Source organism: Pelmatolapia mariae, linkage group LG7 (assembly GCF_036321145.2).
Source record: "Pelmatolapia mariae isolate MD_Pm_ZW linkage group LG7, Pm_UMD_F_2, whole genome shotgun sequence".
Taxonomy (NCBI): domain Eukaryota; kingdom Metazoa; phylum Chordata; class Actinopteri; order Cichliformes; family Cichlidae; genus Pelmatolapia; species Pelmatolapia mariae.
This window is the reverse complement of record NC_086233.1, coordinates 17528482-17672660: the sequence shown is the minus strand read 5'-3', so window position 1 is coordinate 17672660 and position 144179 is coordinate 17528482. Positions and strand designations below refer to the sequence as shown.

Here is a 144179-nt window from a genome sequence, read left to right as displayed (position 1 = left end):
ACGCAAGGATATGCAGATGCTATACAGGGCAAATTTTTTGTTTTGATGTGTTTCAGAATATTTAATCTTGTTTTTATCTATGTATAATAGAGGTGAGCCGATGGACAGTGATGCCAGGGACGGACGATGGTGATAAGGTTAGGTAACGGCGATAGCTCATCAGTCAAGGAGATTTTTATCTAATTTCACCGTTGAGGCATTAAATTAATATTGTCATTGTGCTGAGCTTGATAATAAATCGTATCTGGAAAGCCATCGTTTCATATCACACCTCCACACATAACCAGTGCTGCAGCACAGACGTGTCTGGGCCTGCACAGGCGTCCTCGCACAAGTTGGCATATTAACTTCTGCACGCGTTGAAGTTAGTGTGTGTGGAGTAGTTGCATGGATCCATCATAATCATCATCAAATGAGAGAAAACAGGAGGAGGATATTTCTGACTGCCGGATTGATTTTTAAATTAGAGCATAATGTGACTGCATTTGTGGAGACGCTCGTTTGTCTCGTCTCCTTAACTTTGGTCCACCGGGCGTTTTTGTCAGCGTGTTGGGGGGAGGGGGTCAGTGAAGAGACATTTTATTCAGAAAAAAAAAAAGATGAATCAGTAGAACTATAAATGCAAGTTATATAAATATAAAGAGGCTTTAAATCTCATGACCTTATAACTTTTTAGCTGCCACATTACTGTAATTACTGGCTACCCAGTATTGTCAATCAGCATTTTATGTCGACGTGCAAATATTTCTTCATCCTCGAAATGAGAAATAAACTCCCTGTGTGCATGCTTCTTTTTCACCTGTGTGTGTGTTTTGTTTGGGTTTTGGGGGGGAGGGGTTCTGCAGCTTTAGGCCACAGTTTTCCTACATTACGAAGGGTGGATAGCACTAAAGTAATGGTAGGCTCCTCTGCTGCACTGTAAAATGTAATTCTAGCTGTTTGTTATTTCAACATATTATTCTATATCAGTTTGACGATAGATGACTGAAGTTGTTGTTATAACATAGAATTACAAGTTAAAAACGTCCCAATTACACCAAAAAAAGCTAACTTGAAAACTCATGTCCAGCTATATCAGAAACTTATGTGAACTTGACAATGCGGGTAAGTTGAGCACAGCAGGATTCAAAACTGCCTCACGTGACTGCTACCGAGGTGCATCATGGGGAATTGGCGGTTAACGACATGCTCACTTTACTTGGACGTTTTCTAATCGTCTTCTTTGGAATATGCTTTCAAGGTGAGTAACATTGGTTATAACTATAAGGAAAGAGAGCTACAAAAGTTGGAACATGTTTTGAATTTATGGCATGATGTGTGTTTTTCTGTTTTACCGAAATGTTTGCTTTAGCTAATGTAACTTTAGCCGACAAGGTCCAGCTTGTGTGTCATGACCAAACTTGACCTAATAAACTGACATATGGCCTTTTTTATGGGTTTAATGTGGCGCTGAGCAAATCACAAGTATTGTGCCGCTAGCTTTAAGGTTGTGCACTCAACCACTGTTGCGATATTAGCAAGCTAACTCAGCTAATTAATAAAGCTTATTTCATATTGTCTCTGTACTTGTAAATTCCTTTCAAGTTCACAGGCTGTTGTATTTTGGTGGAAGTTCATTTTGGCAATATTTCCAATAACTGGCTGGGTTCAAAAAGACCTTTTTGGCAGGACTCGGATGCTTGTTGTCATCTGTTTATCCCTATGTAATCACTTAAGGTGTTATTAACTGCTGCATGCTAAGCTGCAAGAGTGCACTGAGGACAGAGACAAAATATGGTCTACAAACCAGCATTATATTAGTTTTTATCAGATAGTCCTCCAGTGTGCTTATTTTTTGCTTTAATTATATTGTGCAGTTATTTGTTACCCTGAAATGCTTTATGCTTAACAACAGTTCACTATTTTGACTTATTTTTGAACTCTTGTGATCAGTATGACTAGATTGTGTGAGTTTCCATACTAAACGAGCTGTAGTGATAAAATAATTGGCATCAGAGACACTGATTTTTGGCATGGTATACTGCAGAAGTTTTTTTTTTTTTGCATAATTTACCTTTTAATTAAACTGCATTCTCTGTATTGTAACAAAACTAACATTGTTTATATGTCAGAAAATTAGCAAACATGAATAAATGGCGAAAACAATATAATTATAACATATATTTTTATTTTACTTATTTTAGGTCTGTGAAGCCAAACTTGATGCTGGGGATTTATTTTTGTCAGTGGAGTCAAATGGTAAGTTACAATTTGTGCATTTTGTCATACTGGAAACACCTCAGATTATATTGTAATTTAATAGCTCTGTAGAACAAATGATATAAAGATTGTAGTGTCAGGGTACTTCTTAAGAAGTAATATGGCACTATTGATGATCACATGCAGGTGGCATAAACTAAATATTCAGACGTGTTACCAACAAATGATTCATTAACTAAAGCAATGGAGCAGACTGTTTAGGTTCTTGTGGTTGTAATAACATCCATAACTGCAAGTTTGTCATTAATTTATTTTCACAGGTCTAGATGATCACATTTGACTTTGTCATTTAAATGAGGTGGACTTGCAAACTTTGCGCTCTTTGGGGTAAATTGTTGTCCACTACATATACACAGAATCTGCACAGTATTTCAGATCTAAAAAGGGAGTATGTAATGGACTTGCTGGCTTTAATGTAAAAAGCCTGTTGTGTAACTTTAATGAGGCAGTTGGACTAAAACAGTATTGCTCATCAAGGTAAACATCTGAGGAATAAGGAAACTGTTACTTGTCCTTTTACTCAGTGTTCTTTTAATCGCACGTTTACTAAAGTTTTACATCACATAAGTCATTTTCACAATCATTCTACTTTAAAAGATTTCAAGACAGAGCTTATTGTTCTCTGAACTTCCTTGTTTGCTGAACGGCAGGTAAAGTGCATCTTTTTGTTTGTTTGCTTTTGTGTGTTTGTGTTTTCTCTAATGGGCCTCAGATGACTGTTTGCTTAAATTTGGGTCTCAAAGAATCTTTTTTTAATTCTGCCTGTACTCTCCACCCCTCTTCTTCTATTGCTCAGGTTGAAGCAGAATTTGCCCGTCTTACATCTGTTGACCTGAAAGGGTTCCTTTTTGCTGTGCTTGACCATTATGGAGAGGTTCGTGGAGCTGTACAAAATCAAGAGCGGCATAGAAAGGCTAACTAGGCTCATAAGATGCTTCGGAGATGATGTAAGTGTTCAACTGCGAAATCTAATCCTTTGTTTAAGTTTTAGGTTATCCAGTTCAACTGATGAACTCATTGAAAGAAAGCTGATAAGTAAAGTCTGTCATCATATTTCACAACTGGACATTTAGTGTGGTAACTTTTACAGAATCTATGTATATTGGTGGTAGGTTGGATATCATATTCTACTTGAATGTCCTGATAAGCCTGATTCAAAATCTCCAATGATAATCATATATTGATGGAATTATGCATCAAAAAGCTGTGAATTTGGAGCTGTCTACATGCTTCATAAACACTGTTTAAAAAGTGTTTTTGTTTTCTTTTTGACTTCTTTGACCAGAGCCCTACACAAAGGAAGAGGACAGAGGACCTCATTTTCTAAAGGAAGATCCCTCACACACTTTTAAGACTGTGAAGGTTAGCATTGTTTCTTTTAGTAAATTTAATAATGACAGCACCACAGTGGATTTTAAATTAAAAAGTACATGTGTACTTTTTCCTCACCAAATGTATTATTACAAGATCTTTGACACTGGATTTGGTCTGGGTTTCAGAGAAACTAACTGGCAAGCTAGCATTGATATTATTAGTGTCTTGTGTTTATTCATGTCTTCACCAGGGTCTTTGACATTTCGCTGCTGTACTGTTCACTTCAGCTTTACGTTTGATTTCTCACATTGTATATTGTAATGGCAGAGATATTAGGATATTTAAGGGGCTGCAGTGGCTACTACAGCTGTGGGGGGCAATACTTTGGTGAAATGTCCTGGACCCTGGAAAAGAGACTGTGTAGACTGGGTAAGCAATTAAAGGTTACTGGCCGAGAGTCATTGGGCAGCTGGGTAAAGGTGGATGTTGATATTCAGTGCCAATTATGCAACCTGTTCAGCCATGTCTATATGCTCTTTTTTCATGCTGTTAATATAGGGGGAAAAAATAAACTTTAATCAATAAACTGATTAAAGAAGCATTGTCTATGGAGCCATAATCTGATCCTGTAGTGTAGCTGCAGTTTGCACATTTCATGTATTCTCAGCCAGATTTGGTTTAGAGCACAGCCAATATTTAGCATAAGTAGATTTAAATTCACACACTGGTGATAGCAAGCTACATTGTAGCCACAGCCACCCTGGGGCGCACTGACAGAGGCGAGGCTGCCGGACACTGGCACCACCGGGCCCTCTGACCACCACCAGTAGGCAACAGGTGAAGTGTCTTGCCCAAGGACACAACGACTGAAACTGTCGGAGCCAGGGCTCGAACCGGCAACCTTCCAATTATAAGACGAACTGTCAACTCTTGAGTCACGATTCAGTCATCCACCCATGTGTGTGAATGACTGAATGTGTAAAGCACTTTGGAGTCCTTAGGGGACTAGTAAAGCACTATACAAATACAGGCCATTTACCATTTAAATTGAAAATTTTGTTTGAATTCTGCAATTGAAGACATGCTCAGTTATTTATGAACATGGTCTTTGTTTAAAGCAAGAAATGGATTTGTAACATGGGGGTGCATATCTCATTCTGAAAAAACTTTAACAACTAATAAGTGTTACCCAAAGCCAATCACCATCATCCAAAGCATCAGTATGGCTCTTCTTTGGAAAGACATGAATTGTTAAGCACACGGGATATTGTGTAATTGTAATTGTGTAATTTTTTTTTTTTTTTTGTCTTTGAACCCTTTTATAGCCGACAGGTATTGAAGACACGTTTTCTAAGAGGATGAAAGTTGGCATTGCGATGGTGAAAGAAGAAGACATCGATGTGTTGGTTGTCCTTGAGGCAGCAGTAATCCTGTCTAATCTGAGGGATGTCTCAAGTGCCATTTCCATGCTGATGGGCCTTCTTTTTGCCCTCAACATACACTATCCAAAGGAACTTAAGGACATCTTTGAAGTCATTCAGAACATCCTAATGAACATTGGTGGAAGGCAGTGCATCTCACTAGTGCATGGTCTAAGAAACAGACTCTTGCAGAAAGCCATGCAGAACTGTAATTGTATGATCCTTAGTGTTAAGGACAGTTTTTATTTTACTGTTTGTTTTTTTATTCTTGCAAGTTCTCATTCTCACTTTTGTATGTCACTAAATGACTACACTTTACATTCCAGATTAGACAATTACTCATTTGTTCATGGTTTAAGAAACTTATGTGAACAACAATATAATGCTGGACTTTGCAGATGCTTATCTCATGCAAGTCAGTAGTTTTTCCTTTGTTTTGCAATTGAGCAGACTCAAACTAATGTTTCTGAAATATCCATATTATCAAATGTTTCAGAAGCATGCAGTCATTTTCAGAGATATTGGTTCTGTGGAATTTGTTGCAATTGTAAACGAAGACAAATACAAGAGTTTGATGTCTTAGTTGTTATAAACTGATCTTTACTGTCACTTATCAAAGGTTTTGTACTATTTTAATATTTCAAGTTTTATGCTAACAGGTGTGACTGAGCACAATGAAGTTTAAAAATTTTGTAAATGTAAAGAATAACTTTTCTAAAATAGCAAGTGTCCCGTTGATACATTACATTAATGCAGACTTTATGTTGTTACTTCACAAGAATCACTACTGCTCCTAGAGTATTGGTCAGAATTTCATCTTCACCCAAACTGGGCTCAAGACCAAGTTCAAATTTATTGTTTCACAGGGAGCAGTCTTTGAGTTTTGATGGATTGTGAGCCTGATGAGCTACGTCACTGATTTTTCTGTTTCTCAGATGACTAAGATGGCACAATAAATGGTGAATGTTGGGTGCTCATGAGTAATTGTCTTGTCATGTTCTTAAAACAAACTTTCTGTATGAAATGATCAGATAGACTTTAATGGAATCTGTGGGGTTTTATTTTTTTTCTGTAAACAACAGAAAATTAATTTAAAGGAATGTAGATATTTAAACCTGAGATCTAAGATAAACCTAACAGGTAGTTTTGCTGAAATGGATGTTAGAAAGCCAAAAAAAAACAAAACAAAACTTAAGATGTTTAGTACACATTTTTCTTTACATCCAGTCAATCAACTCTGATAATTAAAATGAAACTGATTTACAAGTTCACTCAGCTACCTTAAGGAGCTCAGTTAATTAATAAACTTAAATCAACTTAGCTAACAGATTATGTTAGTTAAGCTAAAATAGATTCCTAAGTTAAAAGAACTACTAAAGTATTTGAATTAACTAAAAAACCCAAGTCAACTGAACTAGGACAAGAGTTTAAACAATAGATTATTTTAATTTAGCTGAAAGGGTTTTCCCAAGTAAAGATGACAATTAAAGGAGTTGAACTGACTAATAAATCTCAGTCAACTAAACTAAGATGAAAGTTTAGACAACATGTGATTTTTCATTAAGATAACAATTGGTTGTGTTATAAGAACAAACTCTATTTCTTGACTTAACTTAAAATTTTAAGGCAGCCCTTTACCTCATATTTTTAAGTTGAAACAACAAGTTATATTTTACAGTGTGCCCAGCAGCGATGCCATTGTTGTAACGGGATGCAATAGGATGATTGGACTATAAAGCAACCCTAAAGTATAATGTAACCAGCTGTCATTTCTAGCTCTTTTGAGATTGTATCTTCTGGTACGGATTATTACTAATTTGAAGTTTGTTGTACTAGTAATTGAGACTATTACTTTTACACTGTTTATTGTCCCTAAACACTCTTTCGGTTATGGAGCGTGGAAAGTACATGGACAGGGCTTCCACTTCTGCATAGTGAAGCACGTGCGAATGTGTTTTAATCTGCTTTCATTCTAATAAACATAATGAGGTGACTTATCTAGTTCCAAAACAAAAAGTCTGACTGTAAAAAATTAGAAGACATCTTAAGTTAATTGCCTTTAGATATGTGTGTGTATGTATTTCTATAAAATGTTTAACTTGGATAATTGTTGCTTCATGTATTCTCTTTGTGTTCAGTTCCAAAATGATTTGCTTCCTGGATTTTTTTTATTACACTCTTTAATTTAACCACTCCAGTTTTGAGACTGTACATTATAGCAGTTTGGCTGCATAACAGCCTTGTCAGCAGTAGACGATCATTTCCTCCTCTCCTTTACCCGAGTTCCCCACTGTCGAATGAAGCGTATACAAAGTGAGAGTTAAGCAAGATATATTTGGCATTGTTTGGCGGTGGTGTTTACCTCAAGTCAATTTGCATACATAAGGATTAAAGTTTTCTGTTTTCAAACTTTGGAGGAAGGCAGTGCCGTATATGTAGTGTGCGGTATGCAATCCCAAACATTAAAGCAGCTTTAAAGCATACTTTATTATAGCAATAAATCAAATGACTACATGTAATGTGAAAGCTATCTAAGAATTGCAATGACAGTGCAACTCTTACACTCCTCTGGGACACAGCAGGGAAGGACTGATCAGGAAATAGCAGCTACTATGGATATTGTGGCTTTCCGAGCTCAACTGACATCCGACCTACTCGGGTTTATGTCTGTGAGAGATCCCATTTTGTTTTTGTTTGCTCTCGTGGGGGGAAAAATGGCAGTATTTGCAAGTCAGAAACCGAAATCGAGATGAGATAACACAATGTATGCTCACAGTCTCCCACTAAGAAAGCATTCAACAAGGGGACAGAGCCGTTTGTAATCCACCCGTGATAAACTAAGTGCTTCGAGAGACGGTTTATGAGAGCCGCTCCATCTGCTCTAGATACCCGAAATGCATCTTTTATCTTCCATGAGTATTGTAATCACCTCCACATTTAGAATGGATTTCTTTTTTCCTTTTAGTCTTCCCGTGCAATTTGTTTCCAATTTGCCTTTTCTTGGTACAGCAGTTGAGTACACACATCACCCGGAAACGTCAGTGTGCTTCAATAAAACTCTGCACAATAAAGCAATAAAGCATATAGTCCATGTATTTATGATCCTGAGTTTTCTTCATTAGTGCTACCTGGTGTATACAATGTAATCTTTGTTTAAGTTGCACACTGATGCAATTTATTAATGGATATGTGCCTCTCCACAATATGGAGATATGTGCCTATCCACAATATGGAGAGGCACATATTGTGCATCAGTGGAAAATTAGCTTTGTATTGCAATACCAGTTCAACACTGCGTCCTACTTCCTCTATGAGGATACTGCTATTATTCATTTTTGCTCTACACTAGTTTTAACCACAGTATCCACAAACACAATAATAACACTTGACTACATGGGAGACAGGGGTTTCTGCAGTCACACCACTGTGTGCCTGAACAGCTGGTAAATAGCTTTGCAGCCCCACAGGAAAAATTCCTGTCTCCTTTCATGTTCACACTGCACACTGTAGACTTCAAATGAAACCAGGGCTCATCGTGTCTTTGACAGAATGCCTCAAATGACTCTGCAGGATAGCTAAGCAGGGGTTTGAGTTCGGGGAGGAGACTGACAGCTTGATGGAGTGATGGTTGTGAGCCATATGGACCTTATTGTGAGAAAGACAAAGAAGATTGTTGATTTAGGGAGAACGACGAGCAACCGGCCGGTCAGTAGTGGGTGCGCACGTAGCATCAGCAGAAACCAATCTTGCTGAGGATGTCTCAATCTAGTGCAAGTCCAAACACAGAGGAAACAGATAAACAATCAAAACTTTACTGGCGGAGGCTTTATCTAAAACTCATATGGCCAAAATTTAATGTCACAAAAGCCCATGTAGATGGACACAAATTGTTCTGTAAAGGTTACCATGTTTGAAAAAAATAAAAAAATAATAATTAGAAGTGTGATTTATGTGAGCATATGTGAGGTAATTTAATCACACAGGCAACCCCAAAAGGGAGCTTGGAAAAATGTCAAAAATAGCATTTTTACCCAATCCACATTCTTTTAATTAGCTTCAGTTTGGTGTGGAAACTTAACTAAGCAGAGTGTTGTTTTTTCATTTTACATGGTTTTTTAGCCTAATCCTAACTACACAGCAAGTTAAAACACATAGACGTGGATAAAGTCACAGTTTACGTGTTAACCACTTAACTACAGTTTAAGACAAAATGAAAATTCACAAAGAAAAAGTAACAAACAATGGTCACGGACATTTTCAGAATCCCGTATTGACAACTTTTAGCTTTTTGGTATCTATATTCATTAACAGAATTCAATTCAGTTCAATTCAATTTTAGTTATATAGCACCAATTCACAATAACAATCACCTCATATTATTTTACTTATTGTAAGATAAAGACCTACAATAATAGAGAGAAAACCCCAACAATCAACAGTGGCAATAAAAAACTCCCTTTCAACTGGAAGAAACCTTCAAAAGAACCAGGCTCATGGACCATCTGCTGCGAACTACTGGGAGTGAGGGAAAAGAGATGAGAGCAGATAGACAGGACTAGTGGAAAATTATAAGAGAGAGCCAGGGATTAATAATTGCAGTAAATTAAATATTTATAACAAAATTCCATGAGACAGTGTAGGAATTGTTAGCCCCAATGGATAGAGCTAGGGCCACTTAGAGAAAATCCACTGGATTAATTAAACTGATTTCACTGCAAATCTTCTACATTTCATGTGCTGTGTGATTGCAAGTTTAGAGATGTCATTAAGATTGTAGTGCATTATCAAATGTTAATGTATTTTATTCATTTCTCTTCAGTCTGTGGTATGATCCTGGGCTACTAGTAACACATACCCACAGTGTGTGTTACTAGTAGCCCATAATGGTATAAACAAATCATGTCAAGCACATATGAGCTGTAGGCTACAGATGTTTGGTAAGCTCATTCTTTCTAACCTCCATTTTTGCTTTCAATTAAACATTTACAGCACTTCTTCCACCCCTGCTGACATTGCCAAGTGACACGACTTGAGAAAATTTTGCACAGCCTCCTGTAGGGCTACAAACAGTTTTTTATATTTTATTTATACACAGTTTCTCTTACATGAGAGTATCCCAAAACCTAAAGAAACCATGATGTTTAAAATTTATTAAGTTCACCTTTAATTTATAAAATACTCTGCGTTTATTACGGTGGGGATCTTTCTTTTGTTTTTCTTTGATGTTCTCTGTCTGGGCTATTAAAATATTTTCTCAATTTTGATTCTTTGTCATGAATTTCATCAATACTTGTTTGAAGCACGTTAATTGGGTGGACTGATATTATTTTTCATGGTGTTTTTCGGCTTTGGCTCATCTCGAATTATGTATTATTTGTTGTCTTTGGATAGTCTATGGAAATAAAGTGAATACTGTGCAGATTTATTTAATATGAACATTTGCACTATGTTTAGTATGGGCGCATCAAACAGAGGATTTCTGTTCTCACTCCCAAAGTATCGAGTTAAGTATTTGAACACAATTCTTGAGGGAATGAGCTACGTCCAAATTTAGATATTAATCACTGACTGGTGGCAGAGTATAACCACAAACAAGCAATAACAGCATTCAGCCTTTTTAGGCAAGCATAAATTATTCAAAAACTTGATATTATTTCTCGGTATTAAATATAATACTGTCGAGATTCAAAAGAGACACAACCCCAAATATATTAGGGCCAGCCAAAGCTTTTAGGAGAACAGAGCCTTTCACCTTTGGCTTGCTCCCAACATAAGTAATTTACAGTTTTTGTGCATGGATAGATATTTTTTTTCTACACCAAAAGATTAAAGAGTTCGATCCTCTTTCATCCATGGCCACTCAACCCACAACCCACACTTTAATCAAGGTGCTGTTTTACCTTTCCTTCAAGTCAGGAATGAATTCAATAGGTTGACATTCTGTCCTGACCTATATGCAATCATCCCCAATAGCTCTGATATTTCAAGCAGCAAGACTGTGATATTATGATTATTATATATCATTTTCATTCTTCTCTTTGGTTCAGGCTCTTTGGTTTCACCTGAAAGTGCACTGACACGGGCTGAGTGAAGAATTTCATCTCTCTACCTTGGTAATTCACACACATTACTGCATATCGGCACAGGAGAGACTCTCTCGCACAAACTACAGCTTATTCATTTCCAGAGCTCTGCAGTCACATGGTGCAACACCGCAAAATTCTGGTGATGACCACAAACTTTCAAATCTGGAATACATGCTGTAGACACAACATACACATTACATTGGTCCTTAATAACGTATGAGAGAGAAGGGTACAAAAACATAACTATTATTTAACTATAAACAGATCCAAATTTATTTTGTTGCTGTTATTGTGGTTGTTGTGGGACCTAGATAATATTGCCTGCATAACAATTTGCTCAACAGGCTAGAACATTTACAATACACATTGATACATAGAGCCCAACGGTCAGACCTGACAAATGGATCACCTTAATCAGGTTCATCTCATCCAAAAGGACAACAAAACAGCCCCCCAATAAATCAATTAAAGGTAGCATTATGCTAATGAATCCCAAGGTGAATGACTGCAATGCTATTTAACTACATTTCATGGCATTCGGCTTATGTTAGCGAGCAAACTGTTTCTGTGATGAGCTACAACATGTCGAACATCACAGCTGACAGATAAACATCTGTCCTCTGTGCTGTGTAATCAGACATGAGGCACGACTTTGATGGTCCTGCAAAGAGAGTTGGCCAGTTGTTCCCATTAGGCCAAATGACACACAGCTCCATGAGAAACTGTCATCATTAAAAATCCCACACACATTATATAACCTATTTGATTCTTCACCGTCAAATGAGAACAGAAAATTAAATTCATGTGTTCAGGAGGATGTTTATGTGTATTCATAATTAGCCTGACCCGTCAATGATGCAGGACTGTGCTGTGAAAATATTAAAAAGCGATGGGGCTAGGCTAAGTAAAATCAATTTCACATTTACAGTAATAATACAGCAAAATGCGATGACTGCATTCAAATTCATAAACATGACACATGACTGTGTGAACATTAATATTTTCTTCATTCACTGGTGCAGGCATAGTCCAACAATTCCACAGGAGGAGGATCCAAACACAGGTCACCCTGAGAACAGAGTTAAAGTCCAAATTCCAAATCTTTAATCCAAAAGCGGGAGATGGTCACAGACAGTGAGGCAGGCAAACAGTTCAGTGAGCAAAAGTCAAAATCCAATAAACAGACCAGAAGGCAAAGTAAACAAAGAAACAAGAAAAAGACTTGAAACATGGGAAACAAGAAATGATGCCTGAAAACCTTAAGCAAAGAAAACAATACGATCGAGCAAATCAAAGCTGCAGGCATATACATATACATAGACTCATTACTGACAGGTTTGACATAAAACGACTGGAAACAGAAATGCAACTAACTGGAGCGTGAGATAATCAGAGACTTCAAAATAAAACAGGAAGCCAGTAAATATATGCTAATACAGTGACCGAAAACTCTTAGCAGTGGGCAATAACCAATGATGACAAAAGGAAATAGCTCAAGAGAAACTCACTGTAATAAATACTAACATACAAACTCGGTTTCTCTCTCGCTCCTCTCACCCCTAACCAGTCCCTGTAGATGGCTGCCCCTCCCTGAGCCTGGTTCTGCCAGGGAGGTTTTCCTTCCCGCTGTCACCAAGTGCTTGTTCATAGGGGGTGGTCTGGGATTTTGTCTGTATTATTGTTGGGCCTTTACCTTACAATATAAAGCATCTCAAGGCAACTGTTGTTGTGATTTAGTGCTATGAACTGAATTGTTTCATCAGCAGTCTATGCAGTGCACATCTGACTGTTGCAAAGCTTCAGGTTAAGTTGAAAGTGGATGCAGGATACAAGTGCATTGTGTTATATACATAATGTTTCCATTTTAGCCTCACAGTAAACACGACTGACACTCATTGTTATATAAGTATAGACATTTATTTACCAGGACCTTGGTGTGTTCATGAATATAAAAAATAAAGATATTCAGGGGGAAAAAATCATGTTGTACAGGCAACTAAACCCAGAAAGCACACACTCAGTGTAGTAATGAAACAACCGTTATATAAGTTATACATTAATTTGCTAAAGTTAATTAGCATAATTAAGGTGTCAAAAACATTTTTTACTAAATCAAGAACCAAAGCCTGACATGTTTTGAATAATACAGCACTATGAGACACTATTACTACTGAGAGACAAAACAGAAAACTACAACTCCTAGAGAATCAAGAAAAACAAAAGCCTTTGGTCAAAGAAATGACAAATTTATGGCAAACATCTTGGTTGTGTATTATGTTGCATGAATAATTCACATTTCCTGATGTGTGTGGCTACACTCCCTTACAGTACTGTGCAGAAGTCTTGAGACACATTTTGATTCCAAGGAGTCACACTGAAAAAAAGGGATTGGCCAGCTCTTGGATTTATGTAAGCATCTTGCGTGTATTTAACACAATTGCCTCATGGTTTAAAGTTAAGTGTAACTATATAGTGTAGAAACTACATAATATGCAGAGCGGGTAGATTAAATTGTTCATATCATGTTCGAGTGAAGTAAGTCAATGATATAGCAATGTTAAATCTCGCGACACTGCACGGGATTTCAGTCTTGCACACTTTGGATCGTGGTGTGAGGAAGGCATCCATCTCAGTCAAGTCGAACAGCCGCCTCTACTGTTTTTTGGTATACCGAAAGAAGTAAATTGGGTGGTTGTTACATTAAAAAAGTCTACCTTGTAATTTGAACACAAAAGTTTCATGTTTCTATCTTGAACGTAATTAAATCATGTAGGATCTGTATGAAATTCAACAACTTAATTTGTTCTTGTTGAGATGACATGATACAATCTAGTAAGAGTGGTTAGTTGCTGGACTCATGAAATTAACAAGATCACATGAGATTTCAAACTGCAGGAAAATCACTAGAGTTATAAGAGGCAGTCGACTACACACACACAACGTGTACGCTATTGCTTTTTATTGTGGTTTAACCTGTCAAGGACAAAAACGTACAGAAAATTCTGCATCAAGCCTTGAAATCATAGCTTTCCTACTTTTGTCAACCCTGGATTGGTGACATGGTGGTTAGCGCTGTTGCCTCACAGTAAGAAGGTCCTGGGTTCAAATCCACAATATAGCTAGTTTGCACTGGTTTCTCTCTGGGTATTCTGGTGTCCTCCCACAGTTAAAAGTCATGCAGTTATTAGAGTTAGCTTAGGTTAATTGGTGATTCTAAATTCACCGTGAATGCAAATGGTTGTTTGTCTCTATGTGATTGACTGGTGAGCTGTCCAGTGTGTACCCTGCCTTGTAACCTAGCCCCCCTGCAACCAGGATAAAGAAAGGAGGATGTTAGTTGTTGTAGATCCATTCAACTTTTATGTTAACCAGACTCTGGACTTTGTTGAACATTATGTAATATGAAGACAACATGTAGTATTTAAGTAATCAAGTAGTACTGTGGTAAAGGTTATTGAATAGTGTTGAAATAAAATGACAAAATTGTGAAGGATTAAAATATTCCAAGAGCTCAACTTACTTCATCTAAACATGTTTCAATCACGTTTTATGAACACAAGATGCACAGGTTTATTGACTATGAATAAGTTGTGTTGATTTAACTCAGTTGTTTAAGTTTCTGCCAAAGCAAAACGTTTGTGTGCAACCAATGTCCACTATTGAATCAAGTAAATCCAACATGGCCTTTTTTTCAGTGCAGACTTTCTTGTAATTTTTTCTAAAGTGGTTGTGAGCTTCTCCAGGCCTTCTGTAAGACTTTAAAAGTTTTTCTTGGGGCATTGGCTGCTTTTTCCTCCACTTTCAGTTAAGCTCTTGTACCTGACCTTTTTTGGATGAATGTTTTTGTCCTGTTAAGCTACTTTACACTGACCTATGACTCATTCAAGCACATAAATGGCACTGAAGTTAATGGAACAATTGTTGTGTCACAGAACAAAAACCTTAAAAGTGAACTGATTTTTAAATTGTATCTTTATATCAACAGTAGCAAAGTTTACCAGGCTTAAAATAGTAATTTTGCACAAAAAATGTGATTCCAAAATAAATATTAACTGAAAACTTGGCATACTTCAGCAGGGTGTGCAGTGTGCCCTAAAACATGGCGCAAACTGAGCAACCAACTCACCCACAAAGTGACTTAATAACCTCAGAGTTCCAAGCCTCCTCTAGCCTTAACATCAGCACAAAAAAAAACTGTGCACCTGGGAGCTTAACGGTGTGGGTTTCCAAGGCCGAGCAGCTCCTAGGGTAGTTTAAAAGCATGACCTCACTCAAAAATTGCAAAACAAATGGAAATGTGTTGAAGATATTCTGTACTCACAGCCCACCGTCCTAGTATGCTGTGAGTTCATTGATCCATTTCTGCACTTAGAGAAAACGTCTCTCCCTCCTGCTTGTGTCCTACCTTTGCCTTTGCAATCTAACACAGATATTTTTGCACTTCTAGAACTGTGGCTACATTTCTCTGTGAGGGCACTGTCCGTGTATGGTTGTAATAAGATTTGTGACGTAGTTTAAAGGAGTTTATTTATCTATAGATTTGTTGTGTGGCCTGTAAATTTATATAGGTTTATTAATCATGTAATATTGACTCTTATAGTACTATTTTAAATATACATTTAAATTTTTGCCGTGTATTTTAATTTATAACCTCTGTTTTGTTGACATAAGGTGCAGGTACAGTTGCACTTATGCACCTATGTGACAATATGAGTATTTCAGTTTTTGTTTTTTGTTTTTTTTTTATTCATAGCAAAGTGATTTGATCCAAATGGCCTGCTGACAAAGTTGGTTGCTAATCCAGTTCATATGCTCTGGCACCATACACTACACCCAGCTACTACAAAGAAACACACAGAAACACATAGAAACACATAGTTTCTGTGTCCTGTGTTGGTAATCAGAACTGTAATCTATGTTCCTGAAATGAAAGAAAATCTGAGTGTTTACCTTTTGCATATACCATGAATGTAATAAGAGCAACCACCCTCAGCCATCTGTTGTTTTGGGGAGATATCCTGATCTAGCATTATTGTAGACTTTACCAATTCGCCTCACATGCAAAGTTCATTTTCACTTCAGCCACACCATGTTTTAAAATGAGATTTGGGTGGGCGGTCCACATTAAAAGAGAAGCATTTTCTTTCCAAATGTAATGACCCAGGAGTATTAAGAAAATCCTTGTGTTATTTAATGTCTCTTTCACTTTGCGCAGATTACACTTACAGGAGATTTCAGGGGCTAAAAAAAAAAAATAGTGGGGCATCCTTTCCTACCCAGGAGCTACCTACAGCTTAAGGACATTGTAAGGTTAAATGGTAAAATGAGGTTTCCGTCTGTCTTTCCAGGAAATAAATAACCTTCATGAGGTAACTGCGAGCATGGAAGGTGATGCTGAAGCCTGTGTGTTTAGTTCTAACACCTGTAAACACAAGGCAGAAGAAAAGCTGTCACTATATTGGGAAAGGAGGCCACTGGTTTGCAAGGCTTTCTATTTTCTTTTTTTTCCCCTTTTTTTAAAAAAAAAAAGAAAAAGCCTTAGGTAGACTTAGTCATGTTCCACAGAGGAAAACAGCTAAACATGTGCGATTTGGGGCATCAAAGAGATTTAAGGGCATTATATAAGTCACATTAAGTCTTGAACTACTTCAGATATACAGGGTCGTCCTAGTAGGGGGTAAAGATACTCAATGGAGTTATATGGCCCTACGAGATGAACAAGTATTTTTGGATTACTTCCTTCCTACTTAATGCCCAATCCCTTAAAGAGGTACAGATTGGATTTAAACCACTCTGAGAGCTGAGTCCCACATACATTAAGAGACTTTACATATTACAGGATTCATCAGAGTCAAATACTTGTGTGTGTTTTGGTAGGTGAGCGTGTTTTTGCCTATACACATCAATGAGTTGGTTAGAAAAGTAAACTGGGAAGTCAGAGGCTGAGAGGTGAATGTGTATTAAAGCAGAAGGGTGGGTTGGTTTTTATGAATACTCCTACTTTCTACTATCTGCATCTCTCAAACTAAATGTGCAAACTGTGTTTTCAAACATCCTGCAAAAAGCGTTAGCTTCAAGTAAAAAGGGGTTAATCAGAGTGCTGCAAACTTGTAAAGGTGCCCTGGAGCATTGCCCATGGGAGGCCTGCGGATAATTACAAACCATTCAGCAAACACAACCCAGCAGCTCACCGAGACATTCTGACGGTGAGCCAAAAGGTAAACAGCGTGCAAACAAGACATAGATGGCAAAACACGGAGTATATAAGTTATACAACATTAGCTCTCAGATTGAAAGCATGGATCGAAGGGACACCTGACTCATAAATGGACCACAGCTACGCGTGGAGCATAATCAGGCAACGGATACTGTAAAACATCACACACAGAGAGCATAATCATGGTTAATAGCTTAGATACAGAAGTCTCCCACCATATTTCCAAGATCATAATCATTACAGTCTCTTTTGTGATCATCATCAGCACCACCACCACTTATGTAGTTCCAACTCCCAGATTTGTGCCTAATTAGCCTCATTAGTAAATGTCACCTCAATCTGAATTTATACTCACTGGACCTCCAGTGCTCAAGAATGTGTGTTTGCAGTTGGCTGCGTGTGCGCTGCGTTTGATGAAATAGTTCTGCCCCACAGGGTTGATATTGCAGCTGAAAAAAGGAATAGGGCAGAGCGAAGACTGCAAAGAGTCTGATGTATCAGTAACCTCCATCTTGTCCCACACCTATGGCTAACCTCGGGCTAAGTTAGGGAATTAACAGAGGGAGCCAGGGAGAGATGCAAGACTGCCTTTGACTTTGCACTTCAGAGGTGTGAGTGGTTTTTGCCCCTCCTCTGGAGACTTTGAGAAAGACCGGCATTATACATTAATAACACCAGAGATTTTTCACCCCGTCTGCACAGCATTTGTTTGTGCTCCTTATTGATTTTTCATGGAATTCCTTTGATGAGAGTAGAGGAACTGACACCTTTGATTCCACTTACCGTTAATCGTTGTGTGCACTTTTGTGTAAGCGTGAACCTTTTTAGTATATAACCGTGCGAGCCATTGTTAATTGAATGTATTTTTAAACTGTGCACATCTGTATGTGCATATATGCTTTTTACTAGGTGTTCTTTTCTTGTTTAATAATGAGTGCTGTTCAATTATCTACATTAAACCACAGTGTCATAACGTCCCTCATATTTTTTTTTATCACCATGCAAGCCTTCACACACATCTTATCTTGCTTTTTTCTTTTCCTTTTTTTTGCATCTCTGTCACTTTACAAATTATAGACTTGGTATTTTGGGAAGGGCAGTTCCCGCTGTTGGATCTTCACAGTTCTGTGCATTTGTCCCACTGCCACACCATGCGTGAAAATAAAAGAAAGAAAGGAAGAAAGAAAGAACATCAAAGAGGAGAAAATCTCAGACAGCAACAATGAATGAAGTATGAAACATAACAAAAAACACAATGGATGTTAGGAAACCAATGCCAATAAATGGCTGTATAGTTTGGGTTAATTTTAGAGATAAACAGCTTTTCCAGGAGATTTCTGGATGTCTTTGTAGATGTAGCTGATCAGATTTCAGTGACATTCAGAGATGAAATCAGAACTAAGCACACATATAAATGCACATAAATGAAAGCATGCACGTTTCCAGTCAAAGACATGACTACAGGATGGGATGACCAAGATTCTAACTTCAGCCGCTCTGCTGCATATCTGGCAGCCCTCTGTTAAGTCTCTTCCCTCGATATTAAATTCATGGCTCATTCCTTGTGAAATAAATTGCTATATTATTGCAATATTTTGTCAAAAGCCCGGAAGGATATGGGCTAAATTGAACACCCCTGCAGTTTGTAAGCAAATGTGCAATGTTTGCACATTCCTTGTTTTTCATCAAGCGGTTACCATGACCCCAGGGTGTAAAAAGACATTTGGTGTTAACTGCCTTTTGTTCCAGTAAGCACGAGTCGATACTGTATGTCTGTTTTTACATGTTATGATATATGACACACTCTCTTGAAGCTGTTTGCGAATGCCTAAAGGATATCATGTCACCTGACTTTGTGTCAAAACAGACATAATTCATGTCTCTTTGCATAAAAATACTTAACTGAAATTTGTACATTTGAAAAACATGTGAAGCCCCTGCCAACATGTCATCACATGTTATCTTGAATGTGAGCTTGATGTTTTTTAGGAGTACTCAAAGGTTGCACAGATTGTGAGAAAAAAAACACATTGGGAATGACAAAAATATAATAGGAGAAACAGAACATTTGGCTGTAACAATGAAAAGTATATTTACTGTTAAACTGCTCATTAAATATGTAATATCCAGTCAGCCAATTGCACGGCAGCAATTCAGTATGTTTAAATGTTTGATAAATAGTCACTCATTACAGCCAAGGTATGCAGCAGAGCATCTCTGAATACACTACACGACCATAAAAAAGAAGCGCAGCAGAAGACCGCACCTGTAGCTGAAGCTACAGTTCACACATTGGACCACAGAAGACTGGAAAGACGTTGCTTGGTAATGAGTCTCTTGTGACATTTGGATGGTACGGTGTGAATTTGGCATAATGAAAGCATCCATCCAGCCTTGTATCAACTCTTCATGCTGGTGGTGCTGGTGGTGTAATGGTGTGGTGGATATCTTCTTGGCACATTTTGGGCCCCTTAGTGCCAACTGAGCATCATTTAAGTGCCACAGCCTTTACACAACAAGTGTCCAGTGACTGTACATATGCTCTTTCTACTGTGCATGTTGCACTTATATGTTATTATGTTCATCCACATAGCCAATGTCATTGAGCATGCATGTATTCAAATACAATTACACAGAGATATGGGTGTATTACAACCATTTTTCCATGCATGACTGTTTGTGGATTTGAATTCACATATGCATAATGTACTATACATATTACATATTATTAAAAACATACATACACATGTGTTTTTTTAAATAGCTAAACAGATGAAAGGGAAACTAGAGTTAATGTGTAACATTCAAAACTACAAGCTTTTCCCCCCATTCTTTCTTTATTAAAGTTTTTTGCACTCACTTTAGGAAATTGATTATTTTAATCGACCTACGAGGCCTTAGATTGAAGGAATTCACACCACCAATCCTCCAATAATTATTAACAAAAAAAGTGGCAATGATGACTTTTCAGAAAAATGCAGGGCCAAACTTTAAAAACTTTCACAATTCTCCAGTGCTATTGTGGTTTTCTAATATGTCAGATAGGTTCCTGCATGAGCACAATGTGTTCTGCCAAAACTGAAAAAGCACAAGTTATTTCACATGAGAGTTCAAAATTCCTTTTCCATGTTGATTTGTAGTCCTCTCGTTGGTTTAAAATGAACTGGAAAGGGTGAAGTTGCATGTCCTGTCCTTGTCCTTGAAAGATTTATAAGAATCTGTGTGACGGACTTAATCTTCACCATTAATTTAATGAAACCTTATCTGAATTGAAAGAGTTACAAAAAAGAGTCAGTCTGCTGCATATCATAGCATTATTTTCTGTCTTACAAGACATTCACGACGAACCATCCAACCTTAACCTTTACATACTTTTCCTATTTCATGCCTTTATAGTATGCTATCATGTATCATGTCTTGATTTACCTAAGAAATGAAAACATGATAGCTGTAACAACTTAAATATATTTTATTGTATGTAAAAATGACAAGACAATTCTGAAACTGTTGGAGCTTGTTACATAACTACATTATTGTATAACCATTAAAGCTGGTGTGCACTGTCCTCACTGCTATATCACAAAAATCCTCAGAACAACCATCTGTACTGTAATCATTATTATTAATTCAACATTAAGATCCATTGAAAACACAAAACATGCTTATTTCAAATTAACATATTTAAAGCAGTGGGAGGAAACCTTACATTTATGGGATTTCTCACGTGTTTCCCACACACTCACTGAAATGGCAGCTCAGGTGCCTTATAATCTTAGGACTTTCCAGCCCCTCTTGGGATCTCTCTTCTCTGTCTTTAATCTCACGAAGCTCTCAGTTTGATCTCAGCTCAGAAAAAAAGAACTCTGATTGGTTTAGTTTTAGATTATTTTATTACATTTCAGATGCTTTATTTTGCAAGAGCAAATGTATTTGCATTTATATAGCTCATTTCTAATCTCACTGACCACTTAAACCACTTTTAACTACAATTCAGACTTTAACTATACATTAATACAGCACTACATTCTGTCCAATTCAAGGACTTTATTTACCTCATACCCATGGCCAATTTAGAATCACCAATTAGCCTAACATGCATTTCTTTACTTGGGGGAGAACATGCAAAGTTTAAACAGGCTCTGCCTAGATTTGAACCAGGAACTTTCTTAGTATGAGTTGACAATGATAGCTCGTGCACCAACATGACTGCCCTATTTCAGGTCTCATATCTGTGTCACGGGGCCTTCTGACTAGTGTAGGACATCTGTTGCCTTTGTGCACCATCTATGATCACTTCTATGTTTACTATGTAACTCTTTGGAGGTTCCCCCATGAATGCTCAAAGACCAGCAGGTCCCTGTGACGGCAGGAACTTGGGCAAATGTGGTGGGAAGACTGAAAAATCGTGTGACGCCTCAAATTTTGTCATCACTTTCCCATAAAAAAACACAGACGTGTGCCACGTCAAAGTCTCAAGATTCTTTAAAACCACCATTTTCTTGAAATCCATCTCAGTTTACAGTACATAGGTCAGTTTCGACCCAGATCAGCTAGCCCCTGCACAACAGTGTCAAACTTTCAAATAGTTTTTGTGTATTTTGGGTCACTTTAGGAAAAGTCACCAAATTTCAGGCTAAAAGGATGACATTCAAGTTATTTTTAATCCTGCTAAACGTCAGGACAGGTCCAATTTGACCCAAACAATATGTAAAGGTTAACAATACCCTCAATTAACTGGTGGGTGTCAGATCTGCTAACAATGTACATTGTTTAGCAATGGCCCATTATTCCCCTCAACCCATCCTCACCCCTCTGCCAGCAACTGCATCTTTATCACAGGGTTGAGTAATGTCACTCCTGCTTTGCTCCCTGCACTAATTATCAGACCTCTAATCATCAGTTTATCACACTTCCTTAAATGAGCAGAAACAAGGCCAGTATTGTGGCCCATCTTATTGACTGTATCGACTGCGTGTAAAAGAGAAGGGTGGCGGTGGTCTGGGGTGGGAAAAAATGTTGAAGTGAGAATTGATTTTTAGGAACATGTTCATCAATTCGTAACTGGAGTTCAAACAGTAGAGCTATTATGTTAACCAGCTGAGCTTTCTTTTAATGGTGTTTTTTTTTTGTTTTGTTTTTTTTGCAAAAACTGCTTCCAAAAGAACCAAACGAGTCAAGTGCACATTTTCCCCTTATTATCATTTCTCCCCTTCATAGTGGCAATTCATATGATTTTCCTTTTATTTGGTTGCCGCTACATAGTCAGTTTACTACAGGTGGGAATGAAAGGAAAAGGCTGAATGAAAGAATGGCACAACACAAAATATGCAAATGATTCCACACAGCTTCATCGCATGACACAATTGGGCAGTTAACAGCTAATCACGCTCTGTGTTCAGCTGACTGGTGCGTCAGTAGATACAGTGCATTTAGAACTACGGCAGACACCAGAAAATAGAGTCAGAAACAGAGATGGGAAAGTGTGCGTTTACAGACCTTGATACTTGTGCATTAGTGCCATATGCAAGGAAAAACAGAGGAGCAACTCTACCTCAGAAAATGTCAGTGGCGTGATTAGACTGCAAGCAAGACTAGTCAATAAATACTTCAAATACAGAGAAATGTTTTTATACCGAGCTTTAAGTGGAAAAACTCAATTTTAAGATAAATGCACACTTTAGAAGTCAGCATTGTTCTGCAGAGATGCAAAGAGAAGGTGATATGGTGAGATGAGTCATCCGTCACCAACTTCTTAGCATGTGGGCGAATGCATGTCATGCACCAAGAGAATGCCATGGACATAAAGGCTTGACCCCAGCAGCAAGAGGATCCAGTGGCTCTGTGATGGTATGGGAGGAATTTTGCTGGCATCAGGAAGTGTCACTGCAAATCAATGCAAAGCTGTACCAAGTGGCCACCTTTATTCTGTGACAAAACATTTCTTCCCTCATGGGAGTAGCCTATTTGAGGATGACAGTACCCCCTTCCCTATGGCACAAGGGTTCACTGAATGGTTTGAGTCACTGGCCGAAGCTGTGGGAGCTTTTGAACCAACAGCGCTTCTCATAACCATCATTGAAACTGTCCAAATCTCTTTGGATGAACTGAGTTCAATCTCTCAGGTCGAGTGGCAAGGACATGCAGAGTCAGTACAGACGTGCATGCAAACTGTAGTGATGTCAACACCAAACTGAGACGCTGTATGTATGTTTTTCTTTTAATTTGTCGCCCCCTTTTTTAACAACTGGCGTGGATTTTTATGTTTGGGATTTGATGTCCACTGAGCTTGAAACACACCACAAACTTGTGTTAATCCAGGAAAGGGCTCTAGTCGTCTGACTTCTGTGAAATAAATGAGGTAGTAGCTTCAGTTTAATATTCTGTTTCATCTCCCTCTTTTTTTATATACCTTAGTGAGGTTCTTCTGCCTTTAACTCCCAAAGAGCCCCCCCCCCCCCCCCCCCCCCCAATACTTCTAACGGCTGTCACACCAATTAGAAATCCTAGGTAATCTTACGTCTAGTCATTAAAATCCAGTCAGACACTGGGTGCAATAATGTTCAAAGGGTGCTGTGGCAATCTCTGAAATATGAAGCAACCTTTATTAGATTTCCACAAGGAGGATTCCATCAGCAATCTGTTCTCAGGATTGTGTTTAACCGCCTACAGTCTGTGGTCTTCACATTAGAAATATATATATATTTTCTATGATCTGCTTCTGTTTGGGTTGCAGCGGGATAGGAGGGTTTGCGCTGCGGTGGAAGTGAAGCAGTAGGCGGTGAGGCGGTGGCACATCTATCGAGGGCAGGGCGGTACTGGGGAGGAACGTTGCCCTGGAGCGCGCCGCACGTACCGAAGGGACGCGCTGATTGACAGTCGGAGGCACGGAGCGCCCCGTGCGGAGCTCGCAAGCGGAGCACGCTAATCTCACCGCAACACGTCTTGTCAACGGCATCTGTGTGAAATTCCCAGATAGATCAGCCTGGCGCAGAAAAGAAAAAGAGCAAGAGTATCCGTCCAGCGGCTCCGTTATTGGAGGGTTTCTGGAGAAGTGGAAAGGACGCGGCGGCTCTGCAACTCTCTCCCCATCTTCTCTCTACCTGTTCAGTGATAAGTGGAAATAGTCTTGGCCAACCTGGCGCCTCAAAGTGTCCGGATAACGGGAGTGGGTGGACGCAAAGGTCAGAATGCACCAAGCAATCTGAGCGAACAAAGATTTTTGTCGATTTCTTTTTGTGGACTAAAAGGACTGCGCTTGGTGCTTGATCGAGATAATTTTTGGGGGGAGAGGTTGCTCTTTTTTTAAAAAAAAAAATATTGTTAAATGCAAAATAATCGCGATGCGTTTGTGAATCTTTTTTTAATTTCCAGGAGATTGTAATAGAAGAAAACTCTTTCTAATTGGAATATTGGATACAGAAGCAGGAAAGTCTGGAGGAATTTAGTCTAAGTTCCCTTTTGGTGCGTAATGTGTGCAAGTGCCGCATAAGTACTTTTGCCTTGTCCGTTTTTCTACGTCCAGTACCCCGATTATTCTTTCTCATGGAGTAGGCTGAATCGCAGGTAAAGACTTAAAAAGAGTGGGCTTATTCCCTGCCGCCCCGAAACACAGGCGGATTCGATGCGCCGATTCTTCGTGTGATGGTAAATGACCGATGGGGAATCATGAACAGCTCTTCTGAACTCGAAGATGGAACTCGGCATAAAAACCAGGTATGTTCCGCACATTCTCCACTCGATCTGTGGGCTTTTTTTAAATTACTATTACTATTATTATTATTATTATGAGGAGTGGTGCATCTGCTTGCTGCAGTGTTACCACGCTGAATTTGGTGATGTGCCTCTCGGGCGAATCACTGCACTGTAGAGACAGAAGCTGCAGATGAGCTGTTATTCCCGACTCCCCGAGCTTTAGCACTTCTGTTCCTGTCATAATGTTTCAACCCACCCGCGGATCACACGGTCCCCACGGCTACTTTTTATTTATTTTTTTATTTTAATGTGTCACAGCGCGTGAACGTGTTAGTTAGCCCTACTTAGAAATACATTCATTAAGGGGAATAGGTGAAAATCACTGCAGGAGATAATTGCGCATCTCCGCTGCATCCTCACCACATATTGTCAGATTACTTCGGGCTGCAAGCTGCTCGCTTGTCTGAAAATCCCGTTTGTCTTGTTGAAAATGCCGAAACTTGGCGCACGGACATCCTCCCGACAGTCTTGAGTTCAGCCTGTCTCCCGCTCGGGTGAACTGGGACAGGGTCGGACGTGTATGGTGTTGCATGCACGAAGGGCTTACTTTGGGGAATAGTCAATGTGTTTTCACAAGGTCAGTAGAGGGTTATTGACAGCCAATGAGAGAGAGAAAGAGACAGAGAGAGGAGGCGAGAGAGAGAAAGGTCTCCTCGGGAACAAGGGATCGGATTTCGGGGCACTGATACAGCTTGTGGCCTTTGCAAAACACACAGAAAGGAGGAAACACACGTTTTCTTTTCCCTGTTTCTATAAATGTAGATGGCTTTTAATAAGAAATGTGAAAGTGCTGAAAAGTTCCTCAGAGAAATCTGAGACAGTAAGAGCAAATGTGACGTGAGCCTGCAGTTTGGCCACCTTTCCATTGCTGACGCACCTTTGATTTGTTTCATAGGAACGAGGAGAAATCAGCTCACATAAATCGCACAATAGATTTTTTTTTTAAATATACGACAACATTATTATCCCAGTTAGACTAATCAATAATATGTGTTTTTAGAATGTTGTAGTTTTGTTTTTTGTACTGTGAATTGCGGATGGTGCCTTTCCAATTGTTAGAAAGACGCTCGACTTTGGCAAATTTCTAATACTGCTTAGGTATTGGATGTGTGGCTTGTTGCTCTCCTGTAGATTTCAGGGCTCAGTCAGAGTCACTTGCATGGTGGCACTGTGGGCCTGTGTTTGAGTCTTGCTGCATGAGTATGGGCTGATACCGAGATGAGTTTAATGTGTTGTATGTTACAGCTGGCAGATCTTCATGTAACCTGCTTATAAGTGGAGTCGAGGCCAGCGTTTTATTGCCTGCAAGCTCCCCTGTCTATTTTATAAGCACTTAAAGGTCACGTGAACACCAGATAGCCTGCCCTGGGTTTTAATGTGTTGAGTGTGTGTGTGTGTGTGTGTGTGTTCTGCAATGCGAGCCTCTCTGTGTCTGATCAGTAAACTAAACTGGGGTGGTGGGGTGGGGTGGGGTTGTCGATGAATGAATGAAAAGTGAAGAGTCATTTTTATATTTAAAAAACAATCTGAATGACTCTAATATTGTGAAGCATAAAAAGCCGAACTTCAACACTGGGTGAGAGGAGAGGTTGTGGGAAATAAGAATGCCTAATGCTCCAATCTGTCCCACTCCTCCCTACATCAATCTGTCTCTTTCTTCGACACTTGTTATGTTACTATCACACACAGGCAGACATAACCATTCTCTCTGCCACCCCCACCCCATCCCTCTCTTTCTGTCAGCCAGTCTCTCCCTGCAATCTTTAGCAGTAATACCAATCTTTTATCTCCAGTCTCGTGCTATTGACACAGTCATTTCAGACCCAGTGGGGAGGGATCAGGTAATAGAGATCTCTTGCGGTCTCTGTTTGTCTTGATATTACAAAACATCGCCTGGTATTTGTCTGGTAACTCTGCATATTTGAGTCGTTGCTGTAGGTGGGCTGTCATCTGTGCCCTTTTGTAACAGATGGGTGCCATTTAGAGTAAAGCGGAGATTCAAGTGCGACTTAAAAGCCGGCTTTGAAATCTTCGCCGGATACAAAGCAACTGTGTGACTGTGGCCGCATGGTTGGATGTGCTATTAACTTGGGAGAATTTCGAGCGAGCACAATAGCGGAGCATTCATATTAGGCTTTGTTGATGAAAAAAGTCAGAGCTGAGAAAAGTCAAGGCAAAAAAACCCAAAAAAACAAAAACAAAATGTGATTCTAAATATATAAAAATACAAATAAGAGCAGGTTGCTTTGGAATGAATACACATCCCCAGAACATGAGCTTTTGGTCGCATGCAGTCCAAATGGTGAAAGCCCAAAGGACTGGATGATGATTATAGGAAAACAGAACTTGTTTTCAGTCATTCACATAATATCAAAAAGGTATCCAAAGGACAAGGAAGTGAATTATCATGTGACTCCTGAAGCCAATGACCTGCTTAACTGTTAGGATTTAACCTCCATTTTCTCTCACGCGCCGATGAAAGCCGCTCGCCTGAATCGTTAACCTGTTTGCTTACATGGCTGGAATGAATTGATGAAATTGTGATTCATCAACTCTCTGTTTTAAGTTATGTATCAGTTTTACATTTTTGTAATTCAACACTGGAATAAGAAAGGTTTTGTTCTGTAAAGAAAACCCATTGTACTGTAGGTCTTCTTTTGAAAGGTTAGCTATTCAATTCAATTCAATTTTATTTATACAGAGCCAAATCACAACAACAGTCACCTCAAGGTGCTTTATATTGTAAAGTAGACCGTAAAATAGTACATACAGAGAAAGACCCAACAATCATATGGAACCCCATGAGCAAGCACTTTGGCAACAATGGCAAGGAAAAACTCCCTTTCTATATCAGATTTGTATATTAGCTACTGTGCTGTGATTCTTATTGCAGGTTAAGGGGCATTTTCTTTTTAAATTTCATAGTGTGATATAAGTGCATACACATGTGCTAACACCTATGGTATATACAAATGTATTGCACATAGGATATGTCTGTATATTTCTCATCTTTACCACACATGATGCAGAAACACGCACACAGTACAGCTTTAAAGGGAGATAAGCCCAGTGGGGTTGCCCACTTGGGCTGGAGATAATCAATAACATTCTGTGAACTCTAAACTTTCCAAAGCATTGAGGAAAAAAAACTTTTTGTTTATGACTAGAAAACCATGGAATATATCTGACAGTTTGTCAGCTTTTACAGCCTAAGCTTCACTTTAGAACCACAAGCAACACAAACAGATCAAAGTCAAGAAATGGAATCAATGAGTCAGCAAAGCGTGTAACAATAGTTAGGAAGTCTATCTATCTCCAAAACATCATGAAGGAAAGCTATATGAAGGAGGATGATGTGCAGCACATACATGCAAAGATATGCGCGCACACACACACACTATGTTTATCACACACAAGTATCAAAAACAGACTCAGCAGCAACCCATATCACAAATTATGTCAACACTTCTGCTGGTATTTATCAAACTGCACTAACTCACTTAATTAGACTTTGTACCCACCCGCAACTGTGGCACAAGAGTCAGGCTCTGTAGGACTTCATGCACACACTGATTTTTCATTGTATCTCATAATTATGCCTACAGCAATAGTGGAAATGCTTTTGATGGTGTTTTTTTTATTTCTAAGTAACTGTGTGATTATTTTATTTTCGTCCTGTACGTTAAACTGAAGTGTCCTGAAGTGAGTGCAATCACAAAGTAATCTTGCTCATGTACTAATGGAATATGTATCATATGTATTTTTTAAGCACCTTAACCTCAGTTTTTAATGGAAGGGAAAAGTGCAATATATTCTGGTCAATGGGAGGGGTTGTGCCAATCAACAGTAGTCTCGTGCTTGACATTGCTCAGTAGCATTCAAACATAATGAAGAAGTTCCAAAGTGCCTTTAGATTTCTGGATAACAGCACAACAAGATTGCAGAGTGGCTACTCCATGATAATAAAGACAAGCAGCTGCTAAGAGGCAACTGATGGCAATCTTGATATCTGAAGACATGCAATCACAAAGCACACTTCTTTACAGCTCTGAATCGTTCAGGTCCTGATTTATAGCGTTCATGTGACGAGTTCAAAACAGTAATGTGCGTACAACTGAGAAAATCAAGCCATTTACACTCGACAAACAAACACATGAAACTGCCATGATCGCTGTACAAAAAGGGTAATTATTCTTTTTTTTCCATATAAAGAATGCGTCAAATGGCAGCGAAACTTTTCCCACATAGCGATCAATACAGAGGATTATTAATCTCCTCTTCTCTGTAGAGCCTTTTAAACCAAAAGCCATAATTCGTGAAAAAGAGTGAAAATATAGATGAGTGCAGCCTGTAAAAAGTCAGCTACTTCCCAAAGGATTTGGTAAAGACCAAAAACATGACTAAAAGAGAGTCGTGGCTGTACTTACATTCCCCGCTGCTAATTAATGATCAAATTAAAACTGCTGGCATGCCCACAGTTAGCATACTAGCTAGGATGACAGCTAGGATATGCAAAGATTTAACATTTATTAACTATAACAGAAAAAATTTGCAGTTGTCATCATAGCTTAAACTTTCACTCGCTACAGCTTATTTGTGTTTAATAGGGCAGCATTTGCGATTGGAAAATTGCGGCCTTTCATATCGTGACTTTGATTAATTGTTCAGCCCTAATAACAATGCTCCAGTGGAAGCAGATACATGTGAAGTATATGTTCTATACAGCCATGCCATGATACTTTAATCATCAGCATAACAGTATGTTGAGGGCTGAAGATTGTAAATGCGTGCCGTCTCCGTGAGAGATGTGGGCTTGCTGCTTCTGTGGGTACCCTTGTCGAAATAATGAACCTGCTGAGCTGGCCAGAGGTATAGGAGGCCATGTGGACTGGAGCAAAACAGAGCAGAGAGACTTCCCTGGATCACTGGGCCTGTGATTTCCCTGTGGGGGGTCTTGCTGTGGCAGGACTACAGCTCTAACAACCTCGGCCTTGGTCTCCCCTGCCTTGCTCTGGCTTGGCATCGAGGAAGCACCTGACACCAAAGGGCTTCGTGTATTTGTCACATCACCGATACGGATGCAATAATAGCTACACATTCTGCTTTCAGTCAGCTTCAGCGCATCAATTAAAATGATAATGTGGAAGTTGCTTTCTCTGTCTTTACATGTGGGCGCTTTTGTCTGTACTGTAACCATCTCAAATTAGGCTGTGTTAAGAACTGTACAGTACATAAAAGTACTTATAGTTTGACATTTTCATGCGGGGGTCTATGCATGTTTCGCTTGTGTGATGACTTACTTTTATCAATCTTTTCAAACATAGTTGGGGGAGGGGGGACAGAATAGATATAGTAACTCTATTTATCAAGAAGAAAACAAAAACAGTCCCTTGGTGTCACTGATTTCACTTTGCTCTTCATAGCAACATCCCCTATAAACTGGCGCATGTACTATAATGAATTTCAATGCCTTAATTTTTTGCTGTTTCTCATCTTCCTGTGGGTACGTCTCTTCTCACACAAATGCTTTTCTAATTGCCTCTCTCTGTTTTTATTCTTTGTATCGGTGCAATATCAGCTTCCTTCCAGCTATAAACACATCCATGCGCTATAGATGCTTTCCATTGTTTTAGTATTGTTGAATTGTGGGTTCAAAGCCTAAGTGGTTCACAGGAGTGTAGGACTATTGTTAGAATGAAGGTATGAATGTGTGAGAGGACTCTGTGTGTTGGTGGATCAAAGAGGTAACGAGCCATTACTGTCAAGTTGTTATATAAGTGAAGAGTGCTTTTTCATAGAAAGTGATTGAGTGTCGTAATGGAGCGGCATGCAGTTTTGTTTAGGTTTCTGACACAGACAGAGCCATTTTGTGTAGCATCCCAGCAAACTCCATGGTGACAGCAATAGAAATGGTCACTGTTCAGCTGCAAAATAATGAAGGGTGATAATGAGCAATGAGGCCAGAGGTGGCCAAAATATTGGTTACCAAATTGCTATGGAAATAAAAAGCAGATGCATGTTGCTTTTATATTTTTTTTAATACTTCTAACTTTTTGTAGTTACAAAATGGTTGTAAACAGAGTCATAATATGTTCAGTTAATTTTTTTTAATTGAAGAAAAAAACATTTATGTATGTATTTCAATGTAGAATGTTGGTGGTTCAGTCCCTGAAGAACCAGAATCCAGTCCAATCTGAACCCCGAGCTGATCGTGATGTGTTCATCGGACTGTGAATGTGTGTCCGAATGCTGGATAGGAAGTACTTATGTAGATGAGAAGTGTTGTATAAAGTCATTTAAGTGCTTAAGTACTCAAATGGCACTATATAAGATCTAGTACCATATTTGGAGATTTCAAAATCCAATACATAGGCTGTATTTTTTTTAAAAATATTGGTTATGTTTATTAAGTTCTTACAATAACGACATAAAGATCATCTTTCTTTGTTGTCACAACAAGTCGTATATCACTCATGTCTTATAGTCTGCTAGCATTAGCTAGTTGTTATTTTTGCGGTGTTGCAAACAGAGAAGTTGCAGAGCGCTTTCTGATGGATAACTGTGTAATTCATTTTCAATTTTCCACTGTTGTAAATGCCAGTACCAATATACTGACAAATAGATAATACACAAATACAACCCTATGGTTAAATTGTAATTTGGCTAGTTCATGGTAGGATTAAGATTATGAGTCTGTCTCATGATTGTGTTTAATGTTCTCATGTTTCCTACTCTTTTTATAAGTATTTCTGTCATCTTTCGTTCTAATACGACGTTTTTGTAAACAAACTGCTTGTTGGTAAAAAGTCCAGGAAGGGCATCTAGGCAATATTCAAAAAGGACGTAAAACAGGTCACATCTGGAACGCCTGCACAATTTTTCAAACAAGACTACAGATCCACAATGTTGGTGAGCTAGTGGAATAGAAATGTATGCTGGGATGCGTAGCTCTATGAAGATAGGCCTTTGCTCATCTGAAGGTTAAACATGGGAACTGCTTTTCCGTGTGCTTTTCATCCCTTATTTGTATTTACTCTCTGACCCTTATGCCTCTCTATGTTTTTTTTCTCACTTTCTCAGTGTATATATTTCTTATTCACATGAATGTGCAGACTATTTCAGATCTCTAGTGCTGCAAGCTGGCCAACAAGGCCTTCAGAGAAAAAAGAGCCATTATCCAGGAAGGACAGGAACACAAATGAAAACAGAATTTGATGAAGAAGAATGAAAACAAGACCTAGAGTAAAGAAACAGAAGAGTAACCCAAAGTGGAGTAAAAATGACACAGGAGGGTTGGAGCGAATGAATCATAGACAGTCCCAGATCAGTGTTGCGCAGACAGCGGGCTAGCTGGGGGCACATGTACCTTTGCAAGATGACGCAGATATATTCCAGCTGCTCAAAATCCCACGTACCATCAACAAAGGGTTGTTATCAGATATACCACACATTGCTTTTGGGGAGGGAACGCAGTCTTTTTCCACACAGTCAACTCTTGGATCAGTTACAAGGCTCATTGCAGATGCCCCAAAGCATCACCAAGGGCTCACTCGCATCCAGGAAAACAGCTGTAATAGGGAATAACTGTACCTAATTGATTCATGGTTCTGGTGATTATGTTGATTTTGTGCACTACATACGCTTTGGGTCAAGTGTGTATGCCCGAAGGTGCACGTGACTCAGTGCACTTGCATGTCCTTAAATGTGTGTGGGCAAACACAACGTGTGTACATGGTGATGATGCTGGTGGCCTGTTGTATGTTTTTGAACAGTTGTGAGAAAAAGTAAATGCGAGCATTAAGAAAGAGGCCAAGGTTACTCTCTACCAGCCAGAGCACATATTGACAGGCCTGTCAACAAGCTGACCTGATGGATAGGGTTTTACAGTAGAAGAGCTAAGAGTCCAGGAAAGACTTAGGGGGAGAGGAAAGCAGGCAGGGAAGGACATGAAAAGTACATCTGTTGGGCCTTTGCTGGTCCTGCAGCATATGTTCCAAAAAAAGTCATGAAAATTAAAAAAGGAACACTTTAAAGGAAAGAAAATGTTTTATTTTATTCCAAGAGACTATAATGTCACTAATATGCAGCTGATCATTCACCTCCCTGCTAATTCAGCATTAAAAATGCATTGGAAATCACCTGTGAGAGGCAGATGAGAGGTGTGTGGAGATGGGCTAGATGTGAAACGAGCAGTGGGGTGAGGGATGAGAGCGATGCAGCGTGTGCATGTATTACAGAGTTCAGTCATCGCAGAGGACAACTAGCCGGGCTAGTTTCCCTGACAGATTGGACCCTATCTTTATATCTGCAGTGAGAAGTGTCCAATTTCCTCCTGGCGATTTCAATGTAAGAGTTAAAGAGCTCTGTTCATGTCACGCTAGCGTCTTGATAAAATAGAGATGTGAGATTAGGACCCTTCTTTTAAGCGAACATACATCGCTCCACAACACCACATAATGGGCTTTTTTTTGTCTTGATGTTCCCTCATCATTAATCAACGATTAAATATCATCACACATGGAAGCACACAAAAAAAGTCACCTACGCATTTTTCCTTTCCGATGCATCAAGCTAAAAATGCAGCCTGAACAGTGAATTAATTGAGCAAATTCATTTGAAAATCTAGTAAATAATTTATGATATACAGGGAAGTTTAATCAAGAAATCAATCTATTGGCCACTGGACCTGGAGCAGAAAAAGCATAGGAGAGCAGGGGGTAAGAGGATGATAATGCAGTCTTAACATAAACTGAGCTGAATATGGAGAATGCCTCGGAGCAAGCCACAGCTGATTTTTAAAATAGTAATGCTAAAGAGTGTCATCTGTTCCTGTGCTTGTATACTGGGGGCCTCTTTTTACTGCCAGAGCACATGTGATCGAGATACTTTGCTCTCTCTCGTGCGGCCATCTCTCCAAAATCACATTATTGGTTCTCCTCTGAGCCAAGTAAAGGCAATTCCACAGCAAACCGGCTTCATATATTTACCTGCTGATGACTTGCTTAAGCTAACGGAGGAAACATAATAGCGTCATTATGGGCCATGCGCCATCAGATGTCTCAAGGTTAATAGCAGCATTAATTGACAACAAGGATGGAGGCTGAGAAAACCTTGTTCTAATTAGGTAGTATTCTTGACTTATGAATTGGCTTGGAAATGTAATTCCTTATCCATTCAGTTAAATGTGTCAGAAAAAACACACTCAGTGGATGGTTAATAGCCACCGACTTTTTTTTTTTTTTAGTTTCAGGGACTGGCTTTTACAAGATAATAAGAAATGAGAATTAATTAGATCCTGCACCAAACCAAGCCCAATCCCTTCCTTTAAAATGTATGTCACATTTTCTGCAAGGATGGCACTGACCGCAAGCAGTAAAGCATCTTTGGTATCACTCATTAATAGTAGAAGAGTTCCCGCTGACTATATTTTAAGTCAGTTATGTTTTTACGTTTGTGATTAGTAGGATATGAAGAAAACACCAAGAGAGAGGTTAGGTGAGTGATATAAGGATGCTGGAAAGGTATTGGAAGTGAGAACAGTTTTAGGAGAGAAATAAAATAAATAAATAAATAAAATAGATTTGATCCATGAAATCTATCCAGGACTAAACAGACACAGAGGGAGGCAAGGGGGTATGCAGAAATGTATTTATTGCAGCTATCCAATTAAACAGTTATGACAAACTCATGGCTAATGTATTAACAGACTTATCCACTAACATCCATTATTTATTCATCATCAAAAATTCAATCTGGCAGACTGTGTGCCATTATTCAGATGTGCTGGGGGAAAGTGGCACATTTGAATAAATGAGGATTGTAGGCCTCACTCCCATGGCTTGTTGTTATTCCAAAACCCTCCTTTTAAGTGATTCAAACATTAAATCTGTCAAAAAAAATGTAGGAGAATGATTGTTGTTGCGGGTTTTTAAAAAAATCCCTCCCTAGCCCACATAGCTGGATTTACTATATCTTTGGGAAGAAACATATTATTGTTCTCAGCCCATTTTTTAAAAAAAATCACACAGACACAGAGCTGCTGAAAGGGGCTTTGTCATACATCATCTACCTTGCATTTTTTTAATCACCAAAAAGGAAACCATTATGCCTTATGTCAACTTACATCTCATTTCAGAGCAGTTTTTGAGCCCCTCATATGGCTTCACTAGACAAGAGCATAATTATTATATGTGGTTTGTCTTGTTTCCTTTGGTGAAATTCTGCACGTCTCTGCAATACCATAGCCTGAATGTGATTGGATATGGAAATGTTGAGTACTGCAGACCACTCGTTCTGCTGATGCTGTGGAATTTGGCATCAGCAGAACGACATATTCCTCAGAGAAACAAACACTCACTCATGCAGACACCTACTGTGCATGAAACCGGACACACAGACTCTTTAGTAATGCAAAACATTACAGGAAAACCAGCTACAGTAAAATGTACACATCTAAAGCTCGGTAGCTAAAGCACCTCATGAGTGGACACAAATATCCAGGAAACAGCAGATAATAGGCATAGCATTCTACAATATTCCTAATACTCTATATCACATTTAATAAATTTTGTCATGGAGTCTGTAGTCCGTAATAAGCTTCTAATGTTAATGCTTAGCATGGACCAGCAAGTTCATCTTGGACTGACTCACTTTGGTTGATCTGGCTTCGCTGAGCGTAGCATTAGGTGCTCTGAATAACTAATATCACAGAGCAGGCTCTGTTAGATTTAGATCTACCTATTCAGCAAAAACCATTTTCATGTGAAAGAGGCAGAAGTACATAATTGCAAACTCCATTATGATAATTATGAACAAAGCACCGGGAAAATGGTGTTATAGTTACACACAAATTATGATTTGACATTTAAAATCTGATCTGCAAATATTTCCGATGGTCTTCCTGTCAGTCCTGTGGGAATGATGACTGTAATTTAATCAGTAGTGAGCTGCTGGTCTGATCCTCTGAAGTTAACCTGGTCCAGAACGGCGCTGAGATGACCTTGGTGATCCAACCTGGTTAAAGTGAGCCATTTGTGTGGCAAAGGTAAACACGAGTTAAGCTGATAGTTTGCTGATAATCTTCTCTGTGTGTAAAGTTTACCATGTTACCTTTACCTTTACCTTTACCTTGGTAACACAGTAGTAAAGGAAAGTACCACTTTTATGAGCTTCCATGAGCAAATGTCTGCAGACTGACTCTGCAGATATTTGCTCATAACCTTGGTCATATGGGATGAACTGTTGAGATCTCACCATAAATGTTACAGTTTGTCTTTGAGAAACCATGACTTCATAAAAATTAAATTAATTAAACTCTATGATGCATAAAAACAACCAGCTGGGCAGAGGTTTTGTATTTTCTTGTTGTGTGAAAGGCGAGCAGTGTTCTTTACTGGCATTTTGTCTGACTTGGTTCTCACAGTGTGTATTGACGTAGACTTGATAGCCACCTGTAGAATAATTGCAATCTAATACAACATCCATACAGGAAATAGTATAAATAGTTTTCAGGCTTTTAATGTTAGTGTTTTGTTTAAATTGTGCCAGAGGGGATTTTATTATTCTCCGCTGAAACTGATGTCTTAGTTTTGTTATTCTGCTGGAGTGCTTGTTATTTTATTCAAGGACTTAGAAGATGTATGGCCCAAACACTGCAGCATTCAGTCCCTGACTATCAAACAGTTCAAAACAGAATCTTAAGACGATCTTTGCATTCTCTCTGAGCATTATCTGTCCTCTATATCCCTCTATCCTTGTGTTTTTAGTATTATTTAATTTCATTCATCTATTTTTGTGTTTCATGGATGGCATGTAAAAGCACAATTTAAAATCTATACACTTTTATAAGTTTCTTTTTACTTTCATCTTGACCTTGCTTTACTAATCTTAAATTGACATTTTCCAGACAAGCTGTCAGATTATCAGGTACAAGTGCTTCCAGTCTAGGTTTGTATGATATTGTAAAAGCCTTTAGAAAGTCTGTCAGCACAACACAGTGTCTCAGCCATTTGTCTGCCACCTTTATTTAAAGTTTCCTTACAGAATCACTAATGAATTAAGTTTACATGCGATGGAACTGGACTGGATCTGTGACAGCCCTCTGTCTTGGTCAGGGCCTGATGTGTTACGGCTGTTTGTTCATTTGTGTTGTCTGGTAGGCAGAGTTAATCAGTACAACAGGGAGCACTTGGCCAGTCTTCCCAGAGCATTTAAGAGCTTGGTGTCTCATCTTTTGCTCCATCTCTCCATTCACCCAACACCATATTATTTGTTTTGTGGGCTTTGGCCTGGTTGTTTAAGGTTATCACAACATCCAAAGCCATGTATATTTAATATTCAATCACCCATCCAACTAGTGTTACAATGAAAACCCTGATTAGCACACCTCATGAAGCACGATGTTTGTCTACTTTATTTGGTTAATAAAAAGGTAAATTTTGGTTTAAGTCATTTCTCTCCTATTATTTGTCATGGCCCTTGACTAACTGTGACAAATTTAGGGGCTTGTCCAGGATTTGAACCTGGGACCTCTTTTAAATTTGATGGGTGAATATAAATTATGCAATGTGTCTGAACTGGTGGCATCATGTTATTTGTTTGGCTGGCTTTTGGCCTGGTTGCTTTAGGTTTTACACTAAACAACACATACTTAACATTCATCCGCCAACATTTTTGGAGAGGCTCCAGGTTCAAATCCCAGATGAGCCCCCAAATTTGTCACAGTACAACTAAAGGGCCATGACAAATAATGGAAAAGACACTACTTGAACCAGAATTTAACAATGTTTTAACCAAATTGAATAGAAAACTGTAGTACTCCATGAGGTGTGCTGATGTGTTTTATCAGTTGATAAAATGAAATGAAAGCCAAAGCAAACAAATACCATGGAGTTGGGTGAATGGAGAGAAGGAGCAGCAGCTGAGACACCCAGCTCTTAAATGCTCCAGGGAAGCCGGCTAAACTTTTCTGTCACATATCTAACAGAAAAGTTTGAAGTCTGGTGTTTTTGTAAATGATGTAGGGTTTGGAGAAAAAGCAGCGAAAAGTAAAGAATAAAACTGAGAGTCTATTTCTTTTTTTGACAACCCTTAATTTGCGACTAGACTGTAGCATAATTGTCATATAATCACAGACAAGTCTTGAAAATTGTTCTTTAGCTAACAGTGTCTTTCTTTAATTCCCACCATACTTTGAACTTATTTTCTCTCTCGCACAGCCTCTCTCACTTGGGGAATGAAATCTGGCAGCCTCCTCACAGGCTCCTATAATGTGCTAACATAAGAAATCAATCAGACTCACACTATTTCTACAGCCACTCAGCTCACATTGATTTATTGCATGTGTTGAAGATGCAGAGAGAAACTCTTTAGCACTATGGGGCAGGGTGGTCAAGAGGAATGGATGTAGGAGAGGAGGATGAAGGAATGACAAGTTTAGGAGAAGAGATGGTGGGGGGGATTTGGGGTCACTAACCTTTGTTCTGACAGACTGACTTTTAACTCCAGGGTTAAGGCACTGCCAGTCATCAGCTGAAGAGAAAGTGATGATTGTGTATTTTCTATTTTAGGTGGCTGTGGTGTTATTGCTGTGGGGATTTCTGTTACGTGGGGTATAGCAGTTGCTGTCAGCTTGTAGTGAGATGTGTCAGGGGTCACAAAGCTGCAGTGGCTTAGATATCTTCCATATATTATCAATAAACGAACCTGAGAAACTTATAGAACAATGTTCCACACTGACTTCCCTCTCTAATGGAAGAATTCTGTTATTGCCCTAATAGTATTTGTTTCTAATCCACTTAACAATTTAACTTGATTCAAGTCTTGGCATCGAGTGTGTGCCATTGATGCATGAGCATCACTGGGAAAATGTGATAAAAAATGACTCCTATCTTTGAAACGAAATTATTACTGTATTAAAATCATAATCTTTACCTAATATACTTTGCAATGGCTTTTTGACTGTTGTTACTGATCTGAGGAAAATTCAGTTTTGACATTTTTAAGCTGAAAACAAATTATTTTGCCATTACTAAAAAAATTATGACTCATGCAGGTGAAGGGGAGGGAATACCTCACCAGTAAGTTATATACACCTCCCGAGTGAAAGGCTTGTTTATCTGTTTTGTGAAAGATGACTGTCTTAGGGAGAGACAGAGTAAGTAAGAGCTTAACAGCAGCTTGGTATATTTATATCATGAGCATACACTTAGAGACACCAAAGGGAGTTGATGGAGATGACGAGTGAAGTGGATTACTGAGATAGGATGGCACTATGGGGAGAATGAAATCGTATGTTTATATTAGGCTTTCATGAAACACATAAGCAGGAAAACACACGTCATTTGTGGCCATATGCAGCTCCGCTGAGTGGCTGTGGGCGTCTCTCTGCTGGGGCTGCGAGGCCGATGGAAAGGGTTAAAGAGAAGATTAAAGTGATAATGTACATCTCTAATCCGCAGCACATTAGGAGGGCAAAGAGGCAAAAACTGCCTCTGACCACGGAGCCTAACATAAAGAGCATGCATCAGTCGCCATCAGGGTCAGCTGTCACCATGGTAACAGATTATTCTGAATAATTATGTGCCATATGCGCCTTGTCACAATTAGAAGTTGGCTGTGAGCCGGGCCATGGGTCAAATGGTGATCAGAGTATTGGGGGTGGTGGCAAACACATCCCTCTACAGTGTTTATTAAAATAAAGTTCAGCTTGCTGTTCACATCTGTCACAAGCCTCACAACCCACTCTCTGCTTCAGAGCAGATTTTCTTAGAGATCCGATGCTACTAGCTACAACACTTTGTTGCTGTGGCTTACTCGAAATGTCACTGCATGCTGCGTGTATTGAGCTTTCAATAGTTTTTTTTCCCCTTTTATAATAGATCTTCCAAAATGAATATCTGGAAATGAATAAAAATGGATTTATGATTTCAATCAGACTACTAAGCTTCTCGAATCGACTTTTTAGCGGAGTAGCGAGGAAAGGAAATGACTGTGTGAAGACAGTGCTCAAATGTAAGCTGACAGAGGCTCAAGTAAAAAAAAGAAAAATAAAAAAAAACTTGTGTGGTGTGTTCTCCCTCCATTAGGAGTCCAGACATTTTAACTCATCACTGCAGTTCTCCCACCGGGCTTATACAGAGAATGCCTCTGTTCCCATAAGCCATGTTCACACTAGTGCAGTGGGAAAAGCAGCAACAAGGTGCAAAGTGGTTTATCCATTATAGTGAATCATTTATTTTGACACTTCAGCCCATGTGTGAAAAGTCATTTAGAGTGAGATACTGTGCTTCCCTGTAAAGCATAAATGCCCAAATCACAATTAATTAAAATAGAAAAGCTAGTCATCCAAATACCATGAAGTAATGCAGCTGAGTTCCTTCTTGGTAACTTAGAGCGTCTTACGTTTGGCTCATTTCCCTAGCAAACATGTGCCATCTAAAACTTAACTTTCTCAAGTGACCCGCGACGATCTCTATTCACATCGAGTTTCTACATCTGATTGTGAATTTGGCACTAAACAGGAATCTCCAGGGAAGTGCAAAATGTGACAGCGGCTTAATCAGTCTTAAAACGCTCGCAACACCTCAGGCTTATTACTGCAAGCTGTCATATTGCATGAGTTGCACAATGATACTGCTTTTCTCTGATCAAATTTGTCACATCATGTCAGGCTGGATCATAAGGTGCAGGCGCAGTCGACACATTTAGGAAAGAGCCTAGATGTGTTCAGACAAGTCACTTACATTTAAACACCAATTTAGCCTCGTGCACCACTTATATCTGTAGTCTATTAGATTGTCACCCATCACTATTAGGAGGTACTTGAAAGCCCTCTGGCATTCTGGGAAAATAATTACATTCTTTCTGCATCATAATTACTGCCTTGAAAGTGGCTCTTTCAAACACTAACAAAGCAGGCTCTTACTCTTTCTCCGTCTCCCCATTTCTCTCCCCCCCAAGGTCTGCCTTTCTCGTCTGTCTGTTTTCTCCCCAGACACTAATGAAGCAGTTTAATCTCGTAACTCCAGAGAAATTGTCAGCAGAGAACTCCATTAATTAAGTTCTTGTGTGTATTCCTTTTAAAGTTTCCTTATTTTGAGAATGGGTCAAATCTATAGGTTTGCCACCTTACTGTTGTTTTGAAATTGGAGAATTGGCATGCTGTAAGGACTGCATCGTCTTGTTTAATTAGTCAAAATTAAACTAAGTTAAGTTTTTTAATTTGATCCATTTGATTTCCAGTTGCCAGTCTTAACTCAAGTCATGTGTAATCTAGAAACTCATATTAAGATTTGTTTTTGGTAGCTAACAGTAAGCTAGTAGCAATAGGATACCATATGGTTATTTTCCTGTCACTTCTGAACCTTCACTACCCCTTGCAAGAAGTTGGTATGAAAAACCTGCCAGATATGAGGTGAGTTTGAGTTATTATATAGTTCTAGTTCAGTAAATACAGTGAAAAGCTTGTCTGCTACTTCCTGAGCATGACTGATGTCTAGCACTAGCTAACCACACTCAATTGGTCTGTTTATGCAGTCACTCTACATTTATTTAGTCCTTGCCGTATTCTGACTGTTCATTTGGAGTACTTTTTTTGACACAGCCCTAGTTCATTCACAGGAAAAGTGACAGTTGTGTGACAGTTCCTATTACAAACAGCCAGAGAGCAAGTGTGCTTCTGCTCTCATATTTGTCTGCTTCTCAGTCCCAAAGATTCAGGCTGGTGACTTTTGATCCAAGTTTTCAGAGTAATGTAAAAGGAAAAAAAGTGCTCTATTTCAAATGGTGTGGCCTGCATTTCGTTTTTTCCCCCTCATCACTTTTTTTTTCTTATTTGAGCATTAGTAGCCCAAGTAAAGTAAAGTATGCTAGGTTGCAATTCGGATTGCATTAACTGGCTTCAGTAACTGTTAATGCAACAGCTTTTGAAAATAGGCTACAGGATTTCCTGCTGCCATCTGAAATGACAAAAAAATTGTTGTATGCAGTGTTGTTCCCGGATTCAAGTGCAAATAGTTATTTCAAACCATACTGAACAAATGGGATGCTTGGATATATCTAACAGGACTTTTGCAACAAAAACGAATCAAATTCACCACGAGGGAAAATGTCTTACCACAAATCAGAACACTAATTTAGTAAGATTGTTAATATACATGAACATAAATATGTTATATGGTTAAGAAATATATTAAAACATACCACTAAAAATGTTAAGGGAACATGTGAACAACATTAACTTATTTTAAATGCAATATTTAAAGATTTGCTGATTTTGGTTTCCACTGGTTCTTGTTATGACTTTTGGTTTTCAACAAATTATATGTCAGTAAAGATTTTTTAGTTTGATTATTTAATTCATCACAATTTGATATGTGTTTTAAGCAATCCCTTAATTTTTGAGCAGTATATATTCCATACCAAGCCTGGGCAAGCCATCAGGGTTTTACTTTATTTCCCATTTTTCACTAAGGTGGGTACTACTGCTTTCCTCGTGGAGTGGAAAATAGTGCTTGCAGCGCTTTTATTTTTGCTGCAGCACTGTTTTATGCATAATGCCATTGCTTTGCTTTGTTTTGACTCATTGCTAGGGTATTGCTTTACCATGCAAAGTTGTATGTGTTTGCTCGTAAGACTATTCCTTTTCCATTTGTTTGCCCTTTGATAGCTTCAAATCTAAAAATATGCCCTTACTGAGGCTGAAACTGTGTCATTCTCAATAAGTTATACAATAACACAAACATTTTTCTGTGACCGATACTACACCTTATAAAGGCAGCGATCAAACCCCCGCACTCTACATGAAGAGGCCCCTTAACGATGCATGCATATCCCCATTCTGCAGTACGTGCACCACTTATTGCCCATAGCTTCTGAAGGGTTATTGTGCACCGAAATTTAGAATGTTTCCATTACAGTAAAGGCCCTATTGACAAAATTGCTTTGGTATTTATGAGTAGTGCCAGCAGCAGTACTACTGTGTTTGCTTTCTGGGAAGCTTTGTAAAGGCTAACAAGACCGAAGCCAGTAATAATCTTTTCACATTCACTTTTGAGGAGGGAAAATCAGATTTAGGACTCCAGGAAATTGACCTTAATGAACAGGTGTGTTCATACATACATGATCATAGTCGAACACATACACATATTCTTTTCTAACGCAGAACATCGAAGAAGTTTGGTTATTTGTTGTTGAGAATGTCACTTCCAAAGAAAACGTGAAAAGGTACAAATGTCAGGGAGACAATTAAACTTAATGGGTATATCTTTAACAACAAATCTGTTCTTTAGATCTTTAATAAAAAGATATTATAGCAACATATCAGAAAGTACCTTCTGTAGTCTTACAGTTATTTATGTTGGCATGATAAATAATAAGAGTTACTGTCTACACTTGTGCTGGCAGTTAAAAGGCATTTCATACTAAAACCTAACATCAGTATTACAAGATGTTTAAGAAATACACTGTTATCCACTGTTAAGGACTGAAAGTGAGGTCAAGGACTCACAGAAAAAATATTGCTTTGCACTGACCTTAATAATGCCCTGCGCTGTGCTTAGTCTTTCTCAGTGCAAAAAGCATAGAAATGTAAGTCATTGCACTTGATTGGTTAACATAACATCCTATTCTTAAGTAATATATCATTATAAAACCTTGATAGAGTTATTAAAGAGCAATTTGGTTTCCATACACTAGCATTAGCCATGTTTTTACAGTTCTTCTGCACTTTAATGAAAAGAGTTTCTATTTTACCTTTTAGCACAGTTTTCATATATCAAACTAAGTTGCAAAAAAGCAATAGCAGACGTGATTAGCTATAGAGTGGTGAGCATTTACTTCAATGTGTACAGTCTAGCTTTTTTTTCTGTGATTTTCCAATGATTCAAAATCAGAATAGAAATTCCTAATACGTAGAGCACAGATTATAAAGTTTTGAGAAAATAGTATAATAATCTTCTCCAACTAAAAACAACAAAAATGATTATGCTACAGACTGCTAAATATAATAAGAGATTAGTTTATTTGCTGTGTCTTTATGGTAGGCCACAATGATTTGAAAGGGGCCGCTCTCTGTAAAGCTCATGATTGATGAAAATGGTGCACTTTTTTTGGATTCCCTAGCTAATGACTCGCAAAAATATTATATTACCCTTTATGAGCAGTTTATATGTATATATGCATATATTTTCTTAATGCTGCTGGTTGTTGATGCTGTATTCCTACTTAGTCGGAGACAGAACACAGGGTCAGACACATTTGGCATATGTGTTTGGCTGAAGAGCCAATGGTGTGAAGCTACCATCTGTGGGATTATGACTGAATGCCTCTAAGACAAATCCTGGCTAGAAATCACAATATTAGAGCAACGTAGAACTTTGGTTGGTCCCAGACAGTCACTCCAGACTGATTAAAAAAAAAATCCACAGGTAAAAATAAACGTAAAAAGTCATAATAAAATGCATAATATAGTACCAAGGCCTAAGGAATAGTTTTTATGATAATGTTTAAAATGTTTTATATGGTCAGAGTAGTATATATAAAATATACAGTATAAGTATTTATGTCTCCGTTGGGCTAAAGCAAATATGTGAATTGTGCTATATTGCTTTGTTTAACATACAATATCCGTATGTGAATGTTAATGGCTTATTTGAGGATCTGTGACCTTGTGTAACTGTGCGTGCTACACAAACTCTAAATTTGGAAAACACAATATGCTGCATCAGCTAAAATGAATGCATGCAAACACTGCGAGAAATGTTCTTCACCTTCAAAATAAGACAGCATGCAGAGAAAGAAGAGGAAGGAGAGGCCAGCAGGAGAGCAGGGGGATGAGTTCAATCCTAAGAGACAAATCACCCGCTCTACCCTCCACTGCCTGTCCTTGGAGCTCACACTGCAATTGGCCACACAGAGACTGACTCTGTCACCAACTGTCCCTGAGACGCACACACTGGAATGCAAAAACATATCACTGCAGCCACGATTATAAAGCACGCAATCACCGTAAGGTCAGAATGGCTTCTTTGTAAGCATGAAGTGAAACAGCAAGATTGAAAAAGGGCTTTCAGTTTCAAAAGGCATATATTGTTACCTCTTCTCTCACAGGTTATGTGAGACTAACCAAATGGAGACAAAATATGAACGTTTAGTAAATATTCTACATGTACTTTATGTCTTATAAGACCTATATGTCCTATGCTGTTGTTTAGTGATAAAAAAAAAAAGCGTTGCTTGCGATTGTTAAACACATAAAGCATATCAGTATGAGGTAGGGAAATATTACATATTGAATGAGAAATGTGTCAAAGCAGTAAGTTTCAAACGTCTTAAAGAGTTTTTAATAAAAGAAAATGATTTGAAATTTCTTTAAAATTTATGTCTTTACCATATGGGTCTTTTTTGCAGACAGAAAACATCATATTTCACAAGCTCAACCTACAATTTTTGCAATATTATGTTAATTTTCTGTGATTTCCTTACGCTTTTTAAGTTTTCTTAGACTTCTAAGACATTTAAACTCATAATTTTCACTTTTCTCTTTGATTTTTTTGTTCCATGTCACTGACATTCCCTCGTTCTTTAAGTTTTTCATTCCTTTTTCAGAGCAAAAGCCTCGTTTGAACAAACGGGCCTTGCTTTGGTGATATGATGACCAAGAAGACAGTGAATGTGAGATTGGGCTTTACAAATAAACCTGACTTGTCTTGACTTGAAATTAAACTTTAATGTGCAAGACGCAGGTCAGGTAAGGAGGATTTGAGCATGATTGCATAAAACGTCAAAAACATAATGCTCATCCACATATGCACATCAAGAGGGGTGTATTCTATTGGAGGTTATACATGCACCAGCAGCACTTTGTTGACAGCAACAGCATCCTAATTGCACTGTCATGGTCCTAAAGAACAGACTGGCCACCTAGCTGATCCTGCTTCAGCACACACAGACACAAGAGTATCTTTGGTAAAGGCACACCTTCACCATTCAAGAAATTATTGTGGAGTGAAAAGAATAGATTTATAGTGCTATTCCTGTTACCTTCGTCAGGAATAATCAAAATAATTCTCATCAAGGACTCCTCACAGCTGAACTTCACCAGCTTGCTTGTCTTTCTTCGTCCTTTCCACTCCCACTTCAATTTCTCTCTTTGAAATTGCAGGCCACTTAGAGTTGTGATTGCTGTTGCAAGAACAGTTAAGTGCACAAGCACAATCATGCAAGGACAAGAAACACACTTACCTGGGCACGCAAGCACACTCATACCTGGATGCACAAGCACATTCACTGATACCCTTATGAACTTCATGCAGACACACACACGCGCGCGCACACAAATAAGACGCATCATTAAAAAGCAAGATGAATCTCCACCCCACAGTGTTGCTACTTTAATAGCAGCGTGATAAGAAGGCAGACACTTCCTCAAATAGGCAAAAATGAAGAGCTGCGTCTCCTTAATGTATACATTTGCATATATCACTACGTGTAAACCGTACAGGCACTCATAAATAATACATGCATGTTAGGGATACTGGTGTCCTGCTTCATGGTACAGCTACCCTGCAGAATGACTAATGACTGTAGCTCAAATAGCACTACTGGGTCCCCTTACTTGTGTGTGTGTGTGTCCATGCATGTGTGTGTCTGCCCATCTATCTCTCTGTGTATGTCTATGTTTGCGACTGCGTTCGCACAAAGGGGGTATCCTACATCTTGAAAATTTGACCTTGGCAAGGAGATCAGATTTTGATGCTGATGGCGCAAGACAAATGTAGCGTTTGCTCCTTTACTCGTGTTAGAGGATATGTGCATGCATATGTGTGTGTGTGTGTGTGTGTGTGTGTACATGTGTGGCAGTGCACGAGTAAAAGATGTGATGGTTGAGTGCTATCGGGTGGCAAGTGGTCATGTTCACTCTCTCTCTGAGGGGATGCTGTGCTGCAGTGGATATTGGTCTTCTAAGGTCAGGGGGTTAACTCAGCTCTCCATAACAAAACTATAGTTGTGCCATCATAAAACACACAAAACCATTACTTTAAGGACACCAGCACCTAATCAATTTCACCCTGCTAGATATTTGTTAATATGATTACTTCCGTACATCTTCAGTCCTGCATAAATAACAATGGGAAGGACAAAATCCATGAAAGATGAATATTGGGTGGTGGTTTACTGGGAATCAACAGATAGCTTAACATTTGGACCAGTGACTGGGTACAGTAAGTTCTACCCCCATACTGGCACTCTGGCTGACTTCTGTAAGTAGATGATGATAGCAGATCATCTACAGACATGATACAGTGCAGCTTTGGGGTGTCTTTTCTTTTAGTTAAAGTTGGAAGCTTCCTTTCATCTCAGGTAAGCATGTGTAAGACCATTAATCATCATTATTCTGGCAAGGCCGGCCTTAGAACTTGTTGAATTTTAAATGTAAGTCCCTGAATTAATAATTAGACAATGTTTATTTTGTTGGGTAGTGACATTTGAATCCTCAGAGAGAAAAAAAACAAAACAAACCCACAAGAAATAAATGACCGTAAATTTAAAAAAGAAAAGATTTGGATTAACTCCCACTTAAAATAGCCCCAAATTAACTTAATGAGTTCTTTGTTATTTTACATTGCCATATTTTAATGTAAAATACATTCAAAAATGATTCAATGCCCTCATAAACAGGACGCAATTGTGTGAGTAAAACACAGCTGATACAAATGTATATAAAATCAGAAGTGTATCTATTCAGATAAATAATCATTAAGGAAAATAAGCTTCATATAGACTGAATGTATACCAATCAAGTAGATTTGTTTTGATGAGATTCTGTTAAATGTAATGTTTTACATTGTATAATATATTTACATGTAATCAAATTACTTTAAGTCATTATTTTGGGTATTAATATTTCCTTGTGGATTTGGAAAATAACTTGTTGAAATAACTGCATGAATTGTTATTAAGGTAGTAAAATGTTAGATTAAATATATATTTTTTAATATTAATCTGTCTCATTATAGATTTCAAGATGTTTTATAGTTTATCTTCTTAAGATCTGATTTTTAGCTAGAGAACATCACAATTTATTTTGGAGGAATGGCACAAATTTATACATTTAGTCATTATTTTCTCACTAATAAAGTTTCTGTTTGGTTTTGAGTGTTGTTTGGTATAGCAATGTCTACAGAGAATGCACACTTAAGTAGATAATCTCTTATATGAAACACTGCTGAACTATGTAAGGGCTTTCACCCCTACACAATATCCTTCTGCTTTTTATCCTGCTTTATATACCCCCCTTTTCTGCTTTTTTCATTATTCTGTCCCCTCATTTAGCAGTCTGCAAGTCCCATTAAATGATTAGTAAGCCCACAAGTGAATATATGCAAAGCCTCTTCCACTCCATCAGCTTAGTGAGCACTAGGCTTAAACACACCTTGCTAAAGTCCCTGTCACACAGTCTCACGCAAAGGTATTCTGCAAAGCGAACTAATTATCGCAAGAACAACACGTTCGCACAATCCAAATATTCTTAGATAGACTGGGGATACTGGTCTAAAAGATTTATATTCACACACTATCCATGCACTCATGCAAATACATAGGTACGCTGATTGAAAAAGCACACACGTACACATTCAGGCGCGCCCGGGATAAGTCTGAGCCCTCTCTGTCTTTTCGAGACGTGCCTCATCAGATAGGATTCTGCTTGTAAGGTCCAACCAATAAAAAGCCCAAATATTCCATTAAGTGTAAATCCTCTCCGCTGGTGGAGCTTGTGGAGTCAGTTTAGGACTAGACAAACACTGCCAAGCAGTCATGCCCAAGCTGGGACCACTGCCAACAAGAAGCCCCACAGATATTGGTGTGTCACTGTGGGGCACGTGCGTATATGTTTGTGTGCACGGGCAGCATGAAACCCCAATGTGAGCATTAGCAGGCAGGGGAATGAACAAACTAAAGCTCTGATCCATGCTGCTCAGTATAATGGAAAGGCAGAGTCTCAGGAATCTAAGTGGGTTGCAGCTGCAACACATAAGCTTTTGTTCTGTGTGTATGTGTTCACATGTGATGTTTTTATAATTTTTTTTGCCCTTTTGCAACAAAACGGGAGTAGACGTTGTGCCCATGTGTGTTGGTGCACACAAGCATTTACGCATTTTGTATACTCACAACACATTTGCCTGCTTTTTATTACTAAAATGAATTTGTAAGACACACAAATTCATTAGCTTTCTCTCTACTATGTAGCTGACTTGTTAGTGCGTTGGTCATATCACTGTGGAGTCTGTGTTTATTTAGTAAAGCAGCTCTGTAGCTGTCTGTGTACTGCACAGACAGCTGCAATGTTTTAGGCAGAACAGACATAGATTTCTATCACTGACCCTAAGGCTGCTCATTAGAATTCAGCACACCTCTCTCAAATCTCCCGCTTCCCCCATCCACCCACCCTTAACTTTTTTTCTCTCTCTCACTGCCTTCCTTTATTCCTTTCTTGCTGTCTTACACACTGGAAATGAATGCTTAGAGCAAAAAGGTGAGCTATTGGTCAGCCAAGATAACAATGACTATGTGAGTAGCATACGCGGCAAGTCGCAGCTGACAAAACATACACAAAGGCAAGCACCGCTGCACAACTGCATACATGTAACTGCTGTTTGCATGTTTACAACATGCACTTTCACAGCTACTATATTTGAAATATTAACATTAAAAAGCTCAAGGCATCCATCATACCTGCAGGAATCTGAGAGAATTATCAGCAGTCTCCCAACTTTAAGTGGATTTCAAGACTCTTTTAAGTTTTCCTTTTTCAGAAGGCCCACACAGTAACTGTGTGGCTTTGTATAGCTGCCACACTTGCCCCCCATAAGCAGCCATTTCCACATTAGGAAAGCTTAATGTTTAGAGATTTCTCATTTGAGGTCATAAGCCCATTGCTCCAGAGTTAGCCATATTGAGCGTCTTGCTGCCACCAGCTGCAAGTGTAAAATGTGTATTCTGTCATTGGTTGACAAGTGGTTGCCCGAGGTTGCCCATATGGAAAAGATATATATAAATCTTATAAAGTTTGTATCTGTCTTGTGTGAAACTTGTATGAAAAGCATACAAGAGTGAAAACAGATATAAGATCCCTTGAAAAATTATATAAATGAAACTTGTATGTTTTGGATACTTACTAAAACAATATGTGAAAGTAATGAGAAAGTGGCCACTTTCACGAGTAAATCATATAAGCCTTATATGATTCACTATATGGAGTAGGCCACATCTTATGCAAGTCTTTTATAAGTTTTTACTATTTCTTTTCCATATGGGTGTTGACTGACACTAGGTGAAATTGGTTGCAAACTTATCTGCAAACAGTTGCAAACTGCTAGCTAAGCTACTTGAAAAAGTGGGACGCAAGCTGACAAAATAGAAAATTTTTCTTCAGAATAAAAGTTGTGCCTCAGCATTGTAGCCAACATCTTTCAAAAGGCATGACTTTTATTTTGATGGGAAAAGTTCTGTGTCTATTTTGTCTATTTTTGTGTTGCACTTTTCACAGTTTCACTACAACTTTAAAAGTAGCTGCTCAGTGTTTTTCCACGTTTGTTTTGGGGTTTTTTTGTGGACTTTGGATGACTGTGCCAATCTCCGACCAACCAAAGCAATCCCAAAGAGGCTTTTGCCAAGGAATACACATCTTTCTCTAGTGTCAGGGAGTCATTGACTTGTCAGCAGACGTAGGTGACTGGGGCTTTTAGCAGTCGATTTCCCAGCGACTGCCATCAACCTCCAGCAACCACTCACCAGCTGGAGGGGAATACATATTTTTCCCTGATGACCAGTGGTTTTTAGTTGGTTGTAGATGGGTCTCTAGGTTTGTGTGACTGGGGCCTTAATCACTTGGCCTTACCACTTGGCCATGTGTCCAAAAACAGAGCAAGTTAATGGTATGTCGTTAGAAGTCATGTATCTGCAAAACCACAATATCAATTATGAGCGTCACAGCAGTCAGACAAATCAAGTTAGCTTAACAATTAGCACACAAATAGTTCTAAGGCCAAACCAGAGGTAAAAAAGGAGTGTGGGAGGGTGGACATGCCATGTCTGCTGACTAAAACAGTCGGTGGTTCTTTGCCAAACCAAAACTTAACCAAACCCAACTTACTTCACCGCCTGGTTGCTGAAAATTAGTACAGCTTTAAAGTAATCTTACAATACTGCTCATAACAGGTGTAAAGACATATAGTCTTAGTCATATAAATTCACCAATGAAAATCTTGTGACGCCAGGCTTGGATAGAAAACTCATTTTGATATATTAATTGCTAATGTTTGCTGCATCCATTCTTAAGTACTCAGCTGGGATTGGGGATGTGTGCTTTTGTGTTGGGGTTATTGTCCCTAGCTAATTGAGCAATTCCAGTGGGAGAGGAGTAGTGTTTAAGGTCATGGAATAACGTGGTCTCTGGAAGCAGTTAGAAAGCTCACGCTTCCGTAATTACTCTGCTTTTATCTGTGTAGCAGCTAGAACCGCTAGACAAACACACATAAAAGCAGCAGTAAGCACATACTGTATCCTGAAGCATGTTCAGATTTCACACTGCACACATTTACCTGTATGAATAAGTGCTGCTTGCACACAGTGTTTTCCCCGCATGCACTCAATTAAAAGTTACTTTTTGATATTTTCTATTTTACTCAAAGTAGAAGAAACTCTGTCCATGATTTCTGGAAATTGAACCTGTCATAAAAACTGAATTTAATGATATGTTTGAAATGTAAAGGAAACGTTTGAAAAGTCATGCTGAATATTTATACTGACATGGATTGGGTAATGTGGAATGACAGGATGCCACATCACTTGATGGAAATGAAAATGATGAATCTACTGTACAGAAGGCTGAATTCAGACATCCCAAAAATCAAAGTGGAAAAATTATGCAGCAGACTCCATTTTGGCAGACCTGAACAGTCTGAGGTGCAACCTGGCAGCGGTGGACAGCCCAAAAAAAAAAGTCCCAGAGGTGTTCAATTAGATTTAGGTCTGGCGAGTGTGGGGGTACAGTCATTCCTTCAATCTCCAGGAACAGCCTGCACACTCCTACCACGTGAGGCTGAGCATTGTTGGACACCAGGTGGAATCCAGGACCCACTGCACCAGGATGGGGTCTGACAGTGGGTCCAAAGATTTCATCTCGATACCTAATGCCAGTCAGGGTGTCGTTGCCCTGGCTGTGAGAGGTCTGTGCGTCCCTCCATGGTTATTCCTCCCCTGATGATCAGTGACCCACTACCAACCCAGTCATGCTGAATGACGTTACAGGCAGTATAACATTCACCATGGTTATCCAGACTCTTTCAGGTGTGCTGAGGGTGAACCTGCTGTGATCTATGAGAAGCACAGGGTGCAAGTTTTGGCACCAATTGTGGTATTCTATGGCAAATGCCAATCTGGTTTCATTGTGCTCTGCAGTGACCATGTAGCCCATTAGAGGATGTAGGTTCCTCATAAAGTCTGTTTCTGATTGTTTTCTCAGACACATTAACACCAGTGGTCTGTTGGAGGTCATTTTGTAGTTCTGACAGTGATCATCCTGTTCCTCCTTGCAAAAAGGAGTAGATGCTGGTCATGCTGATGGGTTAGGGACCTTCTATGGCTCTGTCCGGCTCTCTTAGAATAACTGCCTGTCTCTTGAAATCCCCTCAATCCCCTCAAGGTCCAATGTGCTAGGACCTTTGCACCCTCTGTACGGTCCAGATTTCAGCTCACGGTACCAGTAGTGACACTGGCCCTAGCCAAACAGTCAGAAGGGATGAGGAGGGAAAAAAGTCAGTGGCCTCCACCTGTAAAACCATTCCTATTGTGGGTGCTCATTGTTACCCCTCTAGTGCACCTGTTTTTAATTTCATTAACACCAAACCTCTGCTGCCAGATCAATATCCTACAAGTTTAATTGACTTGATGCTAAACCCTGATTAAAAAGTATTCCTTTACTGGTTTTCAGGAGTATATATCCAAAGCCTGTGCGTCTATGCATGTATGTGTGTGTTTGTTTGCATGTGCACGCATGCTTGATTGCACATGTGACTTGAACAAACGCCAACACTGGTGGCCCTATCTGTTTGTCCCATGCAGACGTTCTGTGAATGTGTGCCCAGCTCCTCTCAACTCAAACATCGCTGGTCAGATTCAGAAACAGCCAGGGAGACCCCAGCTAAGGTAAGGCCCCGTTATCACAACATGTACGCACATGTATACTTGAGCAATTTGTCTTTTTAACTGGTTGAATTTACACAAATCAAACAAATTATTTTGGCTAGAGTTTGAATTAGATTTCTGCAGAATAATATGTAAGTTGATATGGGGACTAGCAAACACTGAAGTGGATAGAAATGGCTAAATAAAAAGCATCCAAACTGATATAATGTATAATATTATAATGACACAAATTAAATCCCCTTATTTCTTCCTCTATACTACGTGCACTGCTGTATACACTACTATCCACCATCTACTTTTCAGTCAAATCAGGGGCAGACATTGAATAGTTACTTGCTCACCTGTGGAGGAGATTATGTTTCACCGACAATTATTTTTTTAATCACTATCCGCTCTCTCCTTCCTTTAGTAATGGATCGTTGTGTGTAACACATTATATTTTGCCACTGAGAAGCAGCAATTGCACAACCTCAGCTCAAATACCCAGACACACAAGAGGAAGATGGATAAGACCCTGCAGATACTGAACTGAGAGGGGAGGTCATGGCTACACTGGGAAATGGAGCCTGATTGTATGGCAGATTATAATGAAGAAACTGCACTGAATGCTGTTATGAGTCAGATTCAAAATGCCAGTGAATGAAATGAGGGTGGAAATGGTGAACATGACTTCTTTTAAAACCAGTCCGTGCATGCCAGTTTAGCTTCAAAATATTTTTGTACCTTTCTGCGTGTATTAGTTTGGCAGCTCCAACGTGAATGTCTTCTGTGTATACATCGATTTGTGTCAGCATGTGCGTGTTTGTGTTTTGAGAAGAGGGAGAGAGGACGAGAGAGTGAGGATGCTTGGAAGAGTTTTGCTGGTTTCCTGCTTATCTAATGAGCAGGCAAAACCTTTTGTCCAAGAACTGTCTGCCAGTTCTCCTGCGTGGGAGGACATCATTTCCACAGAGAGGAATTCTCTCTGATTCTCTGCCTCTTCTTTCCGATCTATCTATCAGAATTCCCCAGTTGTCCTCTCAAATCCCATGGTGTGGCTTGAGTACAGAAAGGAGAGGACGCGAAAGTCAGCCACTAATTACAGAGTGGTCTCCTGCTGTGAGATCGAGAGTCTCATTTACAAAAAAAACCTAACTGTTAAGAGGCTGCTTGCATCCTGTTCTCACTGTCATTATGCCACTACAAATCTCATCCTGAGGTGGGAGACCGCGTACTCCGATGGGGCATGAAGCAGGTTGCTGTTTCATTTCATTTTTACTGACCATCAAAACACAATGCAAAAGAAAATCTCTGGCTCCAGAAACATTTTGGTTAGTTAATAATGCTAAAAAAAAAAAAAGGTTAAATTAGCCACCTTTGTTTCTAAAGTGGAAAAGATGCCTGGTTAGTTTATTTCTTTTTACACTTGCTCTGTTTTCTATTTCTTTTCTGTTGTCTTATCCCTATGCCATGTTTATTATTGGGAACATTGTTTGCCATAGCACAATAAAAAAATAAAATCATAAAATTATAAGATATACTTAACCGAATAACCACCTTGTTGTTGAGCCAGTGCGTTTCTACAGTTGCACTTGTACACACTAATAACTCCCAAATGACCAAAATATTACCTGTAAACAGAAGAATGAGTGCATTTCCTGTGATTATTCTTCTGTTGAAAAATAAATAAATCCTCATCCTGTACTTGTTTGAGTAAACATCCTATAATGACACATAATTATGTTATAAGTGACCTCGTCTTTTATTGACATTGTAAGTTGTAGGAAAAATTGACATCCAAAGCAGTAGAACTTCCCAGGAGAAAAAAGGCCTTAACAAAAAAAAAGTCAGCAAACCTTTTAATCATTTTTTTGTTTATTTGATTTGATTGAATATGTGTGTGGTGAAGTGTGGTTTGTGGCTCAGCTGCAGGGGTGGGGTGGAGCAGTGGGTTCAGGGGAGGATGACCTACACAGTTCATCTTCATCATCTCATCATGCCTCCCCTATTTGAGTAGGATCCTAGGACCTGATGGGGAGTGACAAAGAGTGTGAGCTCGCCAAAGGAGCTGTAATACTACGTAACTGCGAGTGTATCCAAAAAGAACTATAATAAAGCACTGCTGACTGTGATGTCCTGTTGATTTATAAAATAAGTAATGGTTCAAAAAACTTTTCAAATAAGTGTCTATGGGCATTTCAAGATGGTGCTGAGTAACACACTTCTACAAGGACTGTGTCTCTATCGGTGAACTGAGAGCTTTTCAGCAGTATTTCAGCAAATGCTTCCCAACAATGCAGTGTCTGTGGGCAGGAGGATGAAATCTGGATTGATAGATTAGCAAAACACAGAACTTTAACACTGAACTGCACTTTTGTTGATTCATTGTTGTATTCATAAACATGAAAAAAAGATTCTGCAGTCACATTAGGGAAAATGGAGGTTGGAGATTGCAGCAACACCAAAGTTACTGCAACCATGTGCAATGAATTTGTGGTTTTGTTGCCCTTTGAAAATGTTTCTTTGAAGACGAAGGGCAGGTATGAGATGAGTCACAGTGATCAAAGCAACTTTGGTTCATCAAACCAGCAATAGAGCAGCAATAAGACATACTCAATAAGACTGAATTAGATTAATAACACTTAATAAGACACAGAGTTGAATGTTAGATAGCAAGCACTTAGATGCAGAAAAAAGTTCTTATATAAATGTGTGTGAATGAGACATGTTATATGAAGTGCTCTGAGTGCTCAGAGTAGAAAAGCACTATGTAAGAACCAGCTCATTTACCATAAATGAACCGGTAAACACAAAAGTAGGGATTCCTAAAAAAATTAGGATTATTGTAGGACAGCAATTTAATGGCAAAGTAACATAGGCACGTTCTTTTATAGAAACCAGTTGGCAACTAGTTAGGTCGAGTTGGGAGTCTGTCCACATTTATATATTAGATGCCAATTATATGCACTCTTCCCCAAGACAGATTGCCTCCCACCAGGTAACCTGCAGCGGTTACCCAGAGGTTGAGAATAATTGTATGCTCAACCTCTCTGTAAACAATTGTTCTCTGCAGCTACTTACAGTCATTTGCCAAATGGAAAAAATTCAATGAAATCACTGGGCGACCACAGATTTTTCCTAGTTCCTTTTTTAACTGTTATGTGACTGAGGCATAAACTTAGTAAAATTCTTTATCAACCCAAACCTCGAGTTTCCCTTCAAAATGTGCAGGCCCATCTATAAATTTATACTTTGGTTTAAGCTGTTGTTTATCTCCTTTGCCACAGCAGTGCTACATTCACGTGTTCGGTATGTCTTAGCTGGCTTTAGCTACTGTTTTTCAAGGCTAAATTATTATTACAGATTTGATCATTGTCTGGTTACGGTTCAACATGCATGAAACACATCTACTCCTCTGTGTTCTGAATATGTTTTAATGTATAGAGGTCTGCCTGTCAGCATAACTATGACTATCATATATCTTTTCCATTCTACGTTAATAATCAGTGTGCTAGCAATGAATATTTAGTGCAGTGCCAGTGATAGCTTTCACTGATGTCTTGGCCCGCTAGCGATAGTACTCAGGCAAACCGTTCTAATGTTACGTTGCTGTCATCCTGCAGAGCGAGGCCATTATACACATTATGGACGGCACAGACACCCCTCTGCACTCACATCCATACACACAGCCAAGCCCAGTGAGCTAAAATCACTGAGCCGCACCTCATACAAACTGGAAAAAAGAGAAACACTGTTTTGATATGTAAGGAAAGATTTTACGGTAAATCCTAAGTATAGTCATAAGGCCTACATGTTGAATTAGAGCAAGCAAACAAAAAAAAAAATGCTATGTGCAGCATTATTCCCCTGGAGCTCTTTTCTATGATGATGTATATGGGTGAAAAAATAAAGCAATGCTCCAGTTTTTTTATGTTCTGTTTCCCAAAAAAGCATTATGGTCAAATTATGTAGGTCTCTATGCAACTATGTGTCTATGTGCATATATGCAGTGAACATTAAGTGGCATAAATGCATGTAGTGTATCTAGTGTCTAGTTGGACATTACAGTATGCAGTATGTTGCAAAATATTACATATTAGGACATGATAAAAAAATTATCTGGTCATCACCAGCTCTTAAATTAGATAACAACAGAAGACACATTATACTGTCTCATCACTTATTTAACTAAAAAAAAAGTAATTTTGAAAAATTAGTACACCAGAAGATTCAGAACTTTTAGCAGCAGTAACTAGATGGCTTTGGTCTGTCACATCATTGTGGAGGAATTTGAGCCCATTCATTATTACAATGTTGTCTGACTTTATTGAGGTTTGTTGGCATTCATTTATGCACAGCTCTCTTAGGGCCCTGTTATAGGAGTTCAGTCAAGTTTAGGTCTGGACTTTCACATCTTGGTTCTGTTCTTTTTCAGCCATTTCGTTGTAGATTTGCTAGTGTCTTGGAAATATTATTATTATTGTCCTGTTGCACAACCAACTTTTGCCCAAGTTTATTTGTCACACAGAAGCTCCCACATTTGACTCTAGAATATGTGTGAGTTCAAGGTCAACTCAGGGACTGCAAAGTGCTCAGGTCCTGTGGCTAAAAAAACTAGCCCAAATCAACATGCCTCCACCACCATGCTTGACAGCTGGCTTGATGTGTTTGTGCTGACATGCTGTGTTTGGTTTTTGCCAAACATATTGGTGTGCATTAAAGCCAAAAATTTCCACTTTCATCTTGTGTGTCCAAAGGAAACAGCTTTGCAAATTTAACCTTTTTTTTCTAATTGTATTGTCATGAGCATTATAATTTATTGAGCTAACTGAGGCTTAAAAAGTCTGAGATGTGGTCTTTGGTTTTTTGTGGTCCTTTGGAAATAGGCTCATTACCTTCCCAAACAAATGGGGAGGATATAAGACCGTAATGAAGTAGCAACTGTTTCTTAAAGATCATTGCTGATGTCTTTCCTCCTTGGCTTTGTGTTAAAACACCTAAATGCTTCAGACCCACAAAACTGCTGCTTTTACTCAGGTCCTCACACTTTTTGATGATCAGTTAATCAAGTGTATTTGATTAGCAGCACCTGATTGCTTCTTACCCTCTTAAAGCAGTAAAAGTCTTTTTGTTTTTTCAGTTCCTGCATTTTGGCTTATTTTTGGTTAAATAAATAATGACATAGTGACATATGTCACATGTTGTTCATCTGAGAGTGTCTTTTTTCCCATTTCAAAATCTGCTAAGGACTTTTTTATTTTGTCCCAATGTGTAAAACCTTACTATTGAAAGAGGGTGTACTTTCTTTTTACCATACCTGTACACCAGTTAACACCTCTAACCTACTAATGTTGAGATCCTCATCATTTTTACCTGTCAGGGCATGGGCATCCCTTGGATCCTGTGGGTTGTAGGATGATGCCTTATAGCATGTTCTGAAGCATCCCATCCCACTGATGCTAAATCAAATTGGGTATTAGAAAGTTTGGAGGCCTGGTACCCCCTGACACTTTAGCTGTCAGTAGTTTTAACGACATTGTTTATCATTACATCTGTACAGCAACCCATTTTAAAAAATAAACACAGGAGAGTTTTTGCAGCGACAGTGATCACACACATGTGAATGGTATCTCAAAAACAAAAGCCACATTAAGGTGCTTTAGTAAGCAATGATTCATGAAATTTCACTAAATGTAATCAACAGATTCTACTGGAGACAGGAATTAAAAAGAAAATAATAAAATAAGCCAAGTGCGGTTGAAGTAGTCATACTGATTGTGTGTCTTGTGTGCTTCAGGTTTTCAAAATTGGCATCCCATGTATACCTGCACATTTCTAGGCAGTAACAACTTTTTATGTCTTCTATCCAAAGACTGTGGGTAAACAAAGTTGATAGGAGTACTTCCTGCACAACACAATTGATTTTCCTCACATTAAAAGAACTGTAAACCTCTCTCGTAAAGCAGGCCATTAGCTGTCTATTAGTGTGCTTCGCGGTGCTTTGTACAGCCAATTTACATATTAATGTGCTCACTCTCACTTTCAGATGCTAACATAAAACAAAGCCCACATATAGTCATTGAGAACAAAAAAAAATACAGATTGTAGAAAATAAAAAACAAAAATCACTTAGACATCAACTGGTGATTCATTTGTTAGAAAGATATTGGGGAGCTAGGAATTATTAATCATTCATATAGGTGGGCCATAGTGCTTTCTCCTATTCATTGCTTAACCTAAGTGGAAAATGGGCCTGGATCCTAAAGGGCCATCATAAAAAAACATTTTATAGCCCAATTATTGAAGACTATGTTACCGGTACAGTTCCTGCATTTTTTTCTCTAAGTGGCTTCTGCTCATTTATTTGCATCCGACTGGCCGTCTTTGCTCTACTCTTTCTCAGTAGCTCCCATTTCTTCATGTTTTCTTGTTTTCCTCTCCATGTCAGAACTGAAAAGAAGGAGCTCTCAGGTCCCTGAGTGGTTTCCAGACATGTATGAGGCTAGTATCTTCCCCCACACTGCATCACCACTCCAATGATAAGCAGGGTGTTTGGACAGAAATTGTCTCTTTGAGTTTTAATAAGGCCGACAGTTGATGGGATCTACTTTTTTTTTTGCTGCATAAATAATTCAAAACTACACTTTGTCACGGAAATATGGTTACATTACTTAAAACTATGGCCCCGGTGATTGAAGAAAGTCATTTCTTTTTGAATAACTCAGCTTTTTTATGTCATTTTTGGTGTAATTGCATTTACTTTTCTAAAACATACCTTTTCTCTGTCTACCTTTCTCCCTCTCTTCTTTCTGACTTACAGAGGATGAGCTGCAGCTACCTGCTCTGCACTATCCTTCTCTTTGTGGCTGTATTGCTGGCTGTCACTGTAACTGGCACCATCCTTTTCATGAATCACTATCAGGCTCCACCCATGTCTGATGGCCTACCCCACATTTCTACCAACCAGGATGAAGCCAATGCCCTGGTCACTGTTGAGAGAGGCGATGGCTCTCGCATTAACATCTTCATTGACCCCAACTGTCCGGATTACAACAGTAACTTTATGCGACTGGAGGGTGTGCAGACCTCATTGCTCCACTCACTGACCGACCACGACTCCGACTTGAAGTCTGTGAAAGGACAGGATCGGGCTCTGCTTGTCAGTCTGGCTGAGGAGGTGGCCAAGCTGTCAGCCCACGCAGGCCAACTGAAAATGGACTATGAATCTCTACGCAGGGGGCAGAGCAGCCTCGGGCAAGACCTTAACACATTGCAAACGGAACAGGGACGCCTCATACAGGTGAGACGCATAAGCAGAGAAACATTCCTTATACCTCAGTGTGATGTAAAGATCAATATCTCCTTCATCACAGCTTTTAGTTGAAGTATAAATATATGAAACCATCCGGAGTAGTAGGCATCTTCAATTTTTTGTACTTATTTTGGCACATAGAAGAGTAGAAAGGGTTTCATTTCTTAAGAAGAAAGGGAAATTCACGCAGTTTGTGGGAAAACTATCAGTTTTGATTTGATTGTTTGTTTGGTTGTTGTTGTTGTTGTTTTCTTGATCAATGAACCAATTTGTGAACTGTATTTAAAGCAATGCTCCTAAACCCTTGGGCAACACCCAAGTCCTGACTTTAAGTACTGTACTGAGGTGTTCAAGGACTGGATTGTGACACACCTATCAATATGTATCGATTGTGATGCCACCTTCAGGAGCGTGTGACAGCATTGGACTTTCTGGTGTTATTTAGTTACTTCCTTTTCCTGAATGGAAAATCCAAACACCATCACTGACTAATCAAATGCCAAGTAGATCGTGTCAATTTCTTTTTAGACTGTTAAAGCCAAATAACAGCTAATTTGAAGTGCAAATAGGGCTCATGTTCCACTGGGTATAACTCGCTCACTGTAGTGTTTGAAGACGAGGTCATGGGGGGAAGAAAATGCCCATCATGGTTCAAGAAACAGCAAACACATTTGCACATTAATGCAGTAAAACAACATAATGTTTCCCAATGTGTAAGTCAGACTGAGCATTGGATGTAAACATAATTAGACACCTTTTAGTTTCGACTGTCCACATTGATTTATTGATGATACATTTCCCAAATGTGCGTGGAGAATCTTCACACTACATGGTCTTTTAATTTTGGCCCATCAGGCTCAGTCTCTCTATTCTGCAGTAAATAGATTTCATAGCTGCCAGCCATATAGCTCAAACTACTGAATTCATTCTGCTTCTGCCAGTCCCCTTTCTTTTTCTTTTTTTTCTTTCTTTTCTTTTTTTTTTTTTTTGTTAAGCCAGACCTTTAAAGCTCACAGATCAACATTGTTTAAAAATCACCCAGAAACTCCCTAGATGAGTCTGCGCTGGACCTGTTGGCTAAGAAAACATGGGTGCTGATTGAGCACACAGTGAGAACGGAAAACGGTCCATTGCCTTTGCTCCTGTTAATTTCTGGTGTGGGTGGCATCGTGCAGTGGGTACTGAGGCTAAGTGGAGGTGGTACTAGCAGCTTAGACACTCCAAGTGATTGATTTCCTCTTTGGAAGCAAGGCATGTGGTGCGCACATCCGCTGTTTCTGCCTGACACTGTGGTGTGACTATGTGATCTATGGGCCACCTGTGGCCAAGACGTCTGATTTATACGATGACACAGAGCTGACTGTGCCAGTGTTAGTAATGGGTCTGTGTGCACTGCAAGCCCCCTGAAGAACAGTTTCACCCAGCTACATAGGGAGAGGCCCTTCCACATCACCTGATGTGCAGGGAAATGTGATTGCAGTGGGTTTAGGACCAATCTTTTTCGATCATTGAAAAACTGACATTCATTTTTCACAGTAAGTGCTTGCAGCCTCAAATAGAAAGGTACGCCAAAGCCCCCGTATTTGCATCCAAATAAATCACTGTGATGGGAAAGGCTCGTGAAATATAGGGATATGGCAATGAGGCAATACATCCAGCTCATGGTCAGGTTTCAGCATGAGCAGAACACAGGCGGTACTTCTCGTTAGTTCAATTTTCTTTCCTTAATTTGAAAAACGTAGCTAAATTTGACAGCGTTTACTGTGCTGCAGTGTTACTCTAATCTAAAAACTTTAATTGGGAATTTAAGATTTAGAATTGTGACCAATGACGTTTTGACCACCTGATAATGAATGCACATATCCATAACACTTTGTTCATTAGCCCATGTTCACATTTTAGATAACTGATTATTTAGATGTGCGTGCATAACAGCCTGCTAGCATAACACACCTGGAGCAAGAGCAGATGAACTACAAGCTAGGCAGTTGAAAACTCTGCAGTTCTGCCTCTGAACACTTTTGGTGAATGTTTTGACAGATTTCTCATGTTCCCACCTTTACAAGCAAAAGACCTGTTGCATTTGTGACAACACTGTCGGCGTCGACTCTAGCAAAGTGCAACCGCACTTTTGAGCATTACATTCTCTCCTCCATCTGCACAAAGACCAGGATCTGTGTGGTATGTGCGAGACAGAGCTCCCCTCGCCCCTCACATGCAGGCTCTGAGAGAGATAAAGAGACAACTGTCCTCGGGATAGGGAACAGGGGAAATGCCTCGGATTAATGGCTTAATCAGTAACAGAGGAGGTCAGATAAAATGTGAAAGATAACTTTTATGTATCAATAGTAAATCTATTTTCTTAATTTTTTCCAGTATTGAAAATAATACAGATAACATTGGAGCTTACTGATACTTAAATCATTTTGCCCTGGAGCCTGTTTAATATCAGATTTCAGTACCCATTCCCATTTAGCATCATATTTTTGTTGCTGATCAAATACAGTTGTTAGGATAGAATGCCACTGTTTCTGTTGTTTTTAGGCACAAATAATCATGGTATCCTGTTAAATTAATGCTCTCTATTAATGTTACAGACAGGCAGGAATGATAATGTTAGCTGCCAAGGCTCCAATGTTAACATTATTGTTTTATTACTGAGCTGTAGCCCTTGGCAGCTACCTTAATGATAAAAGACAGCTAATGTTACTGTCAGGCAATTGCGAATGGTGAAATGAGTAAAATTAACGTGTCCGGCAGCCAGGTTAACGTTAATGATAACTATTTAATACTTCAGTGTTGTTGAAATGGGAGCTTTACTGACCTCTCAGAATTCCTCATGAAGAGTAACTCAGTGTTATGAGCCTCAGCTACTTCAGCTGCTAGTGAGGGGAGGGGCTGTGTGCCTCACTGCCCACAGTGGTGCTATGTGAAGTTGTCCGTTAGCTGGAGGAAGAGAAGACTATCATAAATTAGTGTCTAAACTGGTCGTCCATTAGTATCTGAGAGGTGATTTTTCTTTGACAACCCAGTTGCTTACTTGTTCAGAGTACGGCAGTGAGTATTCATTTGGTAAATATTTAAGGGCCATGAACAGAACCCTGGTGGACTCCAGTTTGCGTCATTGCTGAAATTCACATATGCAGTGAGGTGATGCCTATAACTTCTAGCTACAGCTTCATTCAGACACATGTGATTTATTACTTTCATTGGTGTGGCCTCACCGCTATGATGTTATAACAAGCCAGAATGAATACTGTCAGAAAGGTTACATTTCTATTTAGGTCTTTATTACACATACACATAAAGGTGTCACACCAAATTACTTATCTGTAGGTTTAAGCTTTACATACTAAAAAATATAACTATAGCGCTTAATATTCTTGCACCCTTTTCTCAAGCGCCAACTCACTGATTTTGCCTTCTGTCATTTATATAACATAGTTGTAAGCTGTAACTGAAGATTACACTTCTGGTTACCGCAGGGACCAAAAGTCAAGCTAACTTTTTAGTTCTTATTGTAAATTACCCAAGTCCCAAAGCACTCCAGTCCAACACCCTCACACTACTGCAGTGTAGATCTTTATTTCCTATGAAGTGTTCTTACCATCAGGGGTTGTCTCCATTAATCTTTTTTTTGTATTAAGTTAGAACCTGTCAGCAGTGGTATGAATTACATTAAACATTTTTAATGTATTTTATTTTTCGATCTGACCAGCAGTGGCAGCCCTGTGCATAAGCTATGATGTACAAAGTAACCCCATTAAAAACACTGAAGGCTATGGCCCATTAACAGAACTCCAGCTCCCACAAAATGAGCCTAAATATAATGTTTGGCACAATATATGACTGCAAAAACTCAATGAGGAAAAAGCAACAAGGAAGAGTATGACTTGCTGATATCCTTGAACCACAGGTCACAGTTTAAACTGAATTATGTGCCTGTGGAATTTTAATGTTGTTGACAAGCAAAACTCACTATCTCTGATAAGGATCTCGGGCCAAACTACTGCTAGTGTAGAAAACCGCATTGCTCAAGATGTTCATTAAAGTTGATGCAAGTACTGTAAATAGCTGAGGAGTTTAATATTTTCTGCCAGAAATAAGATTTAAGGAGCTTGAAAACCTAAAGCCTCAGTCACAATCAGTAAAACTAAGACTAGTAATTGGTTGGTTATTGATTGCGGACGGCTGCCAGCTGTCGTTGGATCAAATCAGCTACAAAGAAGGCGCCATACTAAAATCCTCCTTGTGATTTGGTCTCTCACAAATTGCATAGATGACACTTAACTTCTCGTAAACATGCGTTAACTAACAACTGAGCTGTAGTGAAATTTGAAAAAAACATAACTTAAACTGGAAATACAGACTGTTTTCTTTTATACTAAAAGTTTTTCTTTTCCTCCTGAAGCCAACATGTTTCATAAAGGAGCAACTTTTACTTTGAAGGCGAAATGGCCTTCCTTTCCTGCGTCACACTCTTTATAGTTTCACAACTGCTTAGCAAGTAGGTGTGCATATGCATCTTTGCGTCCAGTTTCACTGACCTACAGCACTACAGCAAGCAACTGGTTCCCACCACTTGTTAACCGGTTGGGGAATACACATTTTCCTAGCAAAAGTTGGTTTCCAGGGGGTCGCTGACTGGTCTCTAAGGCTATGTTCACACTGCAGGTCTTAATGCTCAATTCCGATTTTTTGATCAAATACGATTTTTTTGTCTGCTTGTTCACACTACAAATAAAATGCGACAGCAAACGCTCTCCAGTGTGAAAGCGGCAAAGCGGCCCGCATGCGCAAAAGAAGATGTCACACACAACGTGCTCTGTTAAGACCCAGAGCAAACAATATTGTTTGACTGATGGCCCTTAATATAAAGACTTCGGACTTTACGTTTCCCAATTTTTGCTTTAAGTTATTTTGTTATTTACATAATAATGTAGATAACCTAATAATTATCCTTATTGCTGTTTTAGAGGAGCGGTGCTTCAAAGGATAGTTGCAGATTTCTGTCAGAATCTGCAGATTATACAGTACAAATAAAATGTTCACGTTTCTCCAACGTTGTCTTCCCAACAGTTTCACTAACATCTACACTGGATGGCCAGGAAGCGTTCGCGATGTCTTCTCGGGCGCTTCTCCGGTGCTGATAATTGGCGTCTGTCTCGTGTCAGTGACGTAAAAGACGGATTTAATGCGACATGACCGTTCAAACAGCAGTCGCTTTCTAAAACATCGGATATGTATCGGATTCAGTACCACATACGAAAGTGACCCAGATCGGATTTGAAAATATCGGATTTGTGCCGTTCACACTGTCATACCATGATCGGATATGGGTTGCATAGGGTCAAAAAAATTGGATTTGATGCGCTTTCGCCTGCAGTGTGAACGTAGCCTAAGCCTGTGTGACTGGGGTTATATTAATTTTTTTTTTGCCTATAATAGATTACAGTTACCAACCAGTTTCTTGGCCTGTGTGACTATGCTCTATTAACATTAGGTATTGATGACTTCATAAAAAAAATCTATTGCAATTAACAGTTTAAAAGGAATAAGGAAAATGTATGTTTTAAAAAATAATTGAAACAATACAAATGCTAAGATAACCTTTATTAGTCCCACACGTGGGAAATTTGTTAATATACCATATTAAGCTTTTAAAAATATCCAAATTACAGTCAGTAACAATAGGTCATTTGCCTCTAACATGAATGGGATCATTTAATTCAGTGGATTAAAATTAGAACTGATGACTGTTGTTTTTTTTGTTAAATATAATATTTTGTAACAAAACACAAGACATCATGTATTTCAAGGACTGTGGAAAACAACTGAGACAGAAATGAAATGCAGTACTTATTTATGCATGTGTGGGCCTATTTCTCAAGTGAGACTTAGGACAAGTATAGCAGGGAAATGTTGAAGAGCCATTGCACGTCTTTATTTCATTAACAGTGATTTAATGGCATAGCTGGGCTCTTTGCACTCCACCCCGACAGCAAGCTACATATAGAAAAAATCAAAAGCCTTATCAGATATTACTCATATTTGATATGAAAACATCCTGTTTATGTATGAAGGCTCTCTCAATCATCAGGGTAATCTTTTATTCATCGTTTCTTTGCTTCAGAGGCCTCGTATATCTAGAATCTCTGACTGTTTAATTAAATGGATACAGGATAGGAAGAGGTCGGCCTAACATTTATGAAACACTTTAATACAGCGAATTAAGTCAAGCCCTTGTTGATGGTCAATTTAATCACTGCTGAATTGCTTTCACATAAGATGTTGGCATATCTGTGAAAAGTATATGTAACCTTTTTCCCCTTAAAACATAAAATGATTATTTTAAAACTGCATTTTGTGTTTACATGGGTTGTCTTTGTCTAATATTGAAAGTTGTTCAATGATCTGAAATATGTAAGTGTGACAAAGATGCCAAAAAAAAAAACAATCAGGAAAGGGGACAAGTACTTTTTCACACTGTAAACTCACAGCCCTGTTAAGTAAAGATATGTAGTAAGTACACATGTACAATATTATACGCAAGATTACATTAATTTACTTACGCATAAACTTTTAATTGAACATTTGCACACATCATATGCTAACACACTTATTTGCCATACTATAGTATTTTGACAGCCCAAATGGTAGATTGTGAATGCCAGATGTGGCAATTCACAGACAAGGTATCAACATAAATTACAGCTGACAATGATTATGCGTCTTAGATGTGTTACAGTAAGTTTGAGGTGTTTCCTTTTTCATTGGAAATACTTTGTGACACCATTTGTATACTACCCCGGTTGTCTGCAAATGAACTGTCACTGATTACGCCGCTTGAGCGCAAAACAAAATCTTAATGTTTTCCCTTTGCATTTTAGACCTGTTTGAAATTATATCTGAGGTTCAGAATAGACAGATATGGCTGAGAGTTTAAATTATTTCCAATTTGCAAAAGGAAAAGAGGGTGACTTTGTGAAGTGAAGATGTCATATTATGCAGATGGTGACTAAATGACATTTTGTAATTGCCCTTTCTAGCCTTGCTGTGCCTCTCTGTTCTGTGACTCGGCACCCCAGGGATGAGAACGGACTCTTTATTGTGTTTTCCCACAAACGTTTCAGCAGGTCAGCAGTTAAGTTTGCAGTTTTAAGAAACAAAGCATCAGATGAGAGTGGATTTTATCGACAGTGTGAAGCAAAGAAGCTGATTTTGAGTGCGAGTGCACTGCACATTATCGTCTGAATCGTGTTAAGCTCTAAATGGGAACACTTTGTAACAATTTGACTTTAACCTTGACTCATGAAACAAGGCTCCATGTGTTGAGTGCTGTGGTGTAACTGATTTTGTAAGACTGTGCAAAGGCTGCCTAATGAGAGGTAATTACTTCATGATCCTAATTGATGTGTCAGTCAAGGCTTAGCATTAAGACCACAGACAATCCTCTGCTTTTGGTACACACAAACAAACACAATTAACTTTTAAAGACAACACCAGTAATAATGTTAAATGTGCACAAAAACAACATTTACAGGGAAACTCAAATCTTAGATAATGTCCCTACCTTTCTCATTTTTAAAAATGAATTTTTCTGACCACACAATGGGTTTGTCGTCAAACAATCAAGATGTGCTTGAAGTGGAGACTTACAGCTTTAATTCAAGGGGTTTAACAAAAGTATTCCATTAAACTTTTACATGTTACTGACATTTTTATATGTAATCCCTCATTTTTAGAGGCTCGAAAGTAACTAGCCCTCCTTTACAAAAGTAAAGAATTGCTTTGCATGAACCCACTGACATCACCAAATGCTGTGTTTCCTCTGTTGAGATGAACTGCAGCCACTTTCCATTGCTGTGTGTTTGTAGGTCTCTTTGAACTGAACTGAAAAGCATGAGCCATTGGTTTAAGATCAGGTGACTGGCTTGCTTACTGAAGAATATCTCATTTCTTTGCCTTGAGAAACTCTTGGGGTTGGTTTTGCAATATGCTTTGGGTCATTAACCATTTGCGTTGTGAAGCACTGCCTGATCAGTTTTGCAGCATTTGACTGAGCATAGCCCTGTAGACCTTTGACTTCATCCTGCTATTTCTAGAAGCAGTTTCATCATAAATATATTCTAGTCACAGGTTCAATTGGCAACCATACATTTGCATGCTATAAGATTGCCTTCACACCATGTTTGACAGATGATATGGTATGCTTCACATCATTAGATTCTCTTTCCATCCCTATAGGTTCTGCTTCCCATCATTCTGATACAAGTTTTATTCATCCAAAAACTACACACACTCTTTTAAACATATTCTGGCCATATCCAATCCGACCTTCTTGACTTGACTCAATATCATAAAAGGGTTATTCTTAACCAAAGAAACAATTCTGTGACCATGAAATAACGATCTCTCAAGCCTTCTTAAGAATTTGGCTATTTAGCTGTCTCTCTGAATTTTTCACCCTAATAATGGCCTAACTTCCCTCCCTGTGGTCTCTTTGGACTTCATATTGATAGTACCAGTCACCAGTCACCAAATCAAGTTCAAAGCTTTAAATTAATTCTAGCTCTTAATATATAAAGTCTTTGTCTGTCCACACACTCCTTCTAGACAATCAATAGGTGACCAACCAAACTTGCCACACAGGTTCATCTTAGACCTCTGAAGGTTTTTGTCTACATCAGGTATTATGATACCATCATGCTGCCTAGCAACTGCTTAGCAGCAGGCTAAAATCATAGATTTTTCAACACTTTATAAAATATAAAAAGGGTCACATCATATCAATTTTACAGCCAACAGCGCAAACAGGCCCAGCAGTACTGTAGCATGGGCATGTACTAGGCTGCTTAATTTGGCATAGGATCATGAGGGACAGACCTTACTTTGCTATGAATCTCCTTGTCAGTAAATTCACCAATTGCTTTTCAGCCCCTTTAAAATTGAGGACTGGTATACTTGTTAAACCCCTTAAATTAAAGCTGAAAGTCTGCACGTCAATTACATCTTGACATTTGATTTCAAATCCACTCTAGTGGTGAACAGAGGCAAAATTACAAGCTGCATCATTGTCGAAGTAAGTACGGACCTGTTCTTGCACTTGTAGTTGTACACATCAAACTGTCTTTCTTGTATCTAGTCTAGGTGTAGAGTAAGTGATACCTGTATGGAAGGCATGCGTCTTCTTTGCACTGACATGGAGGCATGCATGTAAATGTGTCTTTTTGTTTGCAACTTTGTGTTGTGTTTGTGCGTGAGTTAAACCCCCAGTGTCACCGTGATATTATTTCATTTTAGGTTGCTGTGCCTCAGAGGTGTGTTGCATGGTTATTGAGGGCAGGGAATGGCCACTGGGGTTTCTAGCTAATGCAGTTTTAGGACCCAAATATAGCTGCACAGACATACGTTTGATAGAAGATTCTGAATCCCCTATACATGTCTTTGAACACTGCAGGTCTCGGTGTGTGTTTGTGGGTGAGCATGCGTGCATTTGGGTACAGGTAAGATGAAAGAAAGGGAATGAGATGAGGATTGTGTCCATGTACAAATAACAGCAAGACTATTTCTCCTGTCTGCACAATATAGTGTGCAGTGTTCTCATATGGAGCTAAGTCCTGGCTGTGCATACACTTTGGCCAACTAGGGCAATGTGTGAAAACAACCTTTCTGCAATGAAAAGCACATTAAGGGCTGCAGGTAAGGATGTGGCCGTGGCAGATCAGAGAGGTTACACTGATCTTTGCAAGTCCTAGCACACACATTCATCAGCATCCTTCCCACAGGGCTCTTTGTGTTTCATAGCATTCATCAGAGTACATTATGGAGTGGGAATTTGGTGTCTCCATGCTACATGGGGCAGTATTTGCACCAGTGTGGTTCTGAAGGTCCCTACAAGACTATACTGCACCACTGGTACATACTGTATCTTTTAAGTGTACTTTTTCTTTAATTTACATTAAATGCCAAATTTCATCCATTGATTGTGATAGTTAATTGCTGGGAAGCATTACCTCCACATATTCTGAGTCCAACCCGGAAAAGACTCTAAGCCAACATGAACATGGTAAAATAGATCGAGTCTTGCATTTAATATATGAATCCCAATTATAGAAATTGGACTGCTATATATATTCAACCATAACATCGAGATCATCCTTGAGCAAACTAAGGAGGAATTTCAAAGTCCGGATATGTAACTTTGATTTTACCTTGGAAAAGTTCAGAGAATATAACATTTTAATTTGGGTTTATGAAGCCACATAATTATAAATGCATCTTTCAAAGCTAGACTCTTCAGTCCACTTTGGTAGTGATGAAATTCATAAATCTTCCTTATGTAGCTGTATCTATAGTTGTACTGGCAAATATGAGGAGATTAAAGGGACTGGCATTATTTCATTTGAGGAGAAATTATGTTACTGCACTCGGACTCTGCACCTGGTTAGCTCCTGCCTTCCAGATAATGTGTAGTATGTGTATTGTTTTCACATGGTATTTGAATCCAGTGCAGAAACCACTGACAGTGCACACTTTCCTGAAGAGGGGTTTGTTATGCTGCCAGAGTGTAAATGCATTTCTGTCAGGAAACAGTCTAAATAGCATTGTTATTCCATATGCATTAATTCATATTTGGCGTTATGGCTCTGTTCTGGGACTCCCCAGCCCTTCTATTTGCATTTGTAGAAAGATTACGTATGAGAGAGCACACACCTCCTCCCCTTCCATTTATGGACATGGAAAGCAGGAGGCAAAGATAGACTAAAGACACTGAGCGTGAAGGTGGAGGTGGGATTGCAAAGGGGCTTGCCTGTATGCAGGTTGATGAGGCTTAAATAGCATTAATCATTTTATATTTACCATATCAGCTAATGTTGGCTGGCACTGACATCAGCTGATCTGCGGGGATTGCTGGCTGAGCTCAACTCTGCAGCTTGCCAGAACTAATGTTATGCTCAATTGATTGTTTATAACCGAATAAATTCCAGCCCTTAAGAGGGTCCAAAACAGATTTCTTTTATGAAAACTTCAAGAACCACATTTTACTTTAAGACTCACATTCAGTTTTACTATGCATATCTAAACAGTGATGTGTATGACATGTTCAAAAAGGTAGAAGAAGCCTGACTCTCTAGGAGGTAGTAAAAAACCCTCGGAAAGCTTTGGGAAATGGTCTGAAGCAATGTGCAGTGTACACAGTTTAAAAATGTTCAAAGTAAATAGAGATGACTGGCTTGTGTGCATTTGCATTGTAATTACGAGTGTAACGCAACATATATTTAAGTGTTTTTCTCTGTCATTCCCTGTTTGTGTGTTGCAGCTGCTGTCAGACAGCCAGATCAACATGGTGAAGGTAGTGAACTCGGTTAGTGATGCTCTTAATGCCATGCAGAAGGAGAATGTGGGTCTGAAGGCACGTGTCAAGGCTGACTTACAAAGGGCACCAGTCAGAGGTGCCCGCTTCAAGGGCTGCTCCAACGGTAAGAGAAATGAAGCATGGTTGGACTTATGTATCTGTCCTGTGGGCTTGGATTCTTATATGTAAGGTTTTCTTTTTCTTATATTCTGTTTTTATCTTTGTCTCTGTATATGTAATGTATACATCGACACATTTGACCTTTTCCAACTCTATTCTGCTCCCCATCACGATCAGTCCTTCTCTTCTTCCATCTCCACCATTCATCAAAATTTTATTCCACAGACGTGCGTCTACCATCAGTCTTCCCACCTATTTATTCAACCCAGCATCTCCTCGTGATATCAATATGTTTCTCTGAGCTACATCTCATCCACCTCATCCACATTATCCACTGGCCTTGGTAGAGATGTGGATTTTTTTTTTCTCGCTCTCAACATGAGAGATGACTTGCATGGCCACCGGGCTGTGTTGCTGAAAGGCAGAGAAGGGCCTGAGGCATCATCCCATTGGAAGGCTTTCAACCAGGCATAGTACACCCAGTGGCATCCCCCTGTTGGATTTGCGCTGTCTTAGGTAGCCAAGGTCACAGATTGAAAGCTGCCCGTGTATAGCGGGTACGATACCAGAATAAAAGAGCAACAATTTGTGTCTTAGAGGTACAATTTGAGAAGGTGCAGGTGTTTACATAAATCTGTCTGGTCTTTAGGTTGAATAATACTATTAGAAACATTATATATTCTTTAAAATTTAATCTGTGACAAAATTCATAGTCAAAACTCAGAAACTCACAGTCAACTCAAGGTTCAGTTCAGAGGACGCCCCGCTAAGGCTCTGTCCATGGTGCTGAAGGTTTTAACCAGTGTGCCAGTATATTGTTTCATGATGATGGCAAGACTTGTCATCCAACAATATGTAATACACTTCAGTCTGGCTTTAATTTACTGTCTCCTGGCTATATATTAATGGCAACAACATCCGAGACAAAAACATTAAATTCCCTTATTCAGTCAGGAAATCATTAGTCAATTTATGAGCCGCATAGATTTCCCCCCACTCAGTTTGAAGGAAAAATACTTTCAAACTATAAAGAGTCAAAGACAGAGAGTCAAAATAAGACCCACAAGGTGCTATTTATTAGATAACTGAAGATTTCCATCATATTACATTGTACATGTATTTCCGTTACTGTGATTATGCCTGTTCAAATTAAGGAGTCATCATGTACAAGGTATATGTTTTTCCTAATTCCATTTCTGGTTTACATCCAGTACGGGGTTGTAGTGATGATTACATCAGCCCTGTTGTGCCTGCTGGAGTAGCTCGCAGGCTGCTGCCTCTCTCCAGTTTTCTTACGGTGGAGCCTAAAAACAGGTGTTGAGTTCAGTCAAATGTCTGTCACGCGTTATCGCTCAATATTAATATTTTTCCAAATGAGTAATTCCACCACTTTGCAGAAAATTTACCAATGCAAGATTTTTATTGTCTTTGCTAAAAGAAAAAAAGTTTTCTTCTTAAAGTTTAAAGCCAATTTAAAATGTGCCTACATTTTTATGTTGGAAAAAAACATTTTGTGTTTTGGGACTCACATGCATTTTTGGAAGAAAGAAGAATACACTCTAGTCTGCAGATATGCTTCATGCCTGAATGTACTATTCTTTGTCCCACTGATATAAGAGAATACAGGAGAATTATTTAATTTATTTATTACTCCTGTTTACTTTATCTATCATTTAGGATGAGCGTTCCAGAGAAATTCTGGTGTGTGTATTTCCAACAAATCCATTCTTACAATCTTTCCCATAACATAATATATGTTAGATCCTGTTAAAAAAAGCAGAAAAATGACCAACTCTTGTCTTAAAATTGGAATAACTAACCTAGCGTACCATAATGCATAACTGTCATTGCCTGTAAGGGTGTAGGCAATGACAGTTTGACATTAAAGCATCTTAAAACAAAAAACGTCTGTTATAGTCTACCTCTTTTTAATAGCGCCAAGGTATAGAGTATAAATGCAGAGTACAGATAATTAAAATACATGCTTAGAAATCCCATGGCACTGGTTTAGTTCACAGGTTGAGCAGGCAGCCATATGCTGGGAAGCTAAACTGTAGAATCTCGGGTTTAACGCTGACATGAAGCCTTGTGTTGCATTTCTTTCCCCACCCACTCACTCACCATCTCTCTCTACCTGCTTTCCTGTCTGTAACTGCACTGTCTAATAATGGCAAAATCAAAAATAATTAAAAATAAAACCGCCTGCCATTTACTCTATATTAAGAATTTTACAGGAGTGGAAAGAACGTCTGTCTGTTATTTGCTTTTTAATTTATTGCGATGTGAAATTTTTGTGTATTTTTCAAGTTAAAAAAACACACACACATAGTGCTTCACAGAAACCTGTTTTAATGGTGGTTAACTTGTAGCTATACAAACGTCAAGAGTAAAACTAAAAGGCATTCATGCTAACTGATCGACCAGCTCCAGGGTTCAGCACCCTGGACAGAGCTTCACATACTGAACCGACAAGATTCTTTGAAAGGATGTTTAAGCTTGAGGCTCCATTTTTTCGTGCTTTTTATGTCACTTTAAACAGGCATTAGTCTTTTTTTTTCCTTTTAAATCTGTGCCTATTTGGTGACAAGGAAGAAAATGAAAGAAAAGAAAAACCTCTTTGTATATGACCTCTTTCAGATGGTGGCACATCTTGGTATTTGATGCAGTATAGTATTTTATTCACACCGAGGAAGTTTTTCAGCCTACGCTGTCATCTAAATATGTAATCTGGTGAACCGTAGTCTTAAATTAATGTACATACTGATACTGCAGTTGATGAGCGCGGCATCTTTCACCAACTTAATACCAGTAGTCATCGCACTGCAGCAGAAATGATCTACAGTTGCTAATTTCAGACTTGCTGTGCATAATTTGAAAGCATGACATATTAGGAACTTTATTAATTAAGACTGGTGTTTAGCATTTTTCTAAATGTCACTCTACAGAGGCAGACTCCATGCTCTGCAGACTAATCATCTAGAGCAGTGTGCAAGACGACTTCTGATATTTTTACAAACAGGACAAATTTTCAAAAGAAAAAAAAGTGCAGGATTTTAATAGTGGGAAGTTGAAATTTAGTGAAACCGTAGTTCCTAGTTCTTTTCTGTTAACAAACAATAAAACCGCATCTTTAAATGTTACTAACTTATTAAATTTTGGTTAGTAGAAGATGGTCCAGGTGGTTATTGTAGAGTGGTAACTGATGTGTGTAAGTCTTTGTAGAGACAAAACATTGTGTAGTGTATTTACCAAGATTATTTGCTTCACTCCTGCTTCTGCTTCACTCAGTGTTTAGTTTTGTTTTCACTTGCTGTTTACTTTCACCTCCACTTACTGTTTGGTTTAGCATCATAATCTCCAGAGGGGTATGCTGTGAAGAAAGTTCGACATTACCAAGGATATGTTTTCTTTATCCTGGCTTCACTAACCCTAATATATTTTATCAGGCTAAGCAATTACACACAGGCAGTTATCAAGCCCTTGTTTGTCAGTCCAAAAATGGAGCTCATTCAAATGAAAGAGGTAGTCTTGGCAGCATATAACCAGTCCCAAACTACAATACTACAATATGACAATAAAACAAAGCAGTGTATTAACAGTGCTGTGTGAACGTTCATGTGCATTTAGCACTTTAGTCAGTAAGACTGGAAAAAGCACCGCTATATTAATAAAGTCTTACCTATTAGTAGCAAGGAAAGCCAGCCAAATTGCAGGCTGTGTAAGTTAATAGACTTATCAGTACTGCAGCTCCGTTATTAAGACACAGGGGAATCTGACAGATTACAATTATGTATTCCATTAAATTAATGTTTAGATGTATGTAAGACAGTTGTAACATTATTCTTTCAGCTACAGCCCCAGTGGTGTTTAAAGGTCTGAGAGCAAGTGAAAAAAAATTAATAAAATAAAACATAATTTAAACATAAGCTTAGACTGCCTTCCAGTTTGGCATAAGTTGAAATAGGTATTGAAATAGGATCATATGATAAGGCTCAAAGAACAGCAAAAATGTTTGAAAATTACTAACAGCAACCAGAGAAAAAGCAGGGTAAAGTTGTTGGTCAGAATCTGTATTTCTTACTGATTTCCCAAGACTGAGCTCTTATTTGCAGTTTAGGTCTGCAACATAAATTATGGCAATGTTGCCTGATTCAAATCCTGCTTCATAGCACAGGTCTCTGCTGTTTCACAAGTTTCACAAGATCACAGTTAATGTTTACATTTGGAAAAATTGAGAATACGCATAAATTATAACGTTAAAACCATTTAACTTTGGCATTTATTACAATTTTATTGTTAGGAATAAAATAATTATTCACTAAAGTTGCATTAACTGTAAATTTACCATCTAATAATAATGGTTATCATAAAAGTAATGCTAGCCAGACGATTTTGCAAGGTGTGTCCATAAACTGTACGTGCGTATTGCTAAGTCATACACAAAAGAAGGAGCCAGAAATTCAGGTCTGAAATGTTCGGAATTAGTTTTTTATATAGCAGCTGCAGAGCAAATTAGATTATTTATTGTCAATTAATTATTAATTTTTAAACTAGTGTCATTAAAAACGTTGTTGTTGGTTTTTTTTCCAAATTTGGGATAAATGCAGTATAGCTTTTCTGATCTTATCCCATAACTTCATTAAAGATTTTTACAAGAGGTAGCAGCACAACAAAAAAACTCATTTCCAACTGAATCCATCCTTTTATACAAGCTCACTGCAACATGTTAAAAAGCAAAGAGAAATGCAGAGGATACAGGATCTTTTTGAGTAAGGAGGTAATTTTAAAAAAAAAATGACATGATTGCTCTTCGCTTTTTAACATGTTGCAGACCATGTTCATGGTAGGCTCCTGTTTCCCTCTTATTATTTGATCTATTACTTGAAGAGGAAGAGGGACGCACATGTGACCGGTCATTACTGAAGCTCACCCTGACTCCATCTGCTTATTCCACATTCCTCCTAGTAATAATGTATTCAGCCTCTCTTCCAAGCTGCATCCAGCTCCACCTGCTTTGCTCCCGCACCTGTGCTCCCAGAAATTTCAAAAGTAGAGTTTGGCACAATGCTGTGAACCAGTAGGCTTCAAAATAGCTAAATGGTATGTTTACATGTGCTTATAGACTATAAATATGCTCTACATTAAGCTTGTGAAATCCTGAAATGCAGTTTTATGCTGGGTTTTACTGTTTTTAACCCCTAGAGTTACTGTCAAGATAAACTACATCAAATCTGCCGGTGGTAAATCAGTGTTTCTTCTTTTTTGGATTGTTTTGGGTTTTTTTTTTTTTTTTCTGTGTGTGGAGCAAAAACATCTAAACTAGGATAGACAGCAAAACGGCACCACAGAGCATCAAAAAAGGATTTTTTTTTTCCACCTAACCAGCCATACTCGTTAATTGCATTGATTATTTTTATTATTACTAGCATTAGTAACTCTTGTGGTGGTTAAGTCCAACTCCAAAAATTTGGATTTACATACTAAATGTTAAAACCAGATACTATAAAAGTTGTGTGTGCACATATTTTATGTTAGATTTAATAGATTTACATGCAGTCTTTAGGCAAAAAGTGACTATCTTTGACTGGCTGTGTGCCCATATGTAAGTTCTCATGTTGAAAAGCAACAGAAAAGCTTGTAGTACATGTGGTACATGTACTAGACAGACCTGTTGAACCACATTTTAACGCAAATATTCATATAACCAATCATATAACAGCAACTCAGTGCATTTAGGCATGTAGATATGTTGAAGACAAACTGCTGAAATTCAAACTGAGTACATCTTTTTGTACATCTTTTCCATATGGGTGTGAATGTTTTAATAATTCATGTCAGTACTGTTTGCTCTATATTCCCAAAAGAACATATTAGATTTTCAAAGATATATGAATGCAAAACTGACAGCACTGAAGTCCGTCCCTGCATGCAGCAGGGTTTCTGATGAAACCGCTCTATTAGTCCTGCTCTGCAGCTCTCAGCGAGCTCGACTTGCTGTATTGTTACACGTCTCTACTGCATTAGATGCCAGTGTTGTCTCAAATCCATGGCTGGGAATATTCCCCAACAACTGAACCAACTGGAAGCTTACATTTATGGAAAAACTATAGTGGTTACTTTGCCGCTAAAATAGATTCAAACAGAAACCAGAAAGCAGATATATGTTACATGTTATAGGCAATGGTACATTTTTACATTATAGGTAATGTTTCTAAAAGATCTGTAGAGATCTGGGCGACATTATGTTTTAAAGTTGATGAACTTATTTGTTTGTGTAAATTATTATGATTTTTTTAAATCCTTATAGTAATAATCAACAACCACATGATCACCTAAGCAACTCAGAACCCTGCAAATGAAGCAAATTTGTGCCTACAAAGTACAGAAATGCTATAAAAGACATAGAAACAATTATACCGTTCTATAAGTTCTACTTTCCAAAAAGTTTTTAAGAAATGATTGAAACAAATTCTTTGATTGAAACAAAACAAAGAAATAGTGGGCAGAAAATGCAAAGCAAAGACTCCTTAATGACTGCAAAAAACCTGCAGGAAGGTTTAGCTGACACAGGAGAAGTGCTACACCATTTCATTGTGCAATTTCAGTGCATTGACAAGGTTTACATGAGTCACTAGATAAAAGAAAAAAAACCTACGGTCTCATCGCAGATGTCTGAAGTATGCAAATCGTCATCTCAATAAGCCGTACATGCTGTTGATAAAACAGCTCTTTGCCCACAATCACCAAATATATTTAGAGAAATGTTCTTCTTTGGTGTTTTGTAGCAGACCTTCAGGACTAATTGAAAAATGTATTCCGATAAATCTAAGTATAACAGTGCAAATTTTAAGTTAAGAAACAGAGAGTGAAAGGAGGCTGGCTAATTCAAAACAGGTAGATGATCCAAAACTGACCTCAATATGCTGAAACAACTTCCTGAGCTGAAGCTTTCACAGTAACTCTAAACATCATTAAATGCACTACACAGGTTTCAGTCTCATTGCCAGAGGTGTATAAAGTCAAGCACGCACACATGCAAGTCTCCCTTCACAAAAGAGCTTATTGATTTGAAAGCGATACTGAAATAAGATGCCACAGTTGCAACAAGTCATTTGGTGAAATTTGTTCTATACTAGATATTTCATGATCAACTAAAATTTTAAGTGGTGTTATTGCAAACTGAAATCTTATAAAAACTACAGAAACTGCTGAGTCCCAAACTCTTCTGGCATTAACATCAGCACAAAACCTGTGCCGGGAGCTTTGTGATGCCTATGGCCGATCTGTAGATGTAATGTGTAGACGTCCCAGTACTTCTTCCCATGTAAGGTGATTCTGGGTAGATCTGATAAAACTTTTGTGTGATGTGTAAGTGATCTGCAAGTAATGTTCTTATTTATTCCAAAATATGCGTGCATTTTGGAATATCTAATGGGGCATTCCCATGACTCATTAGACTGATGAGTTTCTGTGCATGCCGCAATTACTGTTTAATTTTCTGCGTTTACTAAATTTTAAAAAAATGTAATCGCATTCAATGAAAGGGCCACATATATATCTAATGCAGTGGGGTTGTATTTAAAAAAATAATTAACAGAACATGTAATTTGATGATAGATGCCCAGACATATGCATACAACTATAAGACATCTAAAGTTGTGAATGTGTCACTAACAAGTCTTGGAGAAAGATTTGAAAACGAGTGATTCCCATTCATGTATTGCTTCCATTGTATGCTTTTGTATTAAATATCTTGCAGCCATAAAGCAGGTCAAGTAAAAGCAGACCTAGAGTGTAAGTGCAATCAATGAAGGTGGTACTTGGAAGGAAATTTTCTCGGCTCTAAGGGATGATTAAGCTGAAAAAAAAATGACTGTGTTAGAGAATTCCTAAATAGCGACTCTTCTATCGAACCTAGACACCCCCAGTTTCCAATAATGAAAAGAAGAAGTAGGAAATGTTACCATTTATGTGTGACGGTGATGAAAGTTCGGATCTTATTAGCCGAGGCTTACACGGAGAAACTGAAAAGCTTCGGGGAGAGCAAACATTTCCTATCATGTAGGGTTCTGTAAAAAAAAAAAAAATCTTGTATGGCCTTTTTAAGAAGTCTCCTGGCTGTTTTAAATTCAGGGGTTTGACCCTGTGAAGGCATAATCTATAACACTGTCCTCATCACAGAGTTTCTCTCCTGCTTCCTGGTGAATAGATTTTGTATCCCTTGTGTAAGAAGGGTTTCTCAGTCACAGACAAGGGTGCTACTATTCTGCTCTGCTGTGGCTTACAAGCTCTCTCTGTCACTGTCACGTCTCCTCTTCACTAACTCATCTCGAATTCTGCCTGTTATATACTTCTCTCCAATCTTTCTGCCTCCTTGTCTGTTTTATATCCCTCAAATGTATATACCTCCTCACTAAGATATCCTTCTTTTTCTCTAACTTCCTTTTGATTATTCCTTTCCCAGCTACTTGTATTATCTCGCATCACGGTGCTGTATATCTGCGCTCCACCCTCGTGTCTTCCCAGCTTCATTTGACCTACTTGCTTTTCATATTTTTCCTCCCATAATTTCGTCTTTGACAGACTTACAGCGTGTTTTGTTCCGCTTTTGTCATCCATCACCTGCTCGTCGATCTCATCATCAATCTTTTTTTCACAACACTCAAACTGTTCCTTTACAATTCCTGTGTTCATGTGTTAGTGGCAGTGCCTGGATTTAAATGGAGGGCAAAGCAAGACTCGTGTACAAGTGCATGCTTTGCCTTTGAAATCCATATTAGAGCTAATTTATTTAATGAATCCCTGTTTTTGCATGTCCCCAGGCTCACGTCCCCGTGACTGTGGTGATCTGTACGCCAGTGGACAGAGAGAAGATGGCATCTATTCTGTGTTTCCTATTCACCACCCTTCAGGCTTCCAGGTCTACTGTGACATGACGACAGACGGTGGAGGCTGGACGGTGAGTCAGAGAAAAACACACTTTTGTATTACAGTGAGCACACACACACACACACACACACAGCTGTTAACCCCTGTGTGTCTCTCCCCAAGGGAGCAACATTCACTCTTTTGGTGCGCTAGGGTAGTAATCAAGATGTATTCAGGGAATGCAAGGTAATAGAAGGTCATTTTATTAGGTCTGCTTTTTAAAATCCGCATGTATGAACCAAATCCCCCCCCCCCACACACACACACACAAAAGAATGATTTATGCAAACATGAATTTTTCTTTTCTGGTACATTGCTTCCATTTTAGTCAGAGTTACCAAGGACACAAGTTTATATACAGATTTTCAGAGAACCTGCTGCGATTACGGTTGTACGGCAATAGGAATCCCATCTATCACTCTACGTTATCAAAGTTTTATCAAAGAAGAGCAAAGAAAAGAAATCTTAAATACATTTTTCAAGTGGGCCTCTTTGGAAGCAGTTTTTTTTAGCTTTTTTTTCTCCACACTCAATTTTTATGGATAGAAGCATTTTTTAGGTTGTCCAGCAGCCTGTCTGTACTGTTGTTGTAGATGCGGTGTCTTGAATGTCTTGAGGGAAGTTTTGCAATATTTTTTTGGACAAGGATGGACTTATTAAATGTTGCTGGTTAAATATAAAGTTAACAGTTACTGGACAAAGCAATGTGTGCAATATGTCATGAACACCTTGAGATTTTTTTCAAATTTGGGAAAGTCTTTACTTTAAAAAAAAACTGATTATAATTTGGTGGTTGAAGCAGACCTGACAAAATATATTTTGTGCCATACAGTACCATGCAAACGTCTTGAGTCACCCTATCCATCCATCCATCCATCCATCCATGTATTTTCCTCTGCTTATCCAATTCAGGGTCGCAAAGGGCTGATGCCTATCCCAGCTGCCCCCCCCCCCCCCCCCCCTTAATTCTTTATGATTTCCTAAGGAGTCAAAATTCCTTCTAATTTTGTTAAAGTGGTCTTGAGCAATAGTTCTCCACACTTCCTGAAGGCCTTTCAAAGTCTTTCTTTGGACATTACCTGCTTTTTTAATTACTCCAGTAATTGTACTTGACCTTTTTGTTGTTGGTGTTAGCTACTTAACACTGATCTAAGAAGCATTTAAGCATAAAAACATCACCTAACTCAAGGGATGAACCACTCTCGTGCGTACACATAACATACAACAGCAAAGAAACTATTTAAATTGTATTGTATCTTTAGGTACTTTTTACTACTGCAAAAACACAATCTCTTCCCAGTTTATTAGCTGAATCTCCTAAATATGACAAAGGTAACATAGTTTGACAGGTATAAGATAACATTTTTGCACTAACAAGCTGATTCCCAAAGACCTATTAGCTGAGAAATGTCTTGGCATGATTTGCAATGTATCCTTAAAAAATCTGAAAAGAGTTGGACACAAAATATGATGTGGCAGTTCTAAAAGAGACTAAGTACAGCAGATGAACAGGATCTCACAATCATGTCCATATGAAACAGGAGAAAATCCAGCAAAGACCTGAGACATGACTTAATAGAAGCATCGGGCTCTTTGGCTGATCCATCTACTTTTCACTGAAGCCTCATTAGAAATGGTGTCAGTGGAAGGGTGGCTGTCAAGAAGCCATTTTTAAGGAAGTAAAACAAGGGGAAAAGGCTGACATATGGCAAATTACACAAGAACTGGACTCAAGATCGTTGGTACCATGTTTTATGGAGTGATGGACAATGGGTGGAATTATGAACACAGAAAAGTCTGATTGGCAATGGCTTCATTTTTCAGCATGACAAGGAACAACTAACACATTTCAGAAGAACCCACAATTGAACAATATGAGTCATGGATTGGCCTCGTCAGAGCCCACCCCTCAACATTATTATTAAAATTGGAACAAAAAGGCAGCAAACATCCCTTAAAAAAGGCTTTGAAGGTTTTCAAGAAGCCTGGAGAACTATTCCTGAAGACTACTTAAAGAAAGCTGCCTAAGAGACTTCACACTCTGTTGGCCTTATATATATATATGCTGTATATCAGCGTATATTTGCACAGTACTGTAGCTCAAGAATTCATACAATTATTGGCACAGAATTTCACATAGATATATGTCTAAACTCTGATAAAATTATAAAATTGTGACATTTTATATCCAAAAGTATTGTCTAATTACTAAAACACCGAGGTTTCCTGTTCATGATTTGCTTTTAATTTCAAAAACATAATATTTGTGAGTCATAATTTAGGTGACAATGTCAAATGAATAAAGCAGAAAAGGAAAGCCAGTATTACAGGCAGCAGAAGATGATGACACCTTTTGTTTTGTAAATGCTAAGTAAAGGCTAAGTAAGTGCTGTCATCGTGAGTAGAGATTCAGATACTCTTTTGTTTTGCCCGTGCTGAGATTTCTTGTAGAAAAAATACAAAGAAAGCATATTACAGCGTCTGACTTTATGCGTAATTCCATTCGCCGTGCATCAAACTCACCGGAGAAAATGTTTTCATTATAGCTGACAAATTCCTGCACTGATTGTGTGTTTTTCGCTTTGTAATTCTTGCAATCTTGTCTTTGTACAGTAATATTTTGTATTTAATTAAGAAAAAAAAGAGATATTTTCGTTTCCTAAGAATGTGGTTTTTCTTTGATCAAATACATGTCAGCTGTCTGGCCTTGTTAAAGCAAACATCACGGTTTAAGTGAGACTGTATACTGGATGCACTGCATCTTTTGGGAGTGAAAGACAAGCGAGGTGAACAAACATTTACACAGGGATGTTTGAGGTTATATTTGGAAGTGTGGTTTAGATGTATCTCACACAAAACACACACGGAGGCACACGCACGCACTCTTACTGGTTAGAGCCATTTATGTCTATTTGTTCTAAAGCATAATGTAGCAGCTGTCAGGAAAGCAGAGCAGTTTTTAATGGAGGACTAAGACTCTGAAACTGAAGCTGCACAATCCAATATTTTGATATATAATAGGTTGTGATACTTGTAAGTAAAACCAAGAGCCCAGTTTTTCAGCTCTGCCCCATGGATAGTTAAAAAAATCTATTCAATGAGCTGTTAAAGAAAAAGATTTCTGCTTCTCGCAAAGTAACATAAGCAGCATTAAAAGTCTTCTACATCCTTTAAGGGAATAATTAAATCTCTCCCATTTATAAAGGTTAGGGTGCAATGCTGCCTTGTTTATTCTTTTTTTTTTAAATGGATAGTTAAAACTCCTTGAAGGCTTGCCTCCTGAATGTGTGCAGAACTTTCAAAGGTTTAAAGGAGAGCGCACATTTTCAAACCTCCAAAGTACTTTGCTCACAGTCTGTGGCTGCAATCACAGCTATATTGTTTGCATTTTACGCACTAATTAACTGTTTATACTGGCGGACGTATTATGCCGCTACAGTCATTATGCACATTGTCAAGCTTAATAATGAAAAGAAGCATAGCAAAGGCAAATGTAGTCTGAAATAGGTATCCTATTATACTGCGTCTCAGTCTGCTTTCCACATCCGCGACAGTGACATAAGCACATATAAAATATCAGCTCAAGTCGCTGTTTAATCGGCATGTCAGTGAATTGTGCGTGCATGTGTGTGCACTTGTAAACCAGTGACTAACTGCGTGAGATAGGCAAGGTCGTACCCTCCTATCATCAAATAAAGCCAGACTGTCAGAGTGACAGAGTGCTTAGCCCAGCATGATGGAATAGAGCTACATACCAGCCTGTCAGTGGATAGCAGCTTGTATGTGTGTGTGTGAGTGGGAGGGTGTATGTGTTCGTGTGTCTGTGCATGAATTACTGTTTGTGCATTAAAGCAAGCACACTCCCACAAAAACAGTTTCTGAACGCGAACGTGCTTTCCTGTCAGATTTCCCGTCCGTTTTCCGAAAGATGCAGCAGTGTCAAAGTGAGCAGACTTTGCGTATGGTCCTATAAAAGGATTAACAGCTCCGATTGAGGTGATAATATAGCAGTTACTGATCCGGCCTGGTGTGTTGAGCTGATTGTGATAACGCTTGAGCCTCATTAAAAGATCAGTGTGGTGTGATCCAACTGGGGCAGGTAGGGAGAGGAGATGCATGGTGAGTTGAGTGGCTTAGTGCCTGTCTGACGGCTGAGCTTAAATAAGGAATGAGCCATATGCTGCCACCTCATTAGCATACTGACATACTGTAGCACTGTTGCAGAGACTGCTGCAGACACACTGAAAGATGAGCAGGTTACTCGCAGAAGGGAGGGAACAGAGGAGAGCGAGTGGGACTCGGAGGAGACAAAGAAGGGAGTGGGCTTGATGAAAACATCAGAATCCAAAAGGGAGGAAGAGTGATAACAAGGATGCAGGGATTTAAAAAAATAATACCATAAGTGAAAAGGAATTAGATCGCTCCCCGTCCTTTGAAATGGATAATTCAAATGCAATCAAATGTTTCTGTTCTGCAGTATTTGCAGTGAAAAGGTGACCTTTAGGGAGCCTTGTGAATTGTACGGCTGTCTTACATAGATTTAGATGTCAATCAGCAGGGCTGTAGCATCAGTCAGTGATAACCTTTAGGAGGATGTGTTTTCAGGGTCTGTTCACTTGTCTGTACCTTAATACAGCAGACAAATATGTTCACTGGATATCACCAATAGCAGTTCCCATAGTTTTAGCATTTGGAGGGCGTTAATGTGTGGGTTCGCGTGGACGATTTCTGTTTCATTGTTCTAATAGCACCCTATAAGATTTGCCTTTAGAAAAAGGGGCAAAAATTAGAGACCACCAGCTGTTTTAAATGGCAGCAAGTTCAAAGAAAATGTGTTCCATAATGCCATGCATGACTCATAATCAGACCAAACCAACACAGCCACCCACAAATTCCACTATTTCTAACATCATGAATCTCAGATTTGCTTCTTTTTTTTAAGGGGTTAACTTCTTCTGAAACTATACATTAATAATAACACATAGTTAAATCCTAGTGTCTACTTTTTGCATCAAGCTCTCCACACTATGAAGTGTGATTTTTGCAATAATCTGGTTATGAGAATAAAATATTGGTACTGTGTCAAACTACAAATATACTGTGATAATATTAGGATACACATATAATTAATTATAATTATAATTAATAAAACAATTAGGATGGAGTTAACTGCAAAACAGAAATGGAAGATAATTAAAATCAAAGAGGATAATTACAAGCAAAATTAAAAGCATATTTATAAATAAGAATGAGACAGTTAAAAATTAAACTAAAATTAAAAGGTTAAAGAGAAAAGATGAATTTTTAATTGAGATTTGAAAACTCTTAGTGAAGCAGTCTTGATCACTGTAAGATGTAAGGAATTGCATTAATCCAGCCTGGGTGTGATAAAGGTGTGGATCACCTTTTCAAGGTTGTTAAAAGAACGGAAGGGTTTGGCTTTAGCTAAGAGTCTTAACTGAGAGAAGCCAGCATTGACGACAGAATTAATCTGCAAATCTAATTTGGGAGCAGAAGTCAAGATTATACCAAGATTCTTTACATGAAGTTTACAGCATGAAGTTAGAGATCTGAGCGATGGAGTCAAATTTGTGAACTGAGCTGCCTGGCAATGAACAGGGTTAATAAAAAAACATATAGGATTTTGGTTTGGTTTTCACTGAGGGTTAGAAAATTCACTGACAGCCAAGTTTTAATCAAGTGACGCCAGTTTTATGCATTACATAGCTAGCAAATTTGGGAGCCATTGCAGTTTCAGGAACCAACTGCATTAAAGCTGCGGTCTCGTTACATACAGGAAAATCTCACTTAAAAATAAATAAATAAATAAAGCAAAAACATACAAGTGTTGGGTCTTAATGGCTTAATGTAGAGGCCTTTACCTTACAATAGTCACCCTGGGGTGACTGCAGCTGTGATTTGGCCATTTATAAGTAAAACTGAATTGAATTGAACTAAATTGACTGCTTGCAAACTGCAGATGCTGTAAAGTAGGTTGTAACGTGGTGAATACCTAGAGTAAGGTTTTTGTTTGTTTGTTTTTTTACTATAATTAAAACATGTAATAATTGGAAAAAAAAACAATAGAATTTTACACAATCAATAAATAAAGAGTTTAGAGGCTGCATGGAAAAAAAAATGGCCGTGTACCAGGTTGATTCAGAGACTGAGATAGAAAATTGTAGATAAAGACTAAATGTAGGGTTTTAGTAACTGTCAAGTGAGTAGAGTGGTGGTACCCTTATACGAAAGACAAATCAATAACTAGAATAACATGCTGAGTTTTCTTGACTGTAAGATACTATGCGGAATATGAGTTTCCCGCACTGCAGGGAGCATCCTCTATAGCACGATGACTCATATGTCAAATAGATATAAATGTGTTTTTTCCATTTTTTTTAAGAGAAGACGCTAAACAGGATAAAAATAAATGAGCAGGAGCAAAAAAAGATGTATCAGATCAAATCTATGTTGCTAAATCATAATGATATTGTTAGTCAGAGTTAACATACTAGTTTTGACAGAGGTGCGCATCTTGGATAGGGCTAGTATAGTACACAGTAACCATCATTAGTGTATTTTAGTGTTTGAAGAGAAGAGAAGAGAAGAGAAGAGAAGAGAAGAGAAGAGAAGAGAAGAGAAGAGAAGAGAAGAGAAGAGAAGAGAAGAGACATTTCATGCAGGTTGATGTGAATGGTTGTCAGAGGAAATTGGTCAGTATTTCCTCACTGCCATAACTCATGCCCCAGAGACTGTTGGACAACAGAGGTAGGAGGGATGATGGCAGATAGGACATAAAAGAAGAAAGCTGTCATTACTTGCTCCCAAAACACACACTCAGCACTCATAAAAATAAGTTATGAAGTGTTCAACTATCTATACAAATAATCAAAGAAACGGAGATGCCTGTACATATATATATATGTATATATATATATGTATAGCCAGAGTAATCCTTTGGGCAAGCATTGCCATCTGCAAAAGGGTGATTTCAAATGCCATTTAAACACATTCTTACGGCTTAGGGTAATGTCTTCTATTATTACTATTTTATTTGTTAAAAGGAAGGGCCTAAAAATGACCACGGCATAAATAATTAATGAGAGTAGATATATCAAAGTGCTCTGCGGGTCTGCATTATCAAATGGTGCTTTTATCGAAAGCACTGCAATCACTCTCAAATATTCAATTCAGCTAAGAACTGAAATGTAAAAGTTTTTGAGATTGAATGTACGATTGTGTGCATGTTGTATCACTCCTCGGGAGGCTTAGAGTGCCTTTTTGAGCATGTCGGAGGCGACGCTATAGGCTTTTCAGCATCTCTATCTGACTTGCAGGTTCTTCAATATTTCATGCCTGTTAGTTTATTGGTTTGAAAAATAAAGCAAATCCAGGATGGAAGTTTCTCCAGTTGTTTCATATCTCTAAATGATCTGTAAGGCACAGAATTGAAAACCTACGAGTACAATCTCACTTCTGTTTAAAGCATGCATTTTTCTTTTTAATGTTTAGTTTGCAAACTCAACAGTCACTCTATCCAAATTCAATTGACTTTTCTAGACAATGAAGCAAACCTCTGTTTTCACCCTAAATATCTGACACAAAGAGATAATATTGTGGTGCTGAGACAGAGCATGAGCTGTCCACTGGAAGCATTACAGCAGGCAGAGTCAGACATGTCCTTTAGGATATTACTGCCATTAGGCTGAGATGAGTGCTGTTTTTTGGGAGTGGGAAAGGTTAGACGGCTGTGGGAGAGATGCTGCTCAAACATTTGCTAATTTTAAATTTCCTATCTGAGCAAGCACGCCAACAGGACTCTTGATATAGCTGCTGCTACCGTTTAATGGAAAAGCCTTAAGTTGTTTTTATTCATTACTTGTATATGTAAAAGAAGTTGATCAGCAGCTGATTAAGTAAGATGATGATTTCTACATTAGCCTCGGGTAATCTGTGTTTTTATGACAGTTTTTGAGATTAGCATTCTAAAAAGTTCAGCTAAGAAAGGAGCATCTCCGTATATGGCTGATCGGTATCTTCATCTTGAGCCACTTTTCATTTCTTTCTATTTTGCTTGGAAACAGGTCAGCGGTTTATTAAAACATGCACAAATATACATAGAAATACATGAAGTAAGGCAGAAACAGAGGTCAGAGGTCGTACAGCTTCTTTAAGTAGTCTTCAGGATTTTCAAGGACATTCAAAGCTCTTCTTTGGATGCTGGCTCCATTTTGTTCCAGTCATTGTCATGATGATCCCACACTGCTTCAGTAATGTTAAGGTCCAGGCTCTGGGGAAGCCAAGACTGCTAGTGTCCCATTGTGTATTTTTCTATTCAGGTATTTTACAGCATTGGCAGTGTGTTGAAAGCATGAAAAATGAGGTCACTGACAATCAGATGTTTTCCAAATGCTGGATCAAAATCTAATGGTACTTTCATGGTTTCATAATTCAACCAATTTTAACAACGTATCCAACACCACTGAATGTAATGTAGCCTCAATCCATGACAGCCGTCACTGTGTTTTACAGATGGCTGTAGATGCTGTTTCACCTCTCTCCTGACCTCCTCAGTGCTTACAGAATTTTCAAATTTGGATCCATCACTCCATATGACCCATTGCCACTGATTTTCAGTCTAGTTCTTGTGTAAATTGGCATATGTGCACCTTTTCTGCCTGTTTTCCCTTCCTTATGAATGGCTTCTTGACAGCCATCTTTGCACTGAGTGAATAGTAGATGAACCAAATGAAGGGCCAGATGTATTTCTCAGGTCCCTTTGTCAGGTCTTTGCTGGACTTTTTATTTCTTAAGCGCATGACTTTCAGATAGTGTTCATTTGCTGTGTTTTTTTTTTTTGTTTGTTTTGTTTTGTTTTGTCTGCCACCTCTTGTTTTGTCCTCTAAGGACACACTGGATGTCATCCTGAGTTATGGCAAGTGTTTAGCTAACAGCTCTTTGGCAATTACCTTGTTGGTGCAAAAGTCTGTCAAACCATGCAAGCCTTGGCATTTTTCATAGATATAACTAAAGCGGTGGGAACAAATTATGTGTTATTACAACAGACTAAAACAGTTTCGTTCTTTGTTTTTTTGGCGCAGGTTTCTGTCGTGTAGACACAACAATGGTCCCTCCGTTGAGTTAGGTCCCTTTTTATGCTGGAATGATTCAGAATTCAGTGTTAAGTGGCTAAATAGCAAATTTCAAATGACAAAAATAGAAAAACAACTGCTTTGTTTTTTTTGTTTATTTTTTCTTTTTTTTTTAAATACAAAAAAGTTTGGCTCTTTGAATGCAAAATATAAAGCACCAAGGGCTGGCTTTAGACTTTTGCACAGCACTTTATATAAGTAAAGCTTATATTGGCTTTAATAAATAAATCAGTTTTAGCTTCTTGTATCTTGGCACGCGCCACACCAGTGTGATGCTAAATCCCAAAGTCTTGTACTGCCCTTGATCTTTGTCTACATGCAGACTTTAGAAGAATGTTTACAAGCCCTAGCAGAGATCTACCTGTGTTAACCCAGTTTCTCTTAATCCTTTCACCCCACCCCATCCAAAAAAGGGAAAACCAGATTTCTTATTTATATGATGTTTCTGAAATCAGGTTACCCTTGCAAGCCAAAAATAATCTTTTTTACTTAAGCACATGTAAATGCAGAAATATGTGTGTAAGCGGGAGTGAAAAAATAAATAAATAAATAAAATAAAATAAAAAAAATGCTTGTGGATTGTGTTTGTCCTTCTGTTCTCATTTGCTGCTGCTGTGTTTGGAGCACATCTGTCTTTCTGATAGGATTATAAAACATTCACCAGCAGATGTTTGCACTCCTCTTTGAAGATAGCAATTGTGCAGACTGTTGTGGATTTATGAGTGCTTTCATCAGACAGTGTTGAATTTGTCACCATATCATCAATATTCTTAACAATGTAATCAAACTGTTAGAAGCTCCTCTACCAGTCTGTTTTGATCCATCTTATGAAAAGGAGCACGGAGCTGCTTTTGGAGCTGATTTCATTAGCATCAAGTCATGTTTTGTGTATTTATTTTATTTATCTTATTTTCCTCCTGTCTACGTGTCTATCTTGGCTATTTCCGCATTGTGTCTGTTTTCCATAAACGCTGCTTTAAAAAAACAAAAAAAAGATAATTCCTGTGTGATTCAGTTTGCCTTTATAGCAGATATATTAAGCGCTCAGGAAGATGTTACCATTTACCTTCAGGTAGTCAGCAGAGCAAGTGACATCTGTTGCCAAAGCACCAAACATATAAACATAGTGTGCTCACAGCATGTAGCCTATATGCCAAGAGCTAACAAGCTATTGGCATAATGCCTTTTTTCCACCCAGTCACATGCCAGACTGTAAATCTCCCAGAATCAGCTTTTGAGTGCTTGTGTTGATTCTTCCCTGTGTTCTGGTCTGTCAGTCAGGGTGTCCGTCTGTGCACGCTGCAGGCTCCCAGTAGTTGACAGAAAGCCTGCTGAAGAGCTTAAGGCAGCTTGTTAAGTAGCCTCCATCTACTGCAGAGATTACAGGGAGCTTAATGTAATCATGCCTGTGCAATAGCCCGTGTGTTGGGTGAGATGGTCATTAAGGAGTGGAGATTTGCTTGTTAACGTTATTTCGGCCATTGTTTTTTTTTGTTTGTTTTTTTTCACTGCATTTCTTGTTTGCCTGTTTAAACGGTCTGCCTAAAACTACTGACTGTATTTGCATAGAGCATTTAGATGTTGGCCTGATGTTAGTCTTGATTTTTTTTTTTTTTTTTTTGCGTGTGTGTGTGTGTGTCTAGCCAGTGGCTGCAGGCCCTAAACCCAGAGTCCCTAAATGCAGGGGTTACTTTTTTTTCAAAGAGCTGTCAAGTGAACTTGACGTTTACCTGTCTAATACTTAAATGATGTTGATTTGGTGACACAGACACTCTGACAATACATGTTACAGGAGCTGTTGGCACCCTCAAAGCTACTTTTCTTCATCTGTACAGCCTTGTAAATAACTGCTCCTCAAAAAAGAAGGAAAGAAACAAGGGAACAAAGATCCACTCCACTGAGTTAACAAAAATACAGCTATTGCCACTGCAATTCTTTTCACTGACTTGTACCCTGTGACATACTGTCATAAACAAAATAATACCCTGTTAGTATATCCACATAGGTATAATCTAGCTATATATACAGTGGCTTGCAAAAGTATTCGGCCCCCTTGAACTTTTCCACATTTTGTCACATTACAGCCACAAACATGAATCAATTTTATTGGAATTCCACGTGAAAGACCAATACAAAGTGGTGTACACTTGAGAAGTAGAACGAAAATCATACATGATTCCAAACATTTTTTACAAATAAATAACTGAAAAGTGGGGTGTGTGTAATTATTCAGCCCCCTGAGTCAATACTTTGTAGAACCACCTTTTGCTGCAATTACAGCTGCCAGTCTTTTAGGGTATGTCTCTACCAGCTTTGCACATCTAGAGACTGAAATTCTTGCCCATTCTTCTTTGCAAAACAGCTCCACAACTGCTCTGTGATGGCCTCAGAGGTTGTCTAAGAGAATATTGGGAGGAACAACACCATGAAGTCCAAAGAACACACCAGACAGGTCAGGGATAAAGTTATTGAGAAATTTAAAGCAGGCTTAGGCTACAAAAAGATTTCCCAAGCCTTGAACATCCCACGGAGCACTGTTCAAGCGATCATTCAGAAATGGAAGGAGTATGGCACAACTGTAAACCTACCAAGACAAGGCCGTCCACCTAAACTCACAGGCCGAACAAGGAGAGCGCTGATCAGAAATGCAGCCAAGAGACCCATGGTGACTCTGGACGAGCTGCAGAGATCTACAGCTCAGGTGGGGGAATCTGTCCATAGGACAACTATTAGTCGTGCACTGCACAAAGTTGGCCTTTATGGAAGAGTGGCAAGAAGAAAGCCATTGTTAACAGAAAACCATAAGAAGTCCCGTTTGCAGTTTGCCACAAGCCATGTGGGGGACACAGCAAACATGTGGAAGAAGGTGCTCTGGTCAGATGAGGCCAAAATGGAACTTTTTGGCCAAAATGCAAAACTCTATGTGTGGCACATCACTCTGAACACACCATCCCCACTGTCAAATATGGTGGTGGCAGCATCATGCTCTGGGGGTGCTTCTCTTCAGCAGGGACAGGGAAGCTGGTCAGAGTTGATGGGAAGATGGATGGAGCCAAATACAGGGCAATCTTGGAAGAAAACCTCTTGGAGTCTTCAAAAGACTTGAGACTGGGGCGGAGGTTCACCTTCCAGCAGGACAATGACCCTAAACATAAAGCCAGGGCAACAATGGAATGGTTTAAAACAAAACATATCCATGTGTTAGAATGGCCCAGTCAAAGTCCAGATCTAAATCCAATCGAGAATCTGTGGCAAGATCTGAAAACTGCAGTTCACAAACGCTGTCCATCTAATCTGACTGAGCTGGAGCTGTTTTGCAAAGAAGAATGGGCAAGGATTTCAGTCTCTAGATGTGCAAAGCTGGTAGAGACATACCCTAAAAGACTGGCAGCTGTAATTGCAGCAAAAGGTGGTTCTACAGAGTATTGACTCAGGGGGCTGAATAATTACGCACACCCCACTTTTCAGTTATTTATTTGTAAAAAATGTCTGGAATCATGTATGATTTTCGTTCCACTTCTCACGTGTACACCACTTGGTATTGGTCTTTCACGTGGAATTCCAATAAAATTGATTCATGTTTGTGGCTGTAATGTGACAAAATGTGGAAAAGTTCAAGGGGGCCGAATACTTTTGCAAGCCACTGTGTGTGTGTGTGTGTGTGTGTGTGTGTGTGTGTGTGTGTGTGTGTGTGTGTGTGTGCGTGTGTGTGTGTGTGTGTGTGTGCACCTGGAGACAATAATAAGCAGCTCAGTGCCATAGCTGATCATTTTCTCTTTGGAACTACAGTGTACTAGTGGCAGTCTCAAAATTTTATTCTAATATTCCTAAGGGAAGAATCCCATCAAACTTGTGCAGGTAGGGCCAACTTGTCAGAGCTGGCAATCGGGAACAGGTTTATTTAACACAGGCAGCTTTGTATTTGTTTGATAATGTAGTCGAGCTCAAGGCTCATATTATCCATGTGCACTGTTTCATTTCAGCTCAGTGCATTTGACTGTCATTCACAAATGCACTATTTTCTCTGTCTGTGGTGTGTTTGTGTGCACGGCAGAGCTGTCCGCTACCTTGCTGTAAGTGCATTAATAAAAGCTTCCAAACATGGGTTTATCTGTCTTAAGGCTTTGTTTAAGGATGACAGTTTTGTTTAGACTTAACTGCTGGCACCTAGGTCTCGTCCGATGTGGTGGAGGGACTGTGGATTTTTTTTTTTTTTTTTTTTTACTGCCTGTCCTCTGATTTATCAGAACAGCCCCCTCTGTGCATTTCAGGACCTCCTGATTTACAAATCAACGCTGGGTTTCCCTGCCTTTTAGCAAAACATATAGTTTGACGGCATGGACTGGCAATTCCTATAGCTTGCTCGGGGAGTCTTCAGATGAAGGGAAGAGAAGTGAGCCTTTATTGAAATAAATAAATAAATAATGCATGAGGGATGAACCTTAATAATCCATTCAGGGAACTTGATTTATAACAGTTACTTACTTAAAGAATTGATTGTACTATGCTATGATACTTTTGTTTTTTTTGTCTCAAGTTTCCTTTAATATTGACTTATTGTTGTGATCCCAGGCTGTATTCACGGTGGGCTTTGTAACTTCGCTTTAGGGTGGTTATATACTTTATGTTGTGTAAGTAAACCCCAGCATCCGTTGCTGAACCCTTTAATAAAACTGCTGCTGTATCATAACTGCAGTTCTCAGTCTGTGTACGGCGAAAGCACTGCCTGCCCCTCACCCACATAGAACAAGTCAGCTTCTGACCTTAGCAGAAACAACTTTGATGTCAGGTACAGCCCTCTAGCCAGACATTGTGTGTGAGGATTTGTCATTTGGGATGTTAAGCTGCATCCTAGTGGAAACTGTGTGTGTGTGTGTGTGTGTGTGTGTGTGTGTGTGTGTGTGTGTGTGTGTGTGTGTGTGTGTGTGTGTGTGTGTGTGTGTGTGTGTGTGTGTGTGTGTGTGAGCGTGTGAAGAGGCATACACTCTGAATTGGGTGACTGATTCCATTTCCTGTTTTTTGAAGGTGCGGATGAAAAGCTGTGGGGGTTTGGGGGGGATTTTTGTGACACAAAAATTCTTTTAAAATGCGTTCTGACACAGTGCTGACCAGTGTTCGGAGAAAGTTCTGCATTAATGATCATAATGTAGGGATCAGAGCAGACAGCAGTCGGTCACAGCCTCACTCAGACTCTGTGTGCATGTGGATGAGTGAAGTGTGAGGTGCTGAATTTAGTGCTGGATGGTATAAATCAAATCAGGGGAGTGAAGAGCTCCACTAGGATGGATGATTCATAGCGCGAGGTCCAGGAACACTCCAACAGGAGAAAACATATTCAGGATAAAGAGGCAGCTGACCGTCACTGGCCTCAAATTTCTGCACATTCTTTACTAAGACATGTCAGTGATGAAAAAGGCCAGAGACAGAAAGTTTGTATTACTCACTGACTTCAACATTAGAGTGGGAATAGACACATTTTTGCTTTTATCATCATGAAGTAAATGTTGATTGCTCAATTTAATGGCTATACAAAACAAAAAAACAAAAAAAAAAAACAGTGGCATTTAGATTGGTTCCCTTCGAGCCTCTCTTTCACTGCGCAATTATATCTGACACCAGGTACTCAATCTCCAGGGAAAATGAAGGGTCGATTTTGCATCCAAAACAGACAGCGCACTTTGTTTATATTCTCTCCAGGTAGTGGAAATGGTGGAATTTGTAACAACCTGTTGAATTGTTTAAACTTTACCTGGTAAAAGAGAAAAGAGCTCCGTAGCTGGAAAAGACAGTGAAGCCGAGGAATCAGAGTAATCGGAACAAATGTTGACTGTAACCTATTTAACACTCGTTATGTCATAACAGAACACAAATGTGTTACAATGGCTGGAATATATATGTAAAATAAATAAGTACATGAATATTTAAACTCATTGGTTGTGTTTAGAAGCACATTAGCAGTGTTTCAAATGTATCTGTACTCATACAGACAAAGGTTCAGATTGACTACACAGTCAAGCACCCACTTTAACATCTCTACACATTTTTTTTTCCCCCACTCCAAAAAGCCTCGCTTCATTCCACCTCCCAGTGTTGATCAGTGCCTTTCCCTCCTCAAACATGTGAAAGAAAATGATTGGTGTCTCTGCAGAGCTTCATGTCTCCAGGGAAGATAAACACACAGAAAGAGATTCTGACCTTCAGGGTCAACATGCAATTAAACCTCAGATGGGCTCTCGAGTCTTACAAGAATACTGGCTGTGGAGGGAGACATGGCTAGCAAGACAAGTATGTTAACCCTGATATGAACTGAACTGCTTGTTGGTTATCCTGCTTTTGTAGAGTACTGCTCCATGTGACCACTCACCAATGCTGCAGAAGTGATTCACAGTATCGGGGTAGCTGGTACACCAGTATCTCAGATTTTGTGTCAGACCGCAACCCCTGAATTACAGAGCTAGTGGGAAAGGTTAATGAAGACTCGAACATCAGCTCCAAGGATGGCTGCTGACCTTTTGTATAGGAGCTAACAAAATGAATTCTAAAGCAATGCCTTCATTTCACCCAAGCAGTTTTTCTCTTTATGTTTCAGTGTCAGCGGGACAGCAGTTTGAAAGCATGGTGTAAATCTCTCATGTCTATCTTTTATCCGACATGTGTGTTATATGTCGGGTGACTCTGCAGCATGTAAGCAGCTAGACAGATTTGATTTACTGTTCCGAACAGCAGATGGTCGCACAGCTTAATTTATTGCTAGCAAAAAATCTTTCATAATTTCAGCCAATTTGACTGCAGTGAAGAAGAGGACAGGAAGAGTAAAATAAAAGTCATTTTTTTCAACACTCGTTAAAAAAAATGACACATTTGCTTCACTGCTCTAACACAAAATACCACAATTTCTGTTTTTATTTATTTATTTTTTGTACATAATTTTCATTATAAGCCAATGTTACAGCAATTAATATCAGTTTTTTCAAAAGTCTTTACCCTGTAAAGCCTTTTTTTTAATGAGTGAAAAGTTTTTTTAAAAAAGAGAAACTCGCAGATTTATTTTTTCATTTGTGTAATTTTTGCTACATCTGACATTTTTGTGTAATTTATTCCCGTTTTTCCAGAAAACAAAATCACACTGATGATGTAGAGGTCTGAAAATCTCACAAAAACACATGTATTAAACATGATACATTTGGTGTTACAGGGTTAAATATTAGCTGCTTTTGTATCAAATGTAAGATGAACATTTATGAATATGAGCTCGGGTTATGTATAGTAGCTCAGGTTGCAGATCAGGTTTTCGTGGATGACAGTTTGATCTTCAGCCTCTCCACTTTCAGAGGTTTCCTTTGACCACTAAAGTTGTTCCTGATAGCAGGTCATCTGCCATGCAAGGCAGCTGTGTCACCACTGGTGTGTGTATGGGTGTGAATTTTCCAAGCTATTATTTCAAGTAAAAGTTCAAACTTTCAGTGTCTTGGAAATGTGAAAAATGCAGCTTAAATCCCAGAGATTACATGTCTGCTATTTTCAGACAGCTTCCCTGCATATGCTTGACACCATGTGGTAATTGTAGTAAGCAGAACATGTTAACACAACATGACTGCCATTAACTCCTTTCTGACACAAAATGTACAATATGTGTTAATAATAATAGAACTGAATTATAGTGCATTTGCCATCCATCCATCTGTGCTTTCAGCTGCTGGGATGTGGAAATGAGCTACACTCTAACCCTGTGTATGAATGATTAATAACATTATTTACAGTCGAGACAGTATTTGGACAGTTATATGCGCAGCAGTGGAGTGCCAGGTTTCAGCTTTAATTTTAATTTCTGTTTTGCATCAATATTTAACAAAGTGGGTGGTAGTCGTGGCCCTTTAAAACACATGGAACCCAAACTGCAAGGGTTCAAAATAAAATTGGACACTTGGTTATTAAATCTTTCTTGGAAAGCTATCTGTCATTTCAACCGTAGTTCACAAACCAAAAACTGCACACATGGCTCATGGAGAGTTGATTTAGAGTTGCCATTCAGACTGAGGGGGAGCTGTCTGTGAAAAAAGCTCTCCCTTGCTCTCTGATATATATGAAGACTGTCATAGCGAGAGGCAGGGTACACCCTGGACAGGTCGCAAGTCTTTCACATTTAATTCGTGGGGTTGAATTAATGAGCTGCATTAACTGTTTAGGCATCTGGAAATAGTCCCCTATTATAAGAGGCTCAAGAATAATTAGACAGTTGACAGATAGATTTAGATAGAGTTTTATGCCCAGGTGAATTGCAAATTAAGAAGATAAAAGACCTGGAGTTCATTCCAAGTGCTGAACTTGCATTTAGTTACTGTTCACCACAACTCTCAATATGAGGTCCAAGGAGATGTCGATGCAAATGAAAACCCAAATTAACCTGTTAGAGGGAAAAAAGTTTAGGAGTCACTTTAAAAAGGCGTGTGATGGAGATCAGGGATTCTGTTACATTTGCCTGTATTATTATTATTAATTTAATGGGGGACTGATATAAAATTATATATTTTATTTTTGGTAGTATTATTTAAGTGATAGTTTGTGGAAGGTGAAGAAACGGGGGGTGGTGGTGTGTTAATGTTAGTAGAACTTACCTGTAAGAGTAGAAGGAGCTCAATCACTTGCTTATGAAACATCTGGCATAAACCAATGTGCAAGGCTAGGGGAGTTTAGGTTAAGATGTTTCTGATAAATATAACTGATTAAAGCATATATGTTGTTGAACTATTTATAGGAATGTACTTTTTTTACTAGGTTTTACTACCCCAAGACTTGACCTGAGGTAGATAGAGTACTGCTGCTTTTCATAGTGGTTGGTATGTGTTGTGTTTGTGAACACTCTCACTCTTGTATTCAGCTATTAAAAGGTTTTAGGTCAAACCTTTGGGTCAAACTACTGTAACTCTTGATCCACTAGCACAGTCGAAAAATTGTAACGGCTCTTGAAAGCATTAACTCTTTTTCAGTGATATTAGCGTCATTACGGTAATCCCAGACACGGCGCCACAGAAACATGGTGAAAAGAAGACGAATGTCTGATAAAATGTCTGTGTTCTGTAGAGCTCCAACACATACACTCACACTCATGTCTCGCAACCAACCGCCTTTGCGGTGCTGCTGTGACACTGTACCTGGGTTTACCGTAATCACCCTATTACCACTGAAAAGCACAGAGTCGCTGCTTTGAGGACGTGTTGGAACTCTTTCAATTGAGCAAGTGGTTCAGGAGTTAAAGAAGTTGAAAAAATATTGCAAAACACCCATCTGACACCAGAGACAGGTTTCGCTGTAGAGGGTTCTTCAATCACATCAAACACCAAAAAAACATATTTGTCAGAAATTCCATGCCTACATTCTAGTAAGCAATCTCACCTTCTCTGTCAAATGTGGTGGATGACAGATTTTTAACATTTAGCAGAAAAGGAACATAAGGTTAAACATAAGGTCAAGTAACAAAAGTGGCTGAATGAAGGCCGAGAGAAACTAAATGCTGAGGAAGAGCTAATGGTGGCTACAGTAAAGGTCAGGGAGAGCATCACCATACAAAGATGCAATATCTGTGGGATATGAGCCAGAGACACAGTGTATTTTACTTAAAGTTGAATGTGTTGAAGAGTCTCAAGAACCCTTCCAAAATACGTGTGGTGTACAGTGAATGTTCTGCACACTCTAATATTGACATCTGTAGCAATGATACAGATTGCATCCACTGTGTAGAAAATTTAAAGGGATGTAGTATTTCTACTGTTGTATTTGACTGAGGATACAGAGCAATTTAAAATAATTTGTGATGTAATTTAAGATAGGAGTCGTGTTTAGGCACAACAGAGACTGTACAGTGCACAGTAAAGAGCCAAAGAGTTAAGATACTTATCTGAGAATCTTGGTCAAGTTGTGCAAGTTCCTGGCTCACCCGTTGAATGGCCACTTCAAAAAGTTAATTCCGAGAAGGTTTCTCATGAGCAGGACCAAGAGATCTCGCATTGCTATCACCCACCTGCAAAAATCACTGCCATTGTGGGAACAGTCACTGATGATGGCCGGGATTCGGGATATCACCAAGATTCGCTGCACTCTGCACTTGGAGGATTACCAATGGTGCATGTGTCAGGATGCTGAAGGCAGGAGTTCAGATGACCTTTGACCAGCTGGCTTTGGCTTCTCCCAAAGGCTAAATGCTGCTATCACAACCCAAGCGAAAACAGAGGGCTGGACGGGCTCTTTGGAAAGAGCTCTTGGAACAACCTCAAAGCCGTAAATTAAATGTTTTTTGCTGTCTATGACATCTAAGACAAATAAAAGGCTGGCTGCACTAAATAAATGAATAAATAAATAAATAAATAAATAAAGAACACATCACTCCTACTAGTGGCAGTCAGTCACACTGCTTTCATACTAATTAGTAGATTCAGAGTTATTAAAAGCAGCAAAATTTCTTCATGTCATCTTGTGGAAATTAAGAAGTGCAATCACTGCCATTATTACTGGCAGCTGAGACACTTGCTTGATGGTCTAATGTGCCACAACCAGAGCAAAGACAGTCTTATGGAAGTGCTGATACAAATCCCTTTGTTTCACTTTGAGTAAATGGTAGTTTCAGATCTATGCAGTCCTTGCAAAACAATGAGCTACACTGTATATAATGCATGTTTAGAGGCAAAAGAAAAAAGCAGCTGTTTAGTTTCTACTGAAAAGAGGATAAACAGTGGCTATGTTGCATGAGAGTCTTTATTTTTCTACTTTAAATGAATCCCATGAAAAGAAAAACGATGGCCTTGTACAACTTACCATCATTGTCTGTGCAGCCAATAAAAAATATATTGTATTCCTTTGTGTCGTCATTCCTTTGAGAGCGATTGTTGTCCAAAATATAAATAATTCAATAATCACATCTGAAGGAGTTAAATTCATTTTATATGGTGGGCCATGTACAGTCCATTTTGATCTCAGTTGGGCTGGACCAGTGAATCTCCCATTGCTGTCAGTGTAAAGTTTAAAATGAGTTTAAAATAGTTTAAAAAAATACATCTCAAGTTTTCTATATGAAAAAGACAAGCTGCTATTTTATTGTGAAATATGTATATTCTTGGCTTAAGTCGTAAGCAGTGACTCTGTAAAAGTTCTGTTAGCTCAACATTAAATCACTCACTGTCCTGTAATAATTGTTGATTTTATTTAATGATTGACAGAATGTTTTTTTCTTTTTTTACTGTAAGCCCATGGAAAAAATCATAAAATGTTTTGAATGGCTGTAAGGAAGGTCTTTATGAGTAGGAAAAGCTGTAAAACTTATGTAAATACATTTTCCAAAGTCATCCAGTGGGACAGATTAGAGTCTTTGGTGGACCATGCCCTGTGTTTGATATTTCTGAGCTATAGTGTTAGAGCTCCTGTTTTATCCTGCTTCAGTACAATGTCTTAAACAATTTAGTGTCACATAGTATTAGGAAATGATTTAGTCTTGTTAAAAACAAATAATAATAATTATAATAATAATAATAAGCGATTAACTGACAGACATTTTTAAGGATTTTTGTTTACAGCTTTATGTAAGTTATATCAGATCTGTGTATCGGACATAAAAAATGAAGGAAAAAAACAATAAATAAATAAAAACCCACATTTCCATTACTGACTTCAGAATGAACTGGGGCAGCTACCAGTATTAGAGAAGATATCGATCTAGAACGGGGAGAAAAATTCCTGCAGTGATAAGTGATGATGATGATTCAGTAATGAAGATTAAGACAATTTTGTAGACAATTATCAGGATGAAGATGATTAGGACGTAACCGTCGCTCAGCAGGGTTTCTTTGTCTGTGCGGATGTTAAAAGCAAACATGGCTGTTGGTGCCATCTGGTACCTTGTGGTATGCTTGGGGATTAGTCATGCTGAATATATACTGTCTCAGGGAATTTCTTTTGTCATTTTGCCATTTACATGGTCTTCCAACAGTAGGTCCTAGACCGTTTTCCATCTGCATGCATTTCTCTTCTGAAGCACATTTCCAATTTCCTTTCATCTTGGGCCTGATGCTTGGGATGTCAGCACTTGTAATAGATAGAGTGTTTCATTTGGCGCTACAGATGCTGCACCCTCACTCATGCATATGGCTAAGCTAAATCGCTAAGTATCTGCTAAGGTTTTCCTTGTTTCTCATACTGGAAGGGATGCTATAAAAAGCTCATCATATAATTTCACTGCGCACCACTGTTTTTAGAGACTTTTATGATACGTGGTGAAAAGCAATTTCATCTTTCTGTGTGTATTTAGAATTATCATTTTATGAATATCATCTCTTTTCTGGGATTTTTTTCTTTCAATTACATATGCAGATTCCCTTGCAATTTGATTCAAAGTCAGTCAAGATTTAATGGATTCCTTTTATTATCTTCCGACAAATTGCCTTTTTAGTGGGAAGAGCGTTTGCATTATTCATTTGTGAAAGAGCAAGCATTTATGAGTTCATTTAGTTTAGTTCTGGATGAGCTCAGCGACCAACAGAGGGGCTCAGAATGAGTCATCACAATGGATGATGAAGCACACCGCGTGTGATGAATCTCATCTGACCCCTGAACTCTTGTCTTGCTGTCTTGACTGTGTAGGTGATTCAGCGCAGGGAGGACGGCTCAGTCAACTTCTTCAGAGGATGGGAATCTTATCGTGAGGGATTTGGCAAGATCACCGGAGAACACTGGCTGGGTAAGTGGCTCAGGTGTGTGCGTGTGTGTGTTCCGCAATGTATGACTCATGCGCAAGACTGCCGAGGATGGTGAGCCAAGCTCGGGGGAAGGAGATTTCACACAGTATATAAATGTTGGTCATCTTGTGAGTTGACAAAAAAGTAAAAGAGAGAAAAACACTTAGTCATGTCAGGTGATGGAGCAAGATGAAAGAGACACCCAAGAAGAGGCCGACAGATAGAGATGAGTTTGACCCTTCACAGCATCAACAGAGCAACAATAGCTGTATTACTGACAATGAAAAATGCTGCGGTAACAGAGAGAAAGAAATACAAGGATGTTTTATTGTGATAACCACTCAGAACAACACAGGCCAAAAGACCTGCAATGCAATAACAATATTTTTGGTTTTTCATATGCCAAAACACACAACAGTGTAATTATTTTTTTTTTCTAACCTTGCAGCTTTTTCAGTGGTCACCGTCTGCTTAAAACAAGTATTTTTTTCAACCAGCGCCTTTTCCAAATCCTTATATTTCTCACTGGCAGCCAGGCATATTAGTCTATGCCTCCCCTCAAAACTTGACAGGCGAAAGAATGCCAACAAAAGAATTAATTCGACTGTGAAATTATCGACTTTTCTGAAGCCAAATTCTTTGCCTTCACACCACTTCTCATTAAATGTACCAAAATATTTCTTTGTGGGGAGGGGGAGGTGGGAAGGAGGATCCATGCCCATCATGGTCTAAAAGCAAGTTTCTCACAAGGATGAGGGCAAATTCGTGATAGCTGACTAAATTAGAAACATTTCCGGCTGTAGAATTAAATTCTGTGGCGACATCTAATCACTTTTTTCGCAGTCATAGTCAGCGTCTTTATAGGATATCAGTAATTGCTACATGGCGTCAACTCTTAACATCAGCCAAAGTCATTGTGAAACCTATAAAGTCTTTTTCCTATAAATCTGTGTTTTTATTAAAAAAAAAAATGTCATCCATGGTGATATATATGGACAACAGTGACCTGCTTCGTATATTTTCTGAGTGCATCACTAATTCTGAAAAAAAAAAGGGCAGCACATTTTAGAAAGGTTGAGCAGCCAGGTGTTAATGAGCTATCATCGTAGTAAGTGCGGGTAACCACCTCACAACAGTTTGCTCAAGTTCAGACTGGCAGAGTAAGTGGCGCTCGAAGAAATCTATTTGTGTAAAAGCACACATTCACAGTCAAGGTCATGGACGTGCTTACCACAGCTGAGATATTCTGCCATCGGCTCTCTAGATTAGAGCTCTCTTCACTCAAACACACACACATGCACAAAAGAGTAACACAACATAAGCATCTGTGGGCAGCTCAGCTTTTTAGGCACGCTATGTACTGTAGATTAATTGTAACGTACTGTAAATGATTTTTTTTTCCTTTGTGCTACAAATATGGCTTGTGAATCAAAAGGCCCAGAGGGTACCCAGAGTTGCTGCCCATTTTTGCTCTAAATAGAAGCGTAATTTACAAAATGAACACCATTTAGTATCAAATTCATCTTTAAATTAGCAACTGAAACCATAAACTCATAAGGAAAGCGTAGACTTCTATCGATTATGATACATGATGAGTGTTAATAATAATTAATAACTCATAGCGTGTAAATAGGCAGCACTGCAGACCAACAACATGATATGGGCGTACGTGGTTTTAGGCACTTCACCACCTCCACGCTGTGTCCTTGCTGGACATAGGAATGCTTGTGTGTGGTTCACAGCTTTTGCAGAATTTATGTGAATTAATAGAGATCTAGGTCTCTTTGCTGACCTGAGGCCATTACAAAGCGCAGGCCATAATAAAATAAATAAATAAACGTGGGTAGGGTTCTGGTGAGATGGCACACAGTGGAAGTATAGTGGGAATATGGAAAGCTCAGGATTTAGCAGACTGAATTTAAATGAGGCTACAAATTACTTTGAACCTTTCAGCGCACCCTTGGTCATTCAGGCTGGGCTGTTGTCTAGTCACCCCCCGATCATCGATTACCCATATGGCAAAAATGAAAAATGGATTCATGCTCGCCTGGAGCCTTAAAAAAAATCATTGCAACTCCTTCCTCCGAAACCAGCACTGCTCACAGCTACCACCCACCACCTCGGAGGTTTTGTACATTTCTCATTAGCATGAGTTTCATTGCATTTACTGAACTACTGATAGTATGATAATAGTGGTAAATTTTGGAAAAATAAATTGATATAAATATAAATATTCACCGGCCACTTAGTAAGATACACCTGAAATCTCAGACTTATTATTTCAGTAGCTGCTGATTTCTAGGGATTTTCCCACAGGACCATCTCTGGGGTTTACAGAGAATGGTCCGAAAAATAGAAAATATCCAGTGAGCGGCAGCTCTCTGGGTAAAAATGGCTTGTTGATGCCAGAGGTCTGAAGAGAATGGCCAGACTGCTTTCGTCTGAAAGGAAGGCAACAGCAACTAAAAATAACCACTCGTCACAACCAAAGTATTCAGAACATGTTGAAACCTTGGAGCCGATGAACTACAGCAGCAGAAGACCACACCGACTGCCGCTCCTGTCAGCTAAGAACAGAAAATATGAATCAACACTGCAAAAAACAATGGAAGAGAAATAGTAGATTGAATCGAACTCGCTTTCTGCTGCGACATTCGGATGCTAGGGTCACACTTTGGTGTAAAAACATCCATCCCGCCATGTGTCAGCAGTTGAGGCTGGTGGTCTGGGGGATTTTTTTACTTGGCACGCAATGGGCCCCTGAGTGCCAGCTGAGCATTTTTAAGCACCGCAGCCAACCTGAGTACTTTGGCTGACAAGTGCAGACATAGAGCACCTTTGGGATGTGCTGGAATGGGAGATTCATACATGAATGTGCAGCAACTGTGTGATGCTGTCGTTTCCGTAGGACCAAAATCTCTAAGGAAGGGTTCCAGCAGCACCTTGTTGAAGGTGAGTCTGCGCCATGAAGTAGTTCTGAATGCAAAAGATGCACCAACCCAGTACTATGGTCACATAGATAGACATACACTGTATATTATCATCTGTGCACCAGCATATGTGTCAATTAGTCTAACATTTTAATTTGTGTCAATCCAAAGAAAGAGTGCAGCAGCCTTTTCCACTTGGGATTTGCGCTTTTTCTATTTATGACAAACTGTCATTCACTGCTGGTGATTTCAAACAATCTGCAGACTGTGTTTCATAATGACTGTCTAGTTTTATATTATATTATTTATGTTACATTAACATTTGTCTCTTGATTCTGTTGTATTCTTTAAACCTTCTTTACACTGACATCAAACACCTGTAGTTATAAAGGTACAGTTAATGTCAAAGTAGAAGATAACTAATAAAATGTATGCCTGATAGAAAAATGCTTCCCACATGTTGTGTGTATAAAGGTAAAACCAACATATTGCTGAATAAACTCCCAGAGGAGTAAGTATAAAGAGCATAAAACTGGGTCAAGGCAATTCCATTGTCACAATCAAATCTATTAGACACCTGGTCGCCGATGCTGATGTAGGCTTGTCTACCTGTAATATAGGTCCTGAAACAGTTTAACGTGGTCCCAAAGGAACCAACCTAGTTTTCCAGATGGCCTATTACAATAACAGAACTTGGTCTGCAGTGTCAAACCCAGCATTAAAAGGATAGACAAACGATCTGTTGTCACAGTCATGTCTTCTCTCCTGCCTCTACTTCTTTAAAGTACACCTAATAATTTTAATGTTTTACTTTTTCTTTTCAACAAAGAAAATATTATATAACTTAAAAGCCGTGTAGTAGTAGCTCGGAAAACATTTTTGCTCACATTGTTAGGGATGTGAAGGTCTAATTGGAGTAAATCCCAGAATAATCTTGCTCAGAATTACATTACATACAATCTAAACACTCCAAGTGAATGACTTAAAGTACGTAAATGAAAGCATTAACAACTTTCCAAGTGTTCTCTTACATATACATGCATCTGCATATATTTATTGTTGAAATGAGCATGAATTTGTTTTGGTTTCCTCGTCTCTATTTAAAGAAAACAGAAACACAACATTCTTGAGCAGTACTCATTTCATTATCCAGTGGAGCTTAAACTGTTTAATCAATGACAAAATGGAATTCTAGTTTTTGGTAACTGCCTGTAAAAACAACAGCTTTTCATTTCTTTTCATGCAACTGCTGGACTGAATTCCAGTTATCCATTTATTAATTTACAATCAGAGATGTACTGTTCCTATTTCTTTCAGTTCCAATACAATAACAATACCAATACCATTCAGTACTGGCTTAATGTATCAGCTTAAGGTATCTGCAGATACTGAATACTGATCTGATATCAGTGTTGATCTGATACCAGTAAGCTGTAATAATAAGCTGTAATCCATGTAATTCAGCAGGCTTAACTTGGATATTTATTTCCTGACTTGGCAAAATAAAATATGGCAAATAAATACATCCAAGAATATAAATGTGCTAAATGCAGTATAGAAAACAACATACTATAAAACTGATTTAAGTGGAAAGCTCATTTTCACCAATATCCTATACCCCAGCGTTTAGAGTTCAGGATCAGTCCATTAGCCATTCCAAATATAAAATCGGTGCACCCCAATTTAAAATAGATGTTCATTCCTTTTATACTGCAACCACTTTGCAGCTTATATTTCACTAATCAGTGCACATTTAAATGTCACTGCAAGAATAATCTGTAAAGCAAGAGGAATCTCTAAGAAGACACTAATCTGATGTGGCAGCTGGTACACAGAACCATCTGAAAAGTTGTGCAGAGCTGCTTGAATAAGAGCAGGCACACAGCGGGCCATTTGGCCAAAAATCCATCTATAGTATCACTGTCTACCGCAAGCTGATAAAAACCAACCACGTCAATGTACCACAAGGCACAGCGTGACAAAGAGAAAACAAAAATAAAACCACAGTTAGGATTTCATTAGATTACATTTTTGGCATGTTAGATTGTGTAAAATGACACTAGCAGGATTTTATTTATTTATTTTTCATTCTTGTTTCAAAAAATGTAACTTTGGATGGTTAGTGGTTTGATACCAGCTCCTTCAGTTTTCATGTTTAAGTCTTCTTAGGCAATCCCAAATTTCCCCTCATTTACTAATAGGATCAAAAGAAAAAGAATATATATAAAAGTCCATTTACCTTTAACAGTTGATTAGATAAACAATCTGCCTTTTATCAGATTTAAGAAGATGCTGATTGGTCCAACCCAACTGTGGCTTTCCTCGTGAATCCAGCTCTGAGAATCCAGCTGCTTTGTCATGTAAAGAAACTGGAAATTATAAAATCACAAACTGTATGATGCAGAAAATTGTACTGCTCTGTGATTTTCAACATTTCTGAGGGGCAGAAATATGTCAGGAGGAGCAGTCCTTGTTTGAGACTTGGACCTGTATGATACCTGCTTGCCTTGGCTTTATACTTCAAGGAGTGTGTATTAAGAGAAGATAGAATCAGCTTTTATATGAGAAAAAGTTGGTTTTATTGATATAACAATGTAAAATCAAATCTCTTGCCCTCACTGTTAAGCTCTTTCCATTAACGTTAAGCCATTTTATCCACCGCAGGAGTTTTTCCCTGTTATTTTGGCGAGTGTTTACATCCTGCCACAAGCTGATGTGAGTGCTGCACTGCAGTGTGTGGCTGCCCAGATAGCCAGTATGAAGAAGAAACCAAAACTCTCTCCTCATTATTTCAGGGGATTTTAACAGAGCAAATTTCAGCCAGGAACTGCACAAATCCACACAGTATATGAAGAATCCCACTGGGCAACCTACTGTCACGGAGTATTAAAGGATGTATACTGCCCTGTTCTTCAGCAGCTTTTAGACCCTCTCATCACTCATCTTCTTTCGGCTCACAGGCAAAAGATAAAGTCTGCAAAGCCTACAGTAAATACAGTGGGGAAATGGGTCTGATGAAGCTTAGTGAGCATGCAAAAGATGCACCGCTGATAAGCTAAAAAAATCAAAGCTCGTACCTCTCCCTGGCACCAAGCCATTCAACTGCACAACTTACAGCTCCAGCTAATTTTACTTCACGTGTCCTCGAAACAAACCAAGTTTGTGGTGACCAACTAGCTCCAGTCACAGCTCTGCAGCAAAAATAATCAAATACTCAAATTCTTTCTGCAAATTGTTCTATGGGCCTGCCACACACATGTAATCCTGCATCACAGGGTCCTGCCTCACATCTGTAGTACAAGTCGGTGTAAAGCACATCACAAGCCCTATGCTAGGTTCACTTATCTTCTAGGTTTTAAAAAAAAGTTGACTACTTAGGCAATGTTTAGAGTACTGTTCATAATTTTTATGCATCAGTCCCAGTTCTTGTCCTGGCACTCCCACTGCTTAAAATTCACTCCCGCAGCTTGCACACAATGTTCCACTTCAACCTTTGGATCACAAACTTCCATAAAAATTAAAAAAAAAAAACAGGATGGAGTGAAGAGAAACTAGGGAAACTTGCATCCAGTTCTGGCATTCTCCAGGGATGTGTGTTCTCCTCACTGCTCTTTTCAGTGACTACAACTGTGGGCACACTGGTCTTATCTGAGACTCAGCTTTCACCACAGCCTTCATACTTCACACTGTGGCTGCCACGAAAATTTCTCGGTTTAGACCAAGCTGTTCTAGAGGGGACTGTTTACACACTCCTACATTGGCCTTGTCCCATTGGATTTCCAAGCATTGCAGCCCACCCACACAGATGCACCGTGCTGCTCCTGCCTTTTTTTTCCTGCGGAGATGCTGATCGCTGTCACCGCTGTCACAATACCCGCTTTCTGGCGAAAATCTGTCTGCCCCATCCTGCAGGGAGCACATTTAGCCCTTATAGATTGTTTTAATCCAAGACAAAAATGTTAATGCAGTTACTCAGCTGTTTAATAAGCCAGCTGTAGAAGCTGTGAGCTGAAAATAAGCTTTATTAAATTCCTTCTTTATAAAAAAAAAAAAAAACAGCTTCAGCCTCAGGCTGTTCGAACTAAAAGTGGATGGTAATGTTATGGATCGTGTCCTTGTTTCTCTGACAATTTATGTCATATCTTATAACAAGAGATGCAAATCAGAGTCTGCAAAGCTAGAATTTAGAGCAGGAATTATTACTGTGTGATATTGTTTCACATAAATTTTGGCTTAGGGATTAAAATGGTTACTCATGTTGAAATAGAATGTAGGGGTCTGACTGTGCAACTATTATACAATGAGAGATACACAATACGGACAAAAGTACTGAACCTCCTACACAATACACCTACAGGAGCTGCTCGGCCTTATAAAGCCATGACATGAAGCTCCCAGCACACAGTTTTTGTGCTGATGTTGTCAGAGAAGATGTAGAAAGAAAAGTGATGTACAGCAGTGATGTGATGCAGCACTGTGGTTCCTAAACACACTACTTGGAGTCGATTGTAGTTTTATTGTTATGTAGGGAGGGAATTTAATGAACTATCGTGCATGCTAAAAGTCAGTGAGCGCTTTACAATGACCCATTCTTTCACGTACGAGATACTACATGGATGTGTGCTTGATTTTATCCACCTGTGGCAATGGGACTGACAACAGGTAAAATCAAAGATTAGCAGGTATGACTCAATATAGAGCCCCTTCCATTGTCAGATTGTCTCATGTTTTGTTTTTGCATACTTCCTACTGTGTCACCCATTTGGGTATTAAAAGCATGTCATCATATCATTCACTTAAAATAGAAAAACATTTTATGTACTTAGATTCTCAGAAGACTTTGAAGATTAAAGGCAAAATATAGGGGGGTTTCATTTGGGGCAAATTTATGAAAATCTAGGAAGAAATGAGGCAAAATGTCAATAATTTAATAAAAAAAGAATGAATTATAATAATATATATTAAGATACAAATCAATGCTATTTGCAGTTTAAAAAAAATGTCTGAAAAGAAATGTTTTCAGAAATTCGAGGATTGCACTTTGTAGCCTCAACTGAAATTTTTATTATTACCTTTAAGCACCACTAAATTTGTTTATTCCGAGTATTCTATGATCCTTTATTTCCTAAGCACGCCCAGAGAATGTCCCATCATTTTTGTGATGGTCCCCAGCAGCGCGAGCGTAGGAACAATTTAATAAGACCCATGCATCTCGACTGCTCTGCCTGGAAGTCGTCCTTTATTCGAAGAGTGCCTTGTTGTGATCTAACATTCCTAGGTCGCCTACCTTGAGATACACTTACAGCAGCCACTAGGAAGAAATTTAAAAAAAAAAAAGGCTTTTTTTCCTCCTCTACAGTCCTTTCTTCTGTCTGTCACTAAAATTGCACGCAATTCTGCCGAAAATTGTGTGAACCACTTTACATACTGCTCACCTTTAACGAGTGGGGCACATGCAAGTGCTGTAATTGAACTCTTAGCCCGCCCCGGGTATTGTAAGCTCATGTGATTACAGGGGGGTGAGCTACAAAGAATAAGACACTCAAGCGTTTGTCTGTGTTTATGTTAAAGTGAGACTGCAGATGGAAACCAGGCAGGAGGATGACTGTAATTTGGAGATGCGCGTTTTAAAGATTTGGCTGTCAGTTCTATTCAAGTGATGACCACTTCGCATTAAAAACAAAGTGCCTGTGAGGGAAGAGGGGAGAAAAGAAAAAAAACTGTGGATCATAGCAAAATCAGAAACACATTGAAGTGTTCATTGAATATTAGAAATGCTGCTAACACACACCCACACCCATCTGCACTCACACACAGATACAGATAGTACACTAGCAGGTATACAATGTAATTGCCAGGCGTGCCTGTTGTCTTTCTTTTGCTGTTTTCTTCCCTTCATCTCTCTCCTGTCTGTATCTCTTTTCCGTGGCAGGAATCCTGCCTGTGTTACTAAGATCAATGTGAAATAGCAGTGAGTCTGTGGCAATTAACTCCCAGGCTGTAGAACTACTCAGAGCTTAGAGAAGCACAGGAGCCACACACAGCAGGGGAGCCCATTCATCTTCAGTCTGGCGAGAACACACTGTCCACATGTACAATGGGATTGAAACTCCACAGATGTATTGGAGCCAAAAATGCTTAAAGGAGGCATTTCCCTCTGTTCGTTGTATAAATGTGATAGGTAAACAGACATAGATGATCAAGCAATAGATGTTTGTTACATATAAATAAAGCTGCATTCTAGTGCCTCTCAAAAAACAAATAATTTTTTTTGCCTAGTTTAATTAAAAAAAGTAAACTTCCACATATCTCATATTCATCGCATGTAGAGTAAAAAAAATTTCAAACCTTTTTTTTTGTTTGAGTTTTGATGATGATTGTGGCTTAGTGCTCATTAAAATTGGAAATCCAGTATCTCAAAATATTTCATGAGGGTGAGAAAATTACTATTCAAACAGTACAAATACTATTTATCTCTTGGTCTAGTTCAGTGCACACAGCCACTATCACGGGGCAGACTGCTGACTTGACAGTTGTCCAGATCACAGTCATAGACAAGTAAGCCACAGAAAGTTCATATTAAATGTAATGTAAAGATAACTGGAAGCTGATGAAAGGGAAGTGGATGGTCAGGACATTTTTATCTTTGAGAACTTGAGAAAGCTTTACAATTACTGCATTGAGGCTGGTGTCAGAGCATCAAAAGCTACCCCACACAGAGGAGTTCAGGAACTGGCTAAAACTGTTATATAGCTATTATCAGCCCACTCCAGAAACAGACATTCTAAGGGATAAGGACAAGAAAAGAAAATTTGACTGTTTTCCATTTAGAAATCAAGGTCCCAGAGTCTGTAGGAATAGTGGCGAGGCATACCATTGAGCATTGTGCATGGCAGCGAGTACTTTTACCACAGACTCTTAAGCACATATGCCCAAGACACAAAACAACCCATATGGAAAAGAAATAGTAAAAACTTATAAAAGACTTGCATAAGATGTGGCCTACTTCATATAGTGAATCATATAAGGCTTATATGATTTACTCAAGTGGCCACTTTCTCATTACTTTCATATATTGTTTTAGTAAGTATCCAAAAGTTTCATTTATATAATTTTTCAAGGGATCTTATATCTGTTTTCACTCTTGTATGCTTTTCATACAAGTTTCACACAAGACAGATACAAACTTTATAAGATTTATATATGTCTTTTCCATATGGGAAGGAATTTATAGACACACTGTTCACACACATTCAAGCATGAACGCAAGAACTGGGGAGCATGATTCACACGGTTAAAGTATTGTATGTCACAATACACCCATTATATTCAGTGCACATCTTCACTTTTTCTAACTACAGTATGTCCCTGTTTTTTTCATTCCTCATAATCTTTTTTCTTTCCCACACATTCGTGCATAAACACATCCTTACACACAGTTATCCTCCACAGCGCGCATGTATCACAATGCTGCATCCTGAAGCTTGTATTTATATTCTCGTCACCCAGTAGAAAATCTAAAGGAGGACTGTATCAACAAAGAGAGCACAACTCAAAGAACATCACTATTCCCATGAGGATGACAGCTCATTTTGCTTTTTTTTTTGTGTGTGTGTGTGTGCGTACTTTTTCCCCCACCCATCATTTTGACTGTGGACAGTTTCTTGCTGTTGCAATAAGCCAGGGAAGTTTTCATGGGTTTGAACAAACATTTGATCAACTAATAGGAACAAGTTATAAAGCTGGCCCTTTTCTTTACTTTGCACAACGCTGCAGTCCAAGACGGGACTGGAAAGGTCAGGCAGACAGCAACTCCAATTACGCTACAAGTAGACCTGTTCTGAGAGAAGCTATGAACCCAGGTAAAAACAATTGCAGTAGATCATTTCTTCAACTCTGACAATCTGTCAAACACTCCAATCATGTGGTCCTGCATCTTCTCTCAGCAGTGGTAGGGCTACTGACAGCAGCAAGGTCAGGGGTCAGTATCTCCTGCTGCCCACCAGTTAGTGGACAAAGGAGGATGGATTGCTGATTGATTTTGCTCTGGAAGATTTATTGCTCCAGTCTTTAACGGATACGGGACCCCTTGACCTCATTTGAAGTGAAGGGATTTTGGCTGGGCACCTTACTGTGCCCATGCTCATGAAGCAGATTATATATTTAGACATTAAAGGAGTTAGATAGATAGAAAGGTTGAAAAAATGTACATATAGATGTTGAAATAACCAGAAAAGAAAACAAGCGTCGATCAGAACAGCTCACAGTGGAGGAAGAGAAGAAAGCAGTGGTTAAGGAGGAAAATCCAGTGGGTTGTGAAGATGAAAGAGACGTATAAAGGGAATTAAAAGAGAGACTAAAACTGAAAACTAAGAAAAGTTAAATCTGATTTTTTTTTTCTTCATAATGAACAAAGTTAATATTTGACTGCTCCCAGAATTTCACCCCTATACGAATGCATATTCTTGCCAGGGGTGTTGCATTGCACACGTAAATACGCATACATGCGTAAACACAATGTGCATAAGAAGACGATTTGAAACTACTGTACCTTACAGGAAGGTCGCCGCTTAGAGAAACTCTCTAGAAGGCTCTACACAGTCTACCCCTGAACTCTCACTGTTCCCGTTAGAGGGAATAAATAGCCTCATTATTCCACCAGGCGCTCACCATCCATCCCCCATGTGTCGCTTCCATTGTTTCTAAAAAAACTCCTTTCGCATAGCTGTGAAAACTCTTCATTCTCTCTGCTTCACACAATAGCCCCCATAACCATACTGTATGAATGATTGGACATTAAAAAATGTTATATATAATTTGCCATTTGTCTTTTCTATAATGCAGAACTCGTCGCTAGATGATTTGTTCTGCCTGAGGAGGCAAATCTTAAATTCAGAAGCCTGCGTTATTTACAGCAGGTGACATTTAATCCTCCAGTCTCCACTAAGAAACAAGTTGCCAGTTTATATATAAGAATATATTAGTGGGATTTTTTTGAAGACAACTATGAGGTAGTTAGCTGTTAACCTTTTTGTGGTTCATTAATCAAACACTAATGTGTTTTGTTTTTTTAGTGTATTTTTTATATAAAGAAATAAAATTTTGTTTGCATGCCATTAAACAATAATAAGCACAGTGAATCCATTTATCACTCCCACCTTTGGGTAAATACTCCCACCTTATAAACACGGTATGTTGTTCTTCTGTAATTATTGTTAAAAGCCTGTAGCTTGTAGCGTCATCATTAAATATACCGACACCGATCGATTCATTTAACAACGCTGAAAACACAAACAAATTATTTTCACATGCGGGGATCACTCATTATTTAGCTGAGGTGTTCTTTGACTTGGGGTGTGCCTTGCATACTGCCAAGTCTTTAAAAGCAAAACAAAAAAAACATCCAACCTGGCCCATCATATAGTTGTTACTCCCAGATTTGTTCCCACAACAGTAATTTACTGAACAGTCTGAGGAACATTTACTCTTAATTTCCCCAGATCCTAATGTCAACTTTCTGTCAATTTTCCTGATCAGCCCAGATTCACACTTTATCATTAAAGAGTCAGGCATTTGGAATTATGCAGAGTAATGCTAATTCTATATCCGCTAAGCCTTTCGCAACAACATACGCATTAGAATTCTTACTTTGATCACGTATGGATGAAGCCGAGAAAACCTTTGTTTTTTTTCAGTGCATTGCACAGCTCTTTACCTCCAGTATCTGCCCACCAACAGTGGGTCTGTGTTTTTTACTGCCATTGGCTTTCTACCCTGCAGATTTCCTCCCTCCAGCCGTACCCACTAGTAATTATATTCCAGAAAACCATTTCATGAGTTAGTACAACCACGGCAGTTTGCTAACACTATATTTAATTCCTCACTGTGACACAGTGTACAATTTTAAGAGTGTTTCTGCAACAGTGTTTCATACAGTTGCTGCCATAATAATTGGCTCCACATGAAAGGGGCTTTATAAAGTACATGTATTACTTTGGTTCCTAACTATTCACTTAACACTCGTAAAGAAGAGCAGAAAGCCTTGGAAAGGTACAATGCACTTAAAATGCATATACTGTGCTAGATAAATGATGTCTGTCTCAGGTCACTGACTTGTGTCTTTTAGTGTGGGTGTGTGGAAGCTCTGTTTTGCCTCCTTCGTAGCCTTCAGTGTGTTCATTGAACTGACTTACATTAATCTCTTTCAACCAAGACGTTGCGTTTTAGATCAATGTTTCTCTCTCAGTATTTAAGCTGTACATCTCTCTGTAGATCCTTGTCCTTTGGAATTACAAATCATTTAATTCATACTCAGATATTTGATACTACTCACTTTTATATGTATGTGCATGAGTATGTGTTTCTTGAAACCTCAAATCTAGCTACTCTGCATTTCTTGGGAAAACACCATCTCCATCTTACACTACACCTTGCAGTCTATTTGGAAATCTACTACAGTTATACAGGTATGATTACATTTGCATTTGTGCGCTAAATGCATTTAAATGCATGTTGATTAATGTGGCAGCACAAGCTAGAGAGTGCAGTTCAACCCAGGGGATCTGATTAAGATTACTCTGGAACCCAGCTGTCTGAAAATACAGTGAAATATCATATGATACCATATCCCATATGACAAAGGGAAATAAAAACTACAATCCCCTGCAATCTATTATTTAAAACACTTGTAAGTGTTTTCAGTTAAAGCTCCTCCAATACTGCGTTCATATTCAATCAATTATTCAAGAGTATGATTCCTCTTCAGTGAGTCTGACATAGTGATGTTGGCTGTCCAGGGAACCAGTCAGCCAAGCAGCCGAGGCCTTGCCAATCACTCCTGATGCTGACACAATGATGCTTTGGCCTCCAGCTCTGCCTGTGCTTCCTTCAGGAGGGTACACTGTCTCTGATTGGTGCAGCTGTACCCTGGCAGATACTCCATCTGCACTAGATTGCAGTGCTGAAGTGGAGATAGCTGCAATTTGGAGCAATTCTCCCAGTAATTTCGATATGTATGAGGACGATAGCTATTCAAGCTCCTCTCCACAAGACCCAGGTACTTTATTTGAAGCCTCTCTTTACCAGCCTACAGGTATATTGCTCCACCTCTCTACTTGTGCTGGTACCAGAGTCTGGTGTGGTCCATGCAGCACAGAAGGATCTTTAAAAGGGGGAAGGGATTTTTTATCTTCCAGTTGATGTACAATCTTTATGAGCAGAATCTGCTCATAAAGGAATGTCGAACGAGCACAGATGGGACGATTGAAAATTTTATTGAGGAATGACTGAATAGATCCCCTTAATGACAGTGACGGAAAAGTCTTTGAGGACCCAGCTTCTCACCATATAATTCCATTTCCAATTTTGTTTCATGCAATAATTCATTTCATCATTTGTCTTGCTTTTCTTGAGGGCTTTCAATTAAAAAGCACATAACAGCTTTCCAGTACACATAGCTGTGCGTCATTGTTCATGCCTGGTCAGACATTAGACAACAGAACAACATATAGATTAACAATTTATGAATTCAAGCACTGCCTCAACTCCTCTGAGCCAAGATAAGCACACACTTCTGCAGGGTCTCATCCTCGCTTTGTGCTTGTGCATTGTGAACAAGACTCTAAATAAGGGAGGAGGCTATGGTAACTGTGACGAGTAGGTTTCTCTCACTGAATTAAACATATGTCAGACAGTCTAGTGCTACTTTACACAGTAAGGGTTCCTGTCTCATTGAGAATCTCTCGATTGTCATTATCTCATCATTAACCGAGAACAGTCTTGGGAATGTTCTGCATCTATAGCACTTTTGTAGGTCAGTGTCGGTCATTATGCAAACTTCTTTTAAAATACTTCAATTTGGCTTCTGTTTTAGCCTTCATTTTCAATTAGGCAGAGATTTTTTTTCTTTTTTATTTGCTTAACGGTCAGAAAAAAAAGTCTTTCTGTCCATATGACAACTGAGTGCACTGACTTCTTGAAAAGTCAAAGATTTCTAATGGCGCCTGGTGCTTAATTAGCGGTGACCTTTCAGCAACCTCATTACAACCAAACAGTGCTGGAGGGTCTGAAGATGTGTTGCCCTGTTGGACACTTTCCCTCTCAAGCCTCTCATTACTTTGACCTTGGAATCAGAGAGATGCTTTGCACAGTGTCCATGCTTAGCCCAGAATTGTGTCATGTGCATCTGATCAAAGCTTTCATTTCAGTGGCGTTTCAGTAATCTACTCCATGCAGTTCATGCTTTGCTGAATAAGAACCCTCTCTCCCTCCCCGTTACGCTTTCAGACACTTTTTCTTCTTCTTATCTAATACAATCTTTCTCCCTAGTTGGATTTCCTCCTATTCATTCTCTGGGCTTTAAAGGGACATATATCTGTATAATTATATAATAAATAATAAAGATAATTTTGGCAGCATAATCCAAAACTGACAGTTTACAGATATATGGTACATAAATAAGAATAAACAAAAAGCATAGAAAGCATCAGTTAAGCAAATCAAAATAAGCACAGTTCTGTATGTACTGTATTAAATGTCAATTCTAGGAGGCTGTCATGTGCCATGTGTCAGGGGAGCACATGGGTGGAAAACAGGGTAAGCTTCCCTAGAAGGATCCTAAATAAGAACAAATCAAGGTCAATTTTCAATACATTTTCAAAGAGCTCACATTTCCTTTGAATGTACAAGTAAGAAGAACAATAGCTGCTGATATAACTGGAAATATTGTATATTAAAATAAACAATTAACAAAGTCCTTTACATTCATATACCCATATTGTATGGTAGTGAAGTTAAAAATTAAAACTACAAGAGTAGTATATTATAATAAATTACATTTAAGCTCGCTTTTAAAGCTCAGAGGAAGGGATTTTTTGGTCTTGCTTAATTTTGAAGTTAACAGTTTCAAACTTTATAAAGCATAGTTTCAATCTGATTTGATTTTGAAGCTCAACTCACTAATTCCAAACGTCATAAATGTTGTGCTCAGAGTGTTAAATATCATTTCAAGCTGTATAAATTTACAGCTTTTGATTGTTAAACTGTTTTGCTTCATTTACTTTTGAAATCCCAAATCAAACCTTTGAAAACGTACTTCCCGGTTCATAGCATAAGTTAAAATCACAAGTTATCCATTTCAAAATTGATGTTACTTTGTGTCAGGGATAATTAAATTGAACATTGTTCAACAATGTCGGGTGTCACATATAATTTCCATCACATGCTGTCATGCTGCCACACAATTGCCATTACAACACAAATTTTGGGGGAAAATGTTCGATAAATAACACAATTGAGACAATTATATTTTGTAGTTGTGAAACTTTTGCAAGAGGGTACATGCAAACATATATACATAAACATGTTATGATCATTATAGTAAAATCTACCTTTTGTTTGCAGAATATTTAATGAAATTCCAGATACAGATACGCCCAAGATATAAATAAATCACAGATCATATCTTTAATATATTTAGAATAGTATATTTTAATGGGAGTTTATTAGTGCTCAAACGTAATAGTGCTATAAATAAACTATAACCATAACTGCGCAATTTTTAGAATACGCTATCAGAAATGATATATTATTTAAATAATTTCATCAAAGGAAGTTTTTCTACACCATGTGGAAAAATGAAACATTAGGTATGTTAATTTCAGCGCATAATTTCAATGAGTTTCAAAATTTTGGACTGCTTGTTAACCTGTATGTGACCTTTTAAACATCCTATTTAGCTTGTTAGAAAATTGCATCTTCCACTGGAAAACCTTAAAGCATTATTCTTGTGTGAATACTCCGCACCCGGTGGATCTTCATGCCGTCTGTTGCCAGTCCTTCCTGTCAAGCTGGAGCTGCTCTGCTCATTTTGTTTTACCTGAGAGCACCTCTAAATATTAATGCGGTCTTCTCCTAGAATTACATCCTTGAAGGCCTGCCAAATCTCTCAGCATTTGTCTACCTGCCTCTTTTCCTCTCCTCCACCTTCCCTCTGTGTCTCCCTTCACCACTCTTGGCTCAGTCTTTTCCACCCCGAAGGTTAATTTCTGATGATATCAGATGTGATGGGTTGTTGGCTCTCATTCTTCTCTCTCATGATTTTATGACTCTAATCTTGCCACTTGAGCAAAATCCTTTCCTTTATTTTGCCCGGTGGATGGCATTTGGAAGTGTTTAGTTTCACAAAAGCGTGAGGTTGAAAGCAAACCCGAAATCTAATACTGACATCTATGTGAGGTGGATAAATTAATCTTATGTGACACGAGCCAACATTAAAATCAGCATGACTTCGGAGATTTAAATTTGTTGTATCGCAGCGTTTTACCTGACCTTCTTATCAGTAAAAAAAAATGAATCCCGTTTAAGTCGGATAAACAAGCGAGCTGGCTTGGCTGTGGCAGGGACCTCAGCAGCAATTTTGAAGATTTATGTTTGGCACTCTCATGGTTTGGAAAAAAATACATCTGAAATAGTCCAAAAGGATAACATTCAGCCTCCTTGCACACTAACGCTGTCCTTGAAATACTCTGTGAAGTGAAGTGCTGCGAGTAAATCAAAGTAAATTAAAAAAATTAAACATCCTGAAAGAGCAAACAACCAAATGAAAATAAATCATTAGGCAAATAAACCACAATTGTAATCCAATGGAATTGAAATTCACAGACAGAAAGGTGGAAATGAATAGAAAAATAAAACACCTTAAATGAAATAAATGAAAGCAATAATGAGCAGAATCACAGGTAGTCATCCTTTGCCTTAAGTGTTAATAAAACAATACATTCAGAAATCAGCAGGGGTTCTGCCACTGTAGTAGCATTTTTTTACCTCCTTTCCTTGTTAAGTGTTTAATATGTTATGACAAACCATGTCCTCCACATACAGTACACTTAAAGTGGTGCATGCTTAGTATAAAAAGTTGATGGTACAGAACATTTGGGATTTTACACAATGCATTTTTTTTTCCTAAAAACACAGAGCTAAGATATAATCAGCATCACCCATGGCCGGCCTAACGCTGTGTGCATTCTAATGATGTTAGTTCTTCTGTTACAGTTCAGAGCAGTTTGTGTGCCTCAAACCAGAGAACAGTAATCCTAATTAATCGTATCCCTGAATAACCTGTTATTCTACACTTGTGCCATCAAAGGCACTAATTCCCTACTGAATGGCAGTCAAACCTATGGCACCTTGCTTTCACTGCCAGCTCTGCTGACTTATAGGTGTGCTTGATCTTCAGCTGGATTTTAGTCAGAATGAATTAGTTGGGAAATGGCCTATTGATTTTAAGGTCACTGTCAGACAACTGAGTGTTGTATTTCTTGTCAAAAAAAGGCCACTTTTAATTTCAGCAGTTAGATAAGGAGAAGAAAATGCATGAATAGTTTTTGCTGATATTGCAATGAAAATGAAATTGCAAAGTTATGTTGATATGATATTCTATTTACATTTAATTAGGATAGGCTTAGTTCATATAGGCTTAGTTGGTCAAAAATGTGTTAACAATAGCACCTCTGATATTGAAAGTTACTTCTTTACCCATGTGAATGCTAACATGTGCAATAAGATTACTATCAGTAATCACAGGCACATGTATTATTATAGCAGACATTTTGACATCCTTGTTCTGTCCTCTGTTATGTCTGCATGAATTATTCTTTGAGCAAGTGCAATGTTTTATGCATCACATATCATATCAGGATCACATGGATCTTAATGGTAAAACACTGTCATGAAGTAAAGGAAATAAGCACAGAGCCAGCCAGTAATGAAGTGAAATAATTATTACCTATCTTAAGATTATAAATCCTTTTGTTTGTGTATCAGACAGTAACAGTATATGAGCTATGTATTCTTAATGCACTGCTGATTGCTACGGTTGCTTGGTTGAACTATAGCGGAGAGGTTAGTTGGTAAGGAAAACGCCATTAGTTTTAATCAAGACTCACTGCCATGACTACATCACAGTACATCATTGTGACCTGCCAATTAGCTTTGCATCTCGCCTGTTACATCAACCTTTGCCTGTCCTCATCTATTAAAAAAAACCATACCCAGTCATTAATAATAGTCATGATGAGAAAATGCATAGGGTGGAGGAAGAGCTTTGCGAAACAGACAGCAGTTTGCATTGGAAGAGCTCCAAATCAAGCTCGCTAGCAGTAGCTGAACCATACAATGCAAACATGCAATTAAACTGTTCAAGCTACATAATAAGCAACATGAGCAGACTCGTCGCAAAGTTAGTGTCTCACTGTGAGCTCTCACTAGCAGCAGCGGCAGGTACTTATTGTTTTTCAGAGATTTCAGCAGAGCTCAAATACAGAAGTAGATATATTTGCGTTTATGGTGGCTTCATGTATGCAGTAGGAAAGACAACATAAGTAGACATTAACATGATAAGAAGGAAATAAACAAAGAGATACATTCTTTGGAGACAGTAATACATGCCATTATTACGTCTTGGTTTGATTGCTGGGTCGCACTTTGTGTTGGAGTTAGCCCTTCTTCCGGTTGGTTCAAAATGATGCTTTTTGAGAAGAGCACATTACACATGTTCTGACTTTGCTCCACTGTCTGTGAACTTTAGAGTCCATTTCAAGTTCTTGTATTTGTTTTTAAATCCTTAAATGGTATAGCCCCACCTTACCTCAGCTGCTTTACCCCTACACTCCTGTCTGATCTCTCAGATCATCTCACTATTTGCTCCTACATATCCTGCACATTAGACGCTCACCTACGTTGGCCAATTTTAAAAATTGAAATTGTCTTATAGTTGTTTTTGTAGTTTTTTATGATGTTCAATTTTATTCAATTTTGTGTGCAACACTTGTGCGGCATGGTATGGTAATCGTGTAACACCACCTTTGTCATTTTACTGAAAATTACCAATAACATCCCAACATTTTGATATAGTAATTATAACTGAGAGCTACAAGTTGCAGTTCAAACTATTTACTAAAAAGTTAATAAATGATTAAATAACATGAAAAATGGGGAACAGGTTAGATAACTAATTAATCATCTGTTGACTGTCAGTAAGTGTTAGAGAAGTAGTTTTTAATACACAGTTAAACATGCTTGACTTTTGTCAAATAATACTAAAATAATAAAAAATAATTATGAACAACTTTGGGGAAAAATATTAATTAATGTTACAGATACATTATTTAAACAAATAAAAAAAATAATAATTGGTAGACAGATTCCAGTTTATTAGCATAAAATTAGATTAAATAACAATCTATTCAGTATTTGCTGTGTTGGATCAGCAAACTAGTGTTTCGGTATTTGACGGACATGGTAGGTTTTATGTGTGTGTTTGTTTGTTTTTCCTGTCTGTTGAACATATAATATTAATCCTGCATGATCATTTGTTTAAACCTTTAAACTTCCTCTGCTTTCTTGCCTGTGTGTTTGTTATATTCATTATATATACAGTTCCTGTTTTATCACACATGTTATACTGAAACTGATAGCAAACCATTCTTAAATAGTTAAATTCTGTATTTGTATTTTGTTTTACTTGTACGTCATTGAATGCCACTTCAGTGGTATCCCATTAATTTTGCATCATGTGCATGGCAGTAGTACTTGGGATCAAGTTAGTCAGCAACCACTAACACACACCAGAGATTTAAAAAAAAAAAGAAAAAAAAGATGGTAATATCACAACTGGCTTTTATCTGTGCAATTTAGAAAGACCAGCTGATTTATATTATAATATTTTCACATTATGCAACAAGGTCACTTTTAATATTGCTTTTTGAAGCAGATAAAAAAAGACCAACTTCCACTTAAAACTGTTTTACTGCAGTATGAGATGCCCCTGATTGAGAAAGAGAATTATAAAGTACACATATTTTGCAGCGGATTAGCATTTAATTATATGTTGTATTGGAACACTGCAATAACAAGTTTCTCTCTTTTGCTCATCTCTGCCACTCAACAGCTCTGTTGGGCTGCCAGACTAACAGCATTGCTGCCCGTCGTGATCCTTCATTCTATAGCTTTGTCTGTTAACTCTGCCTAATTAAATATGACCCATGACCTTGAAATAGTAAGAAATATCCTCCCAGTTTACAACTTCATTTAGTGATGTCACGCTTCAGTGTCGAGTGTCATGGATTAGCAGTATAATTCTTTTTTTTTTTGATGCTGTCATCCTACAAACCATTTATCGATTCTGCAGAGCCACATCTTCACACCTGCAGCCATGCTGAACCACCTCCATCTGCGGGCACCGCGAGACAACTTCCATTAAAGCCGCAGAATTTAATTCAGTGAAAATGCTGGAGGTCTTGAATATGTGGCTCAGTGAGCTTTTGTCTATTCAGAAACCCATAAGACTCAAAGGAAACAATATGTATTAATAATATATTGCAAAATGTATCTATCTTCAAAGATGAAGCAAGTGACTCCTAGCAGCAGTAATGAGGGCGCTGTGGGCAAAGTGAACAAACATTCCCAAGATCATTATTCCCAAGTTAGACTCAGCCTGGGGAACGCTACCGTGTGTTTGCTGCTGAATAAATAGTACTACTGAAGTGTTCGTTCAGCTAAAGAATATTCTGTATTCACTCTCGAAATGCTTTTGAATATTGTGAAATCAGGCTCATATGCACTTGTTCGATCGGTCAAAAGCAGGGTGTGTGTGTAAGGCTTCTTACCAAGCCTGAAAGATCTAGGACCATGTTAGCCCCCACGTTTCAGGCCATATCTCATTTGATCTAGAGGCAGTCGGAACATCCACCATTCACAGACAAAATATGAGTGTGTAAGGGGAAAAGATTTTCCACTTTCCAGTTCTAGTATAACCAGAAGAACATGTATTAATTAGCATACATTTTTAAAGTGTCTACATGCCATCTTCCTGTTTATGATAAATAATATCAAGTTTCTAGAACAACTGACTGATTCAAATTTGCAAGAGGAAAGTTTTCAAACAGGCAAAGCAATGTCAGAGGTGTGACAGTTAATCATAAAATTCTTTTGCTTTTGTGTCCCACCAAATGTCACAGTTGGCTCGGAGGGAGCAGCAAGCCAGAGAGTTCAGCGCACACCTGTCTCTGTTTTTCTCCCTCCACTCCTATCTTTTGATGACAAGGGGAGAACCAACGATAGCAAGCCCTTTGTATTCCCTAAGAGGAGACGACAGCAAGCTTTTTCACTAGACGCGTGTTCGCAAACCCTTCAACCAGCCTAGCCTCTGATGGCAAAGGGCAGAGGAACTGTCCTTGTGGCTATGGAAATAACCGCTCCTCTTCGAGCGCCCGCTCCCCCCCCAACATCCACAATCTCTGTAGAATAAAACTGCTTGACAGGAAGAATAAGGAAAAGACAGCGATGGAGTAAAAGAAAGACAACATGAGGGAGGGGTTGAGTTATCGTGGGAGGGTTAGAGGAGGAGGAGGAGGAGATGGAAGAGTGCTGCTCCTTTTCTCCTTTTTCTACTGAAACAGTCTCAGGAGCTGCCCCCCAGCAACAGAGGGAGAAAAGCATGATGAATAATTAACTTCGAGAAATGTCACAAACGGCAGAGAGAAGTGTAATCATTCCTCTGTTGGGTTTAGAGATCTGGGTTTTTTTTATTCTTTTTCTTTTATGCCCCGTAGAGCTGCATGCACGGCACTGAGACTCTGAGAGCAGGACTTTAACCCTAAAAGCATCAAATACATTCCCCTACACATTTTTCAAATAAAAGCAAATAAATCATTAATATTTGGCCCTTTTAGCAAGTATCACAAAGGCATCTCACAGAGGTCTTCTGCATTTTTAATCAAACCATTGATGTCAGTCTCATTAGCTCTAAAATCACATTTAGGGAGCGAGTGCCTCTGATGGTAATGGTTTAATCAATGTCAGGAAGGCTTGAGCTTTGCTTCCTTTTAGTTTGGGAGAAGCGGAACATGCCCTCTAAGAATGAATAAAAGATTTTAAAAAAAGACAAATTATTGTCTTCATGTTCTAAACAAGCTAAATTTGTCCTATATCCCAGAAACCTGTTGTGAAAATGAGTTATAGATTACCATGACCTAGTTTAATGAGGTAATTCGGGTTATATATATCATTTCTCTTGTCATTTTCATACATTTATCACCAAAGAGGATCGATAGCTGGCTTCTGTATTTGTGTGTTTTAAATTTAACGTTGGTCTGCTTTTCATATATTTAGCAGAGAAGACTCTTTGTCTTCTGTTTACCTGATGTGCAGTCAGCTGGATGAAGATGTTTAAGGCGCAGAACTTTTGAGCTTTGCAACTTTGTTTGTAAAGACATTCTGAAAAAGAAATAAGGACATCAATAACTGAAAAGCAAAGAATGCTTATAGATTGTTCTTCCATCATTGTGCAATCAGGCACGCTCTAAATGAGATTCCCTGTCAGTAAACACATTGATTGTTCAAAATAAGAGGATTTTGCCAGTATTATTTGTCCTCTTTTCATTACAGAGTAATTATCCCTGTACGGGTAGTTTTGTATAATGTAGAGATCCATCTTATGAAGAAAGGTTAAGGAACATTGCTACCCATTTATAATGTGTTTGAAGCGGTGGATAACATTAGTAGGGGGGTGAAGAGCTGGGGTAGATTACCTCACCAGGACATTTTTTCTAGCATCATAGAAACTGGTATCGATGTCCTTGCTTTGTTGGTGATGGAGATACTTTCAGTAAGCTCACATTCATTTCTGATATGCAGCAATGTTTGATTTAAAATTTATAGTAAAAGGTATCAAAACTAGATGTTAACTAAGGTGGCCTTGAAAGGGCTGTAACTTTTGAAAACACCAGCAAATGGGAAAAATGCTGCAAAAGTGCACAAAACACAATGGAAGTTGAATAAAACACAACAGAAATAGAAGAAAATGCTGCACAAAACACTGTATTTGTGGTTTTTGGGGGGGAGACAATAACATGTCTCACAACCCAGACAAGCTAACAGTAAACGCCTAATAGGAAATATGTGTCTACAGTAATAAATAAATCGTGATTAAAACACACATTACCTTGCTTCTTTTTCTGTCTCACAACACCAAAGAATCCTCCGCTTCTTTTAAACGTGTCTTGGTGCTTAAATCCTTTTCATGTGTTGGTTTCTCTCATTTCTACAGCTGTCCTGTCACATTAATGTCTCCCCAAAAACACTTCCATTGTGTCTTGTGAGTTTTTTTTCTACTTCTGATGTGTCTTATTAAATTTTTTTTTTTTTTTTTTGGGGGGGGGGGGTTCTGTTTCTGTTGTCTTTTATTTGCAGTGCATCTGACCTCTCAGGGACACCATAATACAGGACCTTTCTATGAAACCTCACTAACAGGACTAACCAGTCTACCCTACCTTGTTATTAGTGTTTGAAGTAGGAGAAAGTTCCACATTGGACTTAAAGTATAACTAGTGTAATTTCTTTTCATGACTACATCATCCAGTTCGTCTAATGTTTTCTGACGTACCAGAACATTTTTGAATTTCTTTTCCCAGCCAACTATGTTCAGTAGCGCAAAACCAAGAGTGTACTAACAGACAGCTTGGGTTCTGTTGGTAATTTGAAATGTTTTATATTTAAATGGAATAGTTGTCAGTCTGTCAGTCCACCACTTTAGTCCAAACTGAAATCTCTCAGCAACTATCAGATGGGTAGCCATGAAATTGGTACACACTTCAATAATGCCCAGAGGCTGAACCCTACTGAATCTTGATCTCCTACGTTCTTCTAGAACTGCCATCATATTTGTCCAGTACTCTGTTTTGTGACCAATTAGGACAAAGCTACAACTTCCCTCACACCCTCGGGTGACAGCTGTACATCCACAGACAGTATGGCTGCATGACATAGAAACATATAACTGCTGATTAGTGGTACCTGAGTGACTCAGGTTAGCTGCCCAGCAGGCAGCCTGTCACTCAAAGTGACCGCATCTCTAATAATGCAAAACTTTAGGACTTAAAATTTGGGGTTTTGGAGGGGTGTAGCCTATCCCAACTGTCACAGGACAAAGAGCGGGATATACTCTGGATGGGTGAGAGAAAACCATTCACACTCTCATTCATTCTCACATCCACACCTAGATTTACCATTTAACCTAACAGATATGTGGGAGGAAGCCAGAGTCCCTGGAGAAAACCCACACAGCGAAAACATGCAAAATCCACAGAGAAAGGAGCTTAGCCTGCATGTGCATTTAAAACTAGGACACTCTTGCTGTGCAGCAACCACTATAGCTGCAAACAGATGAGCTGGGAAGCATCATCCTTTGTGGAGGTGACTTTAGCAGAAAATGTTTGTACCACGTTAACATGTGAGTCTACGGAAGAGTGGGTCGCCTTTGGTCAGTCGAGCAACTGCAGGTTTTTGGCATTGGCTTCATTTTTCAGCCTCACAGGCTTCCACAATGTAGCATTACCAACCTTGACCTCACCGATCTCATTCTGCTTCTATACAAGAAAAGCAATTCAAATCTAAATATTTAACCTGCTCTGAAAATAAAATCATATCTCTCTCTTTTTTTGGCATTGTTATAGAAAACCACATTTATTTTCAGCTATTTGTACTGAAGATCTAATTATTGCATTTCCCATGTATATATACATGGGTTTAGTCTCTGGTCAGTTGTAACATTTTAATATTAACGGGCTGCAGAAAGGATACAGTACATCAAAATAGATAATGATATGCCACTATAGCTAGAACAAAGGGAACGAGGAAAGCATGCCCTAATTGCTCGTGTGAAGCGCGCAGGAGGACAGGAGGACAAGTTTTCTGACTGCCTCCTTTGCTTCTCTTAAATGGCAAATCAGCGAGAAGAGAGAGAATCACTGCCCCAGCGGAGCAATCAGCATGTTAATACTGAAGCAAAACACCTCAAAATCCTCCCATGTACCAGAATCCATTTTTAAATAACCTAACAATAACATTTAATTAACAGAGAGAGTTACACCTGAGCATTTAGATTTTAACCAAAGAAGTCTCTGTTGTTATTTTACTTGTCTTCCTCTTTAATTATTCTGAATTGGAGTCTTGCTGAGATTCTCTGGGGCTTTAATTAGGGACTGAATTAAAGTTATGTAAATACAGTTGGAAGCCGTAGAGTCTTTAAATAGAGTTGTGTTGCATCTGCCATTCCCCCCCCACCCGAAAGAGAAAACATCCTAAGTCTTTCTTTTGAAGTTTGTCAAATCACTCTGGGGTACTTTTCCCTTAGGTGTTTGTGTGGATTGATACTTTTTCTCAAAGGGTTATGACACAAAAACTATTTCTGCGAATGTGCCGGGTTTTTCTGTCTGAAGGCATGTGGAAAAAAAATAATGTGTGTCGCGTTCTCGCTGTGTTTTTACTGCGTATAATCCCGAGCATTCGTATACTCGTATAAAACTTTTAACTATTCACTGGAAACCCGCACGCATAACGTTACCTGCCTATGACTGTATTAATAACTGATTCTCCACCTCCAATTTGCTGATCTACTGTGAAAATGAAAAGAACGGGATCAACCTCCCATTGGGCTAGATTAAATCCAAACTAAGTGCCTGGGCCCAGACTGCGAGCTTCTGTCTCTGAATAATAATGGGTTCTTTCAGCTGTGTTTGTCATCAAATTAGCCCTCTACTTCAGTCGAGGCACTCTCAGAGAGCAATTCTCGACAGCGATGGAATTCAAATTAGGCCGAGTCAGTTTGAGGTTTGTAAGCTTTAAAAAGGAGAATGAGTTTCATTTGTGGAGGTGATGATTGCCGTAGGAGGTAAAATGACAGTGTTTAGGTTCATAAAAACAAAAAAAAAACGTCTTCCTTCCTGTGGTGAAGTACCTTTGATGGTGATTTTGAGTCATGTTACGGGACAGACAGTAAAACAAACCCTAAACCGGAAATTGTAGCCTGCAGCATGCTCCACATGCGCTAAATCCAACCCTTATTCCAAACCATAAAGCCTTTGAAGCTCTTCCATCGGTGCATGCACTCATTTCAATTTTTTTTCCTCTCTCTTTTTATTCTCTCACATAAACACTAACAGTACAGAGTGCACTTATAAGCATAGTGGAGGATGTTTAACAAACTCTTGAGGCAAAGTTCACTTTTGTTTGTCTTCCTGCCTTGTATTTGGTATTAAGCGGACCTAGACAGAGTTCTTCCTGCTTCTCTGTGCCTGACACTGTGTAACTTGTAGCTTTGATCAGCTCAGGAGAGGAAAACCTGCCCTGGGAAGCGCCATCACTACAACGCAGCAGGGGGGACACGTAGAGCAGGAGGGGGCAAGGAAGAAGGGAGGGCAACCCTGTTTTCCCTCTGGCACTTTCTGTCTTTCATACGTTCGTTTAAGGATTTAGCGATAATTAAAAGATCCATCCGGGGGATCGAGAGAACGATGACAGGCATGAATCTAAAACAGTTGAAAGGGTTGAACATGGACTGTGAGTTTATAAAGAGGTCTTTGGAATATGTCTTAGATATAAAAGCAATACACAAACTTAGAATGTATTGACAACTGAAGATTTTCTTGAAACTGAAAAAGCTTTTTGGATGCTATTTTTGATTTGCAAAGAGTTTCCAATCAAGTACATTTCTTCCATTTGGTTCTGACCTGTAATGAGCTGGGACTTCACATGTCAGTAAAATCAGACTTAATCGGGATTTAACCGAAACTGCGCCTCATGCCCAGTTACATGTATTGATCTGATTCTTGCTATAGATAAAATTGTGTTTATAATAGCAGCTTATTTTTTGTTAATACCTCCCTCACTTTCTTTTTTGAATATCACAGATCTGATAAGAATTGAAATGATTGCGTCCATGACATGTGCGTATAAATAGTGTTTTGTTAGTGCATTTGGAACAAATGTAAAGCAAATTACAGTCATGTGAAAAGGACTCTATTGCTGGCCTGTGAAAATGTAATTACACCCCATGATTTAATAGCTTCTAGAACTGCATTTGGTAACAACACCTTGACTTAGTCATTTACTGTATGACTCTATCAGTCTCTCATTGTGGAGGAATTTTGTATCACTCTTCTTCACATCGTTTCAGTCCACTGAGGTTTGCTGCTGGTTTGGTTTGAGGTCTGGACTTTGACTGGGTCATTATGACACCTTGATTCCTTTCTTTTGTAGATTTGCTGCTGTGCTTGGGATAATTGTCCTGTTGCATGACCTAATTTGCAACAGTGTGAGTCTTGACTCACATGTGAGTCTCGAATACCTCACTGACTGCAGACTGTCCAGCTCAACTGGCAGCGAAAAACCCCCAAATCATCACCCCTCCATCACCATGCTTGACAGTTAGTATGAGGTGTTGGTGCTGATGTGTTGTGTTTGGTTTTTGCCAAACTGGGAGCTGTGCATCATGACCAGACATCTCCACTTTGGCCCGTCCAAAGGAAAAGTCTTGCCGAGTCTTGGTTTTTCAGTCTTCATATAATTGTCCTGACATGAACTTTAACATTTAACATGTCAACTGAGGCCTGTAGAGTCTGCAATGTAGCTTAATGAGTTTTTCCAGTTTCTCTGGGACAGTCAATCCCTGGAAGATTTGCGTTGCGTTAACACATACCTGAATGCTCCAGATCAATTAATCAAGTGCACTTGAGTATCAGCACTTGGCTGAAACTTACCTCATTAATTCCTATGATAGCAGTAAAGGTGTACTTACTTTTTTTCACAGCATCTTGTGAAAAAGTACTTAATAACCAAATAACTGTAGGTGAGCCCAGGATTTACAAATCTATATTTTTCTATCATTAAGGGAGCAGTGATGTTGTGAAATTTGCATTTAATAATGCATCCTTTGATGATGAAATGATACGTTTATGGCTGAGTATGCTTGTTTTCCAAGACAGCAAGGGGAAATAATCTAGAAATGGATTTACAGGACATTGGTACTCTCTTCTTTTGAAGAAAGACTATCTTCTCCTCTTAAAGTAAGACACTGTCCTGGATAAGGCTATCAAGCCTTGCAAGTACATGATAAAATACAAAACGCAGCCTTTTTTGCTTTGAGAAATCCGGGACATCGCCACCTCATCTGGGAGCCTTCAAAATAATGTCAACTGGTAATCAATAGACTTTGGTGATTCAAGTGGCTAAATATCCATACTGAAAAGTCATGCTAAACATAAACAAGGTTCTTATAAATAAACCAATATTATCTCGTGATACATGAACACGATCAATACGATCTTGAACTACACTTGAAGCGGGGTCAATGTCTGGTGCCATTGATTTAAGAAGAGCTGATGGATTCAATAGATTCAGCTAGGTTCTCTAACTTCCAAGCAATCAGCAGTGTGAGCAGTCCACACCCACACACACTTTGAAAAGAAACTCTAATCTTGTTTTGGAAAGAAACCCTACACATGCAGGGAGAGACTCTAAATGGGACAAAAACCATGTTACAGCTTATTTCCAGAAAATGTATGGCATTGAGAGGCTGCTGAAATAGCTTTATATTGCTTGCTGAGAATAACGGCAGTACTTGGTAATGGATTATTTTGGTCTGTGTCTCGCTCTTTTTTCTCCCTGCAGGGCTAAAGCAGATCCATGCCCTGTCCATCCAGGGGAACTATGAGCTACGTATCGACCTGGAGGACTTTGAAAATAACACAGCGTACGCCCAGTACGGCACCTTTGGAGTGGGCCTCTTCTCGGTGGACCCCGATGATGACGGATACCCTTTGACTGTGGGAGACTATTCAGGCAATGCAGGTATGTGCTGTGTACTCAGTGAACTCATTAAGGCTTTTCTTGGAAGACATACTGTGCACTCTGATTAGTTTACACCATTTTTGTTTTGCACATATTATTTTTTTCCCCTTCGTTCAACCTAATTGCAAACACAGCAGTGGGCGAAAGTCCAGCCAACGCCCCTCGCATTCTGCATTCCAGCAAATATAACAGTGCGTTATTTTTGCAGTGCAGTAGACGTGGCCACTTGTTAAGCCTTGCAGAGAGTTGCTCAGAGTGAGGGACTGCTAGTGTTTGTTTCTCTGCTCACTCACCATGAGATTCAAGCCAGCTACCTGTCACCTTGATTAAATTACTGCCAATTAATTGCCGTGCTTGACCTGCAGCGTAAACAAAAAAGCTGCCATTGAAATGAAGAAGCAATTTAAAGAAGCTTTGGGGAGCAGTGCTTTGAGAACAGACAGAGAGAGAATGGGGACAGATATGAGAGCAGGGAGGAGAGATGGGAGATAAGAAGGAGGGCGACTGGAGGAAACTGGGATGGGAGAACTAGGGGGACAGGTGTGGGAGAAAAAGAGGTAAATAAAAATGAGGATAGAGATATTTAAGGGACAGAGAAGGCACTGAAGCGAAGGAGGAAGAGAAAAATGGGTTGTATGTATGACGATGGGGGGTTCTCCTCAAGCTATGGCTCTGCTAAAATTCCTGTAAAGCTCCAGGCCTGTCCTCTTCAAAGCCTGACCTTGAACTCATTTGCCTGCTGGACATTTGAATCCAGTCAAATTATGGCTACTCCAACTCTCTCGGGATAGTCACGCTCTCACGTCAGCTTCCCCCACAGCAGCTCTACTGTTATTATTAGTAGTATTTTCCATAGCTCTGGCTGCTTTTGATCAGCAGACAGGTGCTCATTTCTACTGGGAGCAGCTGGATCTTAATGGGCATCAGAGGAGGCTGCCGGCCCCCAAGCCACCCAAGTGGCATCCTCTGCCTTGTAAATGAGCCTGTTTTTTGCGCCCCCCCCCCCCCCCCCCCCCCCCCCCCCCCCTCCTTTTCATCCTAGCTCTGGACATCCTTGTACTGTTGACACCAGTAAGCTTCTTTTTTTTCCCCTTGTTCTACTCCCCCGCTATCTAATTTCTCCTAACATCAAGCGGCACACAACGTGAATATCAGACACGCCTGTCAAATTATTTTTCCTACCAGGCGGTTACCATAGTAATGCCAAATAGCGAGTGGAGCAGGGCAAAGTGAGAGGGTAAGAAGCTGTGCGGCCACATCCTGGGCAATTAAGGGCTGTTTGATGCCCTGACGAGCTGTTAGGCTTCACCTGATGACTGGTGAGCACGCTTTCATTCTGCTCACCACTTTATCCCTCTATCCATTTCTAGTCACAGTGTGAAGCCTGCTTTTTTTCTAAAAAGAAAAAATAAAATTGAAGGGGCAAAGAGTGGAGGAAATGTATGGGGAGTTTATTGAACATTATGAGCTCTTTCAACATCCATTTGCAGGAAACTTTTGGTCTACCGCAGCATCTGCAAGGGCGTTACTTTCATTTTGCTGGTGAATTTACAGCAGCGGCTCGCAAAACAGTTGTCAGTGTGAGAGGATTTGCCAGTAATAAATCTTTAAATAGTCAGAGCGATATTTTCAGCTGTGTGGATCAGATTGACCTTTCAGACCACTATTAGGTCCACTTAGGTGATGCAACTTGGCTGCGCCGCATCCCTGCAGTGGTCTTTCATCACTGCCATAATCACAATGAGAGGTTATGGGAAAGAATGCCCTCTTATAGAATAAGTACGCTTTTAAAGCTCTTTGAAGCTGTTACAAAAGTTACATTATTATACTAAATTTCTTAAAGTGGACAAAATACCCTGACTTAGCAAAAGACTGAGGGGCAGGACGCAGGGTAAACACACACCACATGAACAAACACAAAGACATAACCGGAATGAGGGCACAGAGGGCAAGGGGATATGAAAACACTCAGACCTCGAGGGAGGAAAAACAATATGGCCGTACCTAAAACCATGACATCAACATATGTGAGACAGACCATTTAGTATGTCTCATCTATCATCTGAAACATTTGTATCCATTAACAACCTAATGAAATCATTTGGGGAGTTTTATTAAAAGGTCGCCACAGAACCTTTGATTAACTGCCTACAAAGCCGTCTGACCTACTGCTTCAGCTAATGACAAGAAATACTCGGGAGGACACTGGAGCTGTATTTTTATTATTTTATCTCTTTCTCTCTGCAAAACAAGAAGAAAAGAATAATTGAAAAGTTATGAGGTCTTTTGAAGTTAATCGCTTGCATATATGTCTAATTGCTGGTTACTAAACCAAGAATGTTCTGATGAAAGACGAAAAGGAGATAGCTATTATTTCAGTAACACTTTATAATACATACCGCGACTAAGAGAGTAAATCCCAATGGAATTCAATGGAATTTCACTTTAATTTATTTGAACAACAATGCAATTATATTTACCTACAAACACAAACAAGTTAGGTTTTTGCAGGAAACAAAGATATAATTATAATGTAAGTAAATTTAAGTACTGTGTGGGTAATTTTGAGTTGATTTCACTCTATGGTCATTTAGCAATGAAATCAAATTAATTATGTCACATCATAAATATGGTGTACTTTTTGGGCCACAGGCCATAATATGGAGGGTTTTTTTTAATTAAGAATTAATTAAGAAAAAACAGGTCCCATCAAAATATGGGGGCTCGTGACATAATGATCGAGAGAAACCCTTTTTTTTAACAATGACTGTTCAAACATCCTTGCTTCCTGTAAAATATCTGATAGTTAGGCAAAATTTTGCAACTACATAATACAGTCCGTGCTCCAAAAGGTACAGTGTGCTTACAATGTACGATGGAAAAAGTGGCTGTGGCTGTGGGGGTGGCTGTAGCTCAGGCGGTAGAGCAGGTCATCTACTGATCGGAAGGTTGGTGGTTCCATTCCTGGCTTCCCCTAATCTGCATGCCAAATATCCTTGGGCAAGATACTAACCCCAAGTTGCTCTCTGATGCATCCATCGGAGTGTGAATGTTAGTTAGAAAGCTTGTGCGAATGGGTGAATGCACAAGTTGTGTAAAGCGCTTTGAGTGCTCAGAAGAGTAGAAAAGCGCTATGTAAGAACCAGTCCATTTACCAAAAAATATTCTTTGTTTTTCCCACAAAATTACCAAGAAATGATGCAGTACTGAAAATTTTCTTACTGTGCGATTTGGATCTCGTTTCTTGTAAAATACCCAGAACTTAAATTTACTTACAGTCTAATTGTTTCTGTAGGCAAATATAATTAAAGTGTAATTTAGTTTAAAATGCAGTTTAAATTTCATTTAATTACAGCTGAATTACACTCTTAGACGCAGACCATATTATTATGAAGTTACAGATTCATCTATGTTGTTTTATTCATTAACTTAAGTTATTCGACTATTTTGTGTGTACTGACACATTCAAATTTAATTGCCGTTTTTTTCTTTTCTTTTTTTTAGGTGATTCTCTGTTGAAGCACAATGGAATGAAGTTCACCACCAAAGACAAAGATAACGACCACTCGGAGAATAACTGCGCCTCCTTCTACCACGGCGCGTGGTGGTACCGAAACTGCCACACCTCCAACCTTAACGGCCAGTACCTGCGCGGTCAGCACACCTCCTATGCCGATGGCATTGAGTGGTCCTCCTGGACTGGCTGGCAGTACTCCCTCAAATTCTCCGAGATGAAGATACGCCCGACCCGCGACCCAGAGAATAAATGAAACTGACACCAGAAGGAAAAAAAAAAGAAGAAGAAAATTTTCAAACATTACAAACCACAGTTTCTGACAGCTTGATGGCGTTACTTGTCTCAATATTGTTTATTCACTAAAACATGCATCTTTGACTTTAGTTGACTCTGCTGTTTTCTCGTGATGTCTCTCTTCCATTTTTTTGCTCCTCTTCCTCGCTCACTCAGCTACTAGTCACCCTGGCTACCTTAATCCTTCCCGTGGTCCCATTCTTTGAGAAATTGAATAACCCGGATGCCCTTATTTTTGAACGTTTAGTTCACAAAAACAGCTTACCAGAGCCCTGAACCAACAACAGTCCGCTGCTCCAGGTCTGTCAATGTGGTCCAGCCCCCCTCTGAAGTAAAATGGGCCCCCTGACATGAACCTGACCTAACCTGTGCTGACATGGCACTCAGTTACACTCCCCACTCATGTAAAATATGTGAAAACAACCCCCGTTCACAAAACATGAAGACAGAATATGGAAATTATTCAGCCCCACAAACCCCACCCCCACCCTCTGCAAAGAAACTCTCAAGTTTTACCAGGGAGAAGGGGACAGGGCAGTGGTGCACTACGTCACATTTACATCTTTGATCTGTCCGAATGAGCCCCGGCAGGGAAAGTGGCGAGAAGTACGGGCGCTCCGATAATGAGAGCGAGACGGAGAAAACGAGGAAACAATTTGACAGGAGCTAAATTGGTGGAAGGAAAGGGGGGGCAGAGTGAATCAAACTGGGGAGATGAAGTAGGTGAAGAAGAAGAAAAAGAAGAAGAGGTGCAAGAAAAGGATGGGGGAAAAAAGAAGAGACAGCGGAGGATCTCATTCATCTGACTTGGACCATTAGGGAGCATATTGGGCACTTTGTCTGATCTGCCTGCCAGCTGAGTACTGGCCAACTGATGCAGCACTCACAGATGGTAACCCAGCACTTTGTGTGTGTGTGTGTGCGCGTGTGAGAGAGAGAATGTGTGTGTGCCTGAGACAGAGAGAGACAGACAGACAGAGTTCTCTAACACTATCAATTTCCTGTCACGGGTTCAGTAGAGCATCTCGATTGACTACAATGTTTAGCACAGACTAAGCATGATGCACGGCTGGCTTACCTGCACTCTGTCCAACTATGTAACTGAAATACGCCTGCAAGGGATGTAACGAATCAAAGCAGGAAAAGACAACAACTTAGAAGAAACTGATGGAGCCACCGAAAGAGACCCGAGGAAACTTCACGCCCCCCTTTCTTGTTTGTCCTCTCTTTTGTAAGTTTTTTTTCCTCTCTCTGTTGTTTCCAGATGATTATTGTGGAATCGGTTTGTGCGATACGGTTTTATCTTGTCATGCAAACGGAGCAAAGTTGATATAAAATAAGATTTGACGCTCTCAACCGCCGTCTTTTTTCTTCAGAGTAGAAATTCTACAGCGTGTCATGGAAACATGCAAACTGCCTACAGAAAACAAAGCAAAAAAAGAAAAAAGAAGAAGTCAGTTTAAAAAAAAGGAAAGAAAAAATTCACAGCACATGGGCGGAAAACAGTGCAATCCCGATTTTTTCCCGTCTCTCTTTTTTTTAAAGTCAGTGAATCAACTTTTTTTGGATGTAATAAAAGCTTTAAAATATCTGTAGATTTTATTGTACAGTGTGTATGACTTTTAGAGCATGAGAATCTGTTTCTTACTATGCTACAACACAAAGAGAACTCAAGCACATAGACTTTACAAAATCCACTGGTTCAAAAAAAGAAGAAGAAAATGCAACATGTGGAGCAAAGTAACTTTTCCCCCCTTCTTATAAAATGAGCAAAAGGTGGGGAGTGGCGCTCCGTAGGCCAGATCCAAGTGAAGAAGAGTAACATGATTATCCCTTAAGCACATGCCCGCTCTAATCTGCAGCACAAATTTCAGTCTTTATGTCAAAGGCACAATGATAAGAGTTTTTTGAACTTCCTCAGGCACAATAGCTGCCTTGCTGGACATTTGCGACCTTTGTGATTACTTGGCTTTGGAGAGCCACTTGGAAGCAGTTTTGAATCCGTGCTAAAGGGTGTCGCTCCAGCTGACAGTGAGTTAACGTGTAGCACCGAGCAATGTTGCACTTAATACCTCTGACACTGGAACAGCTGTGAGTTTTCTGTCATCCCCGGTGCTTTGATGAAGGATCCCGTTTCTGTGTGTGTTTGTGCTAGCGCCTCGGCTGTGCACACGCGGTATATGTCACGTCGTGGTGGACTCCTGCCACGTCTTTTCATCGAAGAAGCACCGAAGACACGTTACACATGCCTGCAGATGTTATTGTGGCACAGAGTGTGCGGTGCGCTATTGCCAATTCCGAGACAAGCTGGAACTGTGCGGAGTCGCTCGAGGAGAGGGAATTGGACCGCTCGTTGAGTATGTGCGCGAATCGTGAGTATGTGCGTGTCTCTTTGCCGGACGGAGCGTCGGTATGCGTGAGCGCAAGCGTGCATCTGCAGTGTTTCTGTGTGTACACGTATATGCACATGCGTCGGTTTGTACACGCCCAACGTGCATGAGCCAGACAAGAGAACAGGAGGCTGGGTGTGTCTCTCTGTGGAATTCTGAAGTAATGTGATGCCTATGTACTACATGCCTCCCTCGCTATTTGTGTTGATAACAGAGAGATTTACATAATTCTAATAATGAACTATTACTTATTGTGATTGTGATCCCATTAGAATGGACACCACCTTCTTGGTACTGTGTTGAACTGCGCTTGTGCCCTCGAATCCTGACAACCCGCTCCCGAATTCTCTGTTCGCCTCAACATGACTTTGTGCTCATTGTATACGTTAGCGCTATGTTTCCCTTGTTATTTAAATGTAAAGACATGTATTATTTGCCATGATGATCCACCACCCCACCCCTCCTTCCCTCTGTGTTAAAGGCCTTCATTGTCACTCTTTGCTGCTGCAGCTTGCTAAGTCTCCAATGGAAGAGATGATAAAAGAAGTGAAATCAGAGGCTCTGATAATTCCCAGTTAACCCACTCATTACAGAGTATCCGCACCCTCCCGATCGATCCGCCACGTCCCCAAACCCCTTTCTTACTTTGTACCTCCTTAATTGCCTTAGCCTCTGCTGCCAACCCCGGCTCCTAAATTCCCCTCTCTGCTCTTTCCGCTCCTAACTCCTATCCCCTTTATTGCTCTGTTTTTCTTCCCCTACTCCTATCTCCGCTCTCCTCCACCCAGCCCACCCATTCCTTCATTCCCAGCGCAGAACTATGTTTTTCTTTTTTCCTTTTATTTTTGGTGAAGTACTATAGATTGTTTTGCTGAATCTTGATACTGTGTTTTAATGTTCTTGTCAACATTTAATAAACATTCACATTTTATAAATGGAGCACACGCAGAAGCATTTGTGTCTCTCTCGCTGTCTCTGTCTCTAGCAGCACATCCATACACATCTATAGGCGTGTGGTTCTGTGTTTGTAAGAAGCATTTAGTAGCCTTCTGCTTGTCAAAGGAAAACCTTGTTAACGTTTTGGAACATCAACCACGATAAAGTACCACAAAGAATGTCCTTGGTTTTGAAAGGTAGACTAAGCAGACAAAGAAAAGAAAAAAAGCTTTGGGTCTTTGGGGGCCAGCCACGTAGTTATAGCTTTGCTCGGTGAGGGTTTAGATAATATCTCAACTTTCAACAACTTTTCTGCTGCAAACTAAATGCAGAGGTAAATTGAATTTTTGTTTGGGGAGTCAGAAATGATGCTGCAGCTATTTTAGAGTTGTTCCACAGAGTTGTTCCTAGGGAAAACTAAAGAAGACCATCACCATGCACCGTCAGGACATATAACTGCATGACTGGACATTGGCCCCATTTCTAGTATAAGTTCCAAGTTAGTTTTAGCTTTAATCTCACATAAGTGTATACGTAAGTGCACGGAATGATTCAATACCTTGTACAAACGCCTTTAGCATTAATAACTTGAAATAACATATAGATTTCTGTATGATTTTATCAAACTCTGACATCATTGTGGAAGAAAAAAAATAAACTCAAAGTATAAGTTTTCTAATTTATTAAGCATAATAACAGTGCATGTCTCCTCCTCTGTTCAGCATGCCAAACAGACAAAGTGCACCGCACCCAAACACTAAACACTTTTATTATGAGACACAGAAACAGAATATTAATGTCATTGTTTAAAAGTTGGTTTAGCCTTGGCTTCTTCCCTTATATGGAGCTGGATCCAGTGCTTGGTTCATCTTATACTTTCTTTACTGGACATCTCCCTGTAAGAGAAAAGCAGAAAAACAACCCCTCTCTTCCTAGACACAGAACCTGGTATCGCATGGGTGTGGCGTTCTCTTTCAACACTCTATTCTATATCACTTATTTGTGTAATAAAAGATGTGACATAAATGTGATAATTGATAAAAGTAAATATGTGATATGAGGTATTTGTGTTATCTAAAATAATGAGGTATATTTGTATTAAAGATAAAAAGTAAATTGCTAACAGTTTTGGCCCACTCTTCTTTACAGGATAGCATCAGTTTATTAAAGGTACTGAGGTAAGTTGGTGAGGATTTCCTGAACTTTTCTGTCAGTGAACATTTCCTTTGTTGCTTCGATTAGCTGCTGTTAGGTAGCATTTGTGAAACTTTCTTTGAAGTGGATCTAACATTGTTGAACTCAGGCACTTAGCAAATAAAGTCTTATAGAATCTGAGAATGTAATCAAAGTGCTTATCAGAGGAAAAACGTGATTTTGGTTTTTAGGAAAGTTGAGCCTAACATTAGCTGCCTTAATGTTAGCTTAAAACCAGATATTGTTGTTGTTTTGGGGGACTTCAATTGAGGAGGTGAAGGTGATGAAAATGCACATGTACAATTGTTAAATGGTCATATATAATTTAAAAAAAGCCATTTGTGATCTTTAAAATACTTGTTGCATCTGTATCCAGTCTCTAGCCACATACTTAAAATGTGAATGTCTTTGTGACTGTATTCAAGATGGGCAACATAGAGGCTTCCACAAACAGACACCGACTCCTGTGTATTTTTAAAGGATTATTTCTAAGTTTACGAAACAGCATCAGTTTATTGAAAGATGTAGTTACACATTAATAAATGTATAGTTATGAGTATCATAAGTGCCATAAGTCTTTTTTTTCTATAAAACCTATATTCTATATTTCTATAAAATCTACAAAAACTACTACTGCTGAGAAGATAGTGCCAGTTTGTTAACACACCCAAATGCTCCAGACCTGCTAACTGTCAAAATGTCTGCTTTGACAGAGGTGATCACATTTGCCAGTGGTCAATTAATCAAGAGCATTTGGTTATTATCACTTGGCTGCTATTTACTTCTTAATTCCCATGGAAGCAGTAAGTTTGTGCATAATTTTTCACATGACTGCATGGGTAGAGTAGCCCAAACATATTCAGAACAAATTTAGAGAGAAACATTCAAAACTTAGATCGCTGGAGGGACAAACATAATACAATTTGATAACAGCAAACGAGCAAGTGATATTTTCAAAGGTTGTATTATGTGTAATTTTATTACTGATATGAAGAGCTGAGTGAAATTGTGAAAATAACAACTAAACAACAAAACAGTAACAAAATAATAATAGTCAGCTTTATCCTTCACTGGGGCTTTCAGGTCTTTGTCCTTTGGCTCATTTATAACTTGGTTTGATGGCCACAATAACAATGTCTCATCCTGTTCTACAGCAGCTCAAGATCAAAGTTTACTCTAAACACTACATATGACTAATATCCAAATTCAGATCCCCCCTGTAAAAACGCATCATCAATAGAGCTCTTGATAAGAGGAAACCTCCAGAGCTGGAAAATAAAGCCAATGTGGAAGTGGCAAAAACTGCAGGTGGTGCCGCTTGAGGCTGGCTCCAAAAGGAAGTCAGTCCCCACAGACTCCCCGGAGAGTTAAAATGTCTAAATTTTTATATTTTTATAGTATTAAAAGCAGATTTATAGCCTGGTGAAATTACAGTTGTGGTTGCCATAGTCCCCACCTTCATAGCAAGTGGTTAAACGAATAAGGGGCAAAGACATGTTGACTGACAGGTGTCCCAACACAGGCAGCTGGAGTGTCTGCTTGGCCTCGTTAACAACTTGGAATCTTTAAATTGGACCTCTTCACTGTAAGTGTGTGCTGCTGTTGCCTTGTGGAGCATTTTTCATTTTCATGCAGACCATCCTGGGAAGTTTGTCCTACAGTTTTAATTGAGTGAAATTCTAGTGTTTTATCAGTTCGTTCACAAATTTTCCTCTTTAGTTCATCACACAAATGCTTATCACAAATTTATCATCTGAATTTTAATGAGTTTAATTATTTGTGTGTTTATTTCTTTTTCTTTTTTTTTCCAATGGAGAAACAGCCTCAGACTCTCACAGTCACAGCATCCAATTGTCCATCGTGTAGTGAGCACCATCTCTTTGGGGGAAGATATCTGCCCTTTTATCTGCATTGCTAACAGTACCTGTGTTCCATTTGGTGCTGAGTAGGTAGTATAAAGTGGGGGTTTAGTCTTTTTTCTATTACAAAAATATATATAGCAACTTCTTGTTTGGGAAAAAAAGGTTGCTAGAAAAGTGAAAGGGCATAAAAGAACACAATGAACTGAAAGATGCTACATTTTCAGCTTATACATCTTCAGAAACTGCAGTGAGACAGCCTGTTGACAGCGTGACTTTTTCGACAGAAGGAGTTTATTTCGTAATTTCACTGCCATTAGCAGAGTACCCATTCAAAATGTCCCGTTAAGATTATGTGGTTTAGGTGTATAATTAACAAACAAACATAAAAAAAGCCTGCTGAACAGAGCTCTCTACTCTTTACACTCAGCACAAAGAAGGAACAGGAATCAGCCTTAAGAGCAGAGCTATATAATCTCACAAAACAGCCAAATATAACTTCAGCATTTTATCCCCTTTTTTACATGAGCAGAGTAATAGTTAGTAGTTACTACAGACTGTAATGAGTATGATTTTACAGGATGCTGCACTGTATATAAGGCCACAGTCACACAGGTATAGAGAAAGCTTGGTAATTACTGGCAACTTTTACTTCGAAGGCCTGGTAACTACTGCTTGTTTATTCCCTAAGCAGTTGTGAATCATTGCTGGTGGTTGCTGAAAACTCTATTGAAAACCTCCTTGTGAGTGCTTTGATGACTAGCAGATCACCCATAGTTTGTGTGGATGAAGCAACATCTCACCAATCTGTCACCGTAAACAAAGACTGTTTGCCTTCAAATTAAAAGTTGTGCCTTCTGAAGGTGTGTTGGTTTCAACAGTAATGCAGAAATTTTGTTTTGAAAGCAAATGTTCCCCATTTCTGGATTGCGTTGAACTTTTGAACCCCTTTAGCTGTACAAGGCTGATGGAAAAGGACAACCTTTTCCAGCTAGGGTTTGACAAAAAGCAGCATCTGGCATCTTACAAGCACTACAAGCAATTGCCGCAATCTACAGAGCCCCGCAAGCGACTTTTGCGAGATCCTGAGAAAGATCCTGCATTTATGGTACTTCAATAGGTACCCGTAAAGTTATCCAGGGTACTCCAGCTAGCTGTTTATGTATTCTACCAACCAGGTCAGAGTACACTTTGCCTCAAGTGTTTCAACTGGTACTAAGAAGTCTCTTCAGATGTCTCTCACTTATATAAAAACCATGTGTAAAGCAAAGCACTGTGTTCATAGTTTAGGCCAAGCTCAAAATAAAATTCTATGAATCTCTCCCACAGGTGTTTGTCTTCCATCACTATGGTTTTTTTTCCAAGGTTCATGACCTGGAAGTGCATGGACTTGAATTAAAAACTTTCTGCGGGATCTCGCAAAAGTACATCTTCAATTTTTTTTCTCTTTTTTGGGGAGGCTCCGTAGAAGTCTGCTAACAGACAACACAATCACAAAGGGATTTTTTGGTGAAGCAGTCTCTTTGTGATTATTACACCTAATT

General features: G+C 38.9%; 1 protein-coding gene across 2 annotated transcripts; it reads left to right on the top strand.

Moving 5' to 3' along the window:
- Nucleotides 1–24042: 24042 nt before the first annotated feature.
- Nucleotides 24043–139606, top strand: fibcd1b (fibrinogen C domain containing 1b). Of its 2 annotated transcripts, XM_063478194.1 has the most exons (8): nucleotides 24043–25010; nucleotides 53175–53258; nucleotides 60058–60537; nucleotides 71873–72032; nucleotides 80851–80987; nucleotides 102736–102832; nucleotides 132266–132445; nucleotides 135950–139606. In XM_063478194.1, exons 1-8 carry the CDS (start codon nucleotides 24939–24941, stop codon nucleotides 136213–136215), a joined length of 1476 nt encoding a protein of 491 aa, XP_063334264.1. In that variant the 5' UTR covers nucleotides 24043–24938; the 3' UTR covers nucleotides 136216–139606. The 2 variants fall into 2 exon arrangements, with proteins under 2 accessions (XP_063334264.1, XP_063334265.1); XM_063478195.1 differs by lacking the exon at nucleotides 53175–53258 and having other exon boundaries at nucleotides 24044–25010.
- Nucleotides 139607–144179: the final 4573 nt, after the last annotated feature.

Excerpts from the sequence above, each read along its gene's own strand:
- fibcd1b (XM_063478194.1), top strand. The coding sequence starts at position 24,939 with ATGGTAAATGACCGATGGGGAATCATGAACAGCTCTTCTGAACTCGAA. Across the intron at positions 53,259-60,057 it reads CCAGGGAGACCCCAGCTAAG|AGGATGAGCTGCAGCTACCT; the intron begins GTAAGGCCCCGT and ends TCTGACTTACAG. Across the intron at positions 132,446-135,949 it reads AGACTATTCAGGCAATGCAG|GTGATTCTCTGTTGAAGCAC; the intron begins GTATGTGCTGTG and ends TCTTTTTTTTAG.